Here is a 144,179-nt window from a genome sequence, read left to right as displayed (position 1 = left end):
GAGGAGAGCTAGGCATGATCAGTGTGGATTTGGGCAGCAACTGAAGAAGTCAACCATCCTCACCTCTCCAGAGATCAGCACTCCATCGGCTGGTCTTCATAGTTAAGGTAAAAGTTGCAGTGGAGTTAGTAATCTCACATCTGCCTCTATAGGAAAGTTAATTTAGGGAATGATAGCTAGGGAGTGTTTCCAATTATTTTATATTTCTTAGCTTTTGGTAATGAACTCTGTTAAGATTTTCTCGTTTCGTATTTTTGAGTTACCTGGTTGATGGGGTTCTGGGAGTTCTTCTACTCCCAAGCCCGGCCCGAGTATTACCATGAGTGATTTTACATGTGATGGTCCTTGCCATTTGGTCTCCACGAGTCTGGGTTTATTTGGGTCGCAAGCCTAGCCCAGTTCAAGAGTTTAATATATCCCTTTGCTTTGTTTGAGTACACTTAACGTAAATTCATCCCCCCTTTTCCAAGTAATTTGGGGATTAAGCCCCAAGGGTTAAATGATTGATTAATTGGTCCAGACCCCGATTAATTGACAGCTTTGGTTACTGGTCTGGTGGTGGCGGCGTAAAGAGATCCTTGAGTTTGCTAGAAAACCTAGTACGACGTCACATGGCTGTAGAATCTTAGCTGATTGAGCGGCTAAGACCATGTGGCGTGGGACTCGGCTGAGAGTTAGCTCTGGGGTCCTCTGGAATTAAGTTTAAGCAAGCATATTCACGGACAGGGTAAAGGACAGAGCAGAGCTAACACCCCGTCCCGTGTTAGTCTTTTGAGAGTAATTTCTAGCTCTAGGCCCCTGAATTCTATATATTTGTATTTGGTGCTTTTTCAGTTACTAATATTTAAGTTCACTTGTATTTTCTCTTCAATCTGTATGGATGGAGATGGCTTCCATAACTTCTTTAAGTGCATTCCACTTGTTGAGCATTCACACTAGCATTTCTTTGCACCTTCTCAGGCTCATTTGCATTTCTAACTTCCACCCATGTCCTCTTCTCCTATAGTCCCAATGCCTTATATCTTATTATCCTTCAAATGAAAAAGGCTGTTACTGTTCAACTTCTCTCTTCCCACGTCATATAAATTTATACGATGTGGGCATAGATCACTAATTCCTCTGAGCTTCAGTAGTAGTCAGGGAGAGTTAAAAATTCCAGTTTGGCAGCAGGCTGCTGCTTCTGGAAACTTTCCTTATTAAGACCACTCAATAGCTCGGTCAATAGAGCTTCGGCCTCACGTGCATCAGGTCCACTGTTCGAATCTCCTAGAGCCAACGTGAATGGAAATTTCACTGTGCTTTGCAAATTACCTGTTCGAAAAGTATGAAAATTACATTTCTTTAAACAGTAACATAGACCAATAATGTGTGCACATTTCCAAATAATTTATTTTATTAATATTGAAATTTTAATAAGGAATGTTGAGAACAATTGATATATTCATCACTGTCATGCAAGTTCTGTTAAATCACATTTTATTTTGCATCTTTACTCTATCAAATTCATTTGTGAACATTTTGATATCAAATATATAAATGTTATAGTAATAACCCAAAAACTTACTGGGGAAGCTTTAAGAGGATAGAGAGTTAAGATCTCGCTGAGCGGGGTGACCCTGAGATGCCTGGAAGACTTGTGGTCGTGAACACACAGGTGGACTGGAACCTTAAAGTATCGCATCCCTTCTCTCCTAGTGTATCTTGGTGCTCTTATTGTAGCATTCTACCACTCATCATTACTACCAACCTTGTGTCCATCCCACCTCACTCATCAATACCAACCATGTGTTCATCCCACCTCTTCACTACCATGTGTCCATCCTACTTGCACTCAACATATATCCACATTATTCACAATATTTCTGGCAGTATTGTGGAATATCCCTTGCACAGAAATTGGGAGTGCATTGCCTAATTGGCTGCAATAGCAAAAACATCTAGTTAAAGACCGGTTAATTTACAGGCCAGAAGTTATCTGCAGTCTTTACCTTACAAGCCAAAGGTTCCTTGGACAAAGCTCTACCCTAATGCAGATGCCAAAGCATTAGACCTGTTAGACAAGATGCTGACCTTTAATCCTCACAAACGCATTACAGTTGAAGAGGCACTTGCTCACCCATACTTGGAACAGTATTATGACCCTGCAGATGAGGTAAGTGGAATTCAGTATATACCCAGCATAATGAATAGCATGAATTATATAATGTATTATGTTTAAATAATGTTCTCTCATTTTCTTAATAAATGCGTATTCTATTTCCATCCTTCCGTATTATTATGACATTTCTGTTAGATTATTAAAAACTTGTGCAGCAGGCTATTGTATAGGTTTTAAATTCCAGTGTTTTGTTTAATTTTTTCAGCCTGTTGCCGAGGAACCTTTCAAATTTGAAATGGAACTTGATGATCTACCAAAGGAGAAACTCAAAGAATTAATCTTTCAGGAAACAGTGCTATTTAAACAACGAATTGTTGTTGAAACACCTATGCAGCAAAACTGAAGAAGATAGGATTAAGAAGTGTTTTGAGTAATGAGGGGTATAGTATGACCAGGCTAACTTCTTTGGGAGGACACTCATTGAAATGTCATTAAACTCTTGGCAAGCTAGCCTCTTTGTTGAAGGTTCAAGTAATACCAGGAACTGTGTTGAGTCTTGACAATGAAGAATGCAATGTTTAGGCCATTGGAGATTATTTGCTCTTGAAAACCCCTTTCAGGTTTATGAGGAACCTGAAACAAAGGCCATGATTTCTTTGTGACAAAAATAGGAAGTGCCTCACTTTAAAAGTCATTTAGGCAATATGAAAGACTCTTGAGTATTTCATCTAGGAAGTGAGCTTGCAAAGAGTTCATCTGCTATGAGCATCGTAAAAGGTTCGATGCCAGTTTGTAGACACAGAGGACAAGATGTTTAATGACTTGTAGTGTCAGATTCTGAGGAACTCTCCTCCAAGAATCTAATCACTACTTTCAATCTTGTGGCACTTTTACTGAACATGTGTGTGTCACATATGGCTGGTAATTGCTTAAATTTTTAGACAAGTTCAGGTTACATGTGTTTTCAGAAGCAAGGGACATAATCCTCATTAAGTGATTTCTTTCTAGAGTAACAGTGGTGTTTGCTTATTTGAGTGGTATTGTTTGTATGCTCCTCTTGGACAGTCAATGCCATGCTACTTTAGAAATTTGTATGGTGATGTACAGTAATTGCAAGGAGGTTATTGTTAACCTTCTTTGGATGCCTACTACTATTGTTCACAACCCTTGGAATGTGGTTGTTCAGTGCTTCTGGATTTTGTTTCCTGGTGAGGGAGGGAAGGCTGGGTTGTGGAAGGGAAATGAAAATTACTTAATTATTTTTGGAAAGCTGTTACTTATATAGAATACTGGGGTTGTAATGTAAAATTTGTACTACCTTTCTAATGTAATTCCTGCAATACTAGCCACTTACATGTCAAGACTAGGAACACTGTGTATATATATATATACTGGTATATATGCATTCCAGCCAGTCTCGCTCCCTGATAAATCGGTGTTATAAGGCACTGCTGCTTATGATTCAGAGGAGGTCATAAACATTGAGATTTATTCAACATTGGAAATACTGTACTAACTGCCATTTTAGCTAAAAGTCAAAGGAAGGGATGTTTAAATGTTAAAGGTATAAAAATATTTTTTATCTGGTGATGTCAGTAGTGTTTTTAATGAAGTCTTGTGCTCAACTGATTTATTCTTACTGTATTATGTTGTTCTTAAAACTACTAAAAGACATTAAATATACTGTTCCTGAGCACTACCCAAGAGATACAGTGTTGACATGACTATCCTATGACAGGAGGTTCTCATGATACCTTGAACTGTATGCGGATCCATACAGCATAGCTAATTGCAGTATTTAGGATTTGGTTCTTGGGAGATCCTTCTTTACGCCACTTGTCTTTTTTTTTTTTTTTTTTTTTATTGCTCCAGTTTCTTTAGCACTTGTAAACAATGGCATTCATAATTTAGTTTTCAAGTTTGTTGGCTATAAGATTAGTATTTACATGTCATATCAACCTGGCACCAAGAAATGTGAAAATCTTTGGTGGGTAAATGAACCTTAAAATTTACTTCTACTTATGCCCATATTAGAGTATGATGTCTTATTTTGGGTTGAATATATCTTTTTATTTTTTTTCTATAGGGGGTTTAGCATTGTATTTAATGTGTTGGCTCGAAAGAGCATTTCTGATATTAAATGTCATGAATGGTATTTTATGACTTGGGAAGGATATGCAAAGTGTTGATCATTGATCACATGTCAGGGATATACTTAAACAGATAAGAAACATTGTAGGGAGCAAACCTTTCATAATGAGGGCAGATTTCTGTAACAAGCATATCATATCCCAATATTATGGACAGAGGTCCAAGGGTACAAGTTGACTAGTACCCAAAGAGCTGTATTTAGACAGCAGGATTTATTCAAGAGTCATGCATTTATAATTTTAGCTCAAGATTATTATGTACATCTCAAATTTATTCTTTTATTTTCCAAAGTCCTACAAAGTATCCAAGTTCTTGAATTTTATACAAAACGTTGAAAAATATCCTGCATCTGATTTGTGAGTTTGAGAATTTTATGTGGATTAATTTGCTCAATGTTGACAACTTTGAGGTCAGTTTTTTTTCCCCTATCTGCTGTCTACCTTGTTGATAGCTGTTGATTTTACACTTGAGTGAATGCCAAGAAAATAGCCTACAAACTGTTGCAGATAAACAGTATCAAAGTGCAGTTTGGTGATGATGGTCTTTTCCTGTCTATGGACATTTCAAGCTCATAGTCATGGTAAGTGTGACTGTATGTGGGCATAACTGTTCTGTGTCATGTTATTTGTATCATGTTCCCTCACTGTGGGGTGATCCATTTATTAGGTCAGAGTGGGTACATGTAGTCTTGACGTGCCAGTAATGACAACTTATTTTTCTGACGTCAGTGTGCCATAAGGAGTTCCTATGATCGTATCAGGGATTCATAACAAAGTATATCACGCACTTCCAGTAAAATGTCATAATTGCCAACATTTTGTGGAATATCTATGGGTATTAAAAAATGTCAAAACACAGTTCGAGATATTGTTTTTTGCCCATTTTCTATGAGTATACAATTCATGGTAAGCACAACATGAACATTGTGAAATGGCTACTAATAACCTACAAAATGGGTGTAATTATAACTTTTATTCAAGATTCTGTGTTTCGATCACTTTATATTGTTATCTCATTTTTGTTTAGGCAGTGTTACTATTATTTATTTTTAGTTTACATTTTACTAGTTTCATACAAATTTAAAGGAATTGTACAAATGTTCTTAAGCATAAATGCTTTATTTATAGATGTAGAATCATAAGGTCACTTACATAGTTTGTTGTGAATAAACTTACTAATACTCTTCATGTTTTGGGTAAATTTAGTTTACAGATGCACTAAGGATTATAAAGTTAGTATGCTTTATAATAATTGTTTTCTTTTAGCTTATTAAATCCAATGAAGTGCAAGAATTCTCATATCACCTTCCAGCCTAATTCAAGGATCACCTCATGCAATGTTAATAATGTGTTTTTTGTGGGAAGAATGTAGGTGTTTCTACCCATAGTTTTATGGAATAGGGAGGGGGTGGGGGTCAACAGCTAAAATCTGATATGAAGATATTAGTGCAAAGAAATGCACTTGTTTGAATTATGGTTTTGCGATTGAAAACCAAAGTGTGATTATTTTCCAGTGTCGATTGTTAATGACATTACACTGCAGATTCTAAATAAAAGTAAAGTTTTTAGACAATAGATGAAGTTAGATGTTGGGTAATCCTTGTGGCAAGATTAGAAAAAAGAAACCTGAAAATATTTGTGTAATGAATCAATTGTTTTGGTTTTAGTTCTTGCCAATGTTTGTCACTTCTTACTACTAATAAACAATAACAAAACCCAGGAAAAGATGGGTTTTCGAGTTTGGTGAGGCCATTGACCTGTAGTACAGTATACAGCTTTCTTAAAGAAATCTGTGAAGTTGGTGGTGGTTTTTCACTTAATTTATATCGGTTCTGTGTTCTGCTTAAAAAGCATAACCTTGCCAACCGGTCATTGTTATATACATACTATCCAGGAATGGTTAAGAATTTTGTGGCCGAGCATCCTTGGAAAGGTGCATTTGGCAATTAGTCATCAGTGTACCAGTCCCGTAAAATCTTTATATGGCCGTTTGATATGTGAAATTTGTGGAGGATTTGCCGTTAGTAAAAAGAAATTAAATGTGACGTCTGACTTGTTAATTGATATACTGTATTGCCTTTCAAGTATTTTTAGTGTTCAGTGTACCATTAGAGCATTGTACATTTTTTCCAAGTTACCCAAGCTTGCATTGTCCAAACACGTTAAATATTTGTTGAGCTTCCAAACATAATTTAAAAATATACAGGTTTTATAAGCTTCCAGATAAAAAAATTAATGTACTTTAGGAAGTTTGGGAAATTGTATAATTTTTCCAGACATGCATCAGAAGGAAAGACCATTATCTTTAATTTATAATAGTGAAATTTTTAAATTTTGAAATGGATCATATGAATAACTAGTTCAGAGAAATTTTTAAAGTTTATTTCAATTAAACTGGGTAAGTTATCAAGAATGCTTTTGAATTCTTCTCTTCTACTAAACCAGGAAGTTTTGGTAACATACTGTAATGTAATAAGTGTATTTTTTAGGAGATTTTAATGCATGTCTTAGCTAAGATGATCTCTGTGGTTTGAGTGACTTCTGCCATGTTGTATTATAACCTTTGTGCAATAGTGCTTATGTGGTGTTGTAAGTGACTTGTGTTCTTGCTGGGGATAATATCAAGCTCCTACTCCCTATTATGCAAGTGAAAGACAAAAAACTTTCCCAGCTTAAGTCCCATAGTCACTCCTAACATCTCCAATTCTGCTGTCACCAGCTCACATATGAACCTATAGTGTAGGAGACATTCTGATGGACCCATATTTTATCTCGTCATAGGAAAAGGACTTCAGAAGTGGGGCCTTGTACAACTGCTGACAAAAAGCACACAATAACTTGTGGCATTTAATGACAATAACACCCAATCAGATCATCAAGGACTCCTCGGTCTCATGCTTGGCAATTGTTTAAAGTTGTGTGCCTCATCTGCCAACATGGACTTCTACCACTATCAATGTATAATTGTATAGTGGATAATCATTATTTTCCACCATTTATATATCTTGAAATATTAAGTTAGACTTGCTATGTTTAGAGTTGACAATGTCAAACCTGTGAGTATCTGTGATTTCTTGAGAGGTGGCAAATGTGTTTGTACAATCTATATTATGTCCTTTTGTGTAAAAATTTACTATATTGTACATGTATATCTTGTTTAGGAGAAAATGTTTCATTTTTCTTAGAGAATGTTCTATATTTCTCTCCCCTAATAGACCATTATTCTTAAGTCCCACTTAAGTAGATAAAAACACTTGCCACCAAGTACTGTATAGGCCTTTCTGCATTATCAAACTAGTTACCTGATCTAGTGTAGTATAGGAAAGTACAGTATATGTATACAGATATGCACAAATCTACTCGGTCAACAGTTTTAGAAGATAAGACAGTCATAGTTAGTTAAATAGTAGTTTCATCACATGCTCTAAAATAAAGAGGCATGGCCAAAGTACAAGGCGGCAAGAACTAGCACATCTTGAAGTGGGGGGGAAAAAATCCTATGGAAGTCAACACAGAAGTGCCATGTAATGGGGGGGATCTATTGTCCTGTGTGCACTCGACAATAATCGTGAACCTTAACGTATGGATAGTGTTCAGTGCTGAATAACCTTACTGGTTCCAGTACCCTGCTCAAGGCCCAAATCCTAATTTTCATATGCTAGGGAAGAAGATACTAAAGACATTTGAGAAAGCATCTGGGAACAACTATAATTAATAAATGTTGCCAGAGCACCATAAAAATTAAATTGTAGAGAGTTCCTGTGCAGTGGTTGTTAACTAGGTTGGTATTTAATTACACGAGTGGAATTTTTGTTAAGCCATTCGTATCATTCATTAGACCAAAGTTGGAATGTGCAGCAGTGATGTGGTGGTCAAACCTAAAAAACATCATTTACTTAGGCAGCATGCTACCTTTTTCTCTTTTCACCCTACCCTCTCCTTCCCTAGGTGGCAGTTTGCTAAGGTGGACTGGAACCTATATGCCCTCAGTGCTGCTCTCTCTGACCTCTCCCTCACTCTCTCCTCCTCTTTCATGACACTGTCTTCGACGCTGCCCTCCGCTCTATTCCTCGCTCTTCCTCTCGGGGTCCATGGAAGTGCGTTCCCTGGTGGAATGCAGACTGTGCTCGGGCTGTCCACTGTAAGCGTGCGGCCTGGAAGAGAGACCGCCGTCGGCAGACGGTCGATTCTTTTCTTTTCTTTCGGAAGGCGAGTGCGGTGGCCCATAGGGCCATCTGTACGGCTAAACGTAAATGTTGGGCATCTTATGTCTCCACCATTACGTCCGAAACTCCTCTGCCGCAGATCTGGAAGCATATCCGCAAGATAGCGGGCAAGTTCGCTCCCGATGTCTCACTGGTCCTTCACCTCCGTGGTACTCTTGTGGCGAACCCGTTGCAAGTCGCTACCGAACTGGGTTCCCACTTTTCTTCTGTTAGCTCTGGTTTTCATCTTCCCCCAATCTTTCCTTCTTCGTAAACCTGTCCTTGAATCTCGTCCTTTAGATTTCTGCACTCATCTTCGACTTCCCTATAACGATCCCTTTTCTCTGAACTTCGGTCTGCCCTGGCCCTATGCGGTTCTACAGCGGCCGATGACATTCATTATGAGATGCTTCGCCATCTTCCTCTGTGCACGTCTCGGTATTTACTGAGTCTGTATAATTGGATCTGGAACTCGTCGTCAGTCCTAGAGGACTGGCTTGATGCCGTTGTCCTCCCTGTTTGCAAACCAGGGGCTCTGGGAACATTCCCTAAGGACTTTCACCCTATTGCCCTCACAAGTTGTCTGTAAACTCTTTGAACGTATGGTTAACGTTCGTCTGATGTGGTTCTTGGAACACCATCACCTCTCCTCTTCTCAATTTGGTTTCCGCAAGTACCGCAGCACAACAGATGTCCTGGTGAACTTGGAGGTCTATATTCGTACTGCTTTTGCTGCGAAGACCTCCATTGTTGCCGTCCTTTTTGACCTGGAAAAAGCTTAGGACACCACTTGGCGATATCATATTCTATCCCAGCTTCATTCTTTTGGCCTTCGTGGTCATCTCCCTCTCTTTCTCTGCAGCTTCCTCTCTCGTCGTTCCTTTCGGGTGAGGCTTGGTACCGCGCTCTGCCTCTTTTCAGCAATACGAAGGTGTGCCCCAGGGTAGTGTTCTGAGCACTACTCTTTTTTCTGGTTGCCCTCATTGGTCTTCTTTCCTTTCTTCCTTCAGGCGTCTTTCTCCGGTAAGATCATCTGTCGATGATCTTACCCTTTGCTGTCAGGGTGATGATTCGCCACTCCTTCAACGCCGGCTTCAACTTGCGATTGATGCCGTGTCGTCTTGGGCCACCGATCATGGCTTCAAGTTCTCTACTACTAAGACTTGTCCCATGACTTTTACTCGGAAACGAGTTGTTCTTCGTCCCTCTTTGTCACTTTATGGTCATCCCCTTGAGTACAAAGATTCCGCGAAGCTTTTGGGGTTATTCTTTGACACTCGTTTGTCTTGGTCTCCCCATATCTCTTACCTCCGTGTTGAGTGCTCCAAGGCCCTTACCCTCCTTCAGGTATTGTCCCATACTTCTTGGGGAGCGGATAGTCGCGCACTCCTCGCTTTACATTCCTCTCTTGTCCTGTCTAAGCTCGATTGTGGTTGCCCTGCGTACTCGTCTGCTTCTCCTCCTACTCTCCACTGTCTTGATGCTTTGCACCGTACTGGGTTGCGCCTCAGTTCTAGTGCCTTTCATTTGACTCCCGTCCTCAGCTTGTATGTTGACACTGGCATCCTATCTCTCCAGGACTGCCGTGATTGCTACTGTCTTCGCTATCTTGCGCGGTTCTTGCAGCATCCTTCCTCTCGCCTCTGTCGTGCTTTAACTTTTGCCCCTCCTGCGGTTCCTGTTCCTCTTTACCACCACCCCCTTTCTGTCCGGTTATCTCGCTTACAGGATTCTCTTTCAGTTCGTATTTCTAATGTTTCTCCCCGTGTTGTTCCTTCTTTGCCCCCATGGAGAGTCCCCCTTCTGCAGTTTTGTACATCTTAACCCGAATCACTAAAGCTTTTACCCCTCCTACAGTTCTGAAACGCCTTTTCCTTGAACACTTTTCTTCTCACTCCCGCTCTGTTTCCATCTTCACCAATGGGTCTAAGTCTGCGGACGGTGTTGGCTACTCTGTTGTTTTTCCCGATTGCACTTATATGTGTCGCTTACCTCCGGAGACTAGCATCTTCACAGCGGAACTTTATGCTATTCTCTATGTTCTTCGTCTCCTGCTTTCTCGTTGTCAATCTTCCTTTGTTGTTGTTGTTGACTCTCGTAGTGCCCTCATAGCTCTCGAGTCCTTTAATCCGGTTCATCCAGTGGTTGTCGAGATCCAGCATTGGCTGTTTCTTGTTCACAGTAAATTTAAGTCGGTTGAGTTTTGTTGGATTCCCAGCCATATTGGTGTCTTTAAATGAGCGTGCAGATGCTGCCGCCAAGGAAGCTGTCCGCTCTTGTCCTGTCTCTTGTAAAGTTATTCCTTATTCCGAATTTTACCCGGTTATCCATTCCTCCATCCTTACCCATTGGCAGGCTTGTTGGTCGTCTGTTACTGGTAATGAACTACATTCTCTTAAGAGTTGTGTGTCCTCATGGCCGTCCTCCTACCACCGTAACCGGCGATGGGAAACGGCTCTGGCGAGGTTGCGTATTGGCCATACTCGCTTAACTCATGGTCACTTGATGGAGCTTTATTTAAACTAACAAAAGAAATTAACACAAAAGCCTCATATATATTCCATTGAAGAAACATGCGTATACAGTATTTTTTATAAAATGAGAGCAAATCAAAAGGCACAAAATAGATGGGTAGTTAATTACTAGGGCCAACTGAAAATGGGACTCGTAAAATCTTGACATGCCGGCAACATGTTTTAGGTTATTGGGTAAGGGAAATTGCAGAGGAGCCAGGGTGTCACAAGGCACCATAAGAAGGTAGGATGTGACAGGAAGGTCGGGGACTATAATTTTCTCCTTGAGAAAGGATGTAGTGGAAAGGAATGTTTGTAACTTCAATGTAGCTAACAATATCTTCAAGTTGTTAGCTAGGTGAGGGGTGTCTGATGGAGAAAATTGTGAGAGAGCCCGAGATGTGGGTGAACATCAGCTGTGACAGTGTAGATAGCAAGACCAGCTAGGATGAATAGGAGGCAAAGAGGCTTGGGTGTAAAGCTCCAAGGGATACCACACCAGCAAATGGGGAAACTGAAACACAAGGCAACATGGAGTTACAGTAGTATGCTCATAGGGAGTGAGGAGGGCACACAAGGAAACCTTGCCAAGTAGTACACTGGAGGACCAATAGCCAAGGTTGTTTCAGGCCTAAACATGATACTGAGGAGTCTGTGGTGTAGTGGTCGCATGCTCATCCAGGGCTTAACAAGCAATTTCACCTGGGTTTAAGCCCAGATCAGGGAGGGTGAATGCCAATCCTCAACTGTCTGCCCCTATTCACTCTACAGTAACTGGGAAAACGGGTTGTAAAGTAATTGGCAGGACATGGTTGAGGGAATATGACTCACTAGGGTAAAGCTTAATGTAAGCTGTGGGAAGGGTCATCTTAATTTTTTTTTTTTATTAAGTGGAGCACCAGTAAAAGAAGAGGGCGAGGATAGTGTTCAAGTGGTGCAAGCATATTTTGTTTGAGAAAATGCCTGGCATTTTGACACCTTGCCTTGGAGAAGGGATGATTGCCCTTGAATTTCAGGTGGAAGCTGGATAGTTCCATCATATAATGAAAATATGACCAAGATAATGCAGGGTAATTTACCAAGATAATGCAGGGTAATTTGTCACAATTTATGCAACATGCAAAGGGGTAAAGTACAAAATGAATTGAGCGTGGGTGGATTCACCAGAAACAGAGCAGAAAGTCAATGCATTCCCACAAAAGCTCCATGTCTAAAAATTTTCAGTGCATATTTTACTTATGTAGGGAGGGGACATATGCTTGAGCATAGCATTTGATCACCCTGAGGATTAGTGAGGGGGGGGAAAGCTTCTATTACCTACATTAATATAAGTAATTACCAAAAGAAGACACCAAGCCAGGAAAGCTATAGTCTACAATAATGTAATTTTTGCTACACAGAGCTGGCAAGATTGTTTCCCACAAGGAAAACCGTGCGAGTGTCAACCTGGACAAGGATGCCTGAATGCCTTAGAATTCAGAAATGGTTTACCATGATTGTGAGTCCTAATTTGAAAATGAGTGCCAGTGTTACTCAGTAGTTCAAACACATTTTGGGTAGCTGTCACAGAGGTCAAATTAATGTGAAGCAAATCTGTTGGCCTGTTCCTGAGACTGGATGTTGACTACATGCTTGCCAGAGCATCAGTATTGAAAGATAACATTAGATCAGGCAGAACATAGCATATTAATTTGTTTCAAATGATTGATATTGACTGTTTTGGTTGAATAAATTATATAAAAAGAACTTTGTTCATTTCGGGAGTTCAAACACGTTGTGTACAATGCCAGTATTCAAGGTTGCAATAAAGTGTCAAGGAGACAAACTTCCCAGGATTGCACCTGGGAGTGCCTTCCCAGGTGCAGCAAGAAGAGTGTACAGCTTAGTCATTACAAGAACTGACTGAAATAATGGTGGCGGTGGAGACTATGATATCGCTGCCAAAGAAGCAGCAAGTTGAGTAGTCAACATTTCAAATGGCACAAGGCTACCAACTACATGTACAGTATTTCAGGAATGCACCACAGAAGTCGAGCATAAGTAAGGATCAAGGTCCAACACAGATGTAGCCATTAGTGAGCTACTGGCATAAGGGGGAGTAGACCTTCGAGAGGGGGTACAACATGTAGGCCTGGTCGCCTGCCACATGAGACTTAAGAAAATAATGTTGCTTCTATAAAAAGAAATTAGACAATATGGTTGGATCCCAGAATATGAAACACCATTTAAAAGTGTAGGTGGGGGTTATCTGCACGCGCCAACACAGAACAGGGTACCTCTTCTCTAGTTCCACTTCCTCCTTTTAACAGGGAAAACCACTGATATAAATAAAGCAACCGAGAAATAAAAGAACCCTTCCTATACTCTGACCTGAACATCCATTCATCCAAACAAAACTGCCTCCCAGATGACCCCTCTAGCAGGTAGGCCAGAGGGTCCAAGCAGTAAGCCTAGCACAGTTGGCACCTTAGCTGCATGCTGCTCCAGCAAGTAGAAAGAGAATAATTCACCCTCAAATGTCTGGAAATGGCAAGCAGACTCCATTGCCTTGTTGAGGCAATGCCCAGTCATTGTAGCTAAGCATAATTGTGTATTTAATATTAATTTGGTTAATGAATGATGACAATGCTTACTCCTCTTTGAAGACTTGAAACAATCACAAAAATATAAATGCTTTCTTTAGTTTCTAAATTTGTAAGACAACTACAGAATCAAAGAATAGAACTTTATACAAAATCCTCTACAAATCACAAATCTTATTTTTGTTGGTACTGTACTGAAGAAAGATGTATTTCATATTAACAAACATCTTTTTATGATCAATTTAGTCTATGGCCTTTTTGCTTAATAACAATTGTGTTCAAACAATGCTATGCAAAAAAGGTTAATTACAAGCACTGTACAACAAATTTTTACTGAACACTTTCCTTAGCATTTTTTATGCAACACATTTTTTTTGTCACTTATAGACTTCAGTATACATTCTTAGCAATTAATTCAACATATTTAGAAAAAAAAAAAAAAACTTTTATACAATAAAGTAACAATTTTTTTTTTTTTAGCAGGGTTAGATTTTAGGCATGCAAACTATAACTTGTTAAGATCATTCACTGCTGTAACCTGGACCGCACCACAGAGGACCGTTTCTAGTTTCATATGTGAGCTATAATCATAAAGTAAGAAAAGCTAAATAAACACTTATTTGATTACCAGAGCTAACATAAAACAGCATCAACTTCACAACCTAATAACACATCTTCCAAATTACATTTGTTTGCTTGTCTGAAAATTCCATAGCAACTTTAGTACATTGGCTGTGTGTGACTATCATTAAGTACATTTAATGTCAGTAAGCAGGACACATCAGCATAATGCCAAAGTATGCAGACCATAATCAATAAGCAAACATAATTAATATTCTCAAATAATAATATAATAAAAAGTAAGAGCGAAGACTTAACTGGGTTGCTACATGGGAGGCAAGATCCCTGGCCTGAGTTGTGTGCAGTGTAATACATTTTACAAGGAACTTCTAATACAAGAGAATACATCTACTGTCACATCATGAAGGCAAGGTTAAATCTGGAATAAAATTATGTTATCATCTAACAAACTGACATTAGTTTGAATGCAATTAATAACTTATTATTCCCAAAAGTCCACAGGAGAAATGGACAATAGATAATGAAAATCAATCTTATCTAAGCATTAATTTACTCAATCTAGCCTAAATGAAGTGTGACAGCTCTACCCTTGAATAATGTACTAACTGCATCTTACAAAGAATGATTTATAAAAAAATATTGAAGTCATACAATAGGATGGAACCCACACCCCCTGAATGGCTCAGGCACACTCATCTTCAGTCAAGGGTCCAATCCTATTATAATGCTTCAATATTTTCTCATATACTGTATACTGTATCATGTTCTTGTGAGTTCACTTTTGCAACGATTGATCAGTCTTACAAATGTAGTAACAAGATGAGGAGAGTGGAACAACAATCTTAAATTAACAATATTGAAGGACCCAACAGTTGAAAAGTATGAGCTGCTCATTCTCCCGAGTGTTCCCAATATCACTGAACAGTTGTACCAAGTTGCCCGAGACTAACCTACCCGAGGACCTGCGAACAGAAAACAGGACATCACATCAATTTCACGAGCTTTACCATTTTCAGTACTGTAAATCAGTTTTTAGCTGTAGGAGATATTATACGTCAAAATGGGATGTACCATTCAGGAGAACAGGTTGGTATGTGAGCTTATGAGCGGCGAAATGAAGCTCAGCCATCAATTGTATGTCTAGGTCATTCTTTGGACAAGACTTTACAATTTAATACTCATAATTTTGGCATTACAAAACCCAAAAAATCCTAGGAATAGCATTATTAATTTTTTTGTAGAAACAATAAAATTGTATTTCATAGTTTTAAAATTATTTATATTATAAAATTTATATTCTATTTTAATAAAACAATTTTTCTCTATAAAACTTGCAATAATGTCAGCAAAAATTATATATTTTGATATACTGTACATCAGATATTGCCATTCAACATGCAAGCTTCCTCCATATGTCTCAATATTAAAACAGGTAACTACAACACTAAATACAACATAGTTAAATTTAGGAACATGGGCCCCTATGTTGCACAGAAGTCTATTTTGTAAATAGCTTGCAAAACAATCTCATTTATAGGCCTAGTGCATTGAACCTTTATTATATCCTAATATTTCTTCCAAATGTTATATAGATCTAGTGGCTCGGTGTTTTCTCCTGATTATTACCTTACTTTACCTTGCATTCCACTCTCTTTTCTAGCACCTTTTAAAATTAGATAATGTTTTCCTACTTTTGTCTTGCTTGTTGCGATGTTTCCTTAAAAATACAAGTTGTTATACCCTGCCATATTAAAAAAAAAAATTAAAAAATTCAGTCACATGAGAACAGCTGGCAAACTGCTCACACTTCTAACTTAAGTAAAGAAAACAGTACATAAACAACACTTAATAGACCACACACAACTTATAAATTATGTGTAAAAGAATTAAAGAACTCTAATAAATAAAGAGATCTTAGGGGGCCTGACGGCTGAGTGGATAGCGGTCAGGATTCATAGTCCTAAGATTCCGTGTTCGATCCCCAGTGAAGGCAGAAACAAATGGGCAGTTTCTTTCACCCTGATGCCCCTGTTCACCTAGCAGTAAATAGTTGGACAGCTGCTATGGGCTGCTTCCTGGGGATGTGTAACAAAAAGGAAGCCTGTTCAAGGACCAGGCTGCAGGGACGCTAAGCCCTGAAATCATCTCAAGATAACCTCAAGATAGGGTGGATTTGGATAGTAAACTATTACCAGAGGAACATATAAATTAGATTGTGCGACAAGTGAATGAATTGCTTTCCAACTTCAGACTCGCTTTTAAGTACATGCATGTTGAAATACTAAAGAAACTTTTATGACTTTTGTGAAACCAAAATTGGAATATGCAGCAGTTGTATGGTGCCCATATCTCAAGAAGCCCATCAGTAAACTGGAAAAGGTGCAAAGGCATGCTACAAAATGGCTTTCAGAACTGAAAAACAAGAGTTACAAGGGAAGGCTAGAGGGGTTAAATATGCCAAAGCTTGAAAATAGATGAAAAATAGGTGATATGATCACCACTTACAAAATAATAACAGGAATCGACCAAATTGACAAAGAGGAATTCCTAAAACCATCAGCTTCAAGAACAAGAGAACACAGATTTAAAGCTAAGGAAACAAAGGTGCCAAAAATATTTGAAAGTTATTTCTGCACACAGTGGTAGATGGTTGGAACAAATTAAGTGAGAAGGTGGTGGAGGCCAAAACCGTCAATAGTTTCAAAATGTTACATGACAAGAGTACAAGGGAAGACAGGACACCACAAATGTAACTCATTCTGTAACTACACTTAGGTCATTACACCTGGGTAATTACTTGATGTAGCCACACTAGGCCTCAACACCTTCAACTACTGTAAACTATAACTGTAAAACCAACTGATGCATATATTTGAAACTACATTTTCCTATGTTTAATAAATATTTTGGAACAGTATATAAATATACAAATGCTATATTGTACCTTTTTTCATAGAATACTCCATTGATGCATTAAAACACTTTCAATATTTGATTAATTGTTGTGCAATAAACTACAGCCAGATATTGTTTACACTGCCATAAATAAGTAATATCTGCATATCCTTGTGTTTCTAGTTGATGTCTAGCTGTATTTGTTACCTCAGTAAGGAAATTATATACTCTTACACACTCTTTATGTCCTTTTTAAAGCCCATCAAGACAAAAACAAGTTTGTTGACAAATACTACATACCTTGATGAACAAACAACCAGACTCCTGGTTCATCCTTAATGAGGAGCGGATGTCTGGACACCTGCTCTACTTGGGGCCCGCCAGAACCGATGATGCAATTTTTACCCTTTGGGTTTCGATACTGCAGTCAAGCATTTCTATTCAATGGCCTGGATTGTTACGACGCGTGGTGCACTTATCGCCCGGGGTCACAGGAAGTTGCCAAGATTTTAAATGTTTTCGAGCTGGTTCCTTGGGTGAAGAGACTGTATCCGGTGCTGACTTTGTCAAGAGTTGCCAGGAGTTGGTGGGTCTTGGTGGGCTCCTGGTGTGCTCTCAAGGCATGGTGGGTGGGTGGCTTTTGCTCTGCTGGAGGGCACTGGAGGACTTTTTTGCAATTTTGCTCATATGGTTACAAATTTAGGAGAGGCCAAGTTTTTGCCTTGACTACTCAGTGTAGGTAGGGGGCTTTCCTCTCTGCAGGACTCTTGGAGCTCCTCAATCATCTGTCGATCAGCGTGTTTCTTCGCCATAAGGCGCATTCATTGTTCCCCAACAGGCAACATTCATTTAGCCATACAGCTTTTTTATTTACCTTTTAAGGGTACACCAGGGGCACATACAGGACCTCTGCCATCGTGGTCCCTAAATAAACAACAAATAAACCACCATATGATATAAGACTGTGCATTATCACATATGAGGTCACTTCATATACAGCATTTAACTTTTAGATGTACCTTGTCTTGCTAAATTCATAGCATGGAGACACATACAAGGTATTCTCTATAGACGGTACCTGCTGACCAACTACTGTATATACCAAGTGATGATGTCTCAAACAGTAACACCTGAAATACACACTGGAACATTTCCACTTGGTGCACCAGTGGAAAGTTTTGTCTGGAGTTTGCTCACCTTCCGAAAGTGGTACGCACACACCAACTTGTGTTACAAATATGTTTTGACTTTATTTAAATGTCATTCAATATTTCTCAAATGACATTAATCTTAAATGCTTTACACATGAGATGTTGGTTTATCTAGTAATGTACAGTGAATAAAATAATTATTGCATCTATAGTATGGAGAACAAACTTTACTACCAGCACTCCATATCTGAAAAGACTTCCTTAACAAGTATTCAAAATTTGCAAGAAAACGTTAACAAATTAAATTTAGTAGGAGACTATGCCAACATTATTTTTTGCAATATTTAAAGCACTTTATTTATTTGCGGCATCTTTTAAAGTTGTATGATTACCAATTCAAAAACATTAAATATAATGCCTTGATGCTTAACCATTTTACAAAAAACTTTAAATATTTATACTGATATTCAATATCATCATCTTTCTTTTCTCAGGAAGGAAAGATACTGGGACAGGCCCGTGTACAGAGTCTTCATCAAATATAATACAAACCACGAAGGAATGGATGGCCTCCACGAGTTCAATTACAGTACTGTACTTATAAATGGACGCAAGTAGACAAATACACATCAAGTCTATATTAGATTATTTCAAACAGGTTATCATTAAATAGTCAATATTTTAAATACTGTATTGAAACTGATTCATCACTCAAGGGGCTTGTTAGTCATAGGTACAAGAATACAAGTTCAATACTGTACCAGTACTGTAATGCACTGTATTTAGATTCATGCACACAAATGTAAAATTTTATTTAATTACAGTATATATACAAAAACTATATAAATAAAAATGTAAATGTTCGTTTGTTCAAAATCGCTAATTTCCAAAAGATCTTCACTGATTCCTTTTAAGTACCCCGCTCGATGCGCGCGCTACTTAGTCGGTTAGTCTCCAAATCATGGTAATACATTTTCTTCTTCGCAGAACTTCACCACTTTGTTGTGAAAGCAGTGACTATTTTTCATATGAGGGAAATCTTCTAAACCTCTTTACCGATTGCTTTGAAATTTTGACACAATGTTGCATTCGAATAGGTACGTGTTTTTATATGCCAACTATATACATGCCTCCCCACCTGTGACAGGAAAAAACATGTTTTTTTTAAAAACAGTGCTATCTGTTGGACGTATGAGTAACACACGGTGTAATCTCTGAAAGTGCTTCGCCTATTGCTTTGAAATTTTGACACAACGTTCCATTCAAATACGCACGTGTTTTTATATACCGTCTATATAGATGCCACACCTGTAATGGGTAATTTTTTTTTTTTTTTTTTTTTTTTTTTTTTAAGAATAGTGCCATCTGTTGAACATAAGAACAACACACGCTATACTAAATATGTTACGATTCCATTTCAATGTATCCGATTACATTGATAAATTGAATTTTCATACATTTTGATTTATTTCATTTTGATTTAATTATTTTGTGTGACATTGCATTGGAATTGAGCTGTGCTGTTTACCATACCATTCATTTCGTAAGTATAAGTATTGATGCCACACGTGTGACACGTAAAAACTTTTTTTTTAAAACAACGGTGCCATCTGTTGCATGTAAGAGCAACACATAATATACTAAATATGTTACGATTCCATTTCAATGTTTCCGATTGCATTGACAAATTGAATTTTCATAGATTTCGATTTATTTTCGTTTTGATATAATTATTTAGTGTGACACTGCATTGGAATTGAGCCATGATGTTTACCATACCGTTCATTTCACGAGTATAAGTATGGATGCCACACCTGTGACAGGTAAAAATATTAATTTTTTTTTTAAAACAACAGTGCCATCTATTGCATGCAAGAGCAACACACGCTATACTAAAGATGTAACAAGTACTTTTCAATGTTTCTGATTTCATCGATAAATTGAATTTTCATAGATTTCTATTTATTTTAATTTAATTATTTTGAGTGACACTGAGTTGGAATTGTGCTGTGTTGTTTACCATACCGTTCATTTCATGTATAGTTTATTTATTTGTTCATTTTGTTTTTTTAACTGTTTTTCTTATATTTCAGTGATGGGGAATATCATATCATTTGATGTTCCCAATTTTCTGATGGGAACATCAGATCATTTGGGAATGCATCGGATGAGGGAGTGGGGAATGATGGGGAGGACGAGGTGATGGAAGTGGGGGAACGGTAGGGAGGTGGTAATGGTGAGGAGGATGAGGAAACGGGAGTTGGGGATGGTGGGGACGAGGGGACAGGGGAATAGGGGAGTGGGTGATGGTGGGGAGGACTAGAGGATGGGGGAGGGGGAAATGGTAGGGAGGACAAGGGGACAGGGGGGTGAGAGATGGTGGGGAGGATGAGGGGATGGTGGAGTGTGGAATGATTAGAAGGACGAGGGGACGGTGGAGTGGGGGATGGGGGAGTGGGGAATGCTTGGGAGGATGAATGGACGGGGGAGTGAGGAATGGTTGAGAGGACAAGGGGATGGGGGAGGGGAAAATAATAGGGAGGACTGGGAGACGGGAAGGTTGCTGTGGCTCAACAACGCACATGCATTGTTGAGCCACAGCAACACATGGTCGGGTACAGCTAGTATTTAATATAAATGTACTGCACATTTTTTTGGGTGCCAACGGATCCAAGATAGAAGTTACCAAACCTCCCTATTTCTAGGTCCCAAACCACCAACAGGGCAGCTCCTGGACAACCAACTGGACACAACCCAGACCACTGCAACCTAGAAAAACCAAGACACAAAGCAGTTGCTGTCTGAGAAGACCAAACCCCATCAGGTGGGCCACAAGGAAGAGCAAGCCCTCACAGGACCCTGGGAACAAAGGTGTCACCGACACAACAGGCAGCATGGCGGAGGCAGACAGACTGAATGTTGTCATGTAACATGGACGATGAGAAACCATCAAGCTCTCCCAAGTCAGGAGCAAAATTAGTGGGGATATCCATGGACCACCGAACCTGCAAGGAAATTTCCCAAGCCTGAAGGAATTGACCAAGCAGGACACCCTGGCACTGGGATGCTATGCTGGACCCTTAGATGAAGGATGCCTGCAGCAACACAGCCCTGACCACATAGCTGTACAGGCCAACTTCAGCATGTTATAGTGAAGCACCCAGTGAACCTCAGCCAATCAATGTCACTTTCAATCTAAATAAAGGCATGAACATCCCAAGGCACCCAACTAACCTTGGGTGAAGGCCACCACAAGCGAGGAGGACCTATAAGGGAGTGACTCCAAAACACACCAGAGAAGAAAACCCTGGCAGCACACAATGAAAAGAACCCTGTGCATATGCAGTGCCAAGCACTTTTAACTCCTGGCTCAAGCTACATCAAAGTGTACAGGATCAGCCACAAGGTCAAACCACAACCACCACTTAACTGAAAAGCAGAACACTGGAGCCAGGACAGCAGAGGTGACCTGGCACACACTACACATCAGCATAGAAACATAACTGGGGTGGAGTAGCAGGCTGACCGTGGGCTGCCTCCCTCCCTCCCCACAAATGAGTGAGGGAGATAGGGAGGCAAATGATGGGGCTCATTTGGAGAGTTTTCGATCGCTTATTCACATACAGTAGTTCAGGGAGTTCTTTCATTGGCTTTCTAAATTGTGGTCTCTATTCAAGCCAGAAGTGGTCTGTTTTCTTTCACTGACTTTCTGGTTAATTCCTGGTGGTTGCATAAATAATGCCATGGCTCCTTGTGCATTTATGAGGGGGGCCAGATTCTGGTGCTGATTCCTCGTAGGCCTATAGAACTCAACAACTGATGTGATAGAGTAAATGGAATACTAATTTTGATAAGTGTGGAGCCACAAGGGGCTCCCACCAGAAAAGTGAACTTTTTGAAGTGTGTGAAAGTTACCCTTTGTACAATTAAAGTATCTTTAAGCAGGTTTTGTTTTACAGGAATCTAACCTATGCAGAAATCAAGGACCACTCATACAGAAGTTTAGTCCAAACCAATGTGAAGTAATGAGATTTGTAACAGTATTATTACAATAATCCAAAAATTAAAAGGACCTAAGTGTGGATATCTTACCAGCTATAACAGAGGCTCATATAAATGTAATAAAGCCAGCAACATGTGCAAAACTAGCAAATAAACATGACAATCAGAAACCTAGCATACCTTAGTCTAGTCCTGGAAAGCACAGCAACAACATGAAGTAAAAGACCCAGGAAATTTTGAATATTCAAAGATATGCTTAAAGTCTTGCAACAGAGATTAGAGATGAACTAAGAGAACAGGCTAATAGAAGGGAATAAATCTAATGAAACTAGATGGGAGAAGGACCACACGATTACAATGCATAAGGTGAAGTTCGGCAGCAGAATGAGGGGGCTCAAGTGAAATTGGAAGTCCAAATAAGCTAGAAAGATTCAAGAAAATACTAGTATGCAGGAAGTGTGGTAAACAAGCAATTATCAAAAGAAAGCACCAAAACTATTTAACACCGTGATGCAGAAGACACAAAGTCCTCAATATCATTCATGATGCCAATGTGATGGCAAAAGGACACAAGATGAGTACTATCAAAAATATCAAATCCACCAAGGATCTTATGGAGGGACAAGCAACTCGAAGAAGCAATGGGAAAACAAGATTTTTATCATCCTGAAAATCAGGAATCTACAAAGAGGTGCAAGAGACTGCAGTTTGGACAATAAGGTACAGATCTTTGTTCAATTAAGTGCCCACAAGCAAAGCATGTGTGGTCAGTAAGCAGCCTAGCCAGAGCCATTTCCCACCTTTCATGGAGGTAGCAGGAAGACCTCAGGAATAGGCTACATTTAATATTATGCAGGTTACCAAGAAAACGCGTTAATTAAAGTGATACAGTACATCAACGAACAAATCCACAAGGGCCTTGATGAAGGTTCGAACCTATGCGCTGGGTGTTCCCAGGCATGCCCTAGCAGACTGCACCACAACATGGTAAAAGAATTGCAACCTGGGGTATTACTGCACCCACAAGGGTCCTAAGGCTTCCACCGAAGCCTAACCGGGGAGTCACACAATTCCCCATATACTCGGGCTCTGTGACAGTGTGCAGACAGTGCAGAAAGTCACATTCAGTTATTCGTCTTACTTTGGCTACTTTCTCCCAATATTTCTGTATCCATTGTCATCGTCAAAGAACAGCACCACTCCCAAATACAGTAGCTAAAATTCCTTAATTACCTCTAATACTTTTACTCATTTCAATATCTCGTCCCATTTCAAATTACTCATGGAGGGGGTAGAGAAAAGTCTGCCACCTTCCACCTTTCTTAAGCACCACCTTGCTTTTATCCTCATTTAACCATAATATTCTTGGATTTCAGTGTAGAATTAGTAAAGACTGGTTAACAGGAACCATGTACAGTACCACCATCCAACTCCAGCAGGAACCATGTACAGTACCACCATCCAGCTCCAGCAGGAACCATGTACAGTACCACCATCCAGCTCCAGCAGGAACCATTTACACTATTCCCATCCAGCTCCAGCAACTCTCAACTTCATACATAGTTCTCTTGATAACATGAATCTGAGACAATTTAAACAAAATGTGACTGTTATGGCCGTTAGTTTATATGATTGCTAATCTGGCTAAGTAGGAGACCAAACTGGATAAATAGACAATAATAAAGATCACCATTTCTCAAATGGAGTATAACATAAAATGGCCGAACACTAACAAATTGGATTATAAATAATTACAGTATGACTGTACAGTTAAAAAGATATATGTATCACTAGTGAAGATAATCAAATAGTGAAGGAAGCCATTCAAAATTATTCTTCATCAGCGAGTGATGAGACAAGGCATTCTAAAAATAAATTTAATACAAGAATAATTTTTTTATTTTTATATTAAAAATTAAATTTAGCCATAAAATTTCAGTAGCAAAATATGCATATATCAGTTCCAGTATTTGCAATAATAAAACTTGTTTTGCCTCTAAATGGATAAACGCGTCGCCTTCAAATCACAGTACGTTAGATAAGGTCATGCGTGCGTTTTATTTATTTCTAAAATATTAAGAGAATATTACACTCTGGGTCCTGTGGTGCGGTACGAGCGCAGTCAGTTGGTACCCAAGAGACCCCAGGTTTTCAATTCCAGCAACAGGACAGAAGTGTTTAAGCAACATTTTTGTTTTTCATCTGATGCCTCTGTTCCCCTAGCAGTAAGAAGATAAACAAAAGTTTGGCAATTTATTTGGGTTGCATCCTGCTGAAGATCAGCAGTTGGCCCAGGGAGGGGGATAAGCCTAACAGGCTTCCTGTTTTCAACTTCAAAAACCCTTTTGTAACATGACCTACGTCAGAGCTTTCACTAGTCTCCCATTCAGTCACATGCTTTATATGCAAATACCAAACACACCATGAACACCTTCAAGCTACTCATCATTTTCAGGGTTCGGGAGTCATTCACCAAAAGTAAACACAATAATTATCTTATAATTAGCCAGTATGCCACATAAGTAAATGCTGTATTGCACTCAAAGATGTAAAGGATCAATTTTACCACATTCTTTTTGTTTATAATATATACACACATATACATGCACTTAATTAAGTCATGCTAAACCAGATGATGATGATGATGTGCCTAAAGTGATATCTAGCACCAGGCAGCAATCAAACTAAAAACCAGCAATTACTTTTTGACCACAAGTTATATACCTCATGAATTTTCATATTTTTAAAGAAAAATATCCTGGAACACTTAAAAATCCAGAACAACCCTATAAAGTACTGCAACAAGTGTTCTATTCAAATTGTTAAAATTTTTGCTGTTAAAATGAATGTCATTAGTACTGAATGTTATATATTGAATGTCAATACATAAAACTTCTGTTGTGCATTGGTCATAAATTGCCTCCGGGAAATTGTTGTTCCTTTACATCAGTTCTGATTAAATCCATTCAGATTTTAACTTGGTTCCATTTCATAATGTCTTGACTGACATTTCCACAGAATTTGAACAGCCATTGAGGTATGTTTTGGCATTTATCAAGACAACCAACAAAACATTGTCACCAGCAGGCAACTTCCATCAGTGGAAAATATTAAAATACTGCACTATTTCTTGTCCTCATATTTCCTCATCCTCATATCCTCATCAAACTATAAACACAGTACATATTGGAAACTTTTTATGGTTCTATTCCTCCTCTTGAATGGTTTTATTTATCAGAAAGTAAAAATGAAAGAAAAAAAAAGTCACTAAAAACTACATATTGTTTACATGTTATGTTTACAAAAACAGTATCCCAGGTACTGGCCTTAGGGTACCATGCGTAAGCTCTGGGAAGCCACCGAGGGATTGGGTGGGAACAGAGGGGCACCTTAGATAGAGGCCTTTCATTATACTTAATACTATATTTTTGTTCTAATCAGAATTTTATGCACTATATATAATACAAAAATCACATGTTTTACTTATTAAAGCTAGCATTCTGGGCTGTTTTGTCCTCTAATTACTGGCATAAGGACACAGTCATGCACTATTATATACACCACTAAAGTTGAGCCTCGGTAAATGTTTAAAAGTGTTGCTGCCGGCTTAGATACCTGGTGTTGAGATGGCTTGCCGATATACTGTACGAGAAAATTCTCAATGTGCAATCCTGATTTGAATGCAGAGAAAGATGACCAGGTACACACAATGAAAGCAACTTTTCTATATCACAAAGTCAAGCTTTCATAGCAACATTTCAAACTGTACATTTAAAATTAATGAATGGAATTATAAATATAAAAAATAATGAAAATAAAACTGTAAAATAGCAACATTAATTCAAAAGATAAATTTATTTTATAACATCTTCCAGTAAACCATGCTCCATGAAACTGGGTTCAACCATAAAAACAAAATGCAAGGGACTATCTTAGAGACTTAAGACCCAGAATTGTTTCCAATAAATAATATTCAACAGGTAAAAAAATTATGCAACTATAATTAAGATATGGAAAAATTTGCAAGAAAGTGCATGAAAGCCCTGGCAAAAAAAAGAGTATTCTAATGTTCAGACAGACATTAACATAACATCTTCAGTTACTTTAATTATATGTACTAGCAAAACCAGGAACACATATAAAAAGGAACAATAATAGTTTGGCAGTGCTGTCAAGAATGAGGAAAATAGCGAGTGGTTCCCTTATGCAAATATATAACAGTAAAAAAAATTCATCATTTATTAACGATAAAATTCTTTTCTTTCATTTTAACAAATTAATACTGAGATGGACTAACAGTTATATAAAACACTGAGTAGAAAAGGAAAAGATATTGTCAAAAGTCCTTCACAATCTCTATCATAAAACGATAAACATTTGACACCATGCTTGAACGTGGTATACGCGGCAACTTCTGCCTTTCATCACTGCGTCTTTTTGGACGTTCCTCGGTTCTTCCACGCCAGGATGAGCTTCCAAGCAAAGATCAGGGTGAAGATGTGAACCTGCATGGATACCATGATAAAGCAGTACCACAGAACACACACTGGATAGCCCTGCAAAATAAAATTAAGGGATCAATTAATAAACCTCAAGTGTTTATGAGTCTATGAGAACCTCCAGTAAACTTCCATATAGGAGAAAGAATTGACCTTTCAGAACCTGACTTGTTAGGTCTGGAGCAATTGCAAAGCAATGAAGTCCCTAAGAGATGAACACTAAAACCACTTAAAAACACCAGGAGAGAGGTGGTGATGCTGTTCCAAGAACCACATCAGATGAACATTTACCATACGCCCAAAGAGTTTGAAGACAACTCGTGAGGGCAATAGGGCAGAAGTCCTTAGGGGATGTCCCAAGAGACCCCGGTTTCCGAATAGGGAGTACAACGGCATCAAGCCAGTCCTCAGGGACTGAAGACTCCCAGGCCTGGTTATACAGACTCAGTAAATACTGAGACGTGCAAGGAGGGAGATGGCAAAGCCCCTCATAGTGAATATCATCCGAGGCCTCTGCTGTAGATCCACAGAGGGCCCGGGCAGACTGAAGTTCAGAGAGAGAGAAGGGATCGTTACAGTATAGGGAAGGTGGAGAGGAGTTTGGAAATCTAAGGTATGAGATTCAAGAACGGGCTTACGAAGGAAGGAAGAATTGAGGAAGATGAGAACCAGAGCCAACAGTAGAAAAGTGGGAACCTAGTTTGGTCGCGACCTTCACTGGGTCTGCCACAAAAGTACCACGAAGGTGAAGAAGTGGCGAGACATCTGGAACGAACTTACCCGCAATTTTGCGGATCTTCTAGATCTGCGGCAGAGAAGTATCGGACGTAATGGTGGAAAGATAAGATTTCCAACTCTCACGTTTAGCTGTACGGATGGTCCTACGGACAACTGCACTGGCCTTCCGAAACAAAATAAAAGAATCAGCTGTCTGCCGGTGTCGGTGTTTCTTCCAGGCTGCAAGCTTACAGTGGACAGCCCGAGCACAGTCCGCATTCCACTAGGGAACGCACTTCTGTGTGCCCCTGGAGGTAGAGCGAGGAATAGAGCAGAGGGCAGCGTCGAAGACAGTGTCATGATAAAGGAAGAGGGTGCGAGGAAGAGGCAGAGAGGAGAGGTCAGAGAGTAGCACGAAGGGTGAATAGGTTCCCGTCAGCCTTGGCAAACTGTCACCTAGGGAAGGAAAGGGGAGGGTGAAAAGAGAAAAAGGAAATAAGGATGGAGAAATGGTCACTTATGGAGGTCGTCAAGAACCCGCCATGCAAGATCTAAGTAAAGTGACGACAAACAGAGAGAGAGAGAAAGATCAAGACAGGAAAGGGTGCGAGTCCGAGAGTCCACATGAGTGGACTCACCAGAATTCAGAAGAGACGGAAGAAAAGAGGACGAATGGTTCGAAAAGGCAGCCTCGGGCATTCGTCAGAACATCACCCCAGAGGGTATGTCGACTTCTGAAATCACCCAACAGGAGCACCGGCTCTGGCAAGGAGTCCAGGAGGTGCTGAAGATCAGGAAGGGAAAGTGGGACATTTTGCGGGGAGATAAATGGAACAGACTGTATACCATTTACTCACAAAAACACGACCAGCAGAACAACGGATAGGCGATGGAAAAAGTAGGGGGACGAAGGGAATATCAGAACGAATCAAGAGAGCAGTAGAGTTACGGGCCCCAGCAAGAGTTGGGGAAAGGGGGGGGGGGGGTGGAGAAAGAAAGGAATAGCCGCGAAAGTGACCAGGACGAGCACCAAGCATTGGCTCCTGGAGACAAACACAAAGCGGTGAAACCTGTGTTGGAGTTGGAGTTGTTGGAAGTTCATGGAAGTTGGCATAAATTCCACGAATATTCCACTGAAGAATAGACATTATCAAAAAGAGAAAGGACAGCAACAGAGAACAATGAAGAAACAGGTAAAGAAGAACACAGTATATTAAGTAAGCTCAGGATCAGGGTCAGCAAAATCAGGGTTAGGGGGGATAACTTAGTAAGGATGGAGGGAATGGACCGGGAGGACAGACCAGAGGCGGACTGACGGGGTCTAGAGGAGGAGACAACCAAGAGGGAAAGTCAAGGACAGCAGGAGGGGGACGGGGGTAGAAACCAGGGAGCGCACCTCAGCAAGGGCAGAAACCGAGAGGGAATCGGGGGCTAAAGAAACCTCCATAGCCGGCACAGGGGGCCCCAACAGGGGAGGTGATGTAGCAATAGTCAGAGGTGAGGGGCGAGGAAGAAAGCGATGCCTTCTTACTCGCTGGGGAGGAGGAAGCAGAGGAGCCAGGCTTACATTTCTGACTCAAAGAGAAAGGTGTTCCAGCAACAACGTACTGGGCGACAGACTCAATGGTCTCAGCAGGACAAGAAGAACAGGGACAAACATGAAGATTGCTAGGAGGATGATGGACAACAGCCTGGACAGACAGGCAGCATGGAGGGCCAAGAGACTGAGGGGGAGGGGGGGAGGGGGGGAAGAAGAGTCGGGGGGGAGATAGGAAAGAAGACACATTAGACATGAGGTGACATGGCGGACTGGGTAGGAAGGGGGTAAACTCCAGCTGGAGAACCAAGAGGGAACAGAATGTAAAGGAACAGGGGACGAGGCAGTGGGCGTGTCCGGATCCAAAGCCTGGAAACGGTTGCGTGACTGAGGAAGGGGGGGGAAGGACGAGGAGAGGTAGAATGCAACACGTGAGCATAGGATACGCCAATGAAAGGGTGGAGACAGCAGACTTGGCATCTCGCTTCAGTTAAAGTCAAACGTTCCCGGTGTTTCAAGTTGAGGACGGCTTCCTCAAGCTTGTAGTTTATACACGTGCGGGAGAAGGTAGGGTGGGCCTCATCGCAATTGAGGCAGTGAGCCTGGGGAGAAGAGCACTCTGTCTTAGAGTGGTCATCGCCCCCACACATGGGGCATAGAGAGACAAGACTTGTGCATTTGAGGGCACCGTATCTGAACTTCCAGCACTTGTTACAAAGTCTAGGGTAGGGGATGTACTCCTGAACTGAGCACCTGGCACCAGCAAGAATGATACAGGGCAGAAGGGTCCTACTATCAAAGGCAATTTTCACAACTCGAAGGGGCTGATGACGATGACCACGAGAGGGTCGAGTGAACGTGTCCACCTGGAGGACAGGATGGCCTTGGGCTTCGCGGATAAGTCTGAGAAGTCATAAGACGAATAGTATTCAGTGACATGAAAATAAGAGGTAATGCTTTCATTCACGAATGTGTCCCCGTACCCAACACAGAGTCACAATTAGAGGATAGGACACCCAACAAGAGAAAGGTCTTGCCCCCCCCCCCAGGGGTGCGACGTGATTATACTCCCCACGAATGCCACCTTAAGAACTGTCAGTCCGTCGAGATCGGGTTTAGTGACGAAAGAAGGATCGACACTAAAAGTGTCCCCTCGCTCGCGACGTTGGGTACCACAGTTCTACGGGTAAGAGAGTATGCTTCCCCAAACACTCGGGTGTCAAAACAGAAGTAGTCCGAAAGAATAATCAAGACTGGCAAAAGGTCGGCGGGAAATAATTAGAAAGGAGAAGAGGGGGGAGAAAAATAAAACACAAGGAAAAGGAAAAGATATCTGGCAAAATTGGTGAAGACAGCAGCAGGAGCATAAGGCTTCAAAAGGACAGAGGACTGACCCATTGAGCATCACACTCCAGCAGTCGTCCACCAAGCCCCCTCATGACGACAACGGGCCAGAAAGGGAGGGGGGGGGGGGGGGGGGGAAGCAAGGTACAGTCAATCACAATATCGACTTACCTGCCATAGCTGTAGCCCTTCTGGATCATCTTCGGTACAATACTCTAAAAACTCTTTGAAGTAAATCATTGCTGCCAAAAGAATTGGCACAGTTGAGAGGAGATTGATAAGGCCAAAATATATCTGCAAAGAAAATACAATCCCAATTTCATCAGTCTCATCAAACAAATTATTATTTTATCACTAACCAGTTGCACAAATTTTACATGGTTTAAACAATATGTATGGTAAATACATTTGTTGCAACTGATCAATGCACTCTATAGTTTTGTTGTACATCGGGCTGTATCATGCCCAAGACTAAACACATCAACCATGTCATAATTAAGTAAAACAATTTTTTTAATACTGTACATTACAAAATGTGAAAAATGACAAAATTTACCTGGCCACGTACCAGTACAGTAGCGTGTTGATGCACCAGAATTGCAAATGTTTATATTAAGCATATACTGTACCTTACAAAAATTATTAATACTGTGCTTAATTTTCAAAGGAACTTCAACACCATAAATATTTAGTAATGTAGTGGAATGCAATAATTTACTACACCAAGTTACATAATTTATGTATTATACTACAATACACTATTTTTTTATTAATGTGTAAGGTAACTAAATGATGCACCTCAAGCCAATACGGTATAAAATTTAGTAATAGCACAACTCCACTAGCAGGGAGTCTCGTCTATGCGCCACAGGACAGAACCATGAAAGTTCAATGGAAAAACTGGCAAACCAGAAGCTATCAAGGGGCTTACAAAATGGGCAACTGTTGTCAAATCACACAAGGCTAATAACTGATGAGATGGCTAGGTAGATCCAGTAGTTGGGAGTGCTGCCACCCGATAGTGTACAGCTGCTACTTGTGGGTCACATCACAATTCTATAGTTTTCCTTCAGTGTGTTTAGAACCAAATACCTTGCAAGACTGATGTAGACAAAAGATGTAATTCACACATTTCAAGAAAGTGTAAACAAAGACGATGTACTTCCCTTTCCTCATAATAATTCCCCTTGTCGAGGACAGGAAGCCTGTACTGAAGACTCGTCAAGGTCTCCCTAGGAAAACTGACCTTTCCCAGGATGCAACCCACAACAATAGCCCAACTCCCAGGAACCCATCTTACCATCAGAGGATTAAACCTGCATCCCGTGACTGTGTGCCAAGTACATAGTCCATTGCTACCAGACCCTGTTATTGGAAAAATTATGTACTGCACATTATTATATGTAGATATGTACATATTATATGTACTCTACTCCTGCCTGCTTGCCTGTGTCAATACTGTTCTACTACAAGACTACTGAAATTTTACCTGCAAAAGTAACACCCTATTTTTTCGAATTGCTGTGAGACCCAGGAAGTTGGCCAAGGATCCCACCAACCAGATGTACTCCCATTTCAGTGGCTGCAAGAGGCAACTTTGCATTATTATCTTTTGGTTTTGGCTGCATGAAATTGATGGATCTGCAAACTATATTCAATACAAAAATATAAATTTTATCTAATAGCAGTATTTATCACAAATTAAAACAATTAACACTAAATAATTTATATTGAAACAATTTTATAACCAAATAATTTAGAGAGCTGGACAGTCAACAAATTTTAAACAGCCAATGGCAAGAATAAAAACATTTTTGTAAAGTTAATCCTGTCAGTAAAAACATGATACATCAATGTTTTATTTTTTTGTCAGTAAAAATAGAAATGGGCTCATACTTGCGGAACTTCTAATTCTTCGATTTCAAGAATGAAAATATCAAGTCTATCGAGGAAATCAGGAACCATCTTGACCACCATGAGGAGTGCCAGCAAGAGATGCGAGAACACACATTTTCGTAGCCGTCCTTTGTTCAATGCACTAACAAAGGTAAAGAAAATTAAATAATAGTGAGCCAATCTTCTGAATGGGAAGTAGCAAGGCTTAAAACTACTATTTTCTGCTAAATTTAGTACAAAACAATTTCGGTAGCTTTGCATAAACTACCAAAAAACAGCACTGTACTGTACTGCATTACACTTCATATCAATGATACAACAAACAAAAATTACTGTACTTGAAATATTGTCTATTAACCAATTAACTTTCAATTAATTTTCAGTCTCGTACTGTAACCACTTTATTAATATACTGTACAGTATTACCATTTACAAATTTCGGGACATTTGATTTGTAAATAACATCCTGTAATAAAACAGGAATAAAATACAGACTTGTTCAAAACATTCAAATACAATAATGAATTATATTTTGAGGCCTCCAAGCACAAAAAAGTGGTACGTTACACACAAACCAAGTTTCTGAAAGAAGAAATGATACCTTGTAAATAACAAAATTTTCTAAACAGTTAGTAACTTGCACAAGAAACACCAGGAAACATGCATATGGCAGAATGAATGATATAAATCATGAGCACAACAGAAGAATTGTGGTTGAGTGAGTGAAGTTACCAATTAGGTTACATCAGGATGGTTTAATTCAATGACAATGTTATATTAGTAAAACTGGCTGTACCAGTACTTCCAGGCCAGGTCACATTTACTGTACAATAGCAAAATCCAGCACTAAATGTAATGAAACGCCTCTTTCTGGTAGGCCCTTGGTAGCTCTCCCCCCAATGCTACAGCTTGAAACCTCTTCCGACTCACAAGCACCTACTAGAGACCCGAACCAGAATCTGGCCCTCTTGCAACCCTCAGTCCGAAGGTTTCCTTTCTCTCGGCTCCCTCCTCCGGTCACTCAGGAGGCACTCTTCATGTACATCATGTGTGACCTGGATTCTCTCTATTTGATGGACCCTTCCACTTTTGAGTTTAGTCCTCTTTCTTTTTGGATGTGATACAAGGTACCACAGTCCTCCTGGCTAGCGGACAATACTTCGTTCTCACTTATGCCTCGTCGCAGCTTATGTCGTACCCCTGCGCTTGAGTGGTGCGAGGTGTCGATTGTGTTGCATATGTTTCTGGGATGCCTTTTTTTTATGTGCACCTCGATGACTGCTCGTTTGCTCCTGCTCTCTCTCGGGATGATGGATTCCATCGTGCAATTTCTGGGCCTCCTTGACCTGCATACTGGCTCTGGGAGGAGGTTGAGGCACTCAGCAGAAGGCCTCATAAGGGGGGTTTCAATTTATACTGCTTTCCCAAAATCTGCACACTCCCATGGTCTAGGAGGCAGTAGCCATGTTCTTCGCTGCCCAACTTGTGCGTTGGCAGGCTGTGTTGGCCCAGTCTTTGGAGTTGGTGTGTGCCCTGGCTCTCTTATCTGCCTCTGGTTATGTCTCAGTATCTATTTGGTGGTTGCTGCTAGTCTTATTTCAGATCTCCTGCATTCTCTGGGGGTCTCATTTACATCCTTGGAGGGGGGTCATCGCCTATTGTGGGTTGAGGTAGAACTGGGGCATAGCCTCATGTGGGTCCAAGTTGGCCCTTCTGTAGAGACTGATTAGCCAGATTATGGGTCGCAAGCCGTAAGCACTTGGCTGGTTCTTCTCTGGTCGATGCCATGCTCGCTCTTCCCAGAAGGCATTAGTTTCTATTGGTCCTTAACACCAACAGCATTGCCATCTGTTATTGTTGTCAGTCCCAGGTGACTGTTTGAGCAATTGTGCGAGAGCCTGAACTTTGTCTGCACTATGTTTCCTCTGGGCAAAGTGTGGCTTCTCTCATATCTCTGGTTCAGTTCCTTTCTGTGCTGCTACGATCGTTGGGAGTGGGCCAAATTGGCTCTTCGCCTACTGCTGCTGCAGCATCGCCAGCTTCCTCTTTAGGCTTTCCGGTCACATCCGATTCCCGGTTCGGTTCCTGGTGCCTTCCTCCACCCTTGCTCGATGTCTTTACGAACATCTTGACTCTGGGTTGGGGCTTTCCGACTAGTGCTCACCAAGCTGGCCAGGGTCATTTGTCTCCTCCCTTTTGTCTGGCCCACAGTATGGTTCGGGAGTTTGCGGCAAACACCGAGAAGGGTTCAGATTCCTCTGAACTAAAACCATTTGTGTTCTCTCTCCATTCAGACTGTTCCCTGTGGTATACTGCCTGAAAGGGATTTGCTTTGGTCCTTTGCCCTTTGAAGCCTGACATTTTTCAAGTGGCACTTTTGCTGGATTCTCAAGTTTTGGCTCTTCACGCTGTTCACCTCCAGGGAGTATCAAATGTTTTCAGTGATGGTTTATCCCGGTTCCTTTCCATCTCCACAGAGTGGACTGTCAATGCCACCACCTTCCTTTGGCTTTGCAAGACATGTGTCCACAGGTGGACCCCTTTGCATTGGTGAGGAATGTGCACTTTTATTTGTACATCGCTCCATTCCCCGATTAAGAGACCTCATGGTGGATTCCTTTTAGATGGACTGGTAGAACGGGGGGATTCCTATACTGTACTTCTTTCCACCAGTTTGGCTGTTGCCCAGGGTCTTAACAGGAAAGAGTAATCTTACTGGATCCCTGGTGGCAGGCGCCGTTTCCTCAGTGTCTGAACCCAGCCATTTTTTTGTGGCTCTGCTACTATCAAACCTAACCACTTGACTGGACGGTAAAGTGCAAGTCTCGCATCTTGAAAGGAAGGCATTCAATCCCCGACCATCCAAGTGGTTGGGCACCATTCTTTCCCCCAGTCCCATCCCTAATCCTTATCCTTTCCCAGTGCTATGTAGTCGTAATGGCTTGGCACTTTCCCTGAAAATTGCCTTCCCTTCTGCCACTATCAGAGGATCGGCCTGGTGACATATTTTGCTGGTTCGACTTCCTCAGCTCCTAGTGTCAGGTCTTTTTGATGCGTCTTTATCGTCATCTGTAAGGCGAGCAGGTGGCTTCTTTGGTGGTGCTACACCTACTTTCCTCAACTTGGCGATAGTACGAGGTTTCATAGCACCCTTTGTGCTACTTCCTTTCCCTCTATCTTCGTTTGTCGGTCTCTGAACATGTAGTGCTCTCCTATCTTTCTTGGGTTTTCTTGATTAGCATCTTATGCCAAATACTGTCAACTTGTGTTATGTGGGGCTGACAGAGTCACTGCAGCTTGCATTCAGTGTCAATTCCATCTTTGCACTGTTTCACAGGCTATCTCATGCTTTGCTTCACATCCAGCTTAAGAGTTATCAACTCCCAATTGCGAGCCGAGAAAGAACCCAACTCGGAAGGAAGTAACAGTTTTATCTTAATTGGCCCTTTAAACTGCCAAGCTATTTAAAATTCCTACATCCAGGTGAGCATGGAGAAAAAGAAAGTATTGAAAACTATAAGAATCAATCCCGTATGGCAATTTGAGCACAGCAAGAAAATGCGGACAAGTGACTGGAGCAGAGCAAATGTTAATCTGACACCATACGATGGTTAAGTACTGTACATTTTTATACACAGTATATTGTATTTAGAAATAAAATTATTCCATTACAAAATTTTGTAAGATGTTTTATGTATGTACACAGTATTTTTCCCAAAACACTGTGCATATTAGTGGCTTTAGGCATTGTATGTACTAGCTCTATCTAGAAATCCAACATTATGTTTGTAACTCATCTCGTATGTGTGCACTTTTACCTGAATAAACATTTGATTTGATATGACTATCCTGTATAATATAATACATATTAACAACCTTACGTAGTCTAATCATTACAGAATTTTCAGCATTTTCAAAACTGTAAATATTGTACTGTACAATGCACGAGTATGTACCTTACCTAAACATTCAGCATTGGTAATTTTTCAACTGTATCTTGTTTTAAAATATTGGGTCAAGAAAGACAACTTGGAAAATTTTTAATTTTTATAAACAATAACGGTATTAGTAATCAGTTTATTTCACATTTATTTTGTTAACGAGGTTATATTACACACACAGTATACAAAAGCACTTATAAACAAGTGTGTTATTGAACTTTCAGGAGACTTATAAGGGACAAATCAAATCAAGTGTAACACACCCATAAGCACCTCTACATGGGTCCAGTTGAGGAGAGGAGGAACTGAAAAAATAATATGCCAAAGAGGATAGTTTTTATATATATTTCTGTATACTGTATGCATTACAAACAGTAGTAGAATTTACTCAATCTTTATACTTGCTTAAATTCTCAATTAGTTAAACATTAACTTTCATAAAACAGAATATAAAATATTTAGCAAGCGTGTAAAAAAAAAACACGTTAATTTTAATGAAACGCTCCTTTCTGCCACGTTTTTGGTGGCAAGCTCCACCCAATTCAATCCATGCCAGGCCTTTGCTAGTCATAAGCCTACTGGGGACTAGAGGTCAAAACCTGGCCCTCTTATAAAGTTAGAAAAACCAGGCTCAGAAGGATGCTGGGAGCAGGAAGCAAAGTGTAATGGTGAATAGCATATAACGGTAAGCACCAGATAATACGACTGAGGTGTTGAGGTTGTTGGATCAAGTAGAAAGGCACAGTCACCTGGTGCTGAGCAGGTGGAACTAATAAGAGAACTTTTTCATGATTTGGTGGTTCGAAAGTCTCAGGGATTCACTGTCCCATTTTCTATGCTTTGTGTACCTTGCTGTTTGCATATTTTGGTTTGCCCACCTTTTTGGTGGCCATTTCTTGGTTAGAGTGATCTACAATCCTCTGCTCCTTGTGCCTCTTTAGAGGGGGGCCTGGTTTGGACCTCTGAACCCCATTGGTTTGTACGACTCATTAGGGCCTGGCATGGATTGAATTTGTCCAAATATAAATTTATCGACGAAAACTTTTAAAATTATACTGCAGCCTGTAATTTTGGAATAAATAATAGGCCCTCTACAGGAGTTTCTGTATTTCACTATCTAGCCTCTCTGGCATAGGTCTTAAGGATGAGCATGCATTAAGCATACCACAAGGAATACTAGGGTAAAATGCCTGACACCAGTGGCTACTTGTCCTGTCAGACAAAATATAAAAAGATGTTAATTTTTATTTCAAGAATATAGAACAGTATTGTATGTCAACTATTAAATGTAATACCTAATGCCCAGAAGTGATTATGTAACAGTACTTTAAAAAAAGAGTTAAGAGAGAAATGCTGACCTAAATGAAAGTCGGAATGATGTTGACAAGGGAAAGCAACGCATTACATAACTGAAATGAGCAGCAACGAGCATAGAAGAAAATAGAAAAGGTAGCAGAAAACATCAAATATGTTCAAAATTGTATATTAGTTTGAGCGTGCTAATCAACCTATCCTCCTATTTAGATAGTTCTTATTGTAACTATGTGGACTATTGTATGTATATTGACATAATGGACAATTAGTAGAAATTGGTATTATTCACTCTATAAGAGTCTGGAAAAAAAGTTAAAACCAAACAAATATCTCTAGGTCTATATTACACAAATACACTACATTAGGCCTCAGATAGCAAGTATTAGGCCTAGGATGGTTACGTTAGGTTTTATTAGCAACAAATACAAAACCTTTTTGGTTTTGTCCAAATTCAATTTAACCAAATTCAACAAATCCACAAGGGCCGTGACGAGGATTCGAACCTGCGTCCGAGAGCATCCTAGACGCTGCCTTAATCGACTGAGCTAGTCAACCGAAGTTCAGTAGAACTTCGGCTTCAACTCCTTTTACCATGTCGTAGCTCAGTCGATTAAGGCAACGTCTGGGATGCTCTTTGACGCAGGTTCGAATCCTCATCACAGCCCTTGTGGATTTGTTCATTTGATGCATCACGCAATTGTGATTTGTGTGTAACCAAATTCTACGTTCCAATTGTCCATTACGTCAGTATATGTACGATGATCTACATCATTAATACAAGTACTGTATTATCTAAACAGGAGGATGGGCTGGTTCAGGGTGAAACTTTTGAATTCACAAGCCTTCAGCTTGATGGAAGCCATATGGTTGTCAGATAAGGGCTAAAGAATTTCTAGCACTTAAGTTCACGAAATTGTAGAACCTGGACACCTGGCAAAATATCCTCTACAAAGCCTGAGGCTCATGGTAAGTCAAGTTCACTGTCTAACCAAGTATCCTGTTGTATATTTAAAATATAAATTTTACATAACCAGTCATCTAAGCCCATTTTAATGTGGAAAGGAAGCCTAGTTACAAATAGATACCGATACTTAGAAGAACAATTAGCATTTATTCACTATTTAAGCACATCCTTGATGGCAAAAGTTTCATGATGTGTAAAATGGTTCTAGATTAAATACTCTACACCAAATTTACAACTTGTTGCATCGCTATCCTGTACATACCAATATTAATTGAATAACAAAAGTTCTGGATGTGGTTAAGGACTTAAAAGACTGAAAACATGGATCCAACATTTAGAACGAATAATGAAGTTGCAGCATGGCTTGTAGGTGAAGCCATAAACCAATGATAATATGAATGAGATCTAAACATTAATACAAAAATGTATGTAGCACAGGAGTAAACTTAATTATCCGGATTTTGGACTTCCAAATTTCCTGAAGATCCCAATGGTAATTATCCAGATTTAGGATTTATAGTGTACGTACTAGATTTACACTGTACTCCAGTGCATATACTGTACTGAAATAAAGTATTTATTTTTGTATAGTAATAACATTTGATAATGTATATTAGGCTACAATGAAAAATTAGTTTTTGAAGCTCATCAGCTATTGTAGATATCAAGCTGACATACATGGAACTGGATGACAATGGACAAGTAGCCACCTTATTATAACTTACACTTCGGAAATTCTCTTCTTTGGAGGCCAGCTGGAACAACCAAATCTGATATTAGCACAACAGTTCTATACACATACCACACATCTATATGGTTGTTAAATACCTATTAGGATGGAAAAATTTGAATTAGTGGCATTAGAAAATTAACACTACAGAATAAAATAATTTTGCCTAATATATTAACACACTAAAAATAAAATACTATACTGTATTTAGACTAGTCAAGACCGTTAAATTAGTATCGACGTGATCTCTTAAAATTCTAGCTGTAATGGAAACAAATTAAGCAGAGGGGTTACACTGCCTTAGTTAATATAATGAAGCATTAATGATTTTCAACATCATACATATGCTGTTCTTCATTGCCAAATGAACAAAATCTAATTTAAAACAATAAGAATTAAATAATGGAAAATTTTGGTAAAAAACAGGAGCAAAGGGAAACCACAGGAGGCCCACTGACCCATACGAGGTACTGTAGCTCCCATTTATAGTCATGCAAATGCACTCACATGCCAGTTCTGTCTGTGTTCATCTTAGGCTAGTGATAATTTAAACTGTTCATGTTGTAATTATAAATAAAATATAAAGTAGATTTTTCCTACTACAGGGATTGAAATAAAGGTCAGTTGAAAGCTGTCCAAATTTATTAAATACAGTAGCATAATGTCTGTCGGAGTTAGGTTTATCATTTATCTTGATAGTAGCGAGTAACAGCAAATATTTTTCATCAAATTTAAAATACTACAGTACAGCATAGTGGAAACTTGTCTGAACAAATTTATTAATATCGGGACCATACTTCGCATCAGATCTTTGTAATTTTTAACAAAATTATTAAAAATTATTCTACCATTTCTCAAATAGAGGAATTTTGCTCAAACAGAATCCATAAGCAATCGAGGGAATTGTTCTGGTCATAAGACTGGTTTTAAATATATTTTAAATAAAAATTACAAAATTTTGGTGCCAAAATACTGTATGTGCACAATTTTTTTTATAATTTTAAATACTGTACATTAATAAAACAATGTTTTTTGGTATATAGAGTGAACAATTTAAATTTTTGCTATGGAAGGTGTCTTAGGAATCTGCTTGAGAAGGAGTCCACTGTTATGTACCATATTAAATTTGTATAGCAGGCTTCAAGGACATGGAGGAACACTCTTGGAGAATGACAAAATGTGTGAAGGACAACAAGAGGTTCAGATCATCTTCAAATCAGAATCTGATTGGTGTTCAAGTAGGTACAACAACAAACAACTAGAAACAACTGAAGTTAACAGAAGAGAGAGATACAGTACTTGAAGGAATTGGATGTAACAAAATCAGTAGAACCAGACCAGATATCACCATGGGTACTGAAGGAAGCTGCAGGAAGCTTGTGTTACCCATCAACTAGTTCTCAACATTACAGTGGATGGGAGAGTTACCAGAAATCTGGAAAATGGCAAATGTAGTTCCAATATTTAAGAAAGGGGGGGGGGGACATATGAGGAATTAAACCATAGACCAGTGTCATTAACATGCATTTCATGCAAGATACCTGAAACATCATCAGCAAAAGGATTATAGAACATGAGGAGAGAGTAAATTTTGTAACAATGGCACAACACAGCTTCAGAAAATGGAAAATCTTGCTTAACAAACTTTGAATTCTATAACACGGTCACCAAAATAAGACAAAAGGAGGAAGGATAGGTAGACTGCATCTTCCTAGACTGTCAAAAAGCTTTTCATACAGTTTATCACAAAAGACTAATACACAAGATGGAGTGATAAGTAGGGATAACAGAAAAGGCACTGGGCTGGTTATGGGAGTACAGTAGTTGACAAAACAGGAGCGTGGTCAGAGGGGTAAGTCAGGCTTTATTCTGACATATCTGTCACAACTTTGGTTGTAATCTAGGTTTGCAACTAGATTAGTACCAAAATTGAGGTCTCAGCTATGAGGATAGGTTGAGAGAACTCAGCCTCACAACCTTAGAGGAGAGAAGAAATAATGAGATATGATAATTACAGTACAGTATGTACAATATCTTGAGGGAAATAAAGTGGATAAAGAAAGCATATTTAAATTAAAAAGGGGAAGGATGAGGGGACAGCAGTGAAAGCTGGATACGCAATTGAGTCAAAGAGTGTAATAAGTGGAATGCACTGATTAAAGCCAATTCTATCCACAACTTTAAAATGTAAGATGAAAACATTAATATTGAGGGGGATAATTAGCAGGTTTGAATGGCTAGGAGGCAGGGTATAGAGCTAGATGCAAGCGATGAGTTACAACGTGGCTGAAGTATGTTGACCAGACCACACTCTAAAAGGTGAAGGGATGACGACGTTTCGGTCCGTCCTGGACCATTCTCAAGTCGATTGTCGATTGCGATTCTCAATCGACTTGAGAATAATCCAGGACGGACCGAAACGTCGTCGTCCCTTCACCTAGTGTGTGGTCTGGTCAATATAGAGCTAGATCTCACTTCCTGGTAAGCATTGATAGACAAGTGCTGTTTATCAACAATATGTAATTTAATAACGCTTTCCTGTATCAAGGGGCGGGGGGGGGGAGAAATAACCCGCCATTCAACCAAGTGAAAAATGTGTTTATACAAAAAATATAAATCATCCATGTGTGTTTTACGATTTATGCCCAACCTTTAAGCAGCAATTGCAACCTTTTGGCAGCAAGATGGTTGACTGACTTAAAGTTGTTCACTGTCATGTGCAACTTTAGCCAAATGCACAGTTTCAACAGCCCATGACATTTGTCGAACATCTGACCAGAACAGGAATTTGGGCACATTTGAAATCAAACATGTTTATTAGCCAGTATATAAATAATAGTAGTAGTAGTATTAGAATGGTCGATTAAATTATTACCAAGGCGATAATTTTAGGACCAAGTGCCTCAAACGTGTTACTTGGCTAAAGGAAATAATTTTTCTGTTGTGGAAAAAAAATAATATTGGCGAGTCAGTGATACATACTCTGTTAAACCAAACAAAGCCTAATTAACTTTACACACATTTGAATTAAGCTTTAACAATTAATTAAAGTGTTTGAGCCCCAAACTTAAAACAAAATGCCCCCAGCTTGGAAGACAGTGTTGTACTCTTTGCCTAGTTATCGTACTGCAACCTAGGCACAGCAGCAGTAGACTCTCTCATTGTCAGGGACAGGAAATCTTGGCTAAACAACCCTACTCCCCTCCTAGAAGAATTAATGGTCGTCCATCAGGGAGCAACCCACAACAATCATAAGAACAAAGGTAACTGCAGAAGGCCTATTGGCCCCTTTGAGGCAGCTAGAATTTATAACCACCCAATCCCACTCATATACACCTATATATATGCAATCAACTATCCCTCAGACAGCCAACAGCCATACCATGTTGAGAACACCGCTTCTCGTCCCTCAGATACACATTTACTACTAGGCGATAGGTGAAGAGGCATCATTGATTGATGAAGATTAAGCCATCCAAAAGGTGGCACGGGCATGAATAGCCCATAAGTGGTGGCCCTTTTGAGCCATTACAGTAACAAGAGCTGATTCTGGAGATCTGTGGAGGTGCGAGGGCACCCTGCGTGACAGGAGATGCCTCCCGTGAAGAGGAATAAGGAAACTTAAGAGATGCTGTAGTCTTAGCTTCATCAAACATTACTCAAAAGCTCCAATCTAATGCCCAAGGCCTAAACATTCCACAAACCATCTGCTGTCACATTCCCCGCGCGTGTCTATTTGAGCCAGGGTGGCACCAAGATGCCACCTGTCCCGGCACCCGCCTACCCCCAGGCACCAGCCGCCGCCGCCACCAACCAGCTGTTGAGTCATGCGTACGGCTCCTGTCAGCGTGAGCGTATGACAGCATCATGAATGAACGAGAGGCGGTTAGCGTAAGAGGGAGAGAGAGAGGGGGTGGGTGGGCAGGGAGGGAAAGGGGGGAGAGACAACGTGGGCCAAGGTGCCATGGAGCGGGGGCCAGGAATACAGCGAGAGGCATCACGTTACACTCACCTAATCTGGTAATGTGTTGCTACCGTCTCCCTGTGGACGAAGTCGGAGCCGTCCGTCCCCGCCACCATAGGCCCGTCTCGGGACGCCATCCTCGCCTCTCACAACTCTTTCCCGGTCTCTGGCGGCTTAGCGAGAGAGGGGAAGGAGGCGTGAGCGGTGCGGCAGGCGAGGGAGGAGAGCTGCACCACCAACAACAGGAGCCAGACCCACCTGGAGCCACACTGTCACCTGGCGGCCGCTGCCCCAACAACAACAACAATGTCCTCACACCACCAACACTACTTAACAACCAGAGAAAACGGACACTCTTACATCTATTTTCAAGGGAAAGTACAAGAAAATGTATCATCTCGGATGTATTTGACAATTCTAAATTACGAGATAAGGACCACCTTTGATTTATTTTCAATGTACAATATGAAAAACCGCCGGATCAGGTTCATTTTCATGAAAAATTGTGAGGAAATTGTAACTGTAGCAGAAATAATTTTAGGGGGGACTAACAGAAACAATCCCCTAATATTTATTTTCTAAAGAAAATAACACCACAGTTTTAGTTTCAACATAAGCTCCAAGAAAACGGACTGTCTCAACTGCATTGTTCAGTAGATATTAAGAAAAACGGAATTGTTTCGTGTATTGTGTAGGAGAAACTACGAGAAAATTTTGTTTAAATCTTTGAATCTTGTTTAAATTAGCAATCAAGCTGTCAATGTAATCAATCAGAGCTTTAATATACGAATGTGCTTTAATATACTTACTAATCTCTCTCATCTCATTTTTTTCTTACAATGTATCTGTTATCATTTTATTAATTCTGCTAGAATTTACCTACTTAAAATTATCTGTTAGATTAAGGACCTGCCCGAAACGCTGTGCGTACTAGTGGCTTTACAAGATTGTAAATACTATGCTATGTATTCTCACAAACCCAATGTACCTTCTTGTATATAAATAAATAAATAAATAAAAAGAACCTAATCAGATTTAGTTTCCTTTTGAGGTGGACATTAAAGCTAGCTCCTAGGCTTATTTCGAGGTCCCACAAAGCCAGCTGCTGATTTTCCTCAGGATGCATCCAATTAAACAGCGAACTACCTTCCGGGTGCCTATTTACTACTAGGTGAATATGAGCATCAGGTGGGGAGAAATGGGCCCCAAACGTCTTAGCCTTGCTGGGGGTATCGAACCCAGGATCAATTCGAGCGTTGTGAGCCGACTGCTCTTCTGGTTATTTCCAGCAGAAGTATAGGTTCAGATTTATTTTCAGGTGAAACTAAAACCGCGAAAATAGCCTAATCTATTTTGTATATTATTATTAGCAAGCTTAGGTATACTGCAGTGTGCTGCTTCCCTCTCTATGTGAGAGATTACTGATTATAGGTCAAGAGAGAGGTAATAGTTCATCTGACATCCTCCATCTTACAGAATCGTTAGTCATCCATGGAATCGGTGGAAAATATGAGATAATTAAGCCTAGTTTGATAGCCTGCACTAGAAAATTTTGATTACAATACGTTATAATATCTTCAAATATCCGTAAGCGAATGAAATAGTTTCAAACCTCAAAGTATCTTATGCCGTGTGATATAAAATCATTGATAACAGGGTACTCACAGTTAGTTAAGTTCATTTATTATGCACCCCATACCTATCTTGTGGGCGGTAGTGAAAAGGGTTACAGAGGCTAGATATTAACTAGCTAGATAAGGGTTAATATCTAACATATTCAGCAGAGATTTGAGTAAGGGTACCGAGTGCTGTCTGGGGCCAGAGTTAGATATTGTTCTAATAGCAGCTTTGTGTTGGGTAATTAGAGCACGTAAATGATTTTGGGTAGTAGAACCCCAAGCACAAATACCATAGTTGAGATAAGGATAGATGAGAGAATAATAGAGCGTCACCAGGGCAGGAGGAGGAACATAATATCTGATCTTAGAAAGAATGCCAACAGTTTTAGAAACTTTTTTTTGCTATATTTAAAATGTGTCCCTGGAAATTCAGCTTGTTATCGATGAGGACACCAAGGAATTTACCATCAACTTTACTACTGATTTGTATATTGTTTATTCTTAGATTAATTTCATTTGAGGATTTATTTCCAAACAAAATATAGAAAGTTTTGTCAATGTTAAGGGTGAGTTTGTTAACAGTTAGTCAAAGATGGACTTTATTTAGTTTAGTATTCACAGTGACATTTAGAGCAAGAGGGTCAGGACTGGAGAAAATGAAAGTTGTGTCATCAGCAAATAAGGTTGGTTTGAGGTGTTGAGAGGCATTTGGAAGGTCATTAATGTAGATGAGAAAGAGGAGAGGGCCAAGTATGCTGCCCTGTGGAACACCAATATTTATAGGTAGTGTCGGAGAAATGGAATTATTCACAGAAACATACTGGAGCCTGTCAGTAAGGTAAGACTGAAGGTATTGCACCTCTGACTCCATAATGATGTAATTTAAGAAGAAGGTTTTGGTGGTTGACAGTGTCGAAAGCCTTACGTAGGTTCACAAATAACCCAACAGGGAACTCCTTTTTATCAAGAGCTGCATGTATCAAATTAATCATACTAATAAATGCTTCGTTAGTGCTTTTTTGGGTCTGAAGCCATATTGACAAGAGCTTAGTATATTGTGTTTGGCTAGATAAGAGTAAAGCTGCTTGTAGATTAGTTTTTCAAATATTTTTGACAAGTTTGGCAGAATTGATATACGTCTGAAGTTGTTGACATCAGTGAGATCACCACATTTATGAACTGGGGTTACTCTCGCTTTCTTAGAATATCTGGAAAAGTTTGGAGTTCAAGTGACTTGTTGTAGAGCAATGCAATGGCAGGGGCTAAAGATCTGGAGGTTTCTATGTAGATTAGAGTTGGTATCTCCGCAAGGGCACTAGACTTGGTCTTAAAGGAAAGGATTACCTCATTTACATCAGTGGAATAAGCGGACGTTAGGTACAGAGACTGCGGGTAGTTACCTGTAAGATAGTCCTGAACATTAGTACTGGAAGATGGAATATCATTAGCATTAGTTTTAATTATTTTTAAGCAAGTCAGTTCTTGGTGGTAGTAAAAAGAAGTACCACCACCTCTTTGTACAGGGCGACAGTTGTGAATAGCTGAGTAGTTAGGTATGTTGAAGAGTTGAGTAGTATCCTCTTTTAACCACGTTTCAGTAACCACGTAAAGTACCTATAGCTCTGCCTTTCCATTCAAAAGGGTTTAATTTTATTTTTTTAAATTGTCATCTTGTTATTGTCTCTTTTTTCTTGCTTTTTACTATATTTTTTATATACTCCATACTCCCTTATTCCATTTGAACACTGGCTTTGCCTGTGTCCTCTACTAAGGAGCTATAGGTATTTAAAGGTATAACCTGAGAAACTCTGGTTAGGACAAAGGTTCACTTGCCAGTTTACAAAAAGACTATTACTGGAACCGTAATATGCTTTCAGACCATCAGAAATATCTAGATGACTATCTAGGTAAGATAGGATAAGATAATATGTTTATTCAGGTAAAGGTAATTGAAAATGAGTTACATACATAATGTTGGATTAATAGATAGAGCTAGTACATACAATGTCTGAAGCCACAGATACGCACAGCGTTTCGGGCAAATATGAAGGTGGTTTGAAGAGAGGTGCGGTTTCTCATGGTAATGGATTTGATCTGAGGACAGACTAATTGGGTTACGTTTTGGTGTACGGAACCTTCCTTCAACTGCCTGAATGGTTGGGACGCCTGCAGGTGCCAACATCGCCACGGGGTCACGGGGGTGTTACGCTTCGTAGAGTGGTTGTAATAGACCTCATGTGCACCACGCGAGAAACAAATGTCTGTCTGATATTCCTAGAGTGAAACTCTAGGAATCCAAAGTAGAAATGCTATGCAAATCAGGGTTCCAAATTGTGGAATGACCTCCCATATATAATTAAAAGTTGCACGTCTCCCAACGAGTTGAAAAGAGAGATTAAGAAATGTTTACTTAATATGTAATTATTAATGTTAAAGAAACTACCGTCGGATTTCAGAATTTAATAGTTGACGCTTGTCATCGTTATCCCCTTTATTTTTAAAATTCATTTTGTGTCGGGGGGACAGAAAGAGGTTATTTACTATTTGTACCTGCAGAATCGAGCTATCAGCTCTTGGGCCCCACTTTTCTAGCCCGTCTATTTTTCCTCTATTATGTCTACTACATATATTTTTCTCTACACACGCACATTCCCAGGAAGCAGCTGTCTAACTCCCAGATACCTATTTACTGCTAGGTGAACATACGCATCAGGTGAAAGAAACTCTGCTCACTGGTTTCTGTCTCAGCCGGGGATCGAACCGTAGTCTTTAAGGTCTACGTAAGTGCTCGGGGGTCGTAGTCCTTAAGGTATACGACCCCCGAGCACTGTTCACTATATGGTGTCCGTACATATTTTTTTTTTTTTTGAGATATATATAAGAGTTGTTACATTCTTGTGCATCCACTAGCAAGCGTAGCGTTTCGGGCAGGTCCCTGGAATACGACTCCCACGAAGAATCATTTTTACAACCTGTAGTAGTACCCATTTTACTGTTGAGTTAAACAGAGGCTACAGTTAAGGATTTGCGTCCAGTAAATCCTCCCCGGCCAGGATACAAACCCATGACAAAGCGCTCGCGGAACGCCAGGCGAGTGTCTTACCACTACACCACGGAGACTGGTAATAGCTCCCTGGATCTAATAGACTGGATATAGTTCTCGGTTCTAAACATAACTCTTTATACTCGTGCTTTCTGGCCCTTGAGTATCAGTGACAGCTCTTCTGCCCTCCCTAATTTCTTGAAATACTGCGGCTTTTACAACAGAGATTGGAATACCCAGATTTAACTCAATTGTAGGCTTATCCCATGCAGTTTTAGCTGCCTTGTCTATATGTCATCATGCTAGACAACACCTATAAGTGAGATAGTATCTATACAAATCAGATTGAAACTGTTGAGATGTGTAATAATTCCTAGTATCTATTTTGCATGTTGGGTTTTTCAGTGCTTGAAGAGCTGTCTTTGAATCACAGAAAATTATTCCTCCACTGTTTTTTTTAGTGTGTTAGTTGCAGGTTGCAGTGCAGCTAATTCTATATGTGTGGAGGTAGGTCAGTCTTACACTTGTGGTCTGTGAACATCTGTTGTCTTTGTATATTCTACAGGGTGCTGCAGTGCGACCTGTTGACATTCGAACAGAGCTATCAGTGGAAGGATAGTGCTTGTGTGGCCCTAAGTTAGGGCCTAAACTTACCCTAAGTTAAAGGCCTAAGTTACTCTAAGTTACCTATAAAGGAATCGATAGTTTCAAGTGTTGTTGCTTTGAGGAGTCCTGGGTTTTCCTTACTAGTTTTGCTGATGAGCGTGCAAGACACGTCTAACTCAGGGTACAGATATAGTGGAATATCATTAGATAGTACATTGCATACAATAGAAATACTGTATTCAGTTTGATAAGATTGGCAACACAGAATACTATTAAAGTGACCACAAGGTTCGGAAGTGGTCACAGGATTTTACTGAAGTGACCAACAGGTTCTCTTGTTGTCATCGCAGAATTCTACTGAAGTGAGCACAAGGGTTCTCTTCAAATGATCACAGAATTAAATTAAAGTGATCACAAAGTTCTCTTCAAATGATCACAGAATTCCACTGATGTAATCAAAAGCTTCTCGTGAAGTGATCCAAGACCGTATAAGCTTTGACATCAGTACTACAATCAGGATTGATAAAATATCTACGATCTGGGTTCCCCTCAGTTCTCTTAGCAATGTTGTCGTTCCTCTCAGCTCCCACTCAGGAGCATAGGCCCTGCGTACCAAGGGTTAAATTTATCAATCAAATTATTTTTATTTCATTTATTTAGACCTGACTAACAACAAACATAAGTTCACACAATAATGTTTCGTGACCAAAATAAACACGAAAACAGGGATTGTTTTGTCATTGTTGGTATAAGTATACCAACATATATATATACATGTTGGTATATATATACATATATACATGTATATATAAGTACACCATGCACCAGACATGGCTAAAAACAAAAACAATCATGGAACACAACCCAATGTAATTTATCAGTTAAATAAGTGTAAATGTCGTACCACGTACTGAAGAATATGATAATGATTATTGCTTAACTAGATTGGATTTACTCTCGGCTTGATAGAGACTTTAAAAGTACTATACTTTGATATTTTGAACTTCCTCGGGAGGTGGCAATAGATATACAATTATAAACTTAAATTTACGAAATAAAACTGTTACCTTCCTTAATCTTAATCCACCGCTGCCCACTGGGTAGGGGCGGTGTGCGGGATAAATATATCAATTGTGGCACTAACTCTCCACATATGTCAGTTGCTTAATTTAGAAAACTGTATTTGTGGTCAGTCTCGAGCCCATTGTTGGTGTGAAGCTGTGTATTGAATTTTGTAGCTATCTCATCAAGACTGTAACTTGCTTAGCTAAATGAATTGTGGGGGGCCCATTATGTGCCTCTGTAACCTTTTCCACTACCGCCCACAGGATGGGTATGGGGTGTATACAAAATTAACTAAACTAACTTCCTTTTAAACAGAACCAGGTATGATGTCTGTTGCTACATGAACAAGATATAACACTGAAACACAGAGGCATCTTTTCTCTTTACTTGCAAAAATAAAGCAATAAATGTTTCCTAATAACTCTAGCAAGTAAAACTGTACATTGCATACACAAAATATTGTTGAGGTTACGAGGATTTGTAACATTCTTCGACTAAATGTCAGCCATGTCTTATAATGAGGGACTCAAACCAGCTTGGTTCCATTCATGGTATTTAAATTCCTGATAAGGAAATGTAAATAAATGATATTTAAATTCCTGTATAAAGTTTTGGGGCAACCATTAAAAGTTTCACTCTTAAAGCTTGCCTACTGAATTTGTCTTCATATGGCCTTGTTAAATGCTTGAAATACTTAAATTATAGCGAGTTATAATCGTAGCTCACAGTGTGCTAAAGTTTTTTGTCTTCAGTTAAGTCATTTATTATGCACCCCCATACCGATCCCGTAGGCGGTGGTGGAAAGGGTTACAGAGGCACATAATGGGTTCAAGAACTGAACCCTACAGTTCATTTAACTAAGCAAGTGACAATTTTGTGAAGCTAGTTATACCATTTTTTTTACACAAATGCATATTCATATATCAATAGTTTTTTTTATTTCAAAAGTGATTCAAGAAGTGGCTCATAACAGTCTCTGTATATGACAGTTCACATCTGCGGAGAGTCAGTCATACAGTTACTAGTCCTGCTCCACACCCACCCAACTGGGCGGCAGTTTACAGTCATGGACAGGCTGCACCCTAGAATAAGCAAACTTTGAATACTTATCTAAGATTCCTTTTGGCATATTACTACATTATGACTGAAGTACTTACACATTTCTGAACCCCTTTGATAGAATTATCTCTGTATTCGGCGATATTTTTGCATTCAATTATATAATGACGCAAAGATGAGAATAGTTCTGCTGACCGAGTTTACAGTTAGTCAAATCTACATCAGCAGATGACGCAAACTCCCAGAGGTACTTTGTAGCCGAGCCCAAGCCTAGCAGAGGTAACATCTACAAGTCTGTTTAACCTCATATAAATTCCTTATTGGATGACCTATAGACCTGCGGTTCTTCCTAAATAATAGAATGATAGACGGAGTAACTGGTGTGAATTTCACTTTGCTTCAAATCTATTAGATTTTGTTGCTGTTCTCGGAATATTACTGCTCTCAGACTGCTCAAAGGCAGTCCCAAATAGTAATTATTGTCATGCATTCGGAGACCAATATGGGAAGGAATCCACAGGAGACAAACTCTGACTCCAACACTGATTATTTCATTACATAAGTGCCTATCTCCAGACACCTGCAGCACGTCACAGTTATGCCTTGGGGAGCTGAGTGCAGTCAAGGATGTGCTAAAGATGGAGACACAGTGACAAATAGCAACTAAATAAAACAAACATGAAGAATGAACCAGGAAAATGTTTGACAACAAGAGATAATTCCATCACATCCAATCAAAACACGAGAGGCGTCACTATGGCTTCTGCTGGATGTTTTTCTGTTCCGTTTTGTTTAAACTAATTTGTTTTGCATCAAGCAAAATACTTGATAAATACAGTTTGCAGTAATACCTTTGTAATCTGACATCAGACAGATATAAATATTCCAGAGTGTTTTCAAACTCTTTTTATATATATTTCAAAGAATTAGTTATGTCGCTTTCTGCTACCTACTTAGCTATAAGCTCATGGACACGGAAAGAAAATAAGATTATAGCGAGATTTGTACCTATAAAAAGCCTCATCTTTCCTTTGAGAGGGAATATAGAGATAGAGCTCAGCGCCCACATAAAAGCCTATTATTTATATAAATGTGAATGTAAATGAAATACTAAAGTACACCAGCGTTTGAGTGACAGTTGCCACCACATACAATAATTCGACTTATGACTTCATGTAAACACAGTACAGTGTGTACTACCGGTACTTCCAGTCTTACAAAGTTAGTTAACAATTTGACCTGCTTACAATAATCTAGTCTTGTTTTATATAATCCTTAATATATATGTGTGTTTGGTATGTGTAGATGTATATATGTATGTATGTGCACTTATATACAAACACATGCAATATTCCCTACGTAAACCCCCCACACATACACCCACACATACCAAAGAGCCTAAGCTTAACCCTGCAATCACAATTAGGTGAGTATCAACACACAACACACAACCACACACACACACACACACACACACACACACACACACACACACACACACACACACACACACACACACACACACACACACACACACACACACACACACAGGAGGAGAAGATGAACCAGCAATGCTTGATTTGATATTTACCCTAAATGAATGGGATATAAGGGAAGTTAAGATGGAAGCGCCCTTGGGAATGAGTGACCACAGTGTATTGAACTTTGAGTACCTGGTAGAGCTAGGACTTATCTCCCCCCAAAAAGAACTAGGAATCAAAAGGCTGGCATACCGAAAGGGGAATTATGAACAGATGAGAAGTTTCCTAAGTGAAATACCTTGGGACACAGACCTCAGAGACAAGTCTGTACAGGGTATGATGGACTATGTTACCCACAAGTGTCAGGAGGCAGTAAACAGGTTCATCCCGGCCCAAAGGGAAAAATCCGAGAAGCAACAGAAGAATCCATGGTATAATAGGGCATGTATGGAAGCGAAGAAACTGAACAAAAAGGCGTGGAGGAACTTCCGGAATAACAGAACACCAGAAAGCAGGGAGAGATACCAGAGAACCAGGAATGAGTACGTCAGGGTGAGAAGAGAAGCAGAGAAAAATTTTGAAAATGATATAGCAAACAAAGCCAAGACCGAACCAAAGCTACTCCACAGTCACATCAGAAGGAAAACAACAGTGAAAGAACAGGTATTGAAACTTAGAACAGGCGAGGACAGGTATACAGAGAATGACAGAGAGGTGTGTGAGGAACTCAACAAGAGGTTCCAGGAGGTCTTCACAATAGAACAGGGTGAGGTCACTGTGCTAGGAGAAAGGGAGGTAAACCAGGCGGCCTTGGAGGAGTTCGAAATTACGAGAGAGGAGGTCAAGAGACACCTGCTGGATCTGGATGTTAGAAAGGCGGTTGGTCCAGATGGGATCTCACCATGGGTACTGAAAGAGTGTGCAGAGGCACTTTGCTTGCCACTCTCCATAGTGTATAGTAAATCACTAGAGACGGGAGACCTACCAGAAATATGGAAGACGGCGAATGTGGTCCCAATATACAAAAAGGGCGACAGACAAGAGGCACTGAACTACAGGCCAGTGTCCTTGACTTGTATACCATGCAAGGTGATGGAGAAGATCGTGAGAAAAAACCTGGTAACACATCTGGAGAGAAGGGACTTCGTGACAAATCGCCAACATGGATTCAGGGAGGGTAAATCTTGCCTTACAGGCTTGATAGAATTCTACGATCAGGTGACACAGATTAAGCAAGAAAGAGAGGGCTGGGCGGACTGCATTTTCTTGGATTGTCGGAAAGCCTTTGACACAGTACCGCATAAGAGGCTGGTACATAAGCTGGAGAGACAGGCAGGTGTAGCTGGTAAGGTGCTCCAGTGGATAAGGGAGTATCTAAGCAATAGGAAGCAGAGAGTTACGGTGAGGGGTGAGACCTCCGATTGGCGTGAAGTCACCAGTGGAGTCCCACAGGGCTCTGTACTCGGTCCTATCTTGTTTCTGATATATGTAAATGATCTCCCGGAGGGTATCGATTCATTTCTCTCAATGTTTGCGGACGATGCTAAAATTATGAGAAGGATTAAAACAGAAGAGGACTGTTTGAGGCTTCAAGAAGACCTAGACAAGCTGAAGGAATGGTCGAACAAATGGTTGTTAGAGTTTAACCCAACCAAATGTAATGTAATGAAGATAGGTGTAGGGAGCAGGAGGCCAGATACAAGGTATCATCTGGGAGAGGAAATTCTTCAGGAGTCAGAGAAGGAAAAAGACTTGGGGGTTGATATCACGCCAGACCTGTCTCCTGCAGCACATATCAAGCGGATAACATCAGCGGCATATGCCAGGCTGGCCAACATACGAACGGCATTCAGAAACTTGTGTAAAGAATCATTCAGAACTTTGTATACCACATATGTCAGGCCAATCCTGGAGTATGCAGCCCCAGCATGGAGTCCATATCTAGTCAAGGATAAGACTAAACTGGAAAAGGTTCAAAGGTTTGCCACCAGACTAGTACCCGAGCTGAGAGGTATGAGCTACGAGGAGAGACTACGGGAATTAAACCTCACTTCGCTGGAAGACAGAAGAGTTAGGGGGGACATGATCACCACATTCAAGATTCTGAAGGGGATTGATAGGGTAGATAAAGACAGTCTATTTAACACAAGGGGAACACGCACAAGGGGACACAGGTGGAAACTGAGTGCCCAAATGAGCCACAGAGATATTAGAAAGAACTTTTTTAGTGTCAGAGTGGTTGACAAATGGAATGCATTAGGGGGTGATGTGGTGGAGGCTCACTCCATACACAGTTTCAAGTGTAGATATGACAGAGCCCGATAGGCTCAGGAATCTGTACACCTGTTGATTGACGGTTGAGAGGCGGGACCAAAGAGCCAGAGCTCAACCCCCGCAAACACAACTAGGTGAGTACAACAACTAGGTGAGTACACACACACACACACACACACAGGGACGTTAGAAGGAACTTTTTCAGTGTCAGAGTAGTTAACGGATGGAATGCATTAGGCAGTGATGTGGTGGAGGCTGACTCCATACACAGTTTCAAATGTAGATATGATAGAGCCCAGTAGGCTCAGGAATCTGTACACCAGTTGATTGACAGTTGAGAGGCGGGATCAAAGAGCCAAAGCTCAATCACCGCAAGCACAAATAAGTGAGGTGAGTACACACACACACACACACACACACACACACACACACACACACACACACACACACACACACACACACACACACACACACACACACACACACATACACACCTGACAACCCAAACCTTGCTTGTATGTGAACACCAGATCAGCATTTCACCATGCCAGTATAGTTTTCTAAAGCACTACAATAACAGCGGACATTTACAACCATGGCACCTTCACTACCCCAGTACATATGGGCTATAAACTTAAGGTTATGTCATCATATCTTAGATTTAAGGCAACACGAAGGGCAGCATTGATACTGTACAGCATAAGCTAAATACCTTGCATAGATAACAGCATGCAAGCATAATTTAAAACGAATGATTTCCTTTGTGACTAACAATTATATATACAGTTGTAACACGTAGAGAAAAACACAAACTGGCTGAGGAGGACAAATTACTAAGGACAATGTTGTAAGATAACCAACAACTGCAAATTAAATTTAGTTCTACTGGAGACAGGTCCTACTACCCTTTATAACTCTTTACTCGTATCTTTATGAAAGCTAAAGAGTGTAAGATTATACAAAATTAATACAAATCAAAATTTTATTCTGAGAATGGCTTCCTCAGTCTTCCTTGGCTGGACAGTGCAGTTGTGGTACTAAAAATATATATTCCCATAATCTCTGCAAGAGCCTGGATATCATACCCAGGATGGATAGCCTTACACCAGCGTTACATGATCAGGTATTAGGGGTAATAATTCCCCTTGCCTCATAGGTCAATTAATCAGGTAGTTCCTCCTCTATCCATACCTTTTTCCAAAGAAAAATAATAATAATAGCTGCATTGCTATTTAACAAAATTAGTAAATGTATAACAGTTCTCATTTGTATAATAAGAAACATTGAGATACAAACATTTCTTGGCCAGACTGTACATACACTATTGAGCAAAGTTCATGAAAAATCCTCCAAAATATAATTTCTCTATACAGCACTATATTTTTTTTAAACCTAGAAGACATTTATATATATACTACTACATTTAAGACTATCGCTCCATTTATTGCAATAATATACTTGTCGGCTACAGATAGCTGTATCTGCTGTAGTCCTGAATGCTAATGTAAGAGTTATCGTACACAGCTAAATTATTGTTTTAGTTAAATTTGATAAAGAATCATAGGTGAGTGATTGCTGTAACCCAGAATGCTAATATCAGGAAGGGGTGTTACAGCTGTAAAATTGCTGTATCTACAGTGTCTATATCTGTATATATCTGCTGTATCTATAATACTTACTTACTGCTTCAACAACTCCATATCTTCTCAAAACGTTATTTTTCTATATAATATTATCTCTTTCATGCTACTAAAATAACAGTAATATCTATGAAATATGAATGTGTATTGACTAATTAATAATTGTAATTTACATATATGATACGATTAATTTGCTTGATCTTCATCACACTCTCCACCAATGAATGAGAACCATTGCATATGCAATAAATCCATGCAAAATATACCTGTTATAATTTTATAGTTATGTTTTTGCATTATACCTATCTCATAAAACCGCACCTGATACATCGAAGCTTATATTATGAAGTTTGTGGACATTGTTGGTGTCTTAATACACAGCTTAACACTGCGTAAACACCTTACAGTATACATCAATTATTTGCTGTGGATGGTGGGGAGTATGTTGCTTCTGTATAATTCTCCTGTTCCATTACTCAAGTCTATGGCATAACTACTTCATTACGGGACAGTATGTCACAGTTGGTATATTACCGGACTGTATGCTACAGCTATACATTACCAGACTGTATTCTACAGCTACACATTAACAGACTGTATGCTACAGCTAATACAATACCAGACTGTATTCTACAGCTACACATTAACAGACTGTATGTTACAGCTAATACAATACCAGACTGTATTCTACAGCTACACATTAACAGACTGTATGCTACAGCTAATACAATACCAGACTGTATTCTACAGCTACACATTAACAGACTGTATGTTACAGCTAATACATTAACAGACTGTATGTTACAGCTAATACATTAACAGACTGTATGCTACAGCTAATACATTAACAGACTGCAGGCTACAGCTATACATTAACAGACTGTATGTTACAGCTAATACATTAACAGACTGTAGGCTACAGCTGTACATTAACAGACTGTATTCTACAGATACAGCAGCCTGTTTGTTGCAGTTAATATATTACCAGACTGTATGCTACAACTAATACATTACCAGACTGTATGCTACAACTAATACATTACCAGACTGTATGCTACAACTAATACATTACCAGACTGTATGTTACAGCCATTTGTATATCATACATAACATTCCTGGCCACACATGAACACAACTCTGCAACTTTCACTTTCTGCTTTATAATTTGAAATCGTTATCTGGCAATAATAATAATAATAATAATAATAATAATAATAATAATAATAATAATAATAATATTTTATATAATATTATAGGCGTTATTTGTTGACAAACGTCAATCACGATTTCTGAATTTAGCTATTGAGTAAAACTTCTGTATTTATACACATGCTATGTATATGTGATCAAAAGTCTGGGTATTAAATTCAGAATAATGTTATTGTTATTGTTTATTGTTCATATATTTATGGCAACTTTGGGTATTGTGTTATAAAAAAAAATATTTGAAAGACAAACTTCCACTGCTTTTAGAGGCAAATATAATATTTCCATTTTAAAACTACTTATATTATCTAAAGTTCACTGTTTTTTTCTTCACAATATGCTAATATAGTTTACAAAATAAGGATATTGTGATGTGTTTTTTATGAGGCTACTTGCGCATGAATTCAACGTGATGCATGGTTGAGGAGTTTCCAATAAATATATTTGCAGTCAGACACTTGGATAAACTCCACCAGACAAACATTTTGTTGTTTTACGATTGCTCTTGTTGCTATTGTCGTGACGTAACTGGTGATGGCGGTGCTGTCAGCATCTTGAAGATCTTGTCTCCGTGGCGAGGAGAAAGGAAACGCATAATCACATGCAATGATGCTTACTTCCTCTCCGTGGTGTAGCGTTCCCGCTCCCTGCGCTTGGTGCAGCGTTTCTCCTTCAGGAGGAAGGGACCGTGCTCACAGGTGGGCTCAGTGCACTCCCCCCGGGACACGCAGCTGTGGGCGGGAGACACGCTATACTGTCAGCTCTCAGGTTCCCCCGTGTTCTAGCTCCCAGGTTCCCAGTGTTCTAGCTCCCAGGTTCCCCGTGTTCTAGCTCCCAGGTTCCCCCGTGTTCTAGCTCCCAGGTTCCCAGTGTTCTAGCTCCCAGGTTCCCAGTGTTCTAGCTCCCAGGTTCCCAGTGTTCTAGCTCCCAGGTTCCCAGTGTTCTAGCTCCCAGTGTTCTAACTCCCAGGTTCCCCGTGTTCTGTCTCACGTCGCTACGCATGTGATCAATATTTGTCTATGTCAGTTTTTGTTATGGTCCTTTATCCCTCTCCTTGTGTTTCTTTATCCTTGTCTTTGTGTTCATCTATCCTTGTCTTTGTGTTCATCTATCCTTGTCTTTGTGTTCATCTATCCTTGTCTTTGTGTTCATCTATCCTTGTCTTTGTGTTCATCTATCCTTGTCTTTGTGTTCCTTTATCCTTGTCTTTGTGCTCCTTTATCCTTGTCTTTGTGTTCACAATATGAAAGACTTGCAAGGATATTACAAGCATGTGGAATAGATGCTAAAAATACTAGAATGGATAAAACAATGGTTAAAACAAAGAAAGTAAAGAGTCGTCATAAATGGAATTGAATCTGACTGGAGAAAGGTGGTGAGTGGGGTACCGCAAGGTTCCATCGTGGGGTCAACGATTTGTGTCATACATTAATGACAAAGACGAAAAATATTATAAACCAACATCACATTTGCAGATGACACTAAGATTAATACACAATGAATTCGCAATGATGTGATATATATAAATGAGAAAATCATTTGGAACAATGGAAGGGGAATTTGAACTAGCATTTTAATGACTCCCAGATACCTGACTTAACCCACTCTGCCTCTGAATATCGGTCCTATTAAGAGGTAGGTAAGACCCAATAGTTACTCCCCACCTACCACCAACCAAAGTGGTGAAAAGTGATTGACCTGGTCCCAAGATTTCTTAACTCGAAAACGATGAACGTGAATTCGTACCTGGTGCTTTGTAATTACTTTATTAACTCTCGTGTTCTTGAAGATATCCTCATAATGCACCCAAAATTTGCCAGTGCAGGCTACTGAACAAATGGCCCTGAATGACTAACCATCCTGCGAGATGGGGAATTTTAGTATCACTGCTACCTTATTCACTCTTGTGTTCATGATATCCTCAAAATGCTCCCAGAGTCTGCCAGTGCAGACTACTTATCACATGCCTCTGTATGACTAGCCATCCTGTGTGATGGGGATTTTTAGCACCACGTAGCTAGCTTTTTGACATTGTACTCCCCTTCATATAGTCTAGGGCAGCTGCACAAGTGCAGGTGTACCTAAATGTGTTAATAAAAAAGCGTGAATTCAGTATTACGTTTTCTGAGACAGAGAGGGGAGAGAGGGAGATATAGAAAGGCGAGGGAAGATGAACAGAGAGAGGGAAGGAGAGAGGGGTGGAGACAGGTGGAGAGAGAGGACGAGGGATGGAAACGAAAGAGAGGGACTGGAATGGGAGGAGAGGTGTGAGAGGGAGGGGAATCGGGATGTTGGAGAAAAAGGTGTAGAGGCGAGGAGTGGGAAAGGGAGGGTCTTGGGGGAGAAAGATCGGTAGGGAGGAGGGGGGAAATGAGAAGAGAAAAGTTATAGGGAAAGAGAGAGAGAGAGAGAGAGAGAGAGAGAGAGAGAGAGAGAGAGAGAGAGAGAGAGAGAGAGAGAGAGAGAGAGAGAGAGAGAGAGAGAGAGAGAGAGAGAGAGAGAGAGAGAGAGAGAGAGAGAGAGAGAGAGACACCCGGGCGCGTGGGATATACACGCTGAGGAAAAAATCGACATGGGTATAAATGCAAAAAACAGATAGACGATAGGTACACGACGCTACAGTCATAAGCAAAACACTAAAGGAAAGAAGTGGACAAACACGACGATCTGTGTCTATCTGTTTGACAATATGGTGTAAGGTCAGACTCACCTGACTTCAGGGGAGGAGAAGTAACCCCGTCCTCTCTTGAGTCGTCGGCACTTACTCTTGCCGTTGTCGCAGTCGCAGGTGCACTGGCCGGCCCTCACCTCAGGGGAGAAGGGACGAGGACACTTGCACCTGCGGACCACAACATTGCACTTTTATAACAAACCCGGTGTATAGATCTCACCCCCTAATGAAGTGAACAAAATTGTCCAACCTATACTTTATTCAAAAGTAAAACCAAAAAGTGCCTAATTTCATCCTCATAGTTTTTTCACCTTGTGCTACCCACTCAATCAATTTAGTATGTAAGACATTCAACTTCAGTATTATATTCTGTCAATCTGTAATGCAATTATTATTTTAATCAATATTATTTACTATTAAACAATTAATTAATTTGAGCCAAATAGCTCCAGTTTACTAATTGTAGGTAGTGAATGTGGGTGTCTGTAACCCTTCCCCCCCTCCCACTGGCTGGTGGAATGTGTGGAGGCTCACCAAACCAATTTATGAAACAAGCTCACTATAATAATAATTCATTCTGCTTGAATTAAAGTTGAATGTAAGTTGCTTAGCTTAGAGGCTACTTGTGGTCGTTCTCGAACCCATTATTGCTGATATATGCATTAAACTGTTTAACTAGCTTACCAACACTCTAACTTGCCTAGCTAAATCAATTGTTGGGTTGAGTTCTTGGGCCCATTATGTGCCTCTGTAGCATTTTCCGTACAGGCCACGGGACAGGTATGGGGTGCATAAGAAATGGGATAATATTTCAACATCAAATGTATTTTTACTACCAGTAGTGGTTTTAAACAAGAAGATTAATGTCACTATCAACTCCAAAGAGTAATATACCCTTTAATTTATATATAAATAAAACTATAAACTTTCTAAAACTATAAACACTGCACATCCTCTCAAGTGTACTCTATATATTTAAAACTCTGAACTGTAATGCCAATCTTGACCTTAAATGCTTCCTAGAAGGTTGTAACAGAACTCATGGGCACCACACCAGAAACAAATACCTGTTTGATATTCCAAGAGTGCGCCTTAACCAATCTAGAAATGCTCTACAAATTAAAGGACCCAGAATGGAATGTGGAATGACCTTCTCAATCATGTCAAAGGCTGTACCTCTCTCAACCAGTTTAAGAGAAAAACTAAATGTTGCCTAATAAACTCCATGTAACCTACCTTACCCCAGAAATCTCAACCCATGTCTTTCTATTTTCAAACAATACTGTTTGTTGACCAACTTGTATAATTGCTGTTTTCTGCCAAGTTCATTATTTTGTATTTTTCAACACAATTTATACTTTAATCTCAATTAGCATTAAGTTTTAGTCTAAGTGTTTTTCCCCCACACCTTGCCCGAAACGCTGCGCGTACTAGTGGCTCTAGGTATTGTATGTACTAGCTCTATCTATAAATCCAACATTATGTTTGTAACTCCTCTATGTATGCACTTTTACCTAAATAAACATTTGATTTGATTTGATTTGATTAAAAATTGATTTGATAAAAACAGCGACGTATACCAGTTGAGCGTTTAGATTAGTCTCCGTTTTAAAAGTAATAGTTTTTGTTTATATCACTACAGAAAATGAAAAACATTATAGGAGACTATGGTATTGTTGATTTGGGAAATACATTTCATGTATACGATAGCATACTTAAATAAAACATGAGACATTATTTGTAATAATTAATCGATTTATAGACATATATATATTAGTGATAAAATAGGTAGAAGGTATTGAACTTACTCGTGGTTAGTGGGTTGTATGGTGGTGACTGCTGAGCGAGGCTTGCAGGTACATCGAGTGTGGTTGGCGAAGGTCAGCATCTGCACCCCGGCGCGGTCTGAGCCCTGAGGACGACCACATATGTCATACTCCAACTTCCTCAGCTAATTATGCCCCTCTCTAACCTTTTCCACTACTACCACTAATGGAACTATGCAGACGAGGAGTCGCAATAATGTGGCTGAAATATGTTGACCAGACCACACACTAGAAAATGAAGGGACAACGACGTTCCGGTCACTCCTGGATCATTCTCAAGTCGTCGTCGTCGTCGTCGTCCCTTCATTTTCTAGTGTGTGTGGTTTGGTCAACACTAATGGAACTACACTGAAGTGACTCCACATGCATGTCCTAATCAGCAAAACTGCCACTCTGTATTTAGCTATACCGTGATTCTTCTTTTTATAAGTCCTTATTTTACTGTGTAGATTTGGGACCTGTTCCTCCAGTATTTTCCATGTGTATATTATTTGGATGTTGACCCCAAGGTAAACTCTAGTAAATGCTTTAAGGATTACGTATTTTATTACCCATCTGAGACTTATAGAACTAATGGTGTTCAGTCTTTGTCCAAGTATCGCATGGGCTCACACCCGACCCAGCTATACCTCATTGCAGTGTGTCCCATCACACCACAACTCAAATGAGTTTCCCTTAAACATTAATATATTTATGTACAAACGAAGCAAAACAAAAACAATAACAAATAATGCAAGGAAAAAAAGAGGTAAATACAAAATAGATAAACAAGATTAAACTAGGTGAGGTGGTGACTTAAGGTGACATAAGAAAATCAATTTAAATTGACAGGAAATATACTAAGCTTCACTTCTTTCAGCGGAGTTACAGACCCCGCTCCTGTGCCAGGTAAGCTACGGGCTCACCATAGCCCGTGCTACTTGGAACTCGTTCCGAGTAGCTGAATCTATAACAACAACCTACTACGCTTCAGACCATGCGTGCGGTACTTACAAAGGCGTAGAAGTAGAGCTGGACGTTCTCGGAGTGAGCGACGGCGCAGGTGCTGTCGACGGAGTTGCAGCAGCCGGCGTCGTCGCCGCAGCGGTGGAGCAGCGCACAGCGGGGCCAGTACCGTATGCCGGGGCTCTCGTGCTGGGGCGGCACCACAGCCACACACCGCCGCAGGGGCGTCTTACACCTGCCGTTGGCGTCCACCCACCAGGCATTCTCCGACGCCAGCTTGATGAAGTGTACTGCGGGGGGGACGACGCGACTCTTTGTTACCATAATAATTACAATAATGATAATTAATAAATCTCCCTTCGGTTTGACCACAGGGGGCTCTTGGCTCACCGACCTATTCAACCTATCCTCATAACTGTGCTATAACACTATATGTACTCTATATGTTGAAAACTCTGTTATGGAACTACTTCATTTATTATAAAAAACGAACTAGAAAAAGAGGGGAAACATTAATATAAGTGTGAAAGAGGTGGGCATAAAGATGAGGTCATCAGGGCATTGGGAGGACGCCTACATGGTCACGAATACAACCCCTGATGGGCTTTGTAGAATACAACTACCAGGTAGATTTTGTAGCACACAACCCCTGGATGAATACAACGACCCGATGAACCATGAGGAATACAACCGCAGGATCAACCTGAAGTAGTAACCTTGGTTGTTGTAACTACTCTTTGGCACAATCCAATTCACATTAAGGTCTGTTATTAACAGACCACAAAGTGTGCTTATGACGGAACTTGATAAACACCTCCAAAGATAAATCTGATCAACTGAGCTGTGGTGCCTGCCAGACTGCGTTCACTGGTTGCTTGGTCACTCTCGCTAATACTTCATCTCGTGACTGATGTACAATGTTAATAAGACGAAATTACTGATGGAATGAATGTTCAAATATATTTTATTTATCTAAAGGACGAAATTAAATATTTATTATTTGTTTTCCATCGTTAATGTTTGTTTTCAATATTAATTCCCGTTTGACGGCAACAGGAAGCAAATACTTGGCTTTATCCAGGTCCAAAGGAAAAGGAAAGATGCCCAACCGTTTCTGTCCAGTCTAGGGATTAAACCTGAGTCCCTCGACTGTAGGCCGAAGAAGTAGACCACTGTACTACCCGTATTAATACCGTTGAAATAACTACTGTAATTATTTTATACACTTTTAATCGAACAAACACCTTGCACGACAAACACTTTTAACATTCAGTAACAAAAAAGATAACGAGGTGATAAGACGTTATAATTAGAGACAATTATCTCTTCATAAATTTAGGGGATTAATCAAATTATCTTTAATGTGTGTTGGTATGTAAGTGGAGGCGGCGAGGGTGGGAGGGGGGGGGTAGGGGGAGGGTAGCCCACCTCAACACTGGGGGGCACCACTGGTCAACACTGGGGGACGTCACTGGTCAACACTGGGGGGCACCACTGGTCAATACTGGGGGACGTCACTGGTCAACACTGGGGGGCACCACTGGGGGACGTCACTGGTCAACACTGGGTCTCATCTCCCACACCATATTTACCTCAAATTTACGCCGTACGAGGTTTACCTGACTTTACCTGAGGGTCATTATCTCTCTAGTGGCCTCGACGAGGACAGGAAATCCGCGGATTGACAAAGGTATTCCCCCCTCCGCCCCATTTGTCGCGATCGTTTTAAGGAGCTGGATTGAGGTTGACAAGGAAAACCACTGACCTTTCACAGGGTGCAGCCCACAACAGTTGCCTTGTCCCGTCAGATATAAGAAAATGTACCCAAATCAACTCCTACTCGAGATCGAGTCCAATCGGTTGTGAGCCGACTGCACCACCTACTGCCTTACATAACACCCAGGGCTATTTATACTAGTTCTCTAACTTGCTGCTCACTAAACACACTCACACCAATTAACATCGCTGCAGGTTTATAAAGTAAAGTTTCCTACCGCTTCAACAAAGATAATAAAGTGTTAGGGTTCGCGGTACAATAATATCTCTCGCGCGTGTGAAAATCTTAAGGCCGTCCGCGGCCAGAATACTTAAGTTACCCCATAATTCCCAGACCCGCTGACAGCATCACTGGGACTGAATGGACGATACAGGTGTACAAGTGCCGCTTCTTGCCATCAAACACTTGTATATAACTAATTTAGATAACACAAAATTTAAACAACATTTGTGGGTCTTTTGCATTTTTTAGTATGATTACTGACTGATTTTAAGAGAATTCGGGTTATTCGGCACCACTGCTTAAGGGTTGTGTACTAGAAGGGCGTATCCGGCGGTGCCCGGGTCTGTCTTCCTTACTCTCTCCCTCTCTGTCTCCCTTTCCCCCTCTTTTTCTTTGTGTCTGTCCCTGTTTCTTTCTGTCTCTGTATGTCTGTCTCTATCTTCCTGCCTCTGACTCTGTCCATCTCTGTCTCTCTGTCTATGTTTTTTCTGTCTCTGCCTCTCTTAGTATTTGTCTCTGTCTATCTATCTCCTTCTATTACATGATCTGCGAGGAGGTGAGTCTGAGAGGATAGCAGCTTCTTCACAGCCGTCTGGTTGTTTGTTAGCGATGTCTTGAGTTCTGGCCTTGATATCTTTATGCTAAATATATAATTATAGTTTTGCACTCATGTTGTCCTTTTAATAAGTTTTTAGAATTGAAGCTCATTCTTGCACTTTGATCAAAGCAAATTTGGATTTTATAATAATAATATTATGATAAGACGGACAATACTATTTCTAAGGTATTGTAAATTCTGAGAATCAGTCGTCACATCATCTTAAGTACAGGGAGGGAAACTGAGAAACCACTGAATAGGGTAAGAGAGTACCTGTCGGGCGGAAAACAAAGTGGAATAGTCGGCCAGGAGTTCTCAAGGTGAGGAGCCGTGACACGCGGGTTTTAGAGAATCATAGGATCACTGTTGTTCCTAATTTCTTTGTATGACTTACTCGAGGCCGGGAGCTTATAAATGTTAACGTTTGAGTAAAGCTGATGAGGAGTATGAACCAAGTATGATTCTCTATGCAATCGTAGAGAATTTCAGGGACGTCTTGACGAACTTCATAAGTGTGCAGCTAATTGGCTATTAGAGTTTAATCCCAGTTAGTGTAAGGTAATGACGATGGGAAAGGAAGAAATGATACCTGGAGACATCTACACCATAAAGGGGAAGGCAAGTACAGGAATTCAATTGTAAAGAAAAAAATTACTTAGGATGCGATTTGATTTCAACACTAACAACAGCCTGTTGGACCAAGTTATCACAAGTCGGGCCTGGCCTCAGGCCGGGGGAGAGAGAGAGAGAGAGAGAGAGAGAGAGAGAGAGAGAGAGAGAGAGAGAGAGAGAGAGAGAGAGAGAGAGAGAGAGAGAGAGAGAGAGAGAGAGAGAGAGAGAGAGAGAGAGAGAGAGAGAGAGAGAGAGAGAGAGAGAGAGAGAAAGAGGGTACAATAGGTTCTGGAAGTACAGACTTTGGTGATAAATGTTACCTTCAGGCAGAGACACAGGAGGCGTGTGTTCCACAGACAAGACAGACAAAGCCACCATTCAAGACAGAGGAGCATCACAGAGTCGGCACCAACCCCACCGTCCACTCTTCTCACCCATAATGGTTTCCTTATTAAAACAACCAACATAAAAAATAGTCGTAAATCATCAACTCCGCGGGTGTGGATGAGCCCACCTATTTGTGATTGCCTATCTGTGCCCAGTAGCTGGGAGCAGATTCCACACTCCTTCAGTTCGTACCACTTCAGCCTCCAATTCGTACCACCTCAGCCTCCAATTCGTACCACATGTTTACTACTGCCCCTACGTGGGTGATGATTTCCTCACCTAAATGATCTTAAACTACAATTAGCGTTGTTAGGGATGCGCTTAGCAGCCATCAGCACCCGCCCAGACAAGGAGCGACTATGCGTAGAGCAGCACAACAGTATGATGGATCCCAGCTTGACTATGTAAACAGATTCAAATACCCTGGTGTTGAGGACGGAGAGCACATGTTGTCACTAGAGTCGGTGGCGGGTATAGAGGCTCTATAGAGCTCTCAAGGCTGCGGCACCACACCAGCCACAGTGGACGTCATATATATCGCAGCTTTTGTTGAGTATGTTGCTCCTCGTCGTGCACTGGTGCTCGAGGGCATCCTTGTAGGCGTTAACACATCCTATCTTGGGATCTTGGGATGATTTCGGGGCTTTAGTGTCCCCGCGGCCCGGTCCTCGACCAGGCCTCCACCCCCAGGAAGCAGCCCGTGACAGCTGACTAACACCCAGGTACCAATTTACTGCTAGGTAACAGGGGCATAGGGTGAAAGAAACTCTGCCCATTGTTTCTCGCCGGCGCCTGGGATCGAACCCAGGACCACAGGATCACAAGTCCCGCGTGCTGTCCGCTCGGCCGACCGGCTCCTAAACTACACTTTTGCTCTATTTATGGCGGCAGGATCCAGCTCTAGCTCTTGAACCCGCTTTTCTATCCTTTTCTAAAGCAATGACTCCTGACATATTTCCCTGTCATAACTACTTTAAATTAATGGAGTTTGCCTCTACAACCTGCATGCTCCATTTTCTTTCCATGTTTTCACAACTGTTATCCATAGAAAACTTTCGATTTTTCTAATCAATCCATGACTCATCTGAGTTTCAATCTTCCATCCATATCCTCTTGTTCTATTGGTATTCACTGTGAACATTTCATCTTTTTCCACTCTGTTAATCCCACTTAGTATTTTATACGTCCCTATCATGTCTCCCCCTCTCTCCACCCTTCTAGCATCGTCAAGTTTAGTGCCTTTAGTCCCACTTCATACTTCATCCCTCGCGATTCTGGGATGATTTTTTTTATTTGTTGCCACCGGAGGCGGCTAGTTTATTGTGCACCCCATACCCATATTGTGCACCCCATACCCATATTGTGCACCCCATATTCAAGTCATGAAGACATTACACGACCAACTTTTCCGCCTCCGCCTCCACAAGAGTATGATGAAGCTCATTGTACTTGTAGAGAACAGGGCCTTGTGCACACGCCACCAGTTCTGATTGTGGCCGCCGAAGGCGGCTAGTTTATTATGCACCCCATACCCATCCTGTGAGCGGTAGCGCAAAAAGCATTACAGAGGGCACAAAAGGTCTTTATCAGACCTCATCTTAGATTATTACATAAACAATTTCATCTATCCTTCACACCTTATAGTTACAATGTCAGCTAGTTACAGAGAAAGTGCTATTTCAAGAGCTATACATTTACAGTAAGTCATCATACATTAATGGTAGGTCTTATCGCTAATACATAATAGTTTGATCATTGGGGATATTACAGAGTCATATGGGACCTTCTGTTTATTATTAGTCTTCACAATACGCTACTTGTTTCTGAATCTCATATGTCGTTTATCTACTGGAAGCGAAATGTGGATACAGTGCAAGGATTTCAGGTAATTTATCCATGGTAATAAGATAGGTTACCATATCATACAGAGTGAGCTTAGATTTATCTCTAAATGGCTCAATTTTACTACAATCCAAGATATAGTGTTCGAGTGTGTGTCCCTGTCTTTGTCCACACACTTTACACTTTACTTCATCTAGATCCCTATACAAGCCGAACTGCCAGAGATACTTGTAGCCAAGTCTTATACGAGCTGTGACAACATCTGTTAGTCTACTGACTTTGTTACTTGCCCCATACACATGTTTTACTTCACACATTTCATTGTGATGAACAATGGGCCTGCTAGTTCCAGTATGAGTCTCGCCATATCCTGGGATGAATCCTTATCTTGACCCCTTTCAAGTGCTACATAGTCGTAATGGCATGGCGCTTTCCCCTAATAAACCCCTCTCTCCCTCCCTCCGTCGGCGGGGAGTCGAACCCAGGCCGCTTGGAGCACAACTCCCGAGCGTATGCGTGAGCGTGTGACCACAAGACGTGTCAACAAGTCAGCGCCAGTACTCTGCGCCGACACCCGCGACGTCTTAGGGGAAGGGGGGGGGGGAGGCTATTACTAGTGTGACCAACAGGAACGTGCTAGTAGGAGAGGGGGGGATTAGAAGGGGGTAAGAGGGCGGGGGAAGCAGCCCAGAGAGAGGAAGGAATCAGGGGAGAGATGTGGGAAACCGGTTGCAGGGGTAACTATAGGGCAAGCAGAAGCTTGGTGGGTTGGGAGCAGGGAGAGGGAGGGAGGTGTTGAAGCCAAGGGAGGGAGGGAGGGCAAGAGGAGAGGTGAGAGCAGGAAGGAAAGGACTGACGAGTGTGTCTGATGTTCACACACTAGTTACTCAAGGCTTCTTCCACACATTCCTGCTTTTAATGATATAAACAAAAATGGTAATTTTGAGAGAGAGAGAGAGAGAGAGAGAGAGAGAGAGAGAGAGAGAGAGAGAGAGAGAGAGAGAGAGAGAGAGAGAGAGAGAGAGAGAGAGAGAGAGAGAGAGAGAGAGACAGAGAGAGAGAGAGACAGAGAGAGAGAGAGAGAGAGAGACACACACAGAGCACCATAAGCAGTAGTAGCAGAAGCTATATACAACTTTCCAGTATTAATGATGAGCATATGAGTCATGTGATAACTGCCAACTACCATAAACAGTAAGAGCAGACGGGCGTCTGGGGCGGGAGCTGACAACCTCTGCATCACCAATACTCCACATTGTTGTCCAGCACCACCGCAGCCCACTGCACCTCACTGGACCTCACTATACCTTGCTGGACCTCACAGCAATTTACTGGACCTCTTTATTTTAACAGGACCTCAGTGTACTTTGCTGGAAATAATGAGCCTAACTAAACTTAAAACCTCCAATGAATTATAATTAGGGTAAAGTGCTTTAAGTTTAGTTAGGCTCATTATTTCCAGCAAAGTACACTGAGGTCCTGTTAAGTTTCAGAAGATGTTAAAACCTTCAATGAATTATAATTAGGGTAAAGTACTTTAACATCTTCTGAAACTCACGGCAACTTTGCTGGAAATCAGCCTAAAGGAAAAAGAGTGAATAGTGCCGACATATATCTCATGGAAGGGAAGTAGTCTTACAGTTCTGGAAATACCAGCTGGAGTTCTATCAAGATTCTTCCACGGGAGTCGAGTCCTATACTTCCGGTAGAACTTGAGCGCTTGGAAATATTATTTTCCGCTGATACTAGTGCTTTGATACCTTGGTGAGAGAGAGAGAGAGAGAGAGAGAGAGAGAGAGAGAGAGAGAGAGAGAGAGAGAGAGAGAGAGAGAGAGAGAGAGAGAGAGAGAGAGAGAGAGAGAAAGAGAAATTTGGCTCTCCCTATGGACAAGGTACGTGCTCACACGTGTTCAACCTGAGGCAAGCCAGGGCGCTAAGAAACTTACAGCCCCACAGCATATCTCACACCTTCTCGACAGCAGCGGTTGTAAAACCTTATATGGAGCACAAGTTCGCTCTCAGCTTGAGTATGCTCCCCCTCCCTCTCCTGGGTTGCCTACTCACCACCTTGTATCAGTAATTTGGACAAGGTGGAGAATAGTGCGAGAAGACTCATTTCTAGTCAGAACACATTCTGGTTGGTCTGAACATCAGAGGCTTCTGCTCTGGCGATATGTTGCTGGACTTACTGTTGTGTATAAGGTCAATATTCTCAAAGCTCCTAGACCAACTTGGTGGAGAGGCAGAAGGTGGCGCCCATTACACAAGGCGCTCTGCCATCAATAGCGTCATGATGATCTTTATCTAGACTATCACTCCATCGGCGATCATTATCTCCGAGGTTGACTTCCATTTCGATTTTTTTATCAACATGTTGATATGCGTGAAATCAAGCAAACCAAATATATTTACCTGAATTTACCTGAGAGCCACTATCTGTCTAGTGGCCTCAATGGGGACAGAAAGCCAGCGGCTTGTCATAAGCTCCCCCTTTCCCTTCCCTCCACATTGTGCTTTGAGGACTTTTTCAATCTGTATTTTAAACTGAAGTAATGGCATTTAAAGCTTCGGCAGGTAGGCGGTTCCATGGGCTTATAACCCTGTGGGTGAAAACGCATCTCCTGTTTTCTGTCCTACATTGTGGCTTGTTGAACATGAACCCGCTGCTCCTTGTTTGTGTTACATCTGACCTTTAACGAAACGGTCTGGATAAATATCCTCCAACTTGTTCAGAATTTTGAGGATCTCGATGAGAAGAGCCTTGTCATGTCTGGTTTAGTATTAGTCCTGAGGCCCTCAACTGTTCCTGGTATCCCTCTCCACCCACAAACAACAGCCTTTTAGAGCCTAATACACAACCTACGAAAGACTAACTCTCAACTATGCAGCACCAGCACGCAAGATTAAACCTGCGAAAATATAACATGCACATATAAAAAGGACATATATATACTATACAGACTTGATTCAAACCTGAGGGAACTAACCTAAAATAAAAGGTGAAGCGGTGCAATACCTCACCATAGTGGAGGGAAGGTAAATCAGAGAGGGGATATGATAACAACGTACAAGATATTAATCTTGTACGTTGTAATCTCTTGGACAATTGAAAGAGTGAGCAAAGAGGACACAGATGTAACCAGGAGACACAAATGAGCCAGAGAGATGCAATTAAAAACCCTCCTTCTACCTAAGGATCGCAAATAAATGGGAACAAGATATAGAGGAGATCGTTGAGGTAAAATTCAGTGTGCAACTCCAGAGCGAAACATGACGATTAACAGGCGGAATAAATATCATAACACCCACTGACCAGGCGATGGAACGGCGCCATGGGTGCGGCCCTCTCAACACATGCAGGTGGCTAGACTTACGGTCGTGGTCGGCGAGGACGGGGCCCGAGAGCCGGTCCTTCCTGGTCCAGGGGGCGGCGTTGACGTAGTCGCTGGTGTCCTCTGTGTGGGTCATCTCCTCCTGCGACTCCTGCTGCTGCACTATGGTTGGCTCGTCGTCGTCCAGCGTGTTCATCTCTCGCTCGTTCTCCAACTGTAAGGTTAACACCATCACACTCTGCCCTGCCTGCACCCTACACCTGTCTCTTACACCATGCACCTCTCTTCTTTATGACTATATTACACCTGTATATAATACCATGCACCTCTCTTCTTTATAACTACACACGGAAATAACACCATATGAATCCACTAGCCACGGCAGGATGCGTAAAAAGCCCCATTCAAATGCAGAGGAGCAGTGGGTACGCTGACAGAGAACTCTATCAACATCACAGGTCCAATTAAGACTGTTCAACACGCTCCCTATAGCTTGGCCGGCCTCTCCCTGCCTTCAATATGTAACAAAGGATACCTGATCAACCTGGCTCTGATTCATACGTCTATATATCCATTTATTCACCCAGCTAGTTATCCATTCATCTATTTATCTATACATGCATCTACCTATCCGTCTAATCTTCTCTGTCTGCCTGCTCCGGTCTCTGTTCCTATCTGTCTCTGTCTTATAACAAAACATAATTGCCTACCACAGCCGTGTAGTGTGTCAGGCTGCGAGCAGCCGCGTCCAACAACCTGGTTGACCAGACGAACAACCGGGAGGCCAGTTCGAAGACCGGGCCGCGGGGCCGTTGATCCCCGGAAGCTACACAAGGTAGGTAGAGGTTAGCCCCGAGCGTCTGGCCTCCAAACTTTAGACAAACAGACAGAGACAGAGACAGACAAACCTCTTTTATAGGTTCATATTACTCCTATATCTCATAACATCCATCTCTCTTCCCTATAACTATACTGCTATAACAACTCATGGATGCAGACCAGTAGTTACAAGCTACAGGTTGTAGTTGTATAGTACCACTACCAGAGGACAATATATAAACATGTTTTCAACAACAATTGAACAGGTCATTAGAATTAGTACTTGGAATTTACCTGCCTACTGAAACGATAAGTAGTTTCAGTATAAACTGAGCATATGAATGTATACTGTACACATTTCAGTATAAATGTATATAGTATAAACGATATACTATATCGTTTATACTATATACATACATGAAATACAGGATATATGTGCATACAGGACCAGTATTTACATTGTCACTGTTATATCCACGTGATATATGAACTTGCCAGCTGCTTCATAATCAAGTTATCAGAGAAAGAATGACCTTACTACTTAACCAGACTTCATCAGAGTGTGGGACAGGTGTGTAGTGGTGTGCGACATATGTGTAGCGGTGAGAGACACAGGTGTGTAGCGGTGAGCAGATACACAGGTAGTGATAGTGTACGTTGCGGCCAGCGCATTCGCCAGGTTTCCAACACTGAAGAATCCATAACGTCGAGTGCAGTCAGCTGGCAAACTATTGTTCCAGCGTTCGATTCCCAGACAGGGCGAGATGTCTGGGCATATTTCCTCGTGCAGGAAGCCGCAGCCCCCTCCCCCCTCTAGCGGCTTTTTACATTTTTACTTTACCTCTCCCCCCCACTTCCCCCTCCCTATAGTGACCTTTTTTACTAAAAAGGTAAACACCTTTATTCTTAACTGTGTGGGTTGGTGTCTATGTGTATGTAGAGTGCGCAGGTAGACCACTTATCTAGGTTGAGCTTCGAACTCAAGAGGTGAGCTTCGACAGCCTGTCCTCCAAACAAAGACCCAAAAGTGATTCCATCCACCCGCCAAACCCCCTGTTTATGAATGAAAAACGGTTTTCACACAACTGATGACGTTCGAACACTTCCGGAACAAGTGCTTCGCTGATAGCTTTTGTTTGAACCACAACGCTGTAAATGCTTCACCCACGTACTACAAATACAAATAATCGCCAACAGAACCTAAACACCTAACCTAATCTAACCTATGCCTATATTTGCAGAATATGCTAATATACTATAATATTAATTTATATTTTAGAAAATTCCCGTTTTGAATGAACAGCAAGTTAAAATTTATGAATGCGTCTGTGGGGTCGACCGCTGGATGTAATGGACTTGAGTCGAGGACGGGTTGGAGTCGAGAGTAAAATGCTTCTAGGTGCTAACGGACCCTAAACACCTAACTTAATTTAGGCCTAACTACACACACCAAACTTTAACACATAATTTTGTTAGTTTATGTATCGGAAAATACAGGTTTTGAATCCTCAGTCCGCTAAAATTGATGACTCTTTAGCGGATGGGAACTGATCACACGGAATAGACTAAAGGAAGAGACAGACGACGTTAATACTATAGTTTCCAAAGCAGACATGACAACAAACAGGAGTGTTAGGATTAAAGCGTTAGACAAAACACAGCTTTTGACGCTGGGCTTAGGAGCAAGTGCTCGATCCTGCAAGCCCACTTAGAGTAAATACATTTAGATAAACAGAAAGGAAAACAGGAGGGAGAGGGTGGGAAGCAGAACAAGATGGAGGGAGGACGTGAAGGAGTAGAAGGAGGGAGGGGAGAGAAGGAGGTGGGAGGGAGGTGGGAGGGAGGTGGGAGATCACATCTCCCCACAGCACTTCTCAGAAATGTTACGCTGCTTGGCCGGGATGTTTATACTGGTACTATGTAAAAATACTGGTGTCTCTATGTCTAATTCAACGCTTCTCAATCCCTCTCAAAACTACCCTCTGTCTGACTATTATTAACTATTATACATATCATATGTGGTAGTGGTGGTCCACCATGTTGTGTGTGTGGTAGTGGTGGTCCACCATGTTGTGTGTGGTAGTGATGGTCCACCATGTTGTGTGTGGTAGTGGTGGTCCACCATGTTGTGTGTGTGGTAGTGGTGGTCCACCATGTTGTGTGTGGTAGTGGTGGTCCACCATGTTGTGTGTGGTAGTGGTGGTCCACCATGTTGTGTGTGTGGTAGTGGTGGTCCACCATGTTGTGTGTGGTAGTGATGGTCCACCATGTTGTGTGTGTGGTAGTGATGGTCCACCATGTTGTGTGTGGTAGTGATGGTTTTACTGATAACAGTGAAGATATGAGAGTTTCAGTATTAATAAGTAAACCACGTCTCTGTCTGTCTACCTGTCCACGCGAGGAGGACCTTGAGGTAAAGTAAGAGGCTGGTGGAGCTATAGACCCCCCGAAGGTCTGACAGGGAGGGGGATAACAGGGAGGGGGATAGCAGGAAGGGGGATAGCAGGGAGGAAGTATTGGTTTAAGACGCCGGTAGAGGCAGGCCGAGTCTGATCCCATTAAAGACACCCTACGCTTGTTTGGAGAAGCTGTTATGGTATTGTACCATGGTTGGCTTGGTATGTGAGGATGGGAGGGGATGGGGGATGGATATAGGTTGTTTTTGGACTAAGCCGTTTGGGCTACCTGGCTACTATAGGGTGAAGGATCGTAGTAATCCTTCAGGAATGGTACAAATGAGGACCTTCAAAATAATACAGGGTACTAAACACAATCAGATCTGTCCATAGTAGGAAAGCAACATGTAAAGGATTTGGGAATAATGATGTCTGACGACCTTATGTTTAGGGAGAATAACCAAGCAAATATTGCGTCAATGGTTCAGGATGGACCGAAACGTCGTCGTCCCTTCACCTTCTAGTGTGTGTGGTCTGGTCAAAATATTGCGTCAGTCAGGAAAATTGGATGGATTACGAGAACTTTCAAATCCAGGGATCCCATCACAATGGTTGTACTCTTCAAGTCACTTGTGTTGTCCCGTCTTGAGTACTGTTGGGTACTTACAGCTAGACTGCTGAAGTAGAGGGAATACAGAGAATATATATGGTAAACACGGATACGATTATGCGTATCAAAAGCTCTTAAAATGTACTCTCGAAAGAGACAAAAAAGGTATCATATAATATATAAATGGAAAATACTGGAGGGCCAGGTCCCAAATTTGCACAGAAAAAATAACAACATACTGGAGCGAACGATGCGGAAGGAAATGCAGAACAGAACCAGTGAGTGAGAACAAGTCCCAGCTGAGTCTGGGGTACAAGTGACAGGATGAACAAACAAGCGGGTTTTCTTCCTATTGGGGAGTGTTGTACATGCTGCTATGGCGGTGTGAGTGGCGCTGCCCAATAAACTCACCCCTCGGGGCAAAATTAAACAAAAAAATAGCTTATAATTTTCTCAAGAAGAAATCGGTATAGTTCAGAAAAGATTTTAAAATATTTTCTTGTGCAGATTTTGGCTTTAGTTATAATTATTTTTTCAGCTTTGTTTATTTTAATAATAGTAAATGAAAAAATGGTTTTAATCTTTAACTTTGTTATTAAAATTAGGGGCTGCTCCTTTTAATTTCTGATTTCCCACCAACACAAACAAATATACATTTTCAACTCTAATGATGTACTATAGAGACTTCTCACAATGTGAAAAGCGTCCAGTTTTTAACACTTTTACAGGACATTAGCGTACGAATCTATACACTTTAAAATATTTTTTTTATCTTATTGTCAGTTAATAATCACTATGCACTGTATATATTTTGCAAGCTAAGAGGACAGACAGGCTAAGAGGGTTTAACTTAACATCAGTGGAAAATAAAAGTAGTGGATACATGATAGCAACATGCAGGATTTCAAGAAGCATGCGTAAAAAAGAGGGTCGATGGCCTGGCCGGAGCCCACGAGTGGGTAAGGCGGCGGCCGGAGGGACCCCCCCCCATGCGCATACACGATATCCCTCCCTGTTAGGAAGGGATAACTGTTAGGGAAGCTCCTAACAGGGGCCCTGTTAGGAGCTTCCACTATGAATAGTTTTTTTCCATGTATGCCGATGCCAAGTCCCCAATCCTGTCGCTTAGGCAGCTTGTTGTTTTGCCTTGAACTTTAGTTCTTTTTTAATGATATACTGTGCACCTCTCCCTTCGTGTGCCGTGTCCCGTATAAGACAAACGAAATACAACAGAATTTTCCATTTTGTGTATGATATTATATGTTATTATTGTGTGTTATTATTATCATCTTAACTCTTGTGGGTTGTGATGAGATCTGCCATTTATGTGTATTTCAGTTGGTGTTTGATAGGGTATTAGGTATGCTTAGGGGTGCCTTCTCGCCATGCCCTGTGGCTGGGGGGGATTGGTGCCCTGAAGCTACATAAACACCCTATCCCCCCCCCCCCCCGAAGTGGCAAGGGGAGTTAGGGAACAACATAGTGACAACCGGTTTTCCTCCTGGAGAAAACCACCAGACGGTTACCCCTAAGAGCACACGAGCCAGATGGACATGCAGAAGTTTACCTTAAAATTATAGGTGACAAGCAAGTGGAATGGACTGAGGAAAGAAAATAGTGAAGGAAAATTGCATCGTTAGGTAGAAAGACAGACATTGTGGAGCAGTTAGCAGCAGGCGTCAGGGAACCAGAACAGAACTACTTCTAAGAAATAAACTTGTCTCCTTGTGAGCTGTGATAGGTAAACGCAAATGTAAAGTGCAGCAAGAAGTTGTGGAAGCCACCTCCGTCCACAACTATAAGACCAGATTTATCACAAATTTAAACGTCAAAATGGATCAATTATATGATAACAGGAACAACATGGCTGGCAGGCGGGTCCCCCATGAAGAGCTAGACATCACTTCGTCAGAGCCACTAATAGGTAAGTACTGAAGGGAGAGTACGCAGGCAGGAGCAGTCCTTGACAAAGCCAGTGACCTTAAATAGACTGAATGAGAGAGCTTCATGTTCTAAATATAAAGTACAAAACGCTGTTGATCCATCACTCAGGAGTAAACATATGTAAATGAACTTGCAATTTCCACACGAAAGCTGCAAGATGATCTGCAGAGCGTGGGGGCACGCGCCTTCGGGGATTGCAGGATGTGGTTTGATCTTGCAATGCACACACACACACACACACACACACACACACACACACACACACACACACACACACACACACATGATAGAAACAACATGGCCACCATTAACATAATAGAGAGAGCAGCTTCTATTGCTAGCAGGAATGGATCTGGACTACTAATCATGGAAGACTTCAACCACGGGAAGATAGGTTGGGAGAACAGAGACCCACATGGAGGACCAGAAACATGGAGAGCTAAGCTGCTGGACGTGGCAACAAGACACTTTCTAAGCCAGCACATCAAGAAACCAACAAGAATGAGAGGAGAAGATGAACCAGCCATGCTCGATCTGATATTTACCCTAAATGAGTGAGATATAAGGGAAGTTAAGATGGAAGCACCCTTGGGAATGAGTGACCACAGTGTATTGAACTTTGAGTACCTGGAAGAGCTAGGAATTATCTCCGCCACAAAAGAACTAGGAAACAAAAGGCAGGCATACCGAAAAGGGAATTATGAGGAGATGAGAAGTTTCCTAAGGGAAATACCTTGGGACACAGACCTCAGAGACAAGTCTGCACAAGATATGATAGACTATGTCACCCAAAAGTGTCAGGAGGCAGTAAACAGGTTCATCCCGGCCCAAAGGGAAAAATCCGAGAAGCAAAAGAAGAATCCATGGTATAATAGGGCATGTATGGAAGCAAAGGGACTGAACAAAAGGGCGTGGAGGAACTTCCGGAATAACAGAACACCAGAGAGCAGAGAGAGATACCAGAGAACCAGGAATGAGTATGTTAGGGTGAGAAGAGAAGTAGAGAAAAATTATAAAAATGATATAGAAAACAAAGCCAAGACCGAACCAATGCTACTCCACAGTCACATCAGAAGGAAAACAACAGTGAAAGAACAGGTATTGAAACTTAGAACAGGCGAGGACAGGTATACAGAGAATGACAAAGAGGTGTGTGAAGAACTCAACAAGAGGTTCCAGGAGGTCTTCACAATAGAACAAGGTGAGGTCACTGTGCTAAGAGAAAGGGAAGTAAACTAGGCGGGCTTGGAAGGGTTCAAAATTGCGAGAGAGGAGGTCAAGAGACACTTGCTGGATCTGGATGTTAGAAAGGCTGTTGGTCCAGACGGGATCTCGCCATGGGTACTGAAAGAGTGTGCAGAGGCACTTTGCTTACCACTCTCCATAGTGTATAGTACGTCCCTGGAGACGGGAGACCTACCAGAAATCTGGAAGACGGCGAATGTGGTCCCAATATACAAAAAGGGCGACAGGCAAGAGACACTGAACTACAGGCCAGTGTCCTTGACTTGTATACCATGCAAGGTGACGGAGAAGATCGTGAGAAAAAACCTGGTAACACATCTGGAGAGAAGAGACTTCGTGACAAATCGACAACATGGGTTCAGGGAGGGTAAATCTTGCCTGACAGGCTTAATAGAATTCTACGACCAGGTGACAAAGTTGAAGGAATGGTCGAAGAAATGGTTGTTAGAGTTTAACCCAAGCTAATGTAATGTAATGAAGATAGGTGTAGGGAGCCAGATACAAGGTATCATCTGGGAGATGAAATTGTTCAAGAGTCAGAGAGAGAAAAAGACTTGGGGGTTGATATCACGCCAGACCTGTCCCCTGCAGCCCATATCAAGAGGATAACATCAGCGGCATATGCCAGGCTGGCCAACATAAGAACGGCATTCAGAAACTTGTGTAAGGAATCACTCAGAACTTTGTATACCACATATGCCAGGGCAATCCTGGAGTATGCAGCCCCAGCATGGAGTCCATATCTAGTCAAGGATAAGACTAAACTGGAAAAGGTTCAAAGGTTTGCCACCCGACTAGTACCCGAGCTGAGAGGTATGAGCTACGAGGAGAGACTACGGCAATTAAACCTCACTTCGCTGGAAGAAAGAAGAGTTAGGGGGGGGACATGATCACCACATTCAAGATTCTCAAGGGAATCGATAGGGTAGATAAAGACAGGCTATTTAACACAAGGGGCACACGCACTAGGGGACACAGGTGGAAACTGAGTGCCCAAATGAGCCACAGAGATATTAGAAAGAACTTTTTTAGTGTCAGAGTGGTTGACAAATGGAATGCATTAGGCAGTGATGTGGTGGAGGCTGACTCCATACACAGTTTCAAATGTAGATATGATAGAGCCCAATAGGCTCAGGAATCTGTACACCTGTTGACTGACGGTTGAAGTCGGGACCAAAGAGCCAGAGCTCAACCCCCGCAAGCACAACCAGGTGAGTACACAGTGCTAGCCATAGATTGTCTTCAGTCCTCCATAAACAGGTTAAAGCGCTAACTGCAACAGTCATGTTGACCACAGGAGGTCAAGCTATGTCACAGTGTTAGCCACCATAAATGTTTGTAATGTTGGTGAAATATGAAGACAAAAAACCTATATTCCTTGCTGGGACAGAAATGGTTAGGCACGTTTCCTTTCACCTGATTTACCTGTTCACCTAGCGGTAAATAGGTACCCAAGAGAAAGGCAGCTGTTGTGGGCGACTTCCTGGTTCCACCTTGGAGGGTAGTGGGGGGGGGGTGATAACTTAAAACGAATAATAATAATAATAATAATAATAATAGTAAAAATAATAATAATAGTATTAACAATAATACTTCATTGTGTCGGGGGGGACAGGCAGTCAGTATATATATAAATGTTAGGCTTATATGGCAACCCGTCCTCTTAAAAATAACGTCGGTGTAACACCGCTCTATTGTAACCCCACCCTAAAATGTACCACTATAATGATGGAACACCACTATAATGGAACACTACTTATCCTGAGTAACACTTCCTCATCGGTTGCACTTGATAACACTGTTATGAGCTGACATATGATGGTTACACCGGAACCAAAGGTACACTGCCAATAAGGAAATGCTAACACAAGGATTAAATACGCTGCCACCATCTGCCTTTGACCATTGAAACTATATCAAGCAACGAGGCAAGAAACATTGCTTGACTTGGAGAGTACTTCTATGACTGTCATTAATTATGAAAACGGTTGTCAGCCACTATATCCAAAAGGCTAAGAGGATTCAACAATTGACACAGACGGGAAATTTCACGTAAGTTTATTGAGACCAAAATTATGTCAATCACCAATTATAAATCCTATTCTAACACTGGCAAAAAGTTAAGAAATTTGGACATGGAACAAAACCTCAGAGATCACACACATTACCTTAAGACCTCTGTCTCTCCCGGGCTGAGATGTTCTTCACAGACCCGCTCTCGATCCCGGTGTACCGCACTCTCCTCTCCTATGTTCCTACAGGCCCTCTATATACAACCCCCACAGGGGGAGGGGGAGATCTGCTGTTGCTACCCACCAAGAGTGTACACTCAAGAAATATTTCAAAAAGCTTGTTTGACATTCACCATACACTCTTCAAGAGAGGAGTTATTAATTACATGTGACTGACCTCTGACCTGGCCAAAAAGGGGGAGATCCAGGGATGTTTACACATAAGAATCTGGAGTCTAATTTCCTTGCATGAAATATTACATACTTGAAACTATGCTGACTAAGACTAACCCAGGAATTTTTAATCAATATACAAGATAAACCGGAGGTCATCTGGGCTGACCTCTTGGAGAAGGCTTCCCCGGGTGTGAACTCTAAGGGGGGGGGAGGTCACGGGTGTTACATCGGTTTTCACCCGTATGCGCGTTATGGCCAAATTTGGACGTAATTTGAAATGAAATCGGCTCACAAAAGTGACGTACTGTTCCGTTTTCTGTTTGAGTCGTCCGGCTTACTCGGACAAGTTAGAAGAGGAAACTTTCAGTTAACATTTTTCATACAAATTTGAAACTTTATGAGAATTTCCTGCCCACCTAACCTATCAGAGGACCCTTAACTTACTGTTGTTGAAAAAAAATCCAAAATTTATTTTCATTTTCAAATTACGTCCACTTTCGGCCATACGGGTAAAAGGCCAAAAGCGACGTTATTTTTAAGAGGACAGGTTGTATATGGAGGTCCCCGTCCCCTCAAAGGTGGAACTATACTGACTCTCCCCAGGATACAAGCACACAACAAGGTGACTCCTCGGTACCGCTTTAGTGCTAGGTGAAGAGGTGCATTAGGTGATACTAAACGCGCCCAACCATCTCTGCCCCGCCTGGGATTCGAACCGGGAATTCCCTAGTGTAAGTCGAGAACGAACCCGACGCTACTCTATAAACTATAATATTTATATGTGGAGAAAGTTTCTTGTGTTGGTTGAGAGTTTACTGAAGCTCCTTCAGCTTGAGGGTTGGTTGCTCAAGCTTTATTTGTTTACACAAGCTGTAAGTTGAGGAGATGAGACGGGTGATATAAGACGTGACTGATTCTCTGCGACAACAGCTTGTTTGATCAAGACAATTTCCTGACTCTTGTTTCTCGAATGCTAATCAACATCTGACGTTAATGGCCCGACCCGTGAGTCTCAGTGGTCCACGTGATTCTGGGGGCCCCGGGCTGTGAGTCTCAGTGGTCCACGTGACTCTGGGGGCCCCGGGCTGTGAGTCTCAGTGGTCCACGTGACTCTGGGGGCCCCGGGCTGTGAGTCTCAGTGGTCCACGTGACTCTGGGGGCCCCGGGCTGTGAGTCTCAGTGGTCCACGTGACTCTGGGGGCCCCGGGCTGTGAGTCTCAGTGGTCCACGTGATTCTGGGGGCCCCGGCCTGTGAGTCTCAGTGGTCCACGTGCCTCTGGGGGCCCCGGGCTGTGAGTCTCAGTGGTCCACGTGATTCTGGGGGCCCCGGCCTGTGAGTCTCAGTGGTCCACATGATTCTGGGGGCCCCGGGCTGTGAGTCTCAGTGGTCCACGTGACTCTGGGGGCCCCGGGCTGTGAGTCTCAGTGGTCCACGTGACTCTGGGGGCCCCGGGCTGTGAGTCTCAGTGGTCCACGTGACTCTGGGGGCCCCGGGCTGTGAGTCTCAGTGGTCCACGTGATTCTGGGGGCCCCGGCCTGTGAGTCTCAGTGGTCCACGTGACTGTGGGGGTCCCGGCCTGTGAGTCTCAGTGGTCCACGTGACTCTGGGGGCCCCGAGCTGTCAGTTTCCCATACACTTGGGACGAGGTCTTGAAGGAGGCGTGAGACGCATAAATTAGTAAAGAAGAATGTGAAGGTCGTCCTCAAGTGCTTGCTGACCCCCTCGGGACGCCGCCGACGCCGCATGCTATTAAAGACTTGAGATATGCATCTCTCTCTTGTGATCCTTAACGAGGCGGGAGACGGAGGGTCGCGGGGGTCAGGGGCTAGAGCCCCACACACACGCAGCCACTGTGGCATAGCTATACGCCCTCCTCCGCTCCCAGGGGCTCACACGCGCGCAGGGAACCCGAACCCATTTTGCTCAGCCTTTTTTATTTCTGGAGGTAAGAAAGTGGCTCACTTACAGCGGGCAGAGAGAGAGAGAGAGAGAGAGAGAGAGAGAGAGAGAGAGAGAGAGAGAGAGAGAGAGAGAGAGAGAGAGAGAGAGAGAGAGAGAGAGAGAGAGAGAGAGAGAGAGAGAGAGAGAGAGAGAGAGAGAGAGAGAGAGAGAGAGAGAGAGAGAGAGAGAGAGAGAGAGAGAGAGAGAGAGAGAGGAGAGAGAGAAAGAGAGAGAGAAAGAGAGAGAGAGAGAGAGAGAGAGAGAGAGAGAGAGAGAGAGAGAGAGAGAGAGAGAGAGAGAGAGAGAGAGAGAGAGAGAGAGAGAGGAGAGAGAGAGAGAGAGAGAGAGAGAGAGAGAGAGAGAGAGAGAGAGAGAGAGAGAGAGAGAGAGAGAGAGAGAGAGAGAGAGAGAGAGAGAGAGAGAGAGAGAGAGAGAGAGAGAGAGAGAGAGAGAGAGAGAGAGAGAGAGAGAGAGAGAGAGAGAGAGAGAGAGAGAGAGAGAGAGAGAGAGAGAGAGAGAGAGAGAGAGAGACACACACACACACACACACACACACAGACCCTGGCAAGAATTACCACATGTTAAAGGCTCGAGTTTCTGATCTGGGTAATTTGGGTATAATTCCCAGGGGCGTCTCTCGTCCGTCTCCGCCGCCGCCGCCGTCTTGTTATCACCTGTTATCGCGGCGAGAGAGTTCCTCTTCCTGAAAATATTGTGTGTACTTTTTTATTGACTTGACTTGAGAGTTGACTTAAGAGTTGACTTGAGAGTTGACTTGGGAGTTGGGTACATGTACCAGACTATGGTGTTCCCGGGTCGGTGTGGGCCTCATCACGGCCTCACTAACACCATCATAACTCATCAACGCTCACCATCACCTATTAACAATCACTATATACCTCACCAACACTCCTCAAATATCATTATTTTATCCCACTCAAATGAAAAAAAATGCACCAACACTGACCGCGGCGACCTTAGAGGCTATTATGAGGTTGTTGGTGATGTTGATGATTGGTGAGGGAGGGAGGGAGAGAGAGAGGGAGAGAGGGAGGGAGGGAGGGAAGGGGTGGAGCAGAAGGTGAGGGGTAACCACCCATTAAGTTCGTCAATGAATGTTTCAACACTTCCTCCACTAACATTTGCTTCTTAAGTGCCTAAGAAATTATAGAGATGCTTCCCTTTGTGTACTCAACTAGTTGTGCTTGCGGGGGTTGAGCTCTGGCTCTTTGGTCCGGCCTCTCAACCGTCAATCAACAGGTGTACAGATTCCTGAGCCTATTGGGCTCTATCATATCTACACTTGAAACTGTGTATGGAGTCAGCCTCCACCACATCACTGCCTAATGCATTCTATTTGTCAACTACTCTGACACTAAAATTTCTAACGTCTCTATGGCTCATTTGGGCACTCAGTTTCCACCTGTGTCTCCTAGTGCGTGTGCCCCCTTGAGTTTAATAGTCTGTCTATCTACCCTATCAATTCCTGTGAGAATCTTGTATGTGATGATCATGTTCCCCTAACTCTTCTGTTTTCCAGTGTGTCTCTTCTGTGTGTGTGTGTGTGTGTGTGTGTGTGGTCTGTTTACTCAGCTATACCTGCTTACAGATCGAGCTTCAGCTCCTTGGCCCCCCGCACTTCGGTTAACTGCCTATTACTACTACTCTCAACCCTCTTGCTTCATATCGTAGTAATTCTTCAAACTATGGCCGTAGTTAGCCTCGACCATCGCCTCTTTGAGGTCATTCCTCTTCCCCCCCCCTTCCCCCTAGGCTTCCACTCAAGTGCTTCCCTTCACACCTGTTACTCATATAAGTTTACATTTTCAACTGCTGAATCATCTGGATTTTCTCCTACATTTATACGCCCAATCACTTGGGCTGGACGGTAGAGCTACGGTCTCGCTTCATGCATGTCGGGGTTCAATCCCTGACCGTCCACAAGTGGTTGGACACTGTTCCTTTTACCCCGTCCCATCCCAAATCCATATCCTGACCTTGGCGCTTTCCCCCTGATAGTTCCCTTCCGTCCCTGCATTTATAAGACGCTATCACGACACTGTATGTTCATTATTCCATTGAGCTCACCCCTCGCTGGCACTATCAAAGCAGCAGTGTCCCAGAACAGCCGATCACCCTCAGTCATGAAGCCTTGTGCTTCTTTATGCTCGACTCAGCCAGACTGCGAGAGTCTAGCAATAAAAACACCATTCTTCACCCTTCACTTGAGCCTTGTCTCAGAAACACACCAAGACGGATATACGCTAACAGTGAGTTATCTTGAGGTTATCTTGAGATGATTTCGGGGCTTTTTAGTGTCCCCGCGGCCCGGTCCTCGACCACGCCTCCACCCCCAGGAAGCAGCCCGTGACAGCTGACTAACACCCAGGTACCTATTTTACTGCTAGGTAACAGGGGCATAGGGTGAAAGAAACTCTGCCCATTGTTTCTAGCCGGCGCCCGAGACCACAGGATCACAAGTCCAGCGTGCTGTCCGCTCGACCGACCGGAGTTCGGCAGAGATAAGTATTCAAATGCGTCTAATTATAATGGGCAGTTGGGCTGACACGTTAAGTGGGTACAGGGTTCACACCCAACATTAAGTGGCCTCCGAAACATTAAGTGGGCGCTCGATTAAGTGCCACTCATTGCTACGTCAAGTGGCGTCGCCCTCACTCAAGTGGGGACCTTAAGGGGTTTACAAACAGCAGAGCCTCTGACAGCATGTTTGAGGGCGGCGTCTGTGAAGTGAGGCGCTGGGTGGTGAGATGAGGAAGGGAGAAATGAGAGAGTGAGAAAGATGATGAGGGGGGGGGGTGAGACATCATGAGTGAGGTGATGGGTAACGGCAAGGGGGGGGGGCTGGTGAGAGACGTGATAAGGGGAGACGTAATGAGGGAAGACATGATGAGGATAAACGTACATGAGAGGAGGTGGTGAGGGGGAGTGAGGGACGAGAGTGTTGGAACCTAATAGACGGTGACACGACAGGTTAGCTTGGGTTAGACAGACGGTCTCCCTCATGCACCACACACACACACACACACACACACACACACACACACACACACACACACACACACACACACACACACACACACACACACACACACACACACACACACATAGCCTCGTAGGGGCCTCGTAGCCTGGTGGATAGCGCGCAGGACTCGTAATTCTGTGGCGCGGGTTCGATTCCCGCACGAGGCAGAAACAAATGGGCAAAGTTTCTTTCACCCTAAGTGCCCCTGTTACCTAGCAGTAAATAGGTACCTGGGAGTTAGTCAGCTGTCACGGGCTGCTTCCTGGTGTGTGTGTGTGTGTGTGTGTGGTGTGGGAAAAAAAAAGTAGTTAGTAAGTTAGTAGTTAGTTAGTAAACAGTTGATTGAGAGTTGAGAGGCGGGCCGAAAGAGCAAAGCTCAACCCCCGCAAAAACACAACTAGTAAACACAACTAGTAAACACACACACACACACACACGAGAGAGAGAGAGAGAGAGAGAGAGAGAGAGAGAGAGAGAGAGAGAGAGAGAGAGAGAGAGAGAGAGAGAGAGAGAGAGAGAGAGAGAGAGAGAGAGAGAGAGAGAGAGAGATGTAGAGGAAAAATTTGATCAGGAGTCAGCACCCTAGACATCCCACGGTTAAAAAGGCGGGGTCCAAGAGCTAACAACTCGATCCTCCAAGCATAAATAGTAAATACATACACACAGACTGAAGGAACTAAATCTGACGAAGCTAGGAAAGAAGAGAGAGGGAGGAGGAGGGACATGATCGAAACGTATAAAATACTTAAGGGGACTGACAGTGGAAAAAAAATGAGGAAATGTACACAATGAACACCAGTAGCACAACAGGACACGGATGGAAGCTTGAGCCTCAGATGACACGTAGAAGATGAAAGGATTTCCAAGCATCAACATGGATTCACCTAAGGAAAATCTTGCTAGATTTAACTTATTAGGAGTTCTACAACGAGATGTCAACAATCAAACAAGGGAGAGAGAGGGTTGGGCAGACTGCATATTCCTGGGTTGGCAGAGAGAGTCTGACAATGTTTCTCACAAGAGACTTACACAAACACGAGAAGCAGGCAGGTGTATCGGGAGGACTGTTGAGGTGATTGAAGGAATACCTTCCAGGAATGAGGCAAAGCACATAGTAAGGGGGAGGAGGAGGTACATAAGATTATAATCTTTAACATATCGTGGTCCAGGGGTTAAGGATTGCGTCTGGGGTTACCCAGGACGCTGGGCTCCTCGACTTACTGTAAATATGTAGCTCTTGAAATAGCACTTTCTCTGTAACTAGCTGACATTGTAACTATAAGGTGTGAAGGATGGATGAAATTGTTTATGTAATAATCTAAGATGAGGTCTGATAAAGACCTTTTGTGCCCTCTGTAATGCTTTTTGCGCTACCGCTCACAGGATGAGTATGGGGTGCACAATAAACTAGCCTCCTTCGGCGGCAACAATCAAATCCCCGCCCTGCTGTGGAGCAAGACAATTTAAGATTTGCCTTAAGTCATTGGAGAGAAGTAATGAGATCATATTAATGATCGGTACTAAGGCTCGTCCTATTCTTAATATTTGTTAACGACCTAACAGAAGCAGACAATGAAATTATTATCAATGTTTGCTGACGATGTTAATCTAATGAGAAGAATCAGAAATTAGAAGGCATTGCAAGACAAGCTCACACCAGAGATGGTTTGAAACATTGCTACTGGACTTTACACACAGAAATCACAATAGCGTGATGCACCAAATGAACAATCCTTGTGGATTTGTTCATAACTACTGGACTTTATCCAGACAAAAGCAGAGGATATGGGGATAAACAATTATGAGTGAGAAGGCTTCAGAGTACACAATGAAGGGAAGACGACCTCTGTACAGAGAGAAACACTTACAAGTGGACACAACTCCTGACCTAACACCACACGCACACATCACATACGTCATCCTTCAGGAACTATCCTTCCCAGCTCTGTATACATCCAATATGAGGCCCATTCTTGAGTATGCTGCCCCGGCATGGAACCCCCTACCAAAAGAAACAAAGCAAACTAGAGAAGGTCCAAAATATGCAAGAAGGCTTGTTCCTGACCTATGAAGATAGACCGCGGGAATAAGATTCACTACACTGGAAGCAAGAAGGATTAAGACAGACATGATAACGACATATAAGATTCTAAGGGGGATAGAAACAACGTTGAAAGTGACGGCAGTAGAGCGAGGGTAGATAACGGAAGCTGGAGATCAAAAAGGTCACAGAGACTTCAGAAGGAACGTCTTCAGTTTCATAGTAGGACAAAAATTGAAAGTTGCCAAGAGCAATGTGATACAGTTCTAAATGTAAATACCATGTGAGAGACGAGCAAAAAGGCCATTACGATGAACCTTTTGATGAATGATGGTCAAAAGGCGGGACTAGGACCAGACCCTGGACCCTGGGAGACCATATCTCTCATGCACATACGGCCTCCGGTTCTCGGGGACATTAAGTCTGGCGGCATTATCGGGGTGTCTATAGCCAACGACTGTGACCTTTCCCACGATGCAATCCACAACAGTCGACTAATTCCAAGGTACCAATTTGCTGCTGAGTAAACAGAGGCATCGGGTAAAAGGATATGTGGGCAAACATCTCGCTCCAGCCGGAACTCGAACCCTTGACCATTCGATTATGAGAGATAAGGTGAAGGAGGACGAGATCTACTGTCTGTAGACGCAGATAGGAACACAGTTCACGTCCGTAGCACAGATCAACATGTATTTATGCGGGTTACCATTGTATGGGGACGACCGCGTCTCCCTAAACAAAGAATAAGAAATGAATGTTTCAGAAACACGCCGCCCCCTTATCCGGGACCCCACACAAAAGTGCCCCCCCCTCCCTCCCTCCCTACAACTACAACACCCCCATCACAACACCAGCGCCCCCCCCCACACACAACAACAACCCCATCCTTGCCCTAAGACAGCCCCCCACCACAGTTCTGGCACTCACCAACCCTCGCCAACACTCCTGGGGTCACCGACGAAGAGGGTGAGAATTAGTGCTAGTGGCAGACACAAGGGTGGTGGCCTGGCGCCCTCTCTACACCATCTTCACCATCGTCCTCGTCACCATTTGCGACGCCGCACACAATAATATTTATGCTGGCTCCGACGGCCTCGTTTATCATCTAAATCCAGGAGAATAATTTATCGAGACGCCAGCGACGTGAGGGTGGCGGCGGCTGTTGCTGCCCCCTGCTGATCTGGGCCGCCCAGTACTGGCTGGCTGCGGAGGCGGGGGCCAGCCACTACAACTTTTACTGCCTCTGTTGCTACCTACCACACACAACAGCTGTCTCCCCCCTCAATGTTCGCTCATGGTGAACCGGGAGCCGGTCGGCCGAGCGGACAGCACGCTGGACTTGTGATCCTGTGGTCCTGGGTTCGATCCCAGGCGCCGGCGAGAAACAATGGGCAGAGTTTTTTTCACCCTATGTCCCTGTTACCTAGCAATAAAATAGGTACCGGGGTGTTAGTCAGCTGTCACGGGCTGCTTCCTGGGGGTGGAGGCCTGGTCGAGGACCGGGCCGCGGGGACACTAAAGCCCCGAAATCATCTCAAGATAACCTCAAGATGGTGCGGACACTGTGAGGAAGACATAAATGCTATGGAAGACTGCTAGAAACTACACGATGACCTGGACAGAATGCAAGAATCGGTCCCTTAAGTGGCAATTAGAGTTTAACGGAAGCAAGTGCAAAGTACTGCAGACTCGGAGGTTGATATTACACGGACCTCTCACCAGGAGCACAGGTCAAAAGACTGTCGTCAGCTCCATACGGATGACTGGCTAATATAAGATTTAATATCTTATATTTACTATAATATTATATTCTTCACCACAAACCCCAGCTGGATAAAGCTGAGAAGTGTGTCAGACTGTGACATATGAACTACGAGGAAAGAGTAAAGGCATTACATCACACGTAACTGAGAGGATTACCACATACAAAATACTCAGAGAATAACACACATAAATCACAATAGCGTGATGCGTCAAATGAACAAATCCACCAGGACCGTGACGAGGGTTCGAACCTACGTCCGAGAGGATCCCAGACGCTGCCTTAATCGACTGAGCTATGACATGGTAAAAGAATTGCAACCGGGAAAGCATCCTGATTTACCACGGTTCCTGCAGCCTCTCTGAAACACAAACCAGAGTTTTACGCACTTCCTCCCCATGCACCCGAGCTATGTCAATAGGTTGTTCTACCTCTTCGTCCTTACTTCATTACACACAGAAATCACAATAGCGTGATTCGAGTAGGTTCGAACCCTCGTCACGGCCCTTGTGGATTTGTTCCTTTACTCAGGGAATAGAAATGGCAGACATGGATAGAGTGTGTAACCTGAAGAAGGGGAGGTTATCTTGAGGTTATCTTGAGATGATTTCGGGGCTTTAGTGTCCCCGCGGCCCGGCCCTTGACCAGGCCTCCACCCCCAATAAGCAGCCCGTGACAGCTGACTAACACCCAGGTACCTATTTTACTGCTAGGTAACAGGGGCATAGGGTGAAAGAAACTCTGCCCATTGTTTCTCGCCGGCGCCCGGGATCGAACCCAGGACCACAGGATCACAAGTCCAGCGTGCTGTCCGCTCGGCCGACCGGCTCCCTGGAACGTGAAGAAGGGGAACATATAGTCGCAACTTAAGTACTCACATGAGGCACAGAGACAGAGACGGAAATGGTAGAGGCAGACATCATCAACACCTTCACATGGAGACGTGACAGCTCACTAGTGTTAACCAGCAGGACCCACAGCACGAGCTCTTCCCTGGTGGATATAACTAGTTGAGTACAACTAGGTGAGTACCACCACCATGAACACTACCACCAACAACACCACCACCCCCACCACCACCCCCACCACCAACAACACCGCCACCACTCCCTCCAACAACACCGCCACCACCCCCACCATCACCACTACCCCCACCATCACCCCCACCACCACCATCACCCCCACCACCAACAACACCGCCACCACCCCCTCCAACAACACCGCCACCACCCCCTCCAACAACACCGCCACCACCCCCACCATCACCACCACCCCCACCATCACCCCCACCACCAACAACACCACCACCACCAATTTCAATAGTAGAAGTGAGAAGAACCTGTTTTGTTGCAGTTGGCATACGCTGTGAAGGGTGAACTGGAGAGGTAGTGGGAGTACTGTGTCCCTGGGCGCCTGGCAACCCCACCTCCACCACCAGCAGCAGAGCCACCTCCACCACACCTCTACCACACCTCCACCACCAGCAGACCTACCTCCACCACCAGCAGCCCCACCACCACCACCAGCAGACCCACCTCCACCACCAGCAGACCTACCTCCACCACCAGCAGCCCCACCACCACCACCAGCAGACCCACCTCCAATACAATGTATATTCAGAACAATGTGTGCACAAACAACATTGGAGTACTGTACACATCTAGGGGGCAGGAGTTACACAAAGTGTGGGGCTCCTAAGCCTTTCAGAGATACATTTATAACTATCCTATTCATGGTCTTGCACATCACCAAGCATTAATTTCTCTGTTCAAGAATAAGAATCCAGTAGGAAGGGAACTATCAGGGGGAAAGCGCCAAGCCATTACGACTATATAGCACTTGGAAGGGGTCAGGATAAGGATTTGGAATGGGACGGAGGGAAAGGAATGGTGTCCAACCACTTGGACGGTCGGGGAATGAACGCCGACCTGCATGATGCGATGCTGCAGATGCGTTTTCTGTGCCAGTAGCTAGAACTCGGGTAGACTATCCTAGTCATCGTTAGGTGCCACACAAGTTGAGACCAAACAGACGCAATTAGACCCCCCTTATAGTGACCCGTCGTTAACCATTGGAGTAAGCAAGATACTCTTCCGATCCACACACCTCCAGTACCATCGGAAGAGCTAGTTATGATAGATAATCTACTGTGTAGGCTAGTTAAGTTAGGGACTCCATCCTTAGAAAGTGCTGTCAAGTAGTAGTACTAGTTTTGTTGAAGACTATCCATGACGCACTATCCATGACACACTATGCATGACACACTATCCATGACACACTATCCATGACACACTATCCATGACACACTATCCATGACACACTATCCATGACACACTATGCATGACACACTATCCATGACACACTATGCATGACACACTATCCATGACACACTATCCATGACACACTATCCATGACACACTATGCATGACACACTATCCATGACACACTATCCATGACACACTATGCATGACACACTATCCATGACACACTATGCATGACACACTATCCATGACACACTATCCATGACACACTATCCATGACACACTATCCATGACACACTATCCATGACACACTATCCATGACACACTATCCATGACACACTATGCATGACACACTATCCATGACACACTATCCATGACACACTATCCATGACACACTATGCATGACACACTATCCATGACACACTATGCATGACACACTATCCATGACACACTATCCATGACACACTATCCATGACACACTATCCATGACACACTATCCATGACACACTATGCATGACACACTATCCATGACACACTATCCATGACACACTATCCATGACACACTATCCATGACACACTATCCATGACACACTATCCATGACACACTATGCATGACACACTATCCATGACACACTATCCATGACACACTATCCATGACACACTATCCATGACACACTATCCATGACACACTATCCATGACACACTATCCATGACACACTATGCATGACACACTATCCATGACACACTATCCATGACACACTATCCATGACACACTATCCATGACACACTATCCATGACACACTATGCATGACACACTATCCATGACACACTATCCATGACACACTATCCATGACACACTATCCATGACACACTATCCATGACACACTATCCATGACACACTATGCATGACACACTATCCATGACACACTATCCATGACACACTATCCATGACACACTATCCATGACACACTATCCATGACACACTATCCATGACACACTATGCATGACACACTATCCATGACACACTATCCATGACACACTATCCATGACACACTATGCATGACACACTATCCATGACACACTATGCATGACACACTATCCATGACACACTATCCATGACACACTATGCATGACACACTATCCATGACACACTATCCATGACACACTATGCATGACACACTATCCATGACACACTATGCATGACACACTATCCATGACACACTATGCATGACACACTATCCATGACACACTATCCATGACACACTATCCATGACACACTATCCATGACACACTATCCATGACACACTATCCATGACACACTATCCATGACACACTATCCATGACACACTATCCATGACACACTATGCATGACACACTATCCATGACACACTATCCATGACACACTATCCATGACACACTATCCATGACACACTATCCATGACACACTATCCATGACACACTATGCATGACACACTATCCATGACACACTATGCATGACACACTATCCATGACACACTATCCATGACACACTATCCATGACACACTATGCATGACACACTATCCATGACACACTATCCATGACACACTATCCATGACACACTATCCATGACACACTATCCATGACACACTATCCATGACACACTATCCATGACACACTATCCATGACACACTATCCATGACACACTATCCATGACACACTATCCATGACACACTATCCATGACACACTATCCATGACACACTATCCATGACACACTATCCAGGGAACGATCGCAGGCTCCAGCAACGTCAGCTGGAGTATTTCTGGCGCAAGATGGCTAAAGAGATTGGTTAATGCTCATTATATTTACCTGAATTTACCTGAGGGGCCACTAATGCCTCGACCAGGACAGGAAGCCGGCAGCTTGTCGACGTCCCCCCCCCCCCCTCACCATTTGCCTTAATAATCTTTTCCAGTTTGACTTTGAAATTCAACAGTCTTTGCATTTACGGCTTATATTGATAGGTGTTTAGTCTGTTTATAGAATAATTGTGAGGTTATGGAACCCAAGTGAAGCCAGCAACTACAGTGTCATGGAATTAAGTATCAATGGATTTGTTGACAAATTCTGTAGAAACAGGAAAAGGGACACGATGGTCGATTATTTTCCCTCGTTATTATGAATTAATTCCTATGAAGGAACCAAACAGCAGCACGTACAGCACGTGCACGCCTTGGCCGTATCACCTGTAGATCTAACGTGACCAAAGTCAATCTTTCGGACAATGGTCCCGAGTCTAATAATAGTATATTAACCAGTTTGTGTGAACTGTTGAACATTAAACAATGTAATATCATGCCACATCACACAGCAAGTAACGGGTTAGTGGGGAGTACAAACACGAAAATATTTGATGTATTGAGAGTCATCTTGAATTCTGAAAATACCAATTGGTATGAATTTATTCCATTAGTTCAGTGTGCTGCAAATCTTCAGTTAATGCATCAACAGGAGACGCCCCTCATGCTATTTTTTTTTACAGTATACATAATATCATTCCAAATGATTTTATTAATGTTACTCCCATGCCTCCACAACCCCCCTCTTCCCCCTCCCCAATCCGTTCTCCTAACAGCACGTCGCATTTTGACGTATACTCCACCTAAGTCCAAAAACTGGTCGTACAAGAAAATGGGAGCAGCTTGTGAAATTAACATACTGTCCCGTTTTCTGTGCGTGGGGTCCGCTGGTAGGTTAGGATAAGGGCACTTTAGTACGCTCAGGAGAACAGGCTGCCCCCCCCCCCCCCTGCCTCTGAGACACAAAAAACACACACTTTACTTTCAAGAAAACATGAGATCACTGGTCAAGTGCAACAGCACAGTTTGATCGAACAAGACATGCATAAGTTAAGCCGAGCAAGGCGCCAGTAATGATACTTAACCACCACTGGTCAGGCAACACGCACAGGCTGCTTACAAACATTCGTAAGTCCTTATAAAGTAGCAGAGCTTACCACAGGTAACAGGTATGCAAACTTAACAACTTGATATCGGGGAAATATGCAAATGAGCAACTAGACCACATCGAAGTAGCTCAGATGACGCCGACGAGACATGTGCAGGATGTGAAAGAAACTTCCCAGACAATGTATTCACTGCCACACAGGACAGTGAGGATGCTGCTCATATTCACTACTAGATTGTTGTTGTGGGGTGGTAGTGGTACCGGTTTGGCAAGAGAGGTCACCTTGAGGTGGTTCTCAGGAACAACAACCTCTCACCTGTAATTAACGACTAGCAGTAAACATTGTCATATTGGAATAGTGTGAGTGGTGGTTGCCTTAATAGGAGTGGTAGTGTTACTAATGGTGGTTGGTGGTTGGTGGTGGTGGTGGCGATAGTGGTAGCAAAGAACAGGGGGGGGGGGGAGGGGGGAGGGACTTCAATTTTTTTTCTACCACAGACGTGGCCACATATTAAGAATGCTAATCAGCATATATATATATTTTCTTCTGTCCTCCATGGACAGGGTGAGAGATTTGTTAAGCATATAGTTCAAGGGTTTATTGAACAATCAACCACAGAAGGTGATTGTATAGTGGTTTTAAAATGCTAGGCTAAGCTACATACGTAAATACATAGATACACAGATTTACGTATGCCCTACATAAAGTGTTCGATGTGTCTTTTACATAGTGTCATTAATGTGCATTTACAAAGGTGAAATGTAATTCTGATCAGCTTCCACATATACTTTATACACATACATATATACATACACAAACATATACGTACATATACATATATACATACATATATAAACACACATGCATACACATACATTTGTCTCTTTTACTCTGACAGGGTGAGGTAGCTGATAGAGAAACTAGTGTGCAATTAAGCACTTAATCACTGAAGGTGATGAAGGAGCTTTCACAAGCTCGGGTTATATAGTTACATCACATACATACAATGTATAATTGAAAAACATGGTCAATCTAGGGTACAAGTCCAATATATCATCAAGTGTTCCAGTACTCATATAGTAACTACAGAGTTCAGCATACCTTAGCCCAGGAGGGCGAAAGTCAGTCAATATGGGACATTCTACAATATAATGTTCAAGAGAGTGCATGTTTTCTCTTTCACAAAGTTGACACATTGTGTACTCGACATTTGGGTTTTGAGAAAGCTGCCAGATACGTCTATATCCCAGGTTATCTTGAGGTTATCTTGAGATGATTTCGGGGCTTTAGTGTCCCCGCGGCCCGGTCCTCGACCAGGCCTCCACCCCCAAGAAGCAGCCCGTGACAGCTGACTAACACCCAGGTACCTATTTTACTACTAGGTAGCAGGGGCATAGGGTGAAAGAAACTCTGCCCATTGTTTCTCGCCGGCGCCCGGGATCGAACCAGGGACCACAGGATCACAAGTCCAGTGTGCTGTCCGCTCGGCCGACCGGCTCCCAGGCGTATTCTGGCCACTATAAGATCACATTGCCGATTTCTTGTTCTATTAGTTCCACATGTGAATGGGACTAATAGAATGTCTCCTCACGATATCTATCATAATATTTAATGCTACAACTTTCAGGTCTTTGTGAATTTGTTAGGTCGGTGAGATCTTCATTAGATATTTGTTTAAGTATTCTCTTTGTCACTGCTAGTGAAACACCCATATCAATTTCTACCACTGGTTTTCTGCAGGCTGACTTAGCAAGCATATCAACAGTGTCATGCCTTGAGATGCCAACATTCAGGACAGGATGGTTGCTGAAGGGGGAGGGGGGGAGGGGAGAGGGGGGAAGCGGTTGACCAAGCTTAATAATCACCATCACTACTTACCCCCCCTCTCCGTCACCCCCTCCCTAACCTTCCCCCTCCTACTTCACCCCCTCCCCTCTGCCTCCCCCTCCTCCTCCTTCATGCTTCAGACCCCAGTTATATATATCTTGTCTCAGCGCTAAACTTTCTCCCCCCCCCTAACCACCCCATACTGCTGACGAGTGGGGGTGCTGGCGCCAGGGTGACGGGGCACCCTCTCTAGTGGTCTAGGGTCACTGTCCGGGGTCACACACGCCCTAGGTCACCCTCATACACCCTAGATCACTCTCATACACCCTTAGTCACCACCCCTCCTCAAACAAACATCACCACGACACACCATTGGTCACTGTAACGATGTCAACGCCATCTTTTGAGTGCACCCGACCCCATTTTCTGTTCCCTGGTGGAAGGCTGTGATCTTATTGCCAACTGTGTAGTTTCCATCTTACTATACAAGTTTTACTCCTCAGAAGTGATGTGGAGGTCGACTAGAGTCAGTTCACCCAGGGTAGTCCTGAACCCAAGACTTGTTCCAGTGGGAACAATTGGGCCGACTTGGTGGAGACTGAATTGTCTGTGATAACTAGTGAAGTATTGGTGCTTGGCCCGACGTATCCCGGGATGGCCCAGTTGAGTTACTAGATGCAATTAACGCCCGTCTGTCCTCTTAAGGCTTGTTGTAGGTGAAGGCTTTGGGGGGGAGCCAGCCAGTGCGTTACCTGGTTGATACCTGGTTGATTGGGTTCTAGGAGTTCTTGTACTCCCCAAGCCCGGCCCGAGGCCAGGCTTGACTTGTGAGAGTTTGGTGCACCAGGCTGTTGCTTGGAGCGGCCCGCAGGCCCACATACCCACCACAGTCCGGTTGGTCCGGCACTCCTTGAAGGAAACAATCTAGTTTCCTCTTGAAGATGTCCACGGTTGTTCCTGCAATATTTCTGATGCTCGCTGCAGGAGACCAGCCAGCGTGTTGCTGGAGAGTCGAAGTGGTGTTCTGACACTATGGAGGACTGGCCCGTGAGTTACTGAGAAAGATGGACCCGCTGACGTGTGAGTACCGTAGAAATAAAAGTCTCAGGGAAGGAATCTTTGGCACTATAGAAGACAGAAGTGCACTCGCCGGGATAGAAGATCGCAGAAGTTCCTTTATAGTGTCTTGTCTGAAAGTGACACTTGCGGTCTGTGTGTTGTACATATGTAATAAGTGTGAGACCATGGCCCCCACCTGGGAGACCCAGACTCCACCTATCTTACTGTGGTATTACCTGAAGAGATTTTCCATTGGGGTCATTCACACAGACTGCAGGAGAGGCCACACTGGCGCCACGCCCCCCCCCCCCCCACAATCTCCTTCAAGTAGCACAACCACCCTCCCCCCCCCTCCCCTCCCTCGGGCAGAACCCCCCCCCCCCTGTTCCTTCAGGGGGGGTTCCCCACCACCTCCCTAAGGTAACACACTCGCTCCCCCATAGCCATCAGGTTCTACCCCCTCCCCCACTCACCCCCTCCTCCCCCTCTCACTGGTAGAACACCCCCCACCCCTCCCTCCCTCCCTAAGGCAACCAGATGTCTACCAGGAAAGACGACGACCAGTTAAGTTAGGTTGACAGGTAATTAGGAGGGGAGATAGATTGGTAGGTAAGAGGGCAAGTAGACCAATGGTTAGGCCACAGGTAGACCAGGTGGGTAGGCCTTGGACCAGGTGGGTAGGTCTTGGACCAGGTGGGAAGGCCTTAGACCAGGTGGGTAGGTCTTAGACCAGGTGGGAAGGCCTTAGACCAGGTGGGTAGGCCGAAGGTATCAATCAACTTTTGTACAGAGTCCTGAGTCAGATTTCCTGTGTGTGTATATATGTGTATATATATATATATATATATATATATATATATATATATATATATAATATATATATTAATCACGCTATCGTGATTGCTATATAAAGTTCATTCACTAAGATCATCGGAGATTCGAGCTCAAACTCCTAAAAACCGCCGTCCGGAGTTCTACCGACCACACCACAGACGATCTATATTGAACTCACCTAGTTGTGCTTGCGGGGGGGGGGGGGGGAAGGGGGGTTGAGCTCTGGCTCATTGGTCCCCATTGTGGGCCTCTGTGGTTGTTATCATGAGCTGAGCCATTAAGCTCACAATAAATATCCATACATTACTTGTGGGTTAATGAGAGCCACAAACAGCTCCTCCAGACCATCTGGGCTCGTAGAGTGACTCTAGAAGACGAGTGAACAGAAGAACATCACACTGCGCACGGATGCAACCCGTTCTCGCACTTGCTTTTAGTCAATATTGGCTTATTTAATAAGTGCATATGTGACATACTAATTGATTGTGAATATTTTAGTTTATCTTGAAAAGCTTCGTAGAAAACACCGACCTCACCTAACCTTCTCATTGCCTGTCTCAGAAAGTACGGACGATGTCACTTTGTTTCGTCTCTCAAGCCACTACAACAGTTCAGGTTACGGAATGGTAGTATACAGCACCCAACAGTCTGGTTGGTCAAGCTAACTGAACGACGGTGAACGTTTCATTATAACTATTCAACTATTTCTATGTTAACACACGCTGTACAACCCGGCCACTCAACTAGTATGTCTTATATTGTACCTTATGCCCCCCCCCACAACGTACACATTACAGTGTACTATGAAAAGTAACGACTCTCACAAATATCCATGTTTTCTATGCATTGGTAAGTTAGGCTAGGTGGGTGGCTTGGGTTAGTACGTTTATGGTTAGGTTAGCACGTCGTATTTTGTATGTTGTGGCAAATCAAAAGAGCGGGGCTGTATATACCACCAACAGACACAAAGAGGGAAGTACACCCATACCCACCCACACATGTGAGGGAGGGGCCTGTGGCTGAGTAAACAGCGCTTAGGACTCGTAATCCTAAGGTCCGGGTTCGATCCCGGCACCGGCGGAAACAGATGAGCAGACTTTCTTTCACCTTGATGCCCCTGTTACCTAGCAATAAATAGGTACCTGGGAGTTAGACAGCTGTTACGGGCTGCTTCCTCGGTGTGTGTGTGTGTGAAAAATTAGTTAGTATTAGTAAGAGTTGATTGATTGACAGTTGAGAGGTGGGGCCAAAAGAGCAGAGCTCAACCCCAACAAGCAAAACTAGGTGAATACAACTAGGTGAGTACACATAAACACCCACATACACACATCTCTAACCCTGTCCATGGAGGACAGAAGAAAATGTATATATGCTGGCTAGCATTGTAAATGTGTGGCCACGTCTGCGGTAGAAAATAATAATAAGAGAAAAAAAAAACACATATACACACTCACACATGCACCCATCTATCCACCAACACACACACACACACACACACATCAGTGGATAAGGACATACATGAATTACGGACTGAGGTGGTTGAGTCAGACTCCATGTACAAATTCAATTGCAGAAATGACAACCCAAATCATGCAGGACTCAAGTCGATTGAAGGTTGAGTGGATCCAAGAGCTGGAGCTTAACTTCTAAAAGCACGGCTAGACGAGTACAAGCACACATGCACATTCGTGAAATGAGACTCGGCCCAGCAAACTCTCAATAAGCAAGAAACAACATAGCCACTCCTAACCCTTAAGCTGCTACCAACGAAACATTTCGTTCACAAAGAAAAGTTCTGTCTGGCATGAATGACAGGTGTCGTTATTCTCTTATCACTAATTTTCGTTTATATAGTCTAGTTTTGCGCAAGAATAACCGTTTTGTACTTATAATATCTAAAGATACTTAGTATCTTTAGATATTAGAGTAGCCAATAACCAACTGTCGTCTCTCCTCGAAGCTTAGCGCTCAAGACCAAGGCGTCTTGGAAGCTAGACGTAGATATATAAGAATACTTAGCAAGAGGGTAAATATAAAAATGTTGTGGATTCCTTCTCACATTGGCCTGCAGGAACATGACAAAGTTGACGCCCTTGCTAAGGCTGCAGTAAATAAAGACAGTATTGAACGGAATCTTGAATTATCAAATAGGTCCCTTAAAAGTGTCATTAGACGAGAACTCCTGGATGAATTTGAAGAAAGTAGAACAGTGCAAACTGGAACTAGCAGGTCCATTGTTCATCACAATGAAATGTGTGAAGTAAAACATGTGTATGGGGCAAGTAACAAAGTCAGTAGACTAACAGATGTTATCACAGCTCGTATAAGACTTGGTTACAAGTATCTCTGGCAGTTCGGCTTGTATAGGGATCTAGATGAAGTAAAGTGTAAAGTGTGTGGACAAAGACAGGGACACACGAACACTATATCTTGGATTGTAGTAAAATTGAGCCATTTAGAGATAAATCTAAGCTCACTCTGTATGATATGGTAACCTATCTTATTACCATGGATAAATTACCTGAAATCCTTCCACTGTATCCACATTTCGCTTCCAGTAGATGAACGACATATGAGATTCAGAAACAAGTAGCATATTGTGAAGACTAATAATAAACAGAAGCTCCCCTATGACTCTGTAATATCCCCATTGGTCAAACTATTATGTATTAGCGATAAGACCTACCATTAATGTATGATGACTTACTGTAAATATATAGCTCTTGTAATAGCACTTTCTCTGTAACTAGCTGACATTGTAACTATAAGGTGTGAAGGATAGATGAAATTGTTTATGTAATAATCTAAGATGAGGTCTGATAAAGACCTTTTGTGCCCTCTGTAATGCTTTTTGCGCTACCGCTCACAGGATGGGTATGGGGTGCACAATAAACTAGCCTCCTCCCGCGGCAACAATCAGAACTGGTGGCGTGTGCACAAGGCCCTGTTCTCTACAAGTACAATGAGCTTCATCATACTCTTGTGGAGGCGGAGGCGGAAAAGTTGGTCGTGTAATGTCTTCATGACATGAATATGGATCTGTGTATACAAGAACTATCATCTCATAAATAACATCCATGTGCCCCAGGGCTACTAGGCAGCCCGCGAGTACATATCCGTGTGCAGGCGATAAGCCACAATAACGTGACTGAAATATGTTGACCAGACCACACACTAGAAGGTGAAACGACGACGACGTTTCGGTCCGTCCTGGACCATTCTCAAGTCGACTGTACTTCACAATCGACTTGAGAATGGTCCAGGACGGGCCGAAATGTCGTCGTTCCTTCACCTTCTAGTGTGTGGTCTGGTCAACATATCCATGTACCCCAGGGCTACTAGGCAGCCCCTGAGTACATATCCATGTACCCCAGGGCTACTAGGCAGCCCCCGAGTACATATCCATGTACCCCAGGGCTACTAGGCAGCCCCCGAGTACATATCCATGTACCCCAGGGCTACTAGGCAGCCCCCGAGTACATATCCATGTACCTCAGGCCTACTAGGCAGCCCCCGAGTACATATCCATGTACCCCAGGGCTACTAGGCAGCCCCCGAGTACATATCCATGTACCTCAGGCCTACTAGGCAGCCCCCGAGTACATATCCATGTACCCCAGACCTACTAGGCAGCCCCCGAGTACATATCCATGTACCCCAGACCTACTAGGCAGCCCCCGAGTACATATCCATGTACCCCAGACCTACTAGGCAGCCCCCGAGTACATATCCATGTACCCCAGACCTACTAGGCAGCCCCCGAGTACATATCCATGTACCCCAGACCTACTAGGCAGCCCCCGAGTACATATCCATGTACCCCAGATCTACTAGGCAGTCCCACACCACCAGAGGACTCCACAACGCTCAGAAGAATGCGATGCAGAGGGAGATAACTGTGCTTGTAGTGTGTCTCCTCCTCTTCCTACCCACTGAGCTGACCCGCTAGAGATGATATATTGGGTGAGAGCCGCTCCCTTCCTACCTCTCTCTCTTGCGATCCTTGTGCTAGTCTATTGTAAACCATCTTGGTGTCTGTCAGTGGCAGTCATCTGGGTATATTCTCTCTCTCCTGAATTATCCGTGTGCGAGGCTATCGTGAAGTCTGCCTATGCCAGGCTGTGGCATATTATCAGTTACGTTACGTTATTGTAATTCACCTGAGGTCTAGTTAATCGTAAATCATCCTGACAGTGAGTTATCAGTAACTAGATGGGTAACAGGCTGGGCCCGTGTCTCTCTACTCCTATCCCCCTCTCCTCCATCTCCCTTCCCTCGAACATACCCCTCTCATCTGCCTCTTCCCCTCCATTTCCCTCTCCACCCTCTTTCCTTACCTCTCCACCCTCTTAACCTCTCTCTCCCTCCCTCTCACCTCTCCACCTTCTCTCCCAATCGTCCGCTCTCCTTACAAACTTTCCCAACCCCTGATTTAATTTCAGCCTTCATGAAAACCACAGGTGGGTTTCTCACGATGCCGATATTTCTTAAATCATAGCACTTGGAGCAACCCCCCCTACTGGCCTATAATACTCCCATGTTTCATGTGTGAACGTTGGGTGAGGCTAGTCTGCAGGCCTACTACTTTACACGAACAAACATTCTCATTTACAGATACAGATTATCCTTGGACTGTGTTACATGAATTAATTATCAAAAGGAAGAAATTCAGACACCTGCATATAATACTTTCAATAAGAATGACACTACGTAAGACAATAGTAATTATATCTGATGTCAAATGATCAGAAATCGTCCTAAGACTAGGTTGTCAAATATAATTCGGAGAGTAGGCTATACGCAAAACAAAATCGTCTTGCTACGAGCCTATATGATTTATGCTGTATTTTATTAAATAAAGATAAAAAAAATATGAAATTATCCAGATTGTAGGCTATCGTACTGTTGTGAAGCACATTGTAAGTTAATTACGCTACCGCTGGACTGTCGTAAATTATTTTGGCTACAACCGGTCATAAATTATTACAAAATTGAGGTATCGCAAATGATCATGATGTTATGCCATCGTGAATCATCCTAGTATCGTAACGTAACGCATCCTAGTATGGTAAAATATCGGCTATCGTAACTTAGTAAGTCACTAGATTATCATAAATAATTGTGACACTCAGCAATGATGATGAACATGGTGATGCATTAGGATAAGTTACCTGCCGAGAATAGTTAGATCACGGCGCAATACCTGCTGATGTCACACTCAACCAATGGTGATCATTTTCATGGTTATCTTCGTCTCTTGAGATGATTTCGGGGCTTATAGCGTCCCCGCGGCCCGGTCCTCGACCAGGCCTCCTTTTTGTTACACATTCCCAGGACGCAGCCCGTAGCAGCTGTCTAACTCCCAGGTGCCTATTTACTGTGAACAGTTGCATCAGGGTGAAAGAAACTCTGCCCATTTTGTTTCCGCTTCCACCGGGGATCGAACCCGGAACCTCGGGACTATGAATCCCGAGCGCTGTCCACTCAGCTGTCAGGCCCCGTTGATTTAACGGTCCGTGTGCAATGTTTTGCACGCTGACTTATGACATTTACGGTGCATTTTATGGTCACTTTACGACCGTCACACCGTTTTACGAGAGTGTGATACTAAACACCGTCCCATTCACTCGAACCGTGTGCTTGTCTATGTTCCCTCTCTAGTACTCACCTAGTTCTACTAGCAAGGGTTGAGCTTTGGCCATTTGGTCCCGTTAGTGTGTGTGTGTGTGTGTGTGTGTGTGTGTGTGTGTGTGTGTGTGTGTGTGTGTGTGTGTGTGTGTGTGTGTGTGTGTGTGTGTACTCACCTAGTTGTGTTTGCGGGGGTTGAGCTCTGGCTCTTTAGTCACACACACATACACACACTGTGTGTGTGTGTGTGTGTGTGTGTGTGTGTGTGTGTGTGTGTGTGTACTCAACCTAGTTCTGCTCGGGGGGAGTTGAGCTCTGGCTCTTTGATCCCGCCTCTCAACAGTCAATCAACTGATGTACAGGTTCCTGAGCTTATTGGGCTCTTATCATAGCTACACTTGAAACTGTGTATGGAGTCAGCCTCCACCACATCACTGCCTAATGCATTCCATTTGTTAACTACTCATTTGTCAACAACTACTGTGTGTACTCACCTATTTGTGCCTGCAGGATCGAGCATTGACTCTTGGATCCCGCTTTTCCAGCCATCGGTTATTTACAGCAATGACTATGGTTCTATTTGCCTATCATACCTAGTTTTAAAATTATGAATAGAATTTGCTTCCACAACCTGTTCCCCAAGTGCATTCCATTTTTCCACTACTCTCACGCTAAAAGAAAACTTCCTAACATCCCTGTGACTCATCTGAGTTTCCAGCTTCCACCCATGTCCCCTCGTTCTGTTACTATTCCGTGTGAACATTTCGTCTATGTCCACTCTGTCAATCTCCCTGAATATTTTATACGTTCCTATCGTGTCATCCCTCTCCCTTCATTTTTCTAGTATCGTAAAGCATAGTTCCTTCAGGCGCTCTTCATACCCCATCCCTCGTAACTCTGGGACAAGTCTCGTTGCAAACTTCTGAACCTTTTCCAGTTTCCTTATGTGGGTTTTATCGGATGGGGACTCAATGAGGGGGCGGCATACTCTAAGACTGGCCTCACGTAGGCAGTGTAAAGCACCCTAAATGCTTCCTTACTTAGGTTTCTGAATGATGTTCTAATTTTCGCCAGTGTAGAGTACGCTGCTGTCGTTATCCTATTTATATGTGCCTCAGGAGATAGATTAGGTGTTACGTCCACCCCCAGGTCTCTTTCGCGCGTCGTCACAGGTAGGCTGTTCCCCTTTATTGTGTACTGTCCTTTTGGTCTCCTATCTCCTAGTCCCATTTCCATAACTTTACATTTGTTCGTGTTGAACTCCAATAGCTATTTCTCTGATCATCTCTGCAACCTGTTCAAGTCCTCTTGGAGGATCCTGCAATCCTCATCTGTCACAACTCTTCTCATCAACTTTGCGTCATCCGCGAACATCGACATGTAGGACTCTACGCATGTAAACTCCTGTGTGTGTGTGGGGTACACAACGTGTATACAGTACACAATGTGTGTACTGTGTGTGTGTGTGTACAGTACACAATGAAGAGGGGGGGGGGGAGAGAGAGAGAAATGTTTGTGGGGAGGTCGGTGGTGAGGAGTCGTGGGAATTAAGGTACTTAGGAGAGGAAGGGGCGCCGAGAGTGTATGGGATGGGGCTTTAGTGGCGGGGGAGGGCTTATGGTGGTGGGGGCTAGAGTGGGGAAGGTGGAGGGGAGGGGATGGAGCTTTACGGTGCTAGGTATTGACCGAGAAACTGACGGAAAAGGAGAAGGGAGGGGGACCTCTTAGGCATGATTTCATGGGAAAAGTAGGAGAGTAGGGGAATGTGAGGGGAGACTCTCTGAGGGGACTGCTAGATGGGAAGGGTACTTCTAGAGGGAGAGATAATTTCGCCTTAAGTGACGTGCTGCTTTATGAGGTCCTTCGGAGATCGAATCTCCATAAGAAGGCCTATTGGTATCGAGTTATAAGGTAGTTACGCGAGTCTAACAACGCCTGTGTCGACTGTGGGCGGAGTAATGAATACAGCGGTGATCCCGCCCGTCCTCTGTACCTGGGCCGCCCGCCCCGGCCCGCCCCGGCCCGCCCCGGCCCGCCAAGGTCCGGCAAGGGCCCAGTGATCGTTAATATTATGTTCTCCCACCCCACCATTACCACCAACACCACCTCCTCCGCTGTCACCACCACAAGAACCTCCACCACTGTCTCCACCAGCATCACCACCACTGTCACCACCACAAGCACCACCACCACTGTCTCCACCAGCATCACCACCACTGTCACCACCACAAGCACCACCACCACTGTCTCCACCAGCATCACCACCACTGTCACCACCACAAGCACCACCACCACTGTCTCCACCAGCATCACCACCACTGTCACCACCACAAGCACCACCACCACTGTCTCCACCAGCATCACCACCACTGTCACCACCACTGTCACCACCACAAGCACCACCACTGTCACCACCACAAGCACCACCACTCTCTGTACCGTCCCCGACATCCTGTTAAAATATGATAGGGGACTATGTACCATGGCTGATGGGTAGACGTTTCGTTCATGTCTTTTCTCGCCCCTGACCTCCCCCTCCCCCCTCCACACACACTGTGTGGAGGCTGACTCCATACACAGTTTCAAGTGTAGATATGACAGAGCACAGTAGGCTCACGAACCTGTACACCTGTTGATTGACGGTTGAGAGGCGGGACCAAAGAGCCAAAGCTCAACCCTCGCAAGCACAATTAGGTGAGTACAACTAGGTGAGTACCCACACACACACGCGCACACACACACACACACACACACACACACACACACACACACACACACACACACACACACACACACACACACACACACACACACCACACAGCGAGCGTTGAGCCCAAACACACAAGAAAACTTGAAAAGGTCCAAAGACTTGCCACCATTCTGGACCTCTATTCAAAAGGCATTGACTACAAGGACAGGATGAAAGAACTAAATCTCAACAATGCCCAAAGAACGAATATTCAGAGGGGACATGGTAACAATGTACACGATACCTTAAAGCATTGACAAAGTGGTCAGGGACAAACTGTTTGATTGACATGAATTTAGGCAAGAGCTGAATTCAGGAATGAATGAGCGGGACACAGAGGACTTCTTCAGTGTGAAGGAAATAGCACACAAGCGACGGAAGTGGTTGGGCAAACTTTATTCAAGAGATAAAATATGAAAGAACTCTCTGGGTCCGGAAGCTAGAATTTAGTATGAGGCGGCGCCTGGGTAGCTAGACATGATCTCGATATACAAGATTATTAAGGATATTGACAAAGTGAACATGAATCAATCTTTTCAGTTAACAGGGGGAGGGACGACTGAAAGGTGAGAATACACCCACACACACACACACACACACACACCCACACCCACACCCACACACACACACACACACACACACACACACATGACCAAAGAGCCAGAACTCAAACCCCCGCAAGCACAACTAGGTGTGTACACACGTGTAGACATCCTCGTGGCCGAGTGGTTAGCGCCCAGAAGTGTCCTAAGGGCCCGGATTCGATTCCTAGCCAAGGCAGAAACAAATGGACAATTTTTTCAGCTGATGCCTGTGTTCACCTAGCAGTAATTAAATACGTGGGAGTTAGACAGCTGATACGGGATGCATCCTGGGGGTATATGTGTGTGTGTGAGGGGGGGGGGGGGGAGGGGGGGGGAGGGGGGGAGGGGGACGTATATATGGAAGATATGATAGAGGAAAATTAGGTCTGGAGTAAGTACATTACAAAAACCCAAGATTAGAGAGGCGGGGCCCAAGAGTTAATGCTCAATCAAACATGCGCAAATGGGTTATCTTGAGATGATTTCGGGGCTTAGCGTCCCCTCGGGCCGGTCCTCGACGGGGTGAGTACACATGTGTGACGCAAGCACAACAAACACACTGGGACAGCCTCAAAACTCAGTCTCCTTCAGCAAAGGTTTCCACATTTCCGACAACACAATTCCAGGAACAAAGACGAAATACGGAAAAAGGAGAGAAACACGAGAGGAACCGAAGCTTTGTCATCTTGTCGTTGTGAACGACACTCTCTCCTTTGTGTGATATATGAATGTGTCTCTTAGGTGGAGGGGGGGGGGAGGTCCATGGCGGAGGTGGTCTCGGGTGATGGTGGGGGTGGTCCACAGAGTGCCGGCGGGGGCGGTGAGGACGGGCCCAGAGAGGCAGCCTGGTAACAGTGGCAACCTTCGTTATTGTGTTGTTATTCTTGGCGACTGCGGACCGCCCGGTGTTGTGTGGCTGTGAGCGCCGACACACACAGTACCGGTTGCTAGCGGTGTCATTATGCACACTTCTTTCTGTGCGCGCGCACGCGCGCACACACACACACACACACATACACATACACACACACACACATACACACACACACACACACACACACACACACACACACACACACACACACACACACACACACACACACACACACACACACATACACACACACACATACATACATACATACATACATACATACATACATACATACATACATACACGCGCGCACACACACACTCAGAGCGAGTCAGAGAAAGAAAAAGACTTGGGGGTTGATATCACGCCAGACCTGTCTCCTGCAGCACATATCAAGAGGATAACATCAGCAGCATATGCCAGGCTGGCCAACATAAGAACGGCATTCAGAAACTTGTGTAAAGAATCATTCAGAACTTTGTATACCACATATGTCAGATCAATCCTGGAGTATGCAGCCCCAGCATGGAGTCAATATCTAGTCAAGGATAAGACTAAACTGGAAAAGGTTCAAAGGTTTGCCACCAGACTAGTACCCGAGCTGAGAGGTATGATCTACGAGGAGAGACTAAGGGAATTAAACCTCACTTCGCTGGAAGACAGAAGAGTTAGTGGGGACATGATCGCCACATTCAAGATTCTCAAGGGAATTGATAGGGTAGATAAAGACAGGCTATTTAACACAAGGGGCACACGCACTAGGGGACACAGGTGGAAACTGAGTGCCCAAATGAGCCACAGAGATATTAGAAAGAACATTTTTAGTGTCAGAGTGGTTGACAAATGGAATGCATTAGGGGGTGATGTGGTGGAGGCTGACTCCATACACAGTTTCAAGTGTAGATATGATAGAGCCCAATAGGCTCAGGAACCTGTACACCTGTTGATTGACGGTTGAGAGGCGGGACCAAAGAGCCGAGGCTCAACCCCCGCAAGCACAACTAGGCGAGTACACACTGAGAATAGTACCTATAATAATGTTGTACTCCACAAAGGTCCAAATATCTAACTACCGGTAAAGGGCGTTAACAAAACTTCACATCAACCTAACCTAACCTATCATAAGCCTAAATAAGCCACCCTAGGCCTAAAACATTTATAGGTCAAATTTCATTTAATATAAAATACTAGGCCTAGCAAAAGTTAGATTTTGTTGTTGCCTTCTTTTTCCCGCCCTATACAAAAGCATTAGTTTAAAACGGAGCTTTTTTTTTAAGGGGGGAACTGTCTATATTTTGTACACTCCATCTACAGCACTATAGATAATATTAGTTTTATTATTATTATTATTGGAGGCAAGGTTGAATTCTGTGTAGTGCTTCCTGAGATGTGAAACACGTGTTCCTCCCCAAGAGTTAGATAACCTGCCTAATTAACACCCTCACCTCAAGTACGCTAAGCCTTTGTCCTCTTCCTTGACGGAGAAAAATATAATTTTCGGAGAAAATCCATTTATATAACAAAATTAAAATAAAAAGTAGTTTGGGGTTAAGTGCTGGGTTTAAGGCCTATGAACCTTTAGAGTTTTTTTTTAGGCTACCACAATATTTTCCTGACCAACCAGCAAGAATACTTCAGTCCTGAACATTGTCCAGGACTAAGGGAAAGTCTTAGCTTATGTACACCGTGAAGCAGGATATATACATGCCCTGAAAAGTGAAGTAACATCCTCACAGCTATTTAACAAGAAATACATAACCATTTAAAACATGAACTGCATTTGTAGTAAACTGAGGTGGCCTTGTCTAGGCGTGCTGAATACAACGTTAAGATTACTAAATAAGTTCCTCCACGATCGTATCTAACTTGAAGCCTTTGCAGATAGACCATATTCAAAGTTTTCCGACGTATCGAAGGGCGAAGGCAGCCAGTTAGAGAAGTCTCCTCCCCGTCGCTGACAGCTCCCAGATAAGAAAATGGATTGTCTATGTTTTATCGTGCTTCTGTATGGCTGACTGACGCCTCAACAGCTGCCTAATAAACCACAAATTCATTTTCTATTACGGGTTAATTTTATTGAAGAACCGTTCAGTGTATTTTGTTTTAATGTTTATAATGATAATCATTTTTATTTATATAAAAATACAACTGAAATACAGCATAGTATTCATAGATTACTATATAATTGATATATTTTATGGGGTGGGGGGTGACTACGATTTAATTCGCTTGTTATTAAGAGACGAGAACACGTCGTTACTCAGTGTATTGGCAGTAATTAGGTACTGATGTGGTGGGTAAATTCAGGTAAAATACCACGGAGAACATTGTAAGAAAATTAATGTGTTTATTTAGCCAACTTTTGTCAAAGTTACTGATCGTGTGTGTGTGGGGTGATGGTGTGTGTGGGGTGTGATGTGTGTGTGTGTGGTGTGATGGTGTGTGTGGGGAGTAATGGTGTGTGTGTGGTGTGATGGTGTGTGTGGGGTGGTGGTGTGTGTGGGGTGGTGGTGTGTGTGGTGGTGGTGTGTGTGGGTACCTTGGGAAGTGTGTGTATGGGAGGTGTATATTGTTTGTACTCGCTACACTGCCCACGGCTATACAGGCCAACGATACTCCACCAAAGTATCTTAGAACACACACCCACACCCACATACATATACACACACACATACACACCCACATACATATACACACACACATACACACCCACACACACACCCACCTACACACTGGCTCACATGTGTTTCCCCTGAAGATGCCGCCATGTGGTCCCAAAGCTCACTATAGCCACCAGTACCGTGGAATTTCTGGGAGAAATTATGACTCTATGATAGTGACGACCTTTCCAATAAACATTACAAGTATCTCGATAATCACCATGGAATATTGCCCACGTCGAGGCGGTCAACAGACCTACATTCACCTCGGAGGAAAGAAACATTTAATATACATATAGGCTCTGACTTCTGCTGGCTGTGATCCTAGTACTGCCACGCGGAGATCCCAGCCATCGGGGCTAGACTCACTGGCCGAGCCTAGCGCTGGGATCATTGGCTGAGCCTAGCACCTGGCGCTGGGATCACTGGCGGAGCCTAGCACCTGGCGCTGGGATCACTGGCGGAGCCTAGCACCTGGCGCTGGGATCACTGGCGGAGCCTAGCACCTGGCGCTGGGATCACTGGCGGAGCCTAGCACCTGGCGCTGGGATCACTGGCGGAGCCTAGCACCTGGCGCTGGGATCACTGGCGGAGCCTAGCACCTGGCGCTGGGATCACTGGCGGAGCCTAGCACCTGGCGCTGGGATCACTGGCTGAGCCTAGCACCTGGCGCTGGGATCACTGGCGGAGCCTAGCACCTGGCGCTGGGATCACTGGCTGAGCCTAGCACCTGGCGCTGGGATCACTGGCGGAGCCTAGCACCTGGCGCTGGGATCACTGGCTGAGCCTAGCACCTGGCGCTGGGATCACTGGCGGAGCCTAGCACCTGGCGCTGGGATCACTGGCTGAGCCTAGCACCTGGCGCTGGGATCACTGGCGGAGCCTAGCACCTGGCGCTGGGATCACTGGCGGAGCCTAGCACCTGGCGCTGGGATCACTGGCGGAGCCTAGCACCGGGCGCTGTGATCACCGCCGGGCTAGGTTAAGTCAGGCGGTGCCCGACAATATTGATAAATTCAGGACTTACAAATGTAACATCTTCTTTATCATATCAAAATCCTGCGAATTTTACTGTTCATTATTTTCAAATAAATATAACTATAATTTTAGCCAAGGAATATTACAGTATTTTTTTTCTAACAATAGCCTAGGCCCGGGTTATGGAAACAATGACGAAATTAACCTAAAACACATTTATTCTACGGAAGGGAAGGGATCAGGAGAGAGCTCCAAGCCATTACGACTATATAGCACTTGGAAATTGGGGGGGGGGTCAGGATAAGGAATTATGATGGGTCGAGGGATGGCGGGGGGGGGGGGGGGGATGGTGCTCAGCCACTTGGACGGTCAGGGATTGAACGTCGACCTGCATGAAGCGAGACTGTGGCTTTAGCCTTAAGGAAAAAAATGGCAAAACATGCATGTTTCTCCTGAAAACTACCTTAGCTAACCCAGGCTCGGGGGACATGTAACCCAGGCTCGGGGGACATGTAACCCAGGCTCGGGGGACATGTAACCCAGGCTCGGGGGGACATGTAACCCAGGCTCGGGGGACATGTAACCCAGGCTCGGGGGACATGTAACCCAGGCTCGGGGGACATGTAACCCAGGCTCGGGGGACATGTAACCCAGGCTCGGGGGACATGTAACCCAGGCTCGGGGGACATGTAACCCAGGCTCGGGGGACATGTAACCCAGGCTCGGGGGACATGTAACCCAGGCTCGGGGGACATGTAACCCAGGCTCGGGGGACATGTAACCCAGGCTCGGGGGACATGTAACCCAGGCTCGGGGGACATGTAACCCAGGCTCGGGGGACATGTAACCCAGGCTCGGGGGACATGTAACCCAGGCTCGGGGGACATGTAACCCAGGCTCGGGGGGACATGTAACCCAGGCTCGGGGGACATGTAACCCAGGCTCGGGGGACATGTAACCCAGGCTCGGGGGACATGTAACCCAGGCTCGGGGGACATGTAACCCAGGCTCGGGGGACATGTAACCCAGGCTCGGGGGACATGTAACCCAGGCTCGGGGGACATGTAACCCAGGCTCGGGGGACATGTAACCCAGGCTCGGGGGGACATGTAACCCAGGCTCGGGGGACATGTAACCCAGGCTCGGGGGACATGTAACCCAGGCTCGGGGGGACATGTAACCCAGGCTCGGGGGACATGTAACCCAGGCTCGGGGGACATGTAACCCAGGCTCGGGGGACATGTAACCCAGGCTCGGGGGACATGTAACCCAGGCTCGGGGGACATGTAACCCAGGCTCGGGGGGACATGTAACCCCAGGCTCGGGGGACATGTAACCCAGGCTCGGGGGTCATGTAACCCAGGCTCGGGGGACATGTAACCCAGGCTCGGGGGACATGTAACCCAGGCTCGGGGACGCCAGGCAGGACTGTGACCGGCGCGACGTTAACTCACCTGGTACTGGAAGGCGGAGAGGCCTCGCTGCAGTCGTCTGTTCTTCTCCTGTATGGACGAGTCGAGGCGGTCCAAGAGGTCGTTCAGACCGCTCGACCTGGAGAGCGTGTCGGTGTGGCTGTGTCTGGCCGCGTCAACTAGTCCCGTCGCTAACAGGGTGACCAGGTAGCCCCATAGTGTCACCTGGCTCAGCCACTGCATTATATTGGCACTCGTCGACAGACGGCCGTCAAGCGTAGACAGGCGGCTGTGAGGCGTATGACAGAGAGAGAGATAAGGATCCTGGTTCAGCCCTCAGAATTACCTACAGTCTCCTACACCGGAAAGATTTCTATCAAAGAACTGGCTTTCTGTCTCCCTATCCCCAGTACAAACTATCCCGGAACTTTTGAGCGTGTTGTTTTTTGGTCACGTTTTCGATCCGAACTTTACTTCTTTGCAGAGTGTACGTCCAGAAGTTGTTGTCTACGAGTTCAGACGAGAGTACACGGGCCGCACGTCGCGTTGTAACTCGACGAACCTCTGGCTTCAACTGAAGGGCAAAGCCGCTACCCAGCTCCTTATATACCCACTGGGACACCAGCCTAGGGGTGGGGGTGGGGGGGGGTCCTGAATGGCGACTCTGAAGACTTGTTGGCTCCAGCGACGTGTTGGCACCAGCGACGTGTTGGCTCCGGCGACGTGTTGGCACCAGCGACGTGTTGGCTCCGGCGACGTGTTGGCTCCGGCGACGTGTTGGCTCCAGCGACGTGTTGGCTCCGGCGACGTGTTGGCTCCAGCGACGTGTTGGCTCCGGCGACGTGTTGGCTCCAGCGACGTGTTGGCTCCGGCGACGTGTTGGCTCCAGCGACGTGTTGGCTCCAGCAACGTGTTGGCACCAACGACGTGTTGGCTCCGACGACGTGTTGGCACCAGCGACGTGTTGGCTCCGGCGACGTGTTGGCTCCGGCGACGTGTTGGCACCGGCGACGTGTTGGCACCGGCGACGTGTTGGCTCTGGCGACGTGTTGGCTCCGGCGACGTGTTGGCTCCGGCGACGTATTGGCTCCGGCGACGTGTTGGCTCCGGCGACGTGTTGGCTCCGGCGACGTGTTGACTCCGGCGACGTGTTGGCACCCGCGACGTGTTGGCTCCGGCGACGTGTTGGCTCCGGCGACGTGTTGGCTCCGGCGACGTGTTGGCACCAGTGACGTGTTGGCACCAACGACGTGTTGACACCGACGACGTGTTGACATCGATGACGTGTTGGCCCCGGCGACGTGTTGGCTCCGGCGACGTGTTGGCACCAACGACGTGTTGGCACCAACGACGTGTTGGCACCGACGACGTGTTGACATCGATGACGTGTTGGCCCCGGCGACGTGTTGGCTCCGGCGACGTGTTGGCTCCGGCGACGTGTTGGCTCCGGCGACGTATTGGCTCCGGCGACGTGTTGGCTCCGGCGACGTGTTGGCTCCGGCGACGTGTTGACTCCGGCGACGTGTTGGCACCCGCGACGTGTTGGCTCCGGCGACGTGTTGGCTCCGGCGACATGTTGGCTCCGGCGACGTGTTGGCTCCGGCGACGTGTTGGCTCCGGCGACGTGTTGGCTCCGGCGACGTGTTGGCTCCGGCGACGTGTTGGCACCAGTGACGTGTTGGCACCAACGACGTGTTGACACCGACGACGTGTTGGCACCAACGACGTGTTGACACCGACGGGAGCTCGTCAGAGGAACATTAAGCGAGGCGGTGAAGTGCTGATCACTAGTACTGATTTCTAATTGACTTCAATATTATTATTACTCTTATTTTAATACTTATATTGTAAGTGTTATCATGTTAGTATTATTATCAGTGAAGGAGGAGGAAACATACAATATGTGTATGAGTGTATTAAACACCAAGTTTTCGGGATGTAACCTCAAGGTGGTGTATACTGTGTTCAGAATAACATTGAGAACATTGTATACAGCTCCTTGAGAAAGGATGAAGGATATATCCAAAAATGTCGTTTTTAACACACACACACACACACACACACACACACACACACACACACACACACACACACATACACACACACACACACACACACACATACACACACACATACACACACACGCACACACGCACACACACACACACACACACACACAAAGGAATCATTCAGAACTTTATATACCACATATATCAGACCAATCCTGGTGTATGGAGCTCCAGTCGGGAGTCCAGATCTAGTTCAACACAAAACAAAGTTAGAGAAGATTCAGAGGTATGCCACCAGACTGGTTCCAGAACTGAGAGGTATGAGTTACGAGGAGAGACTACGAGAATTAAACCTCACGTCCCTGGAAGACAGAAGAGTTAGGGGGGACATGATCACACCTACAAAATTCTCAGAGGTATTGACAGAGTGGAAAAAAAAACATTTTGCATGGGCGAAACACGAACAAGGGGACACAGGAGGAAACTTAGTACCTAAATAAATCACATAGACATTAGAAAAATTTTTTTCAGTGTGAAAGTTGTTAACAAATGAATTGCATTAGGCAGTGATGTGGTGGAGACTGACCCCTTACACAGTTTCAAATGTAGATTTTATACAGCCCAATAGCTTCAGGAACCTGTACACCAGTTGATTGATAATCGAGAGGCGGAACCAAAGCTCAACCCCCGCAAGCATAACTAGGTCAGTACAACTAGGTGAGTACACACAGAGCCAGAGCTCAACCCCCCGCAAGCACATCTAGGTGAGTACACACATCATGCAAAATTATCAAAAGACAGACCAGGACAGACAACTTTGTCCTGGTCCACAAGGAAAAAAAGGACCCGCAAAGGAGGAACCTGAGGTTTACTGAGAAATAAAGAAGCACAGCAAGTAAGCGGGACATCAGAGAGCAGAGGAGATACCAGAGGCCCAAGAATGAATAATTCAGTGAAGTGGTAAGACAATATTAAATCGACAGCGCAAATAGAGAAAAAGACCCAACCTAAACTTGTTCACAGTTCACAGCTACAGGACAGAAGAATTTGGGGGAGATATGACTACCACATACAAAATTGTCAGAGGGAAAGTTGGAACACCAGTGACTCAGGAGAACACTAATGCCTCAGAGGAAAGACACAACAAGGAGCCTCTTCAGAGAGGAGAACAGCAAAAGAAGAAGGAAAATTTACCGGACAACTATGTGAGAGAGACGCAGCCGCTCTGTGGCAACAGAGAAGCCACAGCTATATCAGGAGAAGACAACAGTAAAGAAACAGGTGATGAAACTGTGAAAGGGCAGGCTCACCGAGAATGACACTGAGGTGAATGAAGAATTCAAGATATTTGAAGATGTCTTCAAAATAGAGGAAGTGCCTGAACTGTGAGAGGTGGCATTAAACTAGGCAACACTTGAGGAATTTGATGTTGCCAGAGAGGAGGTATGAAAGCATCTGTTGTTGAAACTGAACATGACAAAGGCTGTTGGACCAGACACTCGCAATGGATACTAAAAAAGGGAGCAGAAGCACTATGCTTGTCACTTTCTGTGCCACATAGTAGATCACCGGAAACAGGAGACCTGCCAGAAAAGTCGAAGACAAGTTATGTAGTCCCAATATTCAAGAAGGGAGACAGGCGGCACTGAACACAGGGGGAGTGTTCCTAACTTGCATACCAAGCAAAGTGTTCCTAACTTGCATACCAAGTGACGCAGAAGATTTTGAGAAAAAGGTTTCAAGGCCATTTGGAGGGAAGGGAATTTGTAACACATCTCCAGCACGGGGTCAGGTTTATGACCAGGGGACAAGATATAGAAAAGGCAGAGCAGGGTTGGTAGAATGCATATTTCTAGTTTGTGAGAAAGCTTTTGACACAGTGCCCAATAAGAGACTATAGTGTGTAAGTTGGAGAAGCAGGCAGGAGTGATAAAGAAGGTACTCCAGTGGATAACGAAGTACGTAAGTAACATAAAACATCGAATTACTGTCTTGATGTCACCAGCTGAGTCCCGGTTCAGTACCAGCACCAATCCTGTTTCTCATATACGTAAATGACCTTCAAGAGGGAATAACAGACTCATTAATCTCCATACTTGGAGATGATTAAGAAATTATGAGGACAATTAAGAAAGAGGAAGCTAGCAAGAGGCTAAAAGAGGACTTGGACAAATAAGTTGCTACTTGAATTTAACTCAAGTAAATGAAAAGTAATGAAATTAGGCGAAGGGAGCAAGAGACCGGAAACAAGGTATCAAATGGGAGATCAAATCCTTCAGGAATCATATAGAAAAGTTCTGGGGGTCGATGTCACACCGAACTTATTCCTGAAGCTCACATCATAAGAATGTCATCAGCGGCATATACTTGGTTAGCCAACATAAGAATTGCTTTTAGAAATTTGTGAAAGGAATCATTCAGAACTTTGTATTTCATATATATGGCAGACCAATCCTGGAGTATGTGTGGATCCATATCTAGATACACCAGACGAAGTTAGAAAAAAGTTCAGAGGTATGCCACCAGACTAGTTCCAGAATTGAGAGGTATGAGTTACGAAAAAAGTCTACTACAATTAAACCCCACGTCGCTACAGGACAGAAGAATTAGGGGGGGGGGAGATATACAACCCGTTCTCGTACTTTCGTATAGTCAATATTGACTTATTAAATACGTGCATATGTGACATACTAATTTATTGTGAATATTTTAGTTTACCTTAAAAAGCTTCATTGAAAACACCGACCTTACCTAACCTTCTTAGTATGTTAAGATAAGCATCTTATTGCTTTGTAATTACAATTATTACATAACCTATTATAGGTATAGGTTAAGTAATAATTGTAATTACGAAGCAATAAGATGCTTATCTTAACATACTAAGAAGGTTAGGCAAGGTCGGTGTTTTCTATGAAGCTTTTCAAGGTAAACTAGTATGTTTAGTATGTCACATATGCACTTATTTAATAAGTCAATATTCACTGTAAGAAAGTGCGAGAACGGGTTGAGATATGACAACCACATACAAAATTGTCAGAGGGAAAGTTGGAACATCAGTGACTCAGGAGAATACTAATGCCTCAGAGGAAAGACAACAATGGGCCTCTTCAGAGAGGAGAACACCAAAAGAGGAAACAAAATTTACCGAATAACTATGTGAGAGAGACGCAGCCGCTCTGATGCAACAGCCAAACTGTTAATTAGAGAGTCACGACTATAAACCTTCGAGAAGCGCCGAGACCTTGGCCACGCAAGAGGAACACTCCGGGATTAGCGTCTAGGAAGTAAAATGAAAGACATAATTAGCAAAAACTAAAATAGAGAAACCAAAGTTTAGGAGGAACTCTTTATATATATATATATATATATATATATATATATATATATATATATATATATATATATATATATATATATATTTATATATATATATATATATATATATATATATATATATATATATATATATATATATATATATATATATATATTTATATGGGAGTATGGGTTCGAGTCACTTCTGGGGTGTGAGTTTTCAGTTATATATATATATATATATATATATATATATATATAAATATATATATATATATATATATATATATATATATATAATATACGCGGCAACATTTGAGTAATATACGACTTTATGTGTGAGGAGCTGTTCACTTGAGACAGTTAAGCAAGTCCCAGCTGTGTCTGGGTACAAGTGACAGGATGAACAACCCAGCAGGTTTTCTCCCTATTGGGGAGTGTTGTACATGCTGCTATGGCGGTGTGTCCACTCACAGGATGAGTGACGCTGACCAATACTGTCACTATGGCGGTGTGTCCACTCACAGGATGAGTGACGCTGCCCAATACTGTCACTATGGCGGCGTGTCCACTCACAGGATGAGTGGCGCTGCCCAATACTGTCACTATGGCGGTGTGTCCACTCACAAGATGAGTGGCGCTGCCCAATACTGTCACTATGGCGGTGTGTCCACTCACAAGATGAGTGGCGCTGCCCATTACTGTCACTATGGCGGTGTGTCCACTCACAAGATGAGTGGCGCTGCCCAATACTGTCACTATGGCGGTGTGTCCACTCACAGGATGAGTGACGCTGCCCAATACTGTCACTATGGCGGTGTGTCCACTCACAGGATGAGTGGCGCTGCCCAATACTGTCACTATGGCGGTGTGTCCTCTCACAGGATGAGTGGCGCTGCCCAATACTGTCACTATGGCGGTGTGTCCACTCACAGGATGAGTGACGCTGCCCAATACTGTCACTATGGCGGTGTGTCCACTCACAGGATGAGTGGCGCTGCCCAATAAACTCGCCCCTCGGGGCAAAATTTAAAATTAAAATTAACAAAGTGAAGAGCAGTGAGTGGCGGCCCGCAAGACACATCTGGCGTCCCTAGTGAGGCGAAGCCAGGTGTGGAGGGCTGCTTACACCTGCCTGCGACTACAGGTGTGTGAGGTGTAGCTCCTGGTGCCCCGCCTACTAGTCTGGCAGCACCTCTTGTGCTATAATTTAACTATTCCCACGTTCGAATTCGTTGTTCAATCTGATCTTAAAGTTGTGGATGGAGGTGACTTCCACATTCTCTTCTTTCAGTCCATTCCACTTCCTGACCACGAGGCCTGGTCAGAGACCGGGCCGTGGAGACGTTGATCCATGAGATCAGAAAGGACACTCATCCCGGACTCGAGTACTTCCTTGAACTTCTACGACACATCTACACTAGGTTGGTTTAGATTAGGTTAGGCAAGGACTCATTATTCAACTCCAGCCAGCATGGATTTTGAGCAGGAAGCTCCTACCTCTACCTGCCCATATCATAATTGGGAGACAACTATGATATGGGCTGTAATATAACACAAGCAAAACGCTGCTATAATATATACGGAAACTCGGCACGAAAGGTTTATACATACGTGACTACGGTGTTACTGCACTCAAAATATGCACGAAGGAGCAACTGGCTAAGTAGGAAGATGATCTTCAATACGTCTAACGACCAGAACACAAAGAGTAATAGTCAACAACATTAAATGTGGATCATGCACCGTGACAAGCTCAGTCCCCGAGGGTACTGTGCTTGCTCCAGTGCTCTTCCTCATCCTCATATCGCACACAGACAAGGACACAAACTATAGTACCGCGTCATCCTTTACACATGACATTACGGGTTTTGTATAAGTAGAAACTACAGAGAACACAGCTAACCTCCAAGCTGAAGTAAACCAGGTCTTTCAACAGGCCATAAAAACAACATAATGACACAGCCAAGTACTGTGTTTGTTTACACTGAAGGAGACTTTGACACACTGCAATTAAAACATTGCAGTCCTGGATGACCTTGCACGCGCGGGTGTCAAGGGAAGATTCCTGAAATGGACTGAAGACTATTTTACAGGATGGAAAGCCAGGTTATCTTTAACGGATCAGTCACAAGCATAACAAATATGGAGCTGCTGGAGACCTCCTCAAGGAGGAATCTTAACCCCCCCCCCCCTCACTAGTAGTTAGTAAACAGTTGATTGACAGTTGAGAGGCGGGCCGAAAGAGCAAAGATCATCCCCCGCAAACACAACTAGATGAATACAACTAGGTGAATAGCAGATGCTTTTCTAACTCAAGACCTCACCCCCCCCCCCCCCCCCCCCCATTGTAAAAAATAAAGCAGTCCATTCAACTTGGAAGGACATGTACTGAACTTGGTTTCACTTTCTTCACAAATAAGACAAAGGCGCACTCCCATTACAAGAGGAGGGGAACGAAGACCTGCAAATTAGTGATGTTCTTGAGTGGGGGTTGACCATCATCAACCATGAGAGATTCTAATATACGAGATGCCAACGAAGAAGTCCAACTTGTTACCTCCAGAAACGAACCATATATATATATTTCGAGGAAATAATAGACAGAAAATGACTAAGAACACGTCTAGACTAATGGGTCTCTCAACGCGACTAATGGCAGGGCTGGAGCAGTGTGCACTGTAATTAGACATATTGCTTTCCTAAACGACAGTGGAAGGAAGGAAACTATCAGAAGAAAGTGCCAAGCCAGCACGACTATATAGCGCCTGAAAGGGGTAAGGATTTGGGATGGGACGGGGTGGGGTGGGGGGGGGGGGGGAAGGAAGGAATGGTGCCCAACCACTTGGACGGTCGGGGATTGAACGCCGACCTGCATGATACAAGACAGTAGCTGTACCGTCCAGCCCAAGTGGTTGGGTAACGACAGTGGGGAAAAAACAGGGATTAAGAACTTCTGCTCAACGCACGTAAGATCTATGGCCACTCTTACGGAATTAAGATAGGTAGCAGTGATCTACAGTGACTTAAGAGCGGCATTGCAAAGTCTCTGAAAAAGTCACGGAGAAAGCAGCGAGATTGTAGATGAAACAAACAGAACAGTGAAAATGCAATCGAGCTACGGATCAAGTTCCTGCGGATTGCTTCTCATGCTGGCATCTGTGGACATGAACGAGCAGATGTGATGGCAGCAGAGGACGCTGAAAGAGGCCACGCCGAATAATTCGTCCCCAAGACCATTTTATAAACCAGGGGACACCATCAAACAACATTATTTTGACAAGATAACCGAGGAAAAGAGGATAGAGGACCACGTCAGTTAATCTGTACGCTGCTTCAATGCAGTTGCCGCCGATAATGTCATTCATTAATGACGGAAATGTGGCCGAAAGAGGGAATCCGTAAATGCAAGAATTCGTCTTTGATTCAAGTACTTAGGGAGATTCGAGATGGAAACCACAGCTGAGCACCGAAGTCGCAGAATTTGCAGCAAGAGTGAAGGACATTGAACAAATCCACAAGGGCCGTGACGAGGATTCGAACCTGCGTCCGGGAGCATCCCAGACAAATTCCTTGTGGATTTGTTCATTTGATGCATCACGTTAGTGTGATCTCTGTGTGTAGTGAAGGACATTGTGTGGACAACTAACTACCTCACAGACATTAAAAACATGGCAGTATCATATCCACATTTTAAGAATTATGAAATATCTTTTTTTGTCAAATAGATACTGACTATGAAAGGTTCCTCTAAAGGTTCCTTAAAAAGTTCTTTAACATCCTTAAAAGATGTTAATCCCGTGTTTGATAGTCTGCTCACTTGAACAGTTGAACAAAGCTCAATTGTTCCCACCTGTGTCTGGGTGCAAGTGACAGGATGAACAACCCAGCTGGGTTTCCTCCTATTGGGGAGTGTTGTACATGCTGCTATGGCGGTGTGTCCACTCACAGGATGAGTGGCGCTGCCCAATACTGTCACTATGGCGGTGTGTCCACTCGCAGGATGAGTGGCGCTGCCCAATACTGTCACTATGGCGGTGTGTCCACTCACAGGATGAGTGGCGCTGCCCAATACTGTCACTATGGCGGTGTGTCCACTCGCAGGATGAGTGGCGCTGCCCAATACTGTCACTATGGCGGTGTGTCCACTCACAAGATGAGTGGCGCTGCCCAGTACTGTCACTATGGCGGTGTGTCCACTCACAAGATGAGTGGCGCTGCCCAATACTGTCACTATGGCGGTGTGTCCACTCACAGGATGAGTGGCGCTGCCCAATACTGTCACTATGGCGGTGTGTCCACTCGCAGGATGAGTGGCGCTGCCCAATACTGTCACTATGGCGGTGTGTCCACTCACAGGATGAGTGGCGCTGCCCAATACTGTCACTATGGCGGTGTGTCCACTCACAGGATGAGTGGCGCTGCCCAATACTGTCACTGTGGCGGTGTGTTCACTCACAGGATGAGTGGCGCTGCCCAATACTGTCACTATGGCGGTGTGTCCACTCACAGGATGAGTGGCGCTGCTCAATACTGTCACTATGGCGGTGTGTCCACTCACAGGATGAGTGGCGCTGCCCAATACTGTCACTATGGCGGTGTGTCCACTCACAGGATGAGTGGCGCTGCCCAATACTGTCACTATGGCGGTGTGTCCACTCACAGGATGAGTGGCGCTGCCCAATAAACTCGCCCCTCGGGGCAAACAAAATAAAAACAAAAACAAATGAAATAACATTTATAATCCAGATAATAAGAATCTTTCCCACAAATGCCAAATCATTGATGATACATTTACAGACCCAAGTGTTCTCTAGAGGCGAACATTGTTGCACACTTGCTGCCTCTCCATGTAGATTGGTCAGCACAACAACAATCTCGCTTTTTGCAGGGTCTGCGTTCGATCCCTGATGGTATAGGTGGCAGGGGCATCATTCCTTCACTCTCTCCTCAAATTCCCTTTAAGCGCTATGCAGTCAAACCATCTTAGTGTTATAGTCTTATAATGCTTCCCGTCGCGTTAAAGTGCGATTCTGGGTCTACATATCCCATGTGTAAGGTCCTTCCCCTAAGACTGTCTGGGGGTCTTCTCAACCTCGACCTTCGCACTCTACATCTGGCTAATAACAAGAGTGTCTTAGAGGGATGTGAACGAGCGCCGTGTTCGACACAGGATACACAAAATAATCAATGCCAGCGCTCGTAGCAGTTCTTGCCTACGACTTGTTTTCGCGAGATCTGAAAGCCCGCGCGTGTGTTTGTGTGCGTGCATTCTGTCTTACTTGTGTGGGGGAGTGGGGGGTCGGGGGTGGGGAGATGTGTGCCGGTGGGGGAGGGAGCAGGCGAAGGGGGGTATAGCGAGGGAGGTGATAAATGTGGCTATAAAGGACGGTGGGAGAAGTAGCAAGCAAAGATAAAAGGAAAAGTGAGGGGATGGGGTGGGGTGAGGGAGGGCTGGAGCTCGGATGATGTGGAAAGGTGGGAGGGGGCGGGGTTGAGGGAGGGGAGGTGGGGTTTGGGGGGGGGGGGGGGTACTGAAGGCCTGGGTAAGGTAAGAGAGCTTGGCCATGGGTTACCACGCAACACGACCGTCTTGACGATTTCTGTGGATCCGGACCCTCTGGTGTGTTCAGCTCCCCCGTCCTGATGCCTCGTTCATCTCGACCCATTGTTCCTTCTGCAGGTCACCCCATTCCCCCCCCCCACACACACACATCCCCCTTCATCCCTACCTGCCCATTCCAACCCCTCTAACAGGAACGCGAGTGTATTGTGCTTTTATCTGCAATTTCCACGAGGAAAAGAATGTAGCACAGCAAAGACGGCCTTTAAAGAGGGAAAAAAAAGGACAATTGTAAATCATGATATCAGAGCTGGACTCTTAACGTGAATGATACATGTAATATATGTGGGCCAGGTAGTCTAATTCGTAGTCTGAGTGGGCCAGGTAGTCTAACTCGTAGTCTGAGTGGGCCAGGTAGTCTAACTCGTAGTCTGAGTGGGCCAGGTAGTCTAACTCGTAGTCTGAGTGGGCCAGGTAGTCTAACTCGTAGTCTGAGTGGGCCAGGTAGTCTAACTCGTAGTCTGAGTGGGCCAGGTAGTCTAACTCGTAGTCTGAGTGGGCCAGGTAGTCTAACTCGTAGTCTGAGTGGGCCAGGTAGTCTAACTCGTAGTCTGAGGGGTCCAGGTCGTCTAACTCGTAGCCTCGTCAACGCAAGCAGAGATAACCGCCACTGTCATGTCAAGCCGCACTACAAAGCCGCAGGAACAACAACAGGCAGAACACTAAGGGACAGTCGCTGAAATCAAGAGAGGTGTGTAGGTACTAACCAGTCAGGGAAGGGTGAGCAAGTTCCTGTGGATCTCCTCCCATGTTGGCATCTGTGGGAATGAACGAGCAGATGGGCTGGTTGGTGCTGAAGGAGACCATATTAAATACTTCATACCCAAGACTCTTCTACAAGTTAAGAGTTCCCCGGCTTGATGCCTTCTTTGGATAATTACTTCCTTGTGCTTACTTCAACAAGTTAGGGGTATTATCAGGCAACATCGCCGTGACAAGGTAACTGAGGAAAGGAGGATAGAACAACAAATCAGTGAATCTGTACGATGGTACAATGTGGTTGCAGCTGGCAATCCCAATTATGGACAAAGGGAAGGTGGCTGAGGGAAAGAATCAGTTATAGTGAGAATCCATCTTGGATCCATGGAGATTCGGGATGGAAAAACAGCTGAGCAGCGGAGTTGCTGAATCTGTGGTGAGAGTGACGGACACCGCCTTGACCACTACCTCAGAGACTGTGGCCATCTAGGAGAAAGTAGAAATATGTGTAGAACAAGAAACTCCACATTGTTTGAGTTTCAAAAATACTATCTTGCCAGATATGGATACTGTTCCTAAAATAGTCTCCCAAGTTGCAGCTGCAAGATAACGAGTTTAAGGGTTAGTAAATGTTATCCTTGTTGGATAAACTAGGTTGTTCATCCTACAGATGGGAGGATGAACAGCCAAGCAGGTGTTCCTTCCTTTACAGGGTGCTGTTTGTGTTGGTATGGTGGTGTGTTCACTCATAGGGGGGGGGGGCGCTGCAATAGTGGTGTATTGACAAACATGTACAAAATAAATGTTTTAATTACAAACATCTTTTCCTACTTCTCCCGCCACTTAGGCGCAGGTGGTCAGCAAGACGTCCGGCACCAGTGGCGCCACCTGGGTGCAGGTACTCACTAAGACGGGACCAGTGGCGCCACCTGGGTACAGGTGCTCACTAAGACGGGACCCGTGGCGCCACCTGGGTGCAGGTGCTCACTAAGACGGGACCAGTGGCGCCACCTGGGTACAGGTGCTCACTAAGACGGGACCAGTGGCGCCACCTGGGTGCAGGTGCTCACTAAGACGGGACCAGTGGCGCCACCTGGGTACAGGTGCTCACTAAGACGGGACCAGTGGCGCCACCTGGGTGCAGGTGGTCAGCAAGACAGGACCAGTGGCGCCACCTGGGTGCAGGTGGTCAGCAAGACAGGACCAGTGGCGCCACCTGGGTGCAGGTGGTCAGCAAGACAGGACCAGTGGCGCCACCTGGGTGCAGGTGGTCAGCAAGACAGGACCAGTGGCGCCACCTGGGTGCAGGTGGTCAGCAAGACAGGACCAGTGGCGCCACCTGGGTGCAGGTGGTCAGCAAGACAGGACCAGTGGCGCCACCTGGGTGCAGGTGGTCAGCAAGACAGGACCAGTGGCGCCACCTGGGTGCAGGTGCTCACTAAGACGGGACCAGTGGCGCCACCTGGGTACAGGTGCTCACTAAGACGGGACCAGTGGCGCCACCTGGGTGCAGGTGGTCAGCAAGACAGGACCAGTGGCGCCACCTGGGTGCAGGTGGTCAGCAAGACAGGACCAGTGGCGCCACCTGGGTGCAGGTGGTCAGCAAGACAGGACCAGTGGCGCCACCTGGGTGCAGGTGCTCACTAAGACGGGACCAGTGGCGCCACCTGGGTACAGGTGCTCACTAAGACGGGACCAGTGGCGCCACCTGGGTGCAGGTGGTCAGCAAGACAGGACCAGTGGCGCCAGTACTGGTTGCTGTCAACAAACACACTGAGCCATAAAGAGCGTCACCTGTAATATAGATATTGACCAGTCCAGGCATCTTGGTCTGACACTAAGGGCGCTGCTCCGCTGTTATAGGGGGGCACTACACCCCCCCCCTACGACAACCACTGGCCCCTCCCCTGGATGCAACCTCACCACAATTACCTCACTCCCAGGGAATCTATTTACTGCAAGGTGAACAGTGGCACCGGGCGAAAGGCGCCAACCCTTTTCTCTACTGCCCTGGGAATGAACCCAAGTTCCTGGGTTGTGAGTCGAGAACGTAGACCAATGCGCTACACGACTCATGAGCGTGGGAGGCTCAGCAGCAACGCCAGATATGGACGTCGTCAGGCTAGGCTCGTCAACCAGCCCCAATGACGCATTCGTCAATTTTAACGGAAAACTTTTATGTGTTCAAAACTTGCATTAATCTGTACTGATCTAAACTACAAACTCTAACATTATTTTAAATGATTACTACAAACAAGTAGTCTTGGAGGCTGTGTACACAGAGAAGAGGTGGCACGTAAGTAATTATCAGAAGGAAGGCACCAAGCCGGGGAGACTCTGCAGCACCATCAAATGTGTGGGACAATCATAGGACGGTAAACATCACTAAGGATGCCAATACGAGAGCAAAAGGGCATAAGGCGAGCGATATCAAAGTTATCTGATTCACCAAGGATGTTATCGAGGGACAGGTGACCGCGGGGGACGGTCGGGAAGCAAGACACACGCTCGTCCCTGGAAGTCAGGACATTTAACAAGGATATGCACGACCGTAAGAGGGACAATGTAGTTTGGACAATAAGGAGCAAGGCGGCGCTCTATTAAGTGTCCGCGAGTTAAGCATGTATGGCCAATACGTGACCTCGCCAGAGCCGTTTCCCACCGCCGATTACGGTGACAAGAAGAAGGCCATGGGGACAAGCAGTTTATTACCAGTAACAGAAGACTAACAACCCTGTCAACGGGCACGGATTGAGGAATGAATAACTGGGTAGAGGTGCACGACCCTAACTAGAACATGTACAACCTCTACCTTCTGTACAACCTGCGCATGTTTCTTATAATTTTCACACAATTATTGTGCGATCTTTTGGAGCTGTTTCCTGTCCTCCTCCGTCCTTCTCTCTGTACCTCCTCCAAGTTCTCCTGCTCATCTTTCTTGCTTCAAGACACTGACCATTAAACCACAGGTTGATGTCGTGCTGGACTTCCTTATCACTGGCAGCTGCAGTGGATCGATCTTCAGTGTCTTGAGTATTTTGTGGGTGAGTGTACGAGAGAACAATTGTATAACCAAAATCAAAAAGTCCAACCCACTGGCACAGGCAGAGCGCAGAGTACACGCCTTCTATTTAACAGAACTGGGGGCACTTAAAGCTCTGAGGAAGGCCTGTAATCCAACAGTTTATGAGAAAGACACAGACAGACACCTAGACACATATTGGTAGGGTGACAGAGACATATAGAGATACAACTCTTCATAACACTACCAAACCTTCAGTGTTTTCTACCATTTATCATCGAGCGTGGAGACCACCGCTCCTCAGATACCATCTGGCTGCTGCTGCTGCGTCTTGGCCGGGGCGTGCGGCCGTGTCCGGGAGCTGGGGTGTGGGGTATGGGCGGGGTGGGCGGGGTGTGGTCGTTGTGGGCGGGGTGTGGTCGTTGTGGGCGTTGTGGGCGGGGTGTGGGCGTTGTGGGCGGGGTGGGCGGGGTGTGGGCGTTGTGGGCGGGGTGTGGTCGTTGTGGGCGTTGTGGGCGGGGTGTGGGCGGGGTGTGGGCGTTGTGGGTGTCAAGACGTAATGAGAAAGTGATACAATCTCGAAACGTCTGTAGGGGTCATCTGCCTCACTGGCTCCATGTGTAGATTACTGGTCACACACACACACACACACACACACACACACACACACACACACACACACACACACACACACACACACACACACACACACACAGATGTGTGTGTGTGATCGGTCTTCGATCCAAGACCGAAGACCAGCTGGAGATGCAGGCTGGAGCGAAAGGGAAGGTACTCCATTGGATAAAGGAGTACCTAAGCAACAGGAGACAACGAGTCAATGTGAGGGGTGAGGTCTCAGATTGGCGAAACGTTACAAGTGGAGTCCCGCAGGGGTCAGTCCTTGGACCTATACTGTTTCTGATATATGTAAATGATCTCCCAGAGGGTATAGACTCGTTTCTCTCAGTGTTTGCTGATGATGCAAAAATTATGAGGAGGATTGAAACAGAGGATGATAGTAGGAGGCTACAAGATGACCTAGACAGACTGAGTGAATGGTCCAACAAATGGCTGTTGAAGTTCAACCCGAGTAAATGCAAAGTAATGAAACTAGGCGGTGGAAACAGGAGGCCAGACACAGGATACAGAATAGAAGGTGAAGTACTTAATGAAACGGACAGAGAGAAAGATCTAGGAGTTGATATCACACCAAACCTGTCTCCTGAAGCCCACATAAAGAGAATAACGTCTGCGGCATACGCGAGGCTGGCTAACATCAGAACAGCCTTCAAGAACCTGTGTAAGGAATCATTCAGAATCTTGTATACCACATATGTAAGACTAATCCTGGAGTATGCGGCCCCAGCATGGAGCCCGTACCTTGTCAAGCACAAGACGAAGCTGGAAAAAGTTCAGAGGTATGCCACTAGACAAGTCCCAGAACTAAGAGGCATGAGTTACGAGGAAAGGCTGCGGGAAATGCACCTTACGACACTGGAAGACAGAAGAGTAAGGGGAGACATGATCACAACCTACAAAATCCTCAGGGGAATCGACCGGGTAGACAAGGATAAACTATTCAACACTGGTGGGACGCGAACAAGGGGACACAGATGGAAACTGAGTACCCACATGAGCCACAGGGACGTTAGAAAGAACTTTTTCATTGTCAGAGTAGTTAACAGATGGAATGCATTAGGTAGTGATGTGTTGGAGGATGACTCCATACACAGTTTCAAATGTAGATATGATAGAGCCCAGTAGGCTCAGGAATCTGTACACCAGTTGATTGACAGTTGAGAGGCGGGACCAAAGAGCCAAAGCTCAACCCCCGCAAGCACAACTAGGTGAGTACAACTAGGTGAGTACACACACACCCTGACAAATATTAAGCAAGAAAGAGAAGGGTGGGCAGACCGCATTTTCTTGGACTGTCAGAAAGCCTTTGACACAGTACCCCATAGGAAGCTGTGCATAAATTGGAGAAACGGGCAGGAGTAACTGGTAGAGCGCTCCAGTGGATAAGGGAGTACCTAAGCAATAGAAAGCAGAGAGTTACTGTGAGGGGTAAGTTACTGTGAGGGGTGAGACCTCAGATTGACGAGAAGTCACCAGTGGAGTCCCACAGGGCTCTGTACTCATACTTATACTGTTTCTGATATACGTGAATGATCTCCCGGAGGGTATAGACTCATTCCTCTCAATGTTTGCTGATGATGCTAAAATTATAAGAAGGATTAAGACAGAGGCCAGCATGAGGCTTCAAGATGACCTGGACAAACTGAAGGAATGGTCCAACAAATAGCTGTTGGAGTTTAACCCAAGCAAATGTAAAGTAATGAGGATAGGTGTAGGAAGCAGGAGGCCAAATACAAGGTATCATTTGGGAGACGAAATTCTTCAAGAGTCTGAGAGTGAGAAAGACCTGGGGGTTGATATCACGCCAGACCTGTCTCCTGAAGCCCCTATCCAGAGGATATCGTCAGGGGCATATGCCAAGTTGGCCAACACAAGAACGCCTTTTAGAAACTTGATTAAGGAATCATTCAGAATCTTGTATACCACATTTGTCAGACCAAGCCTGGAGTATGCAGCTCCAGCATGGAGCCCGTATTTTGTAAAGAACAATACTACATCGGCGAAGGTTCAGAGATATGCCACCATATTCAGAGATATGAGCTGAGGGGTATGAACTACGAGGAGAGACAACGGGAACTAAACTTCACGTCGCTGGAAGACAGAAGAATTAGGGGGGGACATGATCACCACATACAAGATTCTCAGAGGAATTGATAGGGTACATAAAGACAGTTTGTTTAACACAGGTGGTTTATGCACTAGAGGACACAGGTGGAAACTGACCCAAATGAGCCATAGAGACATTAGAAAGAATTTTTTTAGTGTTAGAATAGTTGATAAATGGAAATACACTAGGCAGTGATGTGGAGACTGACTCCATACACAATTTCAAATGTAGATATGATAGAGCCCAATAGGCTCTGGAATTTGTACACCGGTTGATTGACAGTTAAGAGGCGGGACCAAAGAGCCGTAGCTCAACCTCCCGCAAGCACAACTAGGTGAGTACACACACACGGTGACATAGCGAGAGAAGTAACAAGAGTGAACACAATGCTAGTATTCGGGGAGGATGTAACGAATCAACTGGTTAAACAGCTCATCAACAAGACGACACTGCCAGACCAGTCGTCGTCCAGGCAACTGAAGGAATGAACGACGATACTAAACAACGCCATTAGCGACCACAACGCCAAATCCACAAGCGTGGGGCCACGACTCAAGAACTGAGGCAGGCAGAAGGCTCCTAAGTTACAAAGCCTTAACAATGCACATTAAAACCACAAAAAAAAACATGTTGTACGTATGAGACAAACCATTATGGCATGGGCTTAAACTCGTGTGTTTCTAGACGCTACAGAAACACGCACGTCCTCCCTCCCCCCCCCCTGTAAAGTGCTGGACACAATTAGGGAAAAGGGTGGTGGAACATCTGAAGAGGGGCTACGATCATTACTAAGGGGCGGCACAGGTATCCAAGGAACAAGTCGGGCCCGACCAATCAGAGGGGACGGCCAAGATAAGACAGGGAAGAGACGGGAAGACGAGGCTGTGTTGATTCTGTCTCTCTAGTCTGCTAAAACCCCTAATGCCGCTGTCTATAGACGGGGAAGCAGCCTACAGGAGTAACAGGAGAACCAGGAGTACTAGAAGTTCCTACTTTACTACTAGGTGAACAGAGGCATCAGGTAAAAGGAAACGCTGCCCAATCGTTTCTGTGCTGCTTGGGGACTGAACCTAATTGGGCCCATCTTTAGTTGTGAGACGAAAACGTAGACCATTGTGCTACAGGCCTTGTAACACCGTAAAGGTGTTTTGTTTGTATTTAATATGTACACAGAGTACATGAGTCACAGACAAGTTTTGAGAGGCGCCAGGTTGGCGGCCCCTAGAAATTAAGAAACTCATATTCTAAGCGTTAATGTCCTAAAGTTGACCTGAGGTCAGCTCGTGCGAATTTGACCTTGCTTCTGCTAATCTGATAATTGTAGCTTGACAGCCGGGTAGGTCCGTCAAACAAGCCGACGTTTAAGGAGTGGCTTGGTAGAGGGCCTGGGGGCTATCTACTTGTAGGCGAAGTTAGCTAGTTGATCCCCCAAATAAATACTCGGGGAGCTGTTGATTCGAGATGAATAAGCAAGAGGAGGACAGAGACAGCACAGCAGAGCAGGACAGAAGACAACAGCCGAGATAGGCTGTCGGCCGGAGGGGGGGGGGGGACTCAGCCTGTCAACAAGAGACCATTCTCCCCCCCCCCCTCTCTACCTCTCTATTCAACTTAGGCTCAGCCCTCGGTGAGTGAACATTAATAAGGTGACTTAGTCGTGTTTACTAGTGATGTGTGACTATCAGGGGGGGCAGACAGCTGTAGTGGTCTCGAATTCTTGGGTAATGACTCACTTTGTATATTAATAGTGAACCTTCGGTTTGATTGCTTGAATTATGATATCTATCCTGATAAATATAATTGATGAATTATTGAGAAATATATACTTGATTCACTTTACTTGTAATCTGATTTTAATTGTTCCTAGATTTGGAATTTCTGATATAATATGCAACCCTAGAGTGTAGAGTACTCTTGAGTTAGTGACTAACAGAATCTTGCCTGGAACATGATTCCAGTTGACACATGCTAATAACATCTTTTGATACAGACAAGTTCCATTCCTTGTCTTGCATGTACTGACTAGAATGGATGGTGGCAGCATTTCTACTTTCTACCTACCTACCCTTCTACCTCTACCACTACTTCCTATTCATCTCCGTACCCTCTCTTCCCCCTTTCCCTTTCACCTGACGACCCCTCCTTACACCTCCCTCCTCTCTACCTCCCTCACCCCAAACCCTCACTAATTACCTCATTATTCATCTCTTTCCTTTCGTTTCTCTTATAAGTTTGTGGCAGTGAAATGTTCTAGAGTTCTCTAGAGTGCGAGTAGCCGATCAGGTACAATGCCTTGTGGATGTAGCACCTAGGTAATCAAATCCCTAGGTTACAAGGTGTTGAACTAGAGAGGTTGCAGTAGGAACTCTGGGGGGAACTCGAGAAGAGTTAACTAGGAGCGAGATAATGGACAAAAAAAAGTTATATCCCCCCCCCGTTACAGCATAACTACGGAACATAAACAAAGCAACTGTGTGGTCATGGCAACAGTGCCAAAGTGTGGTCATGGCAACAGTGCCAAAGTGTGGTCATGGCAACACAGTGCCAGTATCATCGTGACAACACTGCAGCTTGCAGGAGTTACGGGAACTCACAAATGTCTAGCCTACGCTTGAAACAATCCAGAGACCCACAGTCTGACAACTTGTACCATAACCCCCCCCCACCCCCCACCATCCTCCCTATTTACAAACCCGTATGCACTAAATACTTTTCTGACTGCAACAATTATCCAATTTGCGTCCATTGTTTCGAGTTGACATATTTAGCACCCATATTATAACTCCCTTTATTAGCAACCCATTGTGTTTCATACTTCGTATATATTGGCCAACAGATAGCAGGAGTAGCAAACTGATATCTTGTTTCAGCACATGTGAAAGAAATAGTCACTGTTGAGTCAGTCAGTCCCAAGAGGTGAGGCTTTTACACTTACAGTCCCCCAGGAGGTGAGGCTTTTACACTTACAGTCCCTCAGAAGGTGAGGCTTTTACTCATACAGTCCCCAGGAGGTGAGGCTTTACTCTTACAGTCCCCAGGAGGTGAGGCTTTACTCTTACAGTCCCCAGGAGGTGAGGCTTTACTCTTACAGTCCCCAGGAGGTGAGGCTTTACTCTTACAGTCCCCCAGGAGGTGAGGCTTTTACACTTACAGTCCCTCAGAAGGTGAGGCTTTTACTCATACAGTCCCCAGGAGGTGAGGCTTTTACTCATACAGTCCCCAGGAGGTGAGGCTTTTACTCATACAGTCCCCAGGAGGTGAGGCTTTACTCTTACAGTCCCCAGGAGGTGAGGCTTTACTCTTACAGTCCCCAGGAGGTGAGGCTTTTACTCTTACAGTCCCCAGGAGGTGAGGCTTTTACTCTAACAGTCCCGGGAGGTGAGGCTGAACTTTATTTGAAAGAAATCTGTAACGTATTAGTTTTGCCATGAAAATCTAAAATATAATTAGATTAATTGAATACAAATCATTGGGCAGTGTATATCAAGTATGTTCTATAATGAACATGGATATTGTTGAGGATTTGTGATGCGAGTTTTTTGGCGGGAAGATTAAAATCTCAAAAATGCCACTTTTTGCATGTTTCAGTCTGTTCGCTTTATGCATGTTTGAGATTTTCACACAATACACACATCAGTTTTACAACTGAGCAAAAGTTATTTTTGAAAAAACGTTTCTCTTATTTAGATAATTTTTTTTTCGTATAAGTCAAATAAGATTAATAATTTTTTGTTATTAACATCAAGCATAAGTTAGAAATTTACCTAAACCTAATTATAAAACTTCGTCTGGTCTTTCCAATGTGACATTGCACAATGTCATTGGACAATGATTTTGCAGTAAAATTTGCAAACCGAAAAAATACATTAATCTTAATTTCATATTTTTATTTTTGTTTACTTTTATTTCAATTTTGATTTCTGGGATAGCTATTAAACAAATATGCATAAGTCACAGTTATCAACTTGATTCCTAAGTTGATCAGGTATCCTTTGAAGGTGTTTGTCAAGTTCTTTTAAACACCGTGAGAGGCCGGCCAGCGATGCCTTCTATGTGTAACGGGAGAGTGTTAAAAAGTCTTTGGCCTTTGATGTTGACAGAATTCTCTCTCAGCGTACCTATTGCTTTTCTACGGGAATATTTTGCACATCCTGCCATGCCTCCTGGTCGCGTGTGGTGTTATTTCCATGTGCAGATTTGAAACCGGGCTTTCTCGTATTTTCCAAGTGTAGATTATTATGGATCTCCTCGCCTGCGCAGTGGGGAATACAGGTTTAGAATTAGTATATGATACATTTTGCATGCAAAAAGTAGCGGAATGCAAGAAAACACAAATATATGAGTTTCATTTGGTTTCGAACGCATTATGAAGAAGACAGATGTGATAAAGGACCTAAATTATTGACACCGTCTCAAATCAAAATGTACTCTGTGGAAAGGAGAGGAGAGAGGTAGTATAATATATACATAAAATACTGCAAGGCCAGGTCCCAAATTTACATAGTAAAATAACAACATAATGGAGCGAACGATATGGTAGGAAATGCAGAATAAAAGTCAATGAGAAGGAGAGATGCCACAAGTACTTTTTGGGGGTACAAAAGTCCATTTTTATACATCAACCAAATACCAACCATCATCACAAAGGTACCTGCGCTCACACCTAACCCACGCTTGACTAGGCCTAGGGAAGGGGGGGGAGGGAAAGAACTGGCCTAGGCTATCTCAGCACCTGATCCCATCCCTCAACGACACGCACCATACCATCCCAATGAGGGACTTGAAGTTGAGGAGGGTAGAAATAGCCTAAACTACTCTAACCCTTTGAAGTGTATCTCATTGTCTCAATAAACGTACTTGAACTTGAATCACCTAAAACCAACACACACACACACACACACACACACCCAGAAAAACAGCCTCAAAACAACACTAGTTTCTAATTCCTACACAAAAACACAGCATTAATTCCCAGTATATACAAGGCTGGCGGGGGAGACTGATGTAGAGTTGTACCCACGAGCGCCCGCTGTGGCCCTCTCCTCTGGCCTGTTATTATATTTCTCGCTTTTAATTACCTGCCACAAGCAGTATAATTACATAGCCGACGCACGCGGGCCAGATGATTATCAAATTTAATGGTGTTCTCAAGCAATTATAATGGATTAGCTTACTTGAAGGTGACAGAGGGGGAGGGGGGGGTTGTTTGTTGTCAGGGGAGGGGGTGTTGGGGGGGTACTGTAGAATGGGGGGGGGGGGTTAACAGGGGATTTAGGATGAGGTGAAGGGGAGATTAGGATAATCAATCACATCACAAATGTGATGTTTAATAATTATTAAATTATAAATACAGCCGAATTGATTTGTTATCTGCTGTAATCTAGAGTAGATTACAGAGTAATCTACTCTAATCTAATCTACTAGAGTACCTAGTAGCCAGAACACACTTCTCGGCCTACTATGCAAGGCTCGATTTGTCTAATAAGCCAAGTTTTCCTGAATTTATATGGTTTTCAATTTTTTTCTTATGAAATTATAAAGGTATCCATTTCATTGTGCATGAGTTGCTTTTTATCAAATTTGAGTTAAAACTAACGTAGATATATGACCGAACCTAACCAACCCTTCCTAACCTAACCTAAACTAACACAACTAAGTCAATAATTTATATTCTTAATATAATATATTCAAATAATAATTATTCAAATAAACTAATTGAAAACACTTTATTGAAAATAAAGAAAATCACTCGGCCTATTAGGCAAATCGGGCCTTGCATAGTAAGCCGAGAAGTGTGTTCTGGCTACTAGGTACGACATTATTAAATGTGACCGAAAGGGTGAGATTAATCATTCTAGCACGAATCTTCTCAAATTTCGTTATTCTTTTCTTCACTTGTGAATGTTAAAAAATTAACTCTCCAAATTCATTTTTGCTGTTTTATTTGGTCTGACGCTAAGAAATGTGTTTCGTTAACTCTTGTTAACACTATCAAAGGCAGAGTTCGAATGTTTACCAATGTTGTTATAGATTCAGATTTAGCTACTCGGAACGAAGTGTCCATGTAGCACGGGCTATGGTGAGCCCGTAAGAGGTGATTACCAAGTTTCTTGCTACATGACATGTACCCGAGGATGAGGGGAAGGGGATGAAACATTTCACTTACAAGTCCACTGTATCTTGTCACTCTCATGTTTGGATGATATCTGGGGCTGTATGTTGCATGTTTCGTCGTGTTCTGTAAGTTGGCAAAGTGTAATTTGTTGCTAGTAGGCTATTGATGCGTGGCTTGGTCCGCTTTATGTATAATGCCTCGCCGCTGCCTAGTCTTGTGTTGTCGCTATATCTGTCGATTATTTTGGTGTTGTTTGTGAAGATATGTCTGGTGATGATCTGGTTATGTATACACTACACGTTCCTTAATAGGGCCTTGCCGTTTGTGCATTGTTAGGCGTCTTGAAAGGGATGTTGTTGTCATGCCTATATATTGAATTCGTTGAGTCTGACAGTCCACACGTGGGCATGTAAAGGCATAGACAACATTCATCTCTTTCAAGGGGCTTTGTTTGGTGACAAGAGAGTTCTTCATAAGTATGTTGGCAGTCTTCTTGCTCTTATATCATATCATTAGTTCAATCTTCAGGCGGGTGTCAGTATGGGGTCACATTTCTATCAATAATGTTTCTCAGGTCCCTCTCTTCTGTTTTGTGAGCCGTGGAGAAGGTCCAGTAGATTGGGACCGATGATGTATTGTTGTGTTATATATGAAATCGTATTGCAGCTCACTTTTTGATGATTTCATCGACATATTCATTAGAGTATCTACGATTGCTCAGGACCTGCCTTACTCTACAGACTTTACCGTCAACCTGCTTTCTACTGGAGTTGTATGTGAGGGCGCGGTTGACATAGGCATTGACAAACACTTCACTTGTATAAATCAAGGCACTCACTCTTAGCATTAAGGCACATCCCCATGTTAGTTCCCTTTGTGTAGACTGCAGTGTTAAAGCCTCCATTCCTTCCCGAGACTAATACATCTAGGGGAAACTTGTCTACATCAAATGTCAATCTCGTAAGTGAACCTTAGCCCTTAGACCTCAACTTCATTCGAATGCATCCTTAAGCCTCAGCACGTGCTTAGTTTCAGGTACCTGCAGGAATGTTGTCTCCATGATACACTCGGCTTTAATATATATATATATATATATATATATATATATATATATATATATATATATATATATATATATATATATATATATATATTATATATATATATTTTGGTAGCAGTCTTTCCTGTAGACATATATTATTAAATATGACCGAAAAAGTAAGATTAATAATTCTAACACGAATTTTCTCAATCTTTCGTACATTTCTTTTCACTGTTGGAGGTAATTCAAAAATCAACTTCAATACAATTAATCAAAAATGTCACCTCACTCAAAAACATTTGTATCCTATCACCTCATCCAAAAACGAATATAAGCACGGTCTGAGTGCTTATATTAGCTTATATACACCCCCCCCCCCAAGGAAGAAGCTCGTAACAGCTGTTTAACTCCCAGGTACCTTTTACTGCTGGGTAACAGAAGCATCAGGGTGAAAGTAATTCTACCTATTTTGTTTCTGCCATCACCGGGGATCGAACCCGGACCCAAGGATTACGAGTCCAGAGCGTTATCCACTCAACTATCAGGCCCCCTGTGTGTGTGAAAGAAAGCCATAAATCACTAAGAACCTTATGACCCCGACCAGGGCTCGAACCTGCATTACCAGAACTCACCCCAGAACTCACCAGAACTCACACAGCACCAGAACCACTTCAACAGCGATTGCTTATTAGGACTCGTTTCATCTAGTGCTCGCTAAGCTTCATGCTCACCCCATGTGCATACTACGCCACACAGGCTCGTCCCTGTAGTACGTGGCATGGGGTAGGACGAGAAGTTACATGGATCCAGTGGAGCTGGGAGAGGTAGGAAGGTAAGTACAGTATCCTTCAAAGGATACCAGATCAAACGGCCTGTAATACGTCTGACTGCGAGAGGCTGTATTTAACAGCCTGATCGACCAGACTACCAACCAGTAAGTCTGGTCAGAGACCGGGCCGTGGAGACTTTGATCCTTGGAACCACCTAAGGTATGCTACAACCGAAGTCCTTTAAACATGTGCATTAGCTGCTCTCATCTCTTCTCCAACAGTCTTGCTATACTCAAATCTCCACTGTTATCACCATTAATCTGACTCCAAGGTCGTAATGAAGATGCAGGACTGAGCACCGTAGTGCGTGACTATCCCCGATGACTGGCGACGACATACTGAGCTCCCCGAAGCTCGCGTCCACCAATGGAAGCCCCGAGAGGCGGTACTACCTTGCTCTGATTGGTCAGTGTTGCTGTTTCTCATATTTCAATTTATTTTAGAGTAACACGTGTCACAAAATGTCTAAATGGTTGAGGTACATATTAGATGATACTATCTTTTAGCTATCCAAATATAAATTTTAAAAAGAAATGAAAGATTGCGAACAAAATAGCTCATATCTCGAGGGGGGGGGGGGGGGCTGTGACAGCTTGGCTCAATAGACTGGTTGTTTGGAGTGGCCCGCAGGCCTACATGTACTGCAGGCCTACATGTACTGCAGGCCTACATGTACTGCAGGTCTACGTGTACTGCAGGCCTACATGTACTGCAGGCCTACATGTACTGCAGGTCTACATGTACTTAAGGTCTACGTGTACTGCAGGTCTACATGTACCGCAGATCTACGTGTACACTACAACCCGACTGGTGTGGCACGTCCTGCAGGAACGTGTCGAATTGTTTCTTGACGAAGTTTTCCTTTGTTCCGGCAATATATTTCTAATGCTTGCTGGGAGAGTACTGAACACCCGCGGACCTCTGATGTTCATGCAGTGTTCTCAGAGTGTGCCTGTGGCACCTCTACTCCTCACTGGTTCTGTTCTGCCTTTTCTACCATATCGTTCGCTCCAGTAGAGTATAAACGATTGTTTCTATGTTGATAAATATAAACCATTGTTTCTATGTTGATAAATATGAAAACTGCAAGAATAACGACAGGTTGGGTAACAATACTATTTCAAACAAGTGACGCCATACAAATCATAATACTTTTCAAGACACTAGTGCTCTCTAGGGTGGAGTACTGCTACACAATAACAACAACTTTCAAAGCTGGAGAAGTTGCTGACCTGGAGGGCGTGCAGAGATCCTTTACTGCTAGAATCCACTCAGTAAAATGTCTAAACTATTGGGACCGACTAAAGAGCCTAAATCTGTATTCTCTTGAGCGCAGGCGGGAGAGACATACTAATTTACAAGTGGAAAATAGTAGAGGGGCTGGTCCCAAACTTGCACACAAAAATAACACCACATGAGACCAGGAGGCATGGCAGGATGTGCAGAATACCCCCGTTGAAAAGCGGAGGTGCAATAGGTACTCTGAGAGAGAGCTCGATAAACATTAGAGGCCCGAAACTCTATAAATATCTCTAAAGAATACGCGATCAACCAGGCTGTGACTCATACGTCAGGCTGCGAGCAGCCGCGTCCAACAGCCTGCTTGACCAGAGCATCAACCAGGAGACCTGGTCAGAGACCGGGCAGTGGGGACCTTGACCACCCGGAATCAACGCAAAGTAACCACAAGATAAACAGTATGTTGCCATTCAACTGTGTTAATTTGGGACCTGGCCTTCCAGTATCTTCCATGTATATACTTTTCATACCTAGAACAGGATCTACCTGGAATTAACCACAAGAAATGGAAGAAGCTAATTCAATTCCCAATTTCGGACGCAGTTGTTGTTGTTTTAAGATTCACCACCTGGAACAAAAAGTTCCAAGCAGCACCGGCTATGGTGAGCCCGTGTTCGGACGCAGATACGATTCGAATTGAGTGTTACAGGTGACTGTGATAGGCGACCATCAGCTGGAAAGGCGGGGACCAGGAGCTGGGAAAAGATGCTATTAGATAAATAAGTGAGCACAAAGAGATGAGAGCACATAATGACGGCACACGCACACGGGAAGATATATATATACAGAGGAGCACATTACGACACACACACAGATGCACATGTACACACACACACACACACAGATGCACATATACACACACACAGATGCACACGTTGTGGGAACCGACCTGTGAGATTTATATTTACGTTAATTTATATACTTCGATAGCAATTTGAATAATGTTAAGTGGACTGTATTTCTGCAATAATCTCTATCTCACAAATCGATCCTCTACACATTAGGGGGGTTTATATTTATATATATATGCAGCCAATCAAACTACAAAATTAACTACATACATTGAAGAGGTTCCTTATCTTATAGTACAGCAGGTTAGTCCACCAGGTATAACTAGGGTGTAGACACCAAATTATCCTCTTTGAGGTAGCTTCCATATCACCCAGTAACTGGTGCACAAATCTTCCTTCCTCGTCTTGACCTGTCAAAAGTGCGCTAGCTGTGAAGCCAGAATCCTATATATGACAAGCTATATCAGAGAAAACACTATACAGAACATTGAAGACCTGGCTTAATTACCTTTAGTTTGAGGCTATTTCGCGATCTAACCGGGTCACCCTATATCCTGACATTAATGGCCATAAATGAATGATAAACGGGTTTCGGATAGACTTAACTTGAATTGTAGACATCGTGTTGGAGATGGTACCTTTGGTTTCCATAACACTACGTCCAAGTAAAATTAACAGGAGCCGTATTTGCTCCCGTGTGAGCCTCTGGTCTCAATATAAACAATGGCTGTTTAACACTCCATTCTATTGACGTTACTGGCCGACATTGTCCAGAATGATAGGAGCCGAACTCGCTCCACACGTCTCGGAGGTGACACAACAATGGCTGCCCTCCTTCCCCACTCACGCCTGGCCTACTTTGTCCAGATTTCAGAAAGTGATAGAAGGGTCACATTTACTCTACTTTAATATTGATAATTAAGTTAATTTATATAAGATGTTTTTATGATGGTAAAGTCCAAAGACTAATGTATTTAAGAACAATTCCCAGCAGAATAGCTGGTGAATTATAATAGTATGTGGTGATGATATCCCGTTTTCTTTAGACGGTAATTCCACTACAAGTTACGTTTTCTATGGGTAACTTGTGGGTAATACAGCTATTATCTGTATGATTATTAAATGGTGTCGGATTTTCCGACATAATTCCCCAGGGGCTGCTCACGGGTCGAAGTCCTAATTAGAACAGACGAACACCGATACTCCTCCTTCGAATTATTAGATTAATTTGATGTTAGTAGTTAGTAATCACACATTTGTGTGTCTGTTCGTACAGGACGGATGTCCCGTACTAGAGTTGCAGGGGTTAGAAGTCTAATGCGATTTCATTTCCCTGTCAACTCTTGAAAGGCTAATATTCAAGCCTAATTACATATTATTTAACCCAGAAGACTGGATGTGATCAAGTACTACAGTCAAGTATGATTCAGGGACTGCAGTGAGATCAGTGACATTAGATATAACTTGAAGTTTCTTCAGGTAACTGGTCACTGATATATAAACACTGAGGCCCATGGAATACATCTTGATTAAATAATAAATGTATCAAATCAGTCATCAGATTTATTGGGGTTTAATTTAGTTAATTGATTCAGAAGATTGAATAGCTCATCATTAAAGCAAAGTATGGTTCTGAGACTGCAGTGGGTTCAGTGACATTGGTCGCAGTGACTTGTAGCTGTTTTAGGCTACTGTTCACTGATTTGCCACTGAGGCCTCATGAACTCATCTTCAGCTTTAAATGATGATACTAACATCAACCTCTGTTACTATAGTCAGCTGTAATCTCCTTAGTATAATGCTACTGGAGAAATATAATCAGCTGACAAATTTAGGTTTCTATTGGTATTGTTTATCTGCAGGCATAGGTCTCCTCAGGCTTGATACTGGGCCTGAGAGTAATTTACCTCCTGCAGAGTTTAACATGGTTATACCCTGATATTTAGTAGGGCTACCAATGAATTGATGGTAGTAGTCTGTCCCCACAAGGACAGCCATTTGGCATTTGATTTGCTCAAATTTACCTGCAGCTGCTTGATAATAGCTTTCCAGGTCAGCATAATCAACTGTTGATTGTTGTGACAAATCTTCACATTTCTTGATCTGTCTTGTTAAGTGGCCTTTAAGACCTGCAAGGGTTCTTTTCATTCTCCCTGCATTATCCATACTGGCTAGTTGGTGAAGCCTTGTGGGACTTGTACTTGGGCTGCTCATAATACTGAACAAACTCTAATGATAGCCTAGGGTAAATTCTGCACTCACTAGGCTGTAATCCTACCTCTACTAGAGGTTAGCACTTAAAATTAATACACATTATATATATACAATCATACACACTAATGATTTGAGTGATAAACCAGTGTCACTGGAAGTACCTTTAGGTTAGCTCTTCTATATCACCCTAGGATGGTAGAGACACTAATTAATCACTCAAAGGTGAAATGATCATAAGTAAATTATTATATATACAACTCAACTCGAGTTGATAAAAATTACACCCAAAATAGGGTTTGCACCTTTCATTAATGGTGTAGGTTGATCAATATAGTTCAACTGACTATGGTAATAATGGGACTAGGATGAGCAATAATAGTTCAACTAGTCAATGGTTAATATCCTACCCTGTTGTGGGTTGGCAATTAGTAAATATTATACTGTGATCACTAGTGCAATATATATTAAATAATTCTCTATTTTGGAGAAATAATATACACAATTATTGATAATAGCCTCTTAATTAGCCTCTATGAAACTTCTAATATTATCAAGAAGTATTAAATATTATTAGTGACCTCGCGAAATAAAGTCCACAAAATTCGTAGATAATCTCTCGCGAAATGTAACACCACGAAATCCGTGAACAATCTCGCGAAGACAGTCACTAATTTGGCTGGATTCTATATTAGCGCTGTCATTTCACGAAATAACACGCCACCAAATATCTGTGGGTGTGCATGAAACCGCTGACGAAGCTGAACTGGGCTGAGGGAGGCTCCTGAGCTCCCTCGAGGCTACGCTGCCGTCTTGACTGCTGGCTTTGTTTAAATCACACTGCACTAGTATATTTAATGAATCCACTGGTTAACTGGTTCATCCGGTACTAAGATGACCAAATGTGGGTTCATAGGACCAAATATTCCGGTTCCGAAGGTCCAAATAATGTGGGTTTCGAAGGACCAAATAATGTGGGAACCGACCTGTGAGATTTATATTTACGTTAATTTATATACTTCGATAGCAATTTGAATAATGTTAAGTGGACTGTATTTCTGCAATAATCTCTATCTCACAAATCGATCCTCTACACATTAGGGGGGTTTATATTTATATATATATGCAGCCAATCAAACTACAAAATTAACTACATACATTGAAG

General features: G+C 43.5%; 3 protein-coding genes across 4 annotated transcripts in view; 1 reads left to right on the top strand and 2 right to left on the bottom strand.

Moving 5' to 3' along the window:
* rl (Mitogen-activated protein kinase rl) overlaps window positions 1-5,106 on the top strand; it is a 25,502-nt gene extending 20,396 nt beyond the window's left edge. Inside the window, exons 7-8 of the mRNA XM_045751238.2 lie at window positions 1,964-2,152; window positions 2,364-5,106. Coding sequence (XP_045607194.1) covers window positions 1,964-2,152; window positions 2,364-2,501 — 327 coding nt within the window. The 3' untranslated portion in view covers window positions 2,502-5,106. The remainder of the gene's footprint in view (window positions 1-1,963; window positions 2,153-2,363) is intronic.
* A 20,900-nt stretch (window positions 5,107-26,006) lies between these two features.
* On the bottom strand, window positions 26,007-43,411 carry jagn (jagunal). 2 transcript variants are annotated; one of them, XM_045751240.2, is made up of 6 exons: window positions 43,133-43,363; window positions 39,116-39,145; window positions 32,172-32,313; window positions 31,765-31,857; window positions 30,447-30,569; window positions 26,404-26,734 (listed from the first exon to the last, which is right to left on the bottom strand). In XM_045751240.2, exons 1-6 carry the CDS (start codon window positions 43,219-43,221, stop codon window positions 26,603-26,605), a joined length of 609 nt encoding a protein of 202 aa, XP_045607196.1. In that variant the 5' UTR covers window positions 43,222-43,363; the 3' UTR covers window positions 26,404-26,602. The 2 variants fall into 2 exon arrangements, with proteins under 2 accessions (XP_045607197.1, XP_045607196.1); XM_045751241.2 differs by lacking the exon at window positions 39,116-39,145 and having other exon boundaries at window positions 26,007-26,734; window positions 43,133-43,411.
* Window positions 43,412-55,195: 11,784 nt separating this feature from the next.
* Window positions 55,196-113,882, bottom strand: LOC123763925 (uncharacterized). Its single transcript, XM_069329997.1, has 6 exons — window positions 113,355-113,882; window positions 71,332-71,503; window positions 62,568-62,809; window positions 61,557-61,660; window positions 59,788-59,916; window positions 55,196-57,808 (listed from the first exon to the last, which is right to left on the bottom strand). The coding sequence occupies exons 1-6, from the start codon at window positions 113,553-113,555 to the stop codon at window positions 57,691-57,693; spliced, it is 966 nt and encodes a 321-aa protein (XP_069186098.1). The 5' UTR covers window positions 113,556-113,882; the 3' UTR covers window positions 55,196-57,690.
* Window positions 113,883-144,179: the final 30,297 nt, after the last annotated feature.

This window comes from Procambarus clarkii, chromosome 23, assembly GCF_040958095.1.
Source record: "Procambarus clarkii isolate CNS0578487 chromosome 23, FALCON_Pclarkii_2.0, whole genome shotgun sequence".
NCBI classification, from domain to species: domain Eukaryota; kingdom Metazoa; phylum Arthropoda; class Malacostraca; order Decapoda; family Cambaridae; genus Procambarus; species Procambarus clarkii.
Note: the sequence above shows the minus strand (reverse complement) of the source record. Positions and strands in the feature narration are given on the sequence as shown.

What these genes read in the sequence shown, in the direction of transcription:
- jagn (XM_045751240.2), bottom strand. Translation starts at nt 43,221, where the DNA reads ATGGCGTCCCGAGACGGGCCTATGGTGGCGGGGACGGACGGCTCCGAC. An exon ending in AAGAAGAGAATTTCCGAAGT is followed by an intron (nt 32,314 to 39,115) that starts GTAAGTTATAAT and finishes TACCTTTGTTAG; the next exon opens with TGCATTGAACAAAGGACGGC. An exon ending in AAGGGCTACAGCTATGGCAG is followed by an intron (nt 26,735 to 30,446) that starts GTAAGTCGATAT and finishes TTTATTTTGCAG; the next exon opens with GGCTATCCAGTGTGTGTTCT.
- LOC123763925 (XM_069329997.1), bottom strand. Translation starts at nt 113,555, where the DNA reads ATGCAGTGGCTGAGCCAGGTGACACTATGGGGCTACCTGGTCACCCTG. An exon ending in AGCTCTACTTCTACGCCTTT is followed by an intron (nt 61,661 to 62,567) that starts GTAAGTACCGCA and finishes GGTCGTCCTCAG; the next exon opens with GGCTCAGACCGCGCCGGGGT. An exon ending in TTCTCCTCCCCTGAAGTCAG is followed by an intron (nt 57,809 to 59,787) that starts GTGAGTCTGACC and finishes TCCCGCCCACAG; the next exon opens with CTGCGTGTCCCGGGGGGAGT.